Below are 132,008 nucleotides of genomic sequence, written 5' to 3' on the forward strand. Positions count from 1 at the left end.
CTGAATTTGGTGAAGTGTGTGGGGCATCCAGGTGAAACATCTAATAGGTGGTGGCACACATGAATCTGAATCTCTGATCTAGAAATACAGATTATATTGTCCTCTGTTATATGAAGTCATGAGTCGTGGAGCTTGCTAAAGGAGAAAGGATAGTGGACCTATGTTGAAAATGTGGGACATGTCAATAGTTAATGAAGCAAGGGACTAAAAGGAAATTGAAGAGGAACCAGAAACATGGGTGAAAACCAAGATTGAATGATAATCAAAAAATCCAACCATGGAGAAATTCAAAGAGGAGGAAGTGGTTGATAGTGCTGGATGTGTAAGAGAGTGCCCATTGTATTCAGCAGCTAAATCCCTGGTGACCTTGACAGGAGGAGTTTCCTTGGAATACAGGAAACAGAAGACATGCCAGTATTATACGAGGAAACTAATACAGGCAGGGTGGAATTATCTTTTTGGAAAGTTATTTGTGGAAGGAAAAAGAAAGTTATGATGGTACCTAGAGAAGAACACAGAATCATCACCAGAGTTTAGGGCGACTTGGGATATACTTTTGAGGGGGAAAGAACACATTCAGAGGGAAAGGTTGATAATTCAAGAGAGAGGAAGGATAATTGGTGGAATAAGATTTTTGAGAAATTCATAGTGTGTGAGATCTATAGGATAGATACAAGGGTTATGCTTAGACAAGAGGATGGAAAACTCTTCCACCGAGAAGAGGGGAAAGGATAAGAATTTATTTAGATGTAGATAATTTTTATAGAAAAGCTTGGGTTGAGAAGCAGGGAGATGAAATAGTTTCTGTAAACTAGTTGTTTTGTTTGTGATGTTGGAGATGATTGGACTGAAAGTAGCAAACAGCATAGGTGACAAATGTTGGAGCTTGAAAACAAGGATCAATATTTGAAATTTCCCCTAAGAGAAATGAGAGAAAGTGGCAAGATTGTCAGTCAGCATGAAGGTTCAGCATATTTGTCAGATTATGAAGCCAGTGGCATCTACATTGGGCTGAGTGCATAAACCCAGAAGGGAGAAGTTTGGATCAATGGCTTCATTGTATAGATTCAGTTAGCAGATAAGGGAGCAAGGAAGATGTGGGAAATAATAGCTATTGAGGCCTCCATCGGGGAAAGATGGTAGCCAGGTGGGACTAAGAAATTAAGAGGGAAGGGAACACAACAGAAGCCTCAATGTGATCAAAGAATAAGGAAACAGTGTAATGAGAAGGTAAAAGGGCATGAGCTTCTGCCCAGGAAATAGGAAGTACAGGCTAAGAGTTCAGAAGGGGACCGATTCTGAGGGGTGATAAGTGGCACAAAAACAGACACATAGACCAATGGAATAGAATAGAAACCCCAGAACTAGACCCACAAACGTATGGCCAACTCATCTTTGACAAAGCAGGAAAGAACATCCAATGGAAAAAAGACAGCCTCTTTAACAAATGGTGCTGGGAGAACTGGACAGCAACATGCAGAAGGTTGAAACTAGACCACTTTCTCACACCATTCACAAAAATAAACTCAAAATGGATAAAGGACCTAAATGTGAGACAGGAAACCATCAAAACCTTAGAGGAGAAAGCAGGAAAAGACCTCTCTGACCTCAGCCGTAGCAATCTCTTACTCGACACATCCCCAAAGGCAAGGGAATTAAAAGCAAAAGTGAATTACTGGGACCTTATGAGGATAAAAAGCTTCTGCACAGCAAAGGAAACAACCAACAAAACGAAAAGGCAACCAACGGAATGGGAAAAGATATTCACAAATGACATATCGGACAAAGGGCTAGTATCCAAAATCTATAAAGAGCTGAGGCGTGATAAGTTCCAGGGAATAGCCAATATGCAGGGGTAGTAAGAAGCGTAGTGATGGTAAAGAGTCAGCCAAGGAATGACATGGTGAAGGCTGTCATGGAATTGTGAGGCATAGATATAATGTGAGGTTTACTATAATTAGAGCAGAAGAATGAGAGTAACTCCAGAATCTGACTTCATTTTGCAGATGGAGAAATGCACATCCAAATAGCTAAAATACCCATCTGTTGGTATGCAAGCCAGGACAAGAATTGAACTTCTTTGGTTCCCAGTTCATTACACACTCTAATACACCAAATATTTTAAAACATGGGTCTATGCATGATCAACAGGGCTACTGTGAGCCACCAAATTTATATGGGTTTGTGTGCTGTGATCATGCAAACAAGCATTGTGCTGGAGATCAGAATTAGGTTCATTTTTGTTGCAAGAGTCTTAACAGGTTTAGTCACTTCTGAACAATTAAACTCCTTACCATCATGGTATAGGAAGTGGAATAAGATGACTAGAATTCAGGTTTTCTTACTTTTTCCCTCCCTGAGTGTACCCTCTTCTCTACTGCCCAGGATGGGTGTGAGGATCAAGGTGGCATCTAGAAGGGCTTTGTGAGCCACCTTAAACCCTCATCTCTCTCCTCTACTCCATTCCACTCCTCCCTGCCTCCAGTTCTTTACGTCTGATATATTCTTTCCTTGGACAATACTCAATCCCTCTGCAGACAAAAAAGACAGGAGGCTTAGAGGTGTTAGACACACAGACTAGAGTTCATTGTAAACACTGTAATGGATGGAAACCAATATTCTCTTGATTATATAAAGAGGAATGCTTATAATCAAGTCATCTTGCAAATGAGTTCAAATTCTAATCATGATGCCTATCTTTTGGATTGATGGGGTTTGTGGTTTGCTTAAATGCCATTATCTGTGTCCGTCTAGATGGCAAGGAATCTGAGTGTGTTGGAAGTCCTTCTGATCATCTTCTTCCTAACTATACTCGCCTTAGATATCTTCTTGATGCTTTTGGTGTTGGGAAATCCTTCAGGTAAGGAAGATGCTTGTTGCTTTGGGGTTGGAAGGATTGGTAAACAAAGTCCTCTCTGGTTGCCAAAGCCATCATTATATTTCTTCACTCTTCAGCATGGCACCACATTGCATTATTCAAAATCCACATCCACAACTAATTTAACTCAATTTTCAAAAGACAAGTGTTCTTTTTCTATAGCAAATGCTTTAATGATAGTGATGTTCAGGATCATCTGATGAAAGACTCATTTGATGAAAATTTAACAAGATGCAAAATTAGGCTCATTGGATTTCTGTCCTTCAATCCAGTCATGAAGCCTTCAAAGAGAAAGAACAGTTGAGGTAACAGTGCCCAATCCCATTACATCACAGAAAAGGAAATTAAGTTACAGGCAACTTGAGGGCTGATTAACTTGGCCTAAATAGATCTATTATAATTAGCTTCCAGCCCATATTCTGATTGAAATAACTATGATTTCTTCATCAATACCTTTGAAACTGTTCTTTCTCACACAGAAGCCTCAAACAGAATGCCCTCTCCTTCATGAACACATGATACTCTAAATAATAAAATAATAGTGTGTAATACAAAACCCTAGCCCTAATTAAAACAGAATTTGAGGTTTATTTTGCTTGATGAAGCTCACTTTCTAAATGTAGGTTAGGCGTGCATTGAAAAGAAATTGTGCTGAGAGCAGAGCCTACCTACTCAATCTCTTTTCACCACTGTCCACAGTAAACATTAGGGCACTTTCTAGGAACAGTTATGTCTTTGAAAGAAGATTTGAAAACCATGGATATAAAACTGTTTTTAGCCTATTACTACCTTTTCCCTAGAAAACTTTTTTTGAGTATCAAGTCCCATGATATTACTATCCAATATACATGAATAAGTAGTTTCTCTTAGTTAAAATAAAACTACATCTGCACACCTGCATTTTTACCCTAAATCACACTCTAATTCATGCAGAATAGTTTCACTTTTAACTGTTGTATATGCTGGGCTTCTCTCGAGATGCTTTTTGAAGATATGTTTACATGAATTGAAAAGGAGGGTTTTTAATTTAATTTTTTTTGTTGTGGTAAGAACACTTACCATGAGGTCTACTCTCTTAATAGATTCTTAAGTGTACGATACAGTATTGTTATTGCATAATGTTGTACATCAGATCTGTAGAACTTATTCATCTTGCCTAACTGAAACTTTATACATGTTGATTAAGAACACCCCATTTCTTCCTCCCCCCAGGCCCTGGCACCCATCATTCTATTCTTTGCTTCTGTGAATTTGACTATTTTAGATACCTCCTATAAATGGAATCATACAGCGTCTGTCCTTCTGTACCTGGCTTATTTCACTTAGCACAATGTCCTCCAGATTCATCCATGTTGTTGAAAATAACCAGATTTCCTTCTTTATTTTATGTCTGAATAATATTCTGATACACACACACACACACACACACACACACACACCCCACATTTTATTTATCCATTCATTGGTTGATGGACTCTTGGATTGTTTTCACATCTTGGTTATTGTGGATAGCACTGCAATAAACATGAGAATGCTAATATCTCTTTGATATTTTTATTTCCATTCTTTTGAATTATTCAATCATGCTGGTAGCAGAAGTTGGATTGCTGGATCGTATGGTGGTTCTATTTTTAATTTTTTGAGGACCCTCCATACTGTTTTCCCACAGTGGCTGCACCAGTTTGCATTCCCACCATTAGCATACAGGCGTTTCCTATTGCTCCCATTCTCATCAACACTTCTACCTTTTATTTTAGATTTTATTGTTAAGTAATCTCTACATCCCAAATGGGGCTCAAATTTACAACTCTGAGATCAAGAGTCACATGCTCTACTGACTGAGCCAGCAAGATATCTCTTGTTTTCTTTATAATAGCCATCCTAAGATGTGAAGTGATATGTAATTGTGGCTTTGATTTAAACTTCCCTGATGATTGGTGACACTGAGCATCTTTTTTGTTTGCCATTTGTGTGTCTTTAGAGAAATGCTTATTCTAGTCATTAGCCCATTTTTTAATCAAGTTATTGTTTTTCATTTTGGTTTTACTGTTGTGTTGTAGGAGTTCCTTATGCATTTTAGAATTTTGCCCATTTTCAGATAGAAGGTTTGCCAATATTTTCTCCCATTTCTTATGTTAACTTTTCATTCTGTTGATAGGTTCCTTTGGTATCCAGAAGCTTTTTAGTTTCATGTAGTCCCTCTTGTCCATTTTGGCTTTTGTTGCCTATGCTTTTGAGATCATATCCATAAAATTATTGCCAAGACCAATCTCATGAAGTGTTTCTCATATGTTTTCTTTTAGGAGTTTTACAGTTTCAAGGGTCTTACTTTTAAGTCTTCAATCCAATTTTAAAATAAATTTTTATTTAAATATATATACACACAACTGTAGAGCCATAAAGGTAGGAGAGTTGTTTTGAGGTCTTTTTTGAATAGAAACAAAGGCACTAAACGGTACCTATTATGTCCACTGTTAACTCAAGACTCAAATGCAATTCTGGGCTTTGACTGGCTCATGGAGCCTACTGAACCAGGTCCTACTTCTGATGTTACATTGATGGGTGGGGGAGAGGGGCTCACAAATGTGATAAAGGCTAAAGGAAGAATAACCAACGTTGAGTGAGGATCTTTGTTCAAATGGAGATTATAATATCTTCCTGGTTTACCTCATAGATGGCTAAAAGTAAGTGGGAAAAAAAGCAAAAACAAACAAACAAACAAAAACAAATGTGTGAGACAACAGATAGCCACATGTAAAAAAATACTCCTGAATCCCTACCTGACATCACATATGAAAATTAACTTAAAATGAATCAAAATTTGAAACGTAAGAGCCAAGCATATAAAATTCTAAGAAGAAAACAGTTATGAATATTTTGACGTTGAGTTAGACAGCAGTGTCTTAGATATGACACCTAAGACATAACAACCAAAGAAAAGATGGGTAAATTTTACTTAAAAAAAAAAACAATTTGTGCTTCAAAAGACACCATCAAGGTAGTGAAAAGACAGCCCACTGGATGGGAAACATATTTGCAAATAACATATCTGATTCTTGTATCCAGATGTATAAAGAAATCTTACAATTCAAAACTTAAAAGAAAAATAATCCAGTTTTTAAAATGAGTGTAGAATTTGGACAGACATTCTTCATAAAAGATCAACAAATGGCCAATATGTCATGAACAGATACTTGTTATCAGTTTTGGGAAAATGTAAGTCAAAATCACATACTCTTCACTCCCAGGAAAATGTCTATAATAACAAGTGTTGAGGATGTGGAGAAAGTGGAACCCTCACACACTGCTCGTGGGAAGGTAAAATTTTGGAATTTTAGTCCCTTTGGAAACAAGTTAGGCAGTTCCTCAAAAAGTTAAAAAGAAAGAGCTCAACCATATTACTTAGCAATTCCATTTCCAGATCTATACTATATCTATCTATCTATCTATCTATCTATCTATCTATCAATAATTCAAAACATATGTTCACACAAAAACCTGTATGCAAATGTTCATTGCAGAATTCTATGTCATAGTCAAAAAGTAAAAAACAGCACAAATGTACATCAACTTTGGAACAGATTTTTTAAAGTGTTATATCCGTACAATGGTTATGATTCAGCCATAAAAAAAAGGAGACTGAATTATTGTTATGTGTGGCAACATAGATGAGCCTTGAGAACATTATGCCAAGTGAAAAAGCCAGGCACTAATGACCACATACTTTATGGTTCCATTTATATGAAATGTTCAGAATAGGCAAATCCATGGAGACAGAAAACAGATTAGTGTTTGCCAGAGACTGGGAGAAGAGAGGATGGGAAGTGACCATGAATGGGTATGTGATTTCTTTTTGGATGAAAATGTTCTGGAATTAAATAGTGGTGATTGGCAACACAACTTGGTAAAAAACTGAAAGCAGTTGAATTGTACAGTTTAAAAGGGTGAATTTTATGGCATGTGAATTATATCCAATAACAAGCAACCAAACAAAAAGCAAATGTGTTTAACACTTGTAGGCACAGATAGATACCAACTACTAGTGATCATTGACTAGAGAATTTGGCTGACAAGTCTGTAACTTTGCCTGCAGCCTTTCTGAAATTGTGATTACACTACAAACTTTCAACTTTTTCCTTTAATTCCTATGCAGGTCGTTCATTTGTTCCAGAGTGCCCAGATATCCCCGAATCAGAGAGGATAGACTGTGTTCCTGGGCATGTGGTGACAGAGGTCAGATAAATATGCTCTCTGCTATTGTTCTACTGGGATCTATCTATCTATCTATCTATCTATCTATCTATCTATCTATCATCTATCTATATCTATCTATCTATCAGTTAAAATGACTTTATTTCTATAGGAATTTCATTGATAGTAGAACAGTTTGTTCTGTCAATAGCTGGCTGGCATGGTTATTTTTGCTAAAGCATTACTATTCACATGTTGATTAGCTTGTTAAGTGTTCTTGCCTGTTTGAGGTGATCAGAAAAAGCCCTTTATAAATGTATATAAATCTATGGACACTAAAAGGACAGTGATCTTTGAACACATATGTTTTCCTTCTGAACTCCTATCATTCTATTGTATTTCCTCATCTCTAAGTTTTGCATTATATTATATTATTTCTATTCCCATTTTTATAATTTCCCCTATGTGTTATTTTTTTTCAAATTTATACTTAAATTCTAGTTAATTAACACACAGTGCAATACTGGTTTCAAGAATAGAACGCAGTGATTCATCACTTACATACAACACCCAGCGCTCATCATAACAAGTGTCCTCCTTAATACCCATCACTCATCTAGCCAATCACCCACCCACCTCTCTCCATCAACCCTCAGTTTGTTCTCTCTCTTTAAGGGTCTCATGGTTTTTTTCCCACTCTCTCTCCCCCCATACGTTCATTTGTTTTGTTTCTTACATTCCATATGAGTGAAATCATGTGGTGTTTGTCTTTCTCTGACTGACTTATTTCACTTAGCATAATACTCACTAGCTCCATCCACATTGCAAATGGTAAGTTCTCATTCTTTTTGATGGTTGAGTAATATTCCATTGTGTATATCCACCACATCTTCTTTATCCATTCATCAGTCTATGGACATTTGGGCTCTCTCCTTAGCTTGGCTCTTGTTGATAATGATGCTATAAACATCGGGGTGCATCTATTCCTTCGAATCTGTATTTTTGTATCCTTTGGGTAAATACCTAGTAGTGCAATTGCTGGATTGGAGGGTAGTTCTATTTTTAACCTTTTGAGGTACAGCCATACTGTTCTCCAGACTGGCTGTACCAGTTTGCATTTCCACCAACAGTGCAAGAGGGTTCCCCTATCTCTGCATTGTTGCCAACACCTGCTGTTTGTGTTGTTAATTTTAGCCATTCTGACAGGTGTGGTTTTGGTTTGTGTTTCCCTGTTGATGAGTGATGGAGAGCATCTTTTCATGTGTCTACTAGCCATCTGGATGTCTTCTTTGAAAAGTGTCTATTCATGTCTTTTGCCCATTTCTTCACTGGATTATTTGTTTTTTGGGTGTTTAGTTTGATACGTTCTTGATACATTTTGGGTAATAACCCTTTATCCAATATGTCATTTGCAAATGTCTTCTCCCATTCCGTAGGACACCTTTTAATTTTGCTGATTGTTTCCTTCATTATGCAGAAGCTTTTTATTTTGATCATGTCCCAATAGTTCATGTTTGCTTTTTGTTTTCCTTGCCTTCGGTGACGTGTCTAGTAAGAAGTTGCTACGGCCGAGGTCCAAGAAGTTGCTGCCTCTGTTCTCCTCTAGGATTTTGATAGTTTCCTGTCTCACATTTAGGTCTTTTATCCATTTTGAATTTATTTTTGTGTGTGGTGTAAGAAAGTGGTCCAGTTTTATTCTTCTGCATGTCACCATCCAGTTTTCCAACACCACTTGTTGAAGAGACTATCTTGTTCTCATTGGTTTTATTTAAAAGAAATAAGTATGTCAAGTGGGAAGAGGATGGTGGTAAAGTGGATTGTGGGCCTATGATTTATTTGGACTTATTTCTTTCTTGCCTTATTTGGATAAACAGCAATACTGTGGAAGTGGGGAAAGGAGGATAGGGTAAAGCGAAGAGGAGGAGGAACTAAGAGAGTGTTGGTTCATGGGGTCTAAAATCCAGAATAGAGGGGGAGTTCCCAGTGTTGCTAAATGTGTCATAAGTGTGACTCCAAGGATAGCCATGGGAAGAGTAAATGTTTGTGGGCTAGACTATGTGTTCCTTGCGAATAGAGGCCATCAAGCACATATGGATGATTGATTCACTTGTAGAACTCAAGTGACTTGTTATAACAAAAGCCCTCTAAAATCATGTATTGGCAACAAATCACCCAAATGAACAGGTGCTAAAAACATAGATTTTTTTTATGTTTATGAGTAGCTAACACAAGAATATCAGCTATTTGAACACTGCTTGGTTGTGACTTATGACTTTATCATAAAGGTATATATGTAGATTTTATTCCTTTCCCTCATATTCTACATTCTATATCCCGTAATATCCTATTGGGATATTAATTAGGACTGCATTGAGTTTTGAGTTGTATTTAGGCATTTTTTTAATGTTTATTTATTTTTGAGAGAGAATGAGACATAGTGCAGGTGGGGAAGGGGCAGAGACAGAGAGGGAGACACAGAATCCAAAGCAGGCTCCAGGCTCTGAGCTGTCAGCACAGAGCCTGATGCAGGGCTCCAGCTCACCAACTGCAAGATCATGACCTGACCCTAAGTCGGACACTCAACTGACTGAGCCACCCAGTGACGCCTATCCCTTTTTTAAAATGTATGTAGGCAATACTGATATCTCAATAATTTTGAATCTTCCCATTCTGAAAACATAGGAAATCTCTCCATTTCAACTCTTTTTTATATATGTATATTTCTTAGCTGGGTTTTATGTTTCCCTTAATATGCATTTTGTTACAGGGATACCTAGGTAGCTCAGTAGGTTGAGCATCTGACTCTTGATTTTGGTTCAGGTCATGATCTCACGGTTTGTGAGACCCTGCATGGAGGCTGTGCTGTCAGTAAAGAGTCTGCTTGGAATTCTCTCTCTCCCCCCTCTCTCTCTCTGCCCCTCTCCCACTCATTCTCTCTCTCTCTCTCTCAAAATAAATAAATGTTTTTAAAAATATATGCATTTTATTACATATGCATTATGAGGATTTTCCCCTAAACCTTTCATATGCTTAGTTTCTATTATATATGCAATCCATTAAATTTTCTAACTGCTTCTTTTATTACTAAGATTATTTTACACTTATTACATTTATTTTATTTTATATTTACGTGTTTATGTTTTATTATATCATAATATATTAATTAAATAATTGGCCAACTGAAATTTCCTATTTCTAGATGGTTTCTGTAATTCTTCTTCTTGAGTTATTAAGTATATATTTGTATCCTAGTTCATCAAATATGTACATGTTTATCTTTCAGTGATATTGCAAAATAGTTTTTCGAAGAATTTGTACCAATTTACAGTCCCTCTAGCAGTAGGTAATAGCAGTTGCTCTGTATCCTAATGTACTCTTGGTGTTCTCTCCTTTTTCTTTGTTTTTATTAATGTAATTTTAACTTAAAAATTTTAATATTGAAATATAGTTGGCACTATGATATGTATGTGATTCTACATTTCTACACATTACACAATGATGAGTATAGGCACCATCTGTTACCATACCATGTTATTACAATACTGTTGACTCTGTTCCCTCTGCTTTGTATCTCCCTCATGACTAATGAAGTTAAACACCTTTTCATATACTTACCGGCTACATGGACAATCATATTTGTGATGCGTCTTTTCAACTTTTTCAACCAGTTTTTTCTGTTGGACTGTTCATATTTTTCTTGTTGCTTTGTAATCATTTATATATTCTGAGTGTAAATCTTTTATCAGATATATACATTGTAAGTATCTTTTCTTACTCTGTTGTTTGACTTTTAACCGAATGGTGACTTTTGATGAAAAGTAGTTCTTAGCTTTAATAAAATCCATGTTACCAAGTTTTAATATGCATTTTGTATTCTATTTAAAAATTATTGCCTACTTCAAGGTTAGGAAAATATATTCCTATGTATTCCTCTAAAAGTATTGTTTCATTTATCAAATTTGGATTTTTAATCAATCTAGAATTGGTTCTTGTGTATGTTATCAGGTAGGAGTCCAGAACATTTTTTTTCTTGAATCTTTAATAGATCCATCACCACTTATTGAAATAACCATCTTTACCCCTCTGCATTGTAGTGGCCCCCACACTGTAAATTATGTGTCTTTACAAGTGAGGATCTATTTCTGGAATATCTATTTTGTTCCATTGTTAATTTGTTCTTTTGCCAATACCACACTCCCTTTATTAGTATAGCTTTATAACAGGTCTTGATATGTGATTGTATTGGTCTTCCAAATTGCCTTTATTTTTCTTCAAGATTGCCTAGCTTATTCTTCACCCTTTAGATTTCTAAATACATTTTAGAATCAGTTCAGTCCATTGGTTTTCTTACAAAATCTGCCAGAAATTTTATTCTGTTCACATAAAATGTACAGATTAATTTTGGAAGAATTGTCATATTTTATAAGAGTGAATATTCTAATCTATGATCATGATCTATTTTTTTCATTTTTTGAGATTTTTAGTTTTGAAGTTTTTGGTGTAGACGTCCAAAAATTTTTTCCAAGTATTTTCTAACTATATGATGTTTGATATTATTTAAATATTTTTAAACTTTAATTTTCCATTTAGCTGTTGTTGGCACATTGACTTAAAATTGATTTTTTGAATACTAATCTTGTAACCAGAAATCTTCTTAAATTTATTTATTATCCTAGTGTGTTTATAAACACTTTTTAATTTTTCTTAGATAATAATGATACCTGCAACTAATAAACATTAACACTTTTTCCCCAAAATGCATTTCTTATTCTCCTTGTCTAGTAACACTAAGGATTCTTTTTCCTTCTTGTTTTTCAATATAGTTTGAGATATTTTATCTAAAAGGCAATATGCAACTACAATAAGTTTCAGAGAATGGAACTTTCTGGGGAGTGATTTTAACTAAACATAAGAAATAACTTTGTGATAAAATATTAACCATGAAGGTGAAATTTCTGATTTTGGAAGAAGTTAGCAACACATCATTCATGGAACTTAAGCATCTTTCAGAGGCACTGCTGAAAGAATCCTTATATTAAATGGAAGTTGGATTACATAATTTCCAAGTTGATTCTCAAGTGTTATTAGTCAATAATTTGAGTGGAAAATAGCATAAAATTCTATTTGGAAGATAACTGGTGAATACTCTTTGGGAAAGTTTGGTGTTAGGAGAAGAAAAGAGAAAGGGAGGCTTGTCATGAGTCAACCACTGTAGACCAGGGAAGAGTTTATGAAGGTCTGTATTACTGTTCGTGGTGGCAGTGGAAATGGAAAAGAAGGAGATGTATCTATGTCAAAGATTTGAGCTTTGGTACCTGCAATACTGGGAATGGCTTAAAATTGAAGTAGAGATGTTATGGCAGACTGCATTCAAAAATACTGTATTTACCTGAAGGTATTGGATTTCTTATCTTATTGCTTTTTATACAGGTCTATAGATTCTGGAACAGTTTATGGCAGTGAAACTGACCTTTTGGACTTTACCAACCTCAGTTTCAGAGGTAGCAGAGGCACTGAATGTCTGCCTCGTACTTAGGAGTATCAGTTAGCTGGAGGTTATCCAGAACTCACAAACTCTCCACTGATCCCCCTCCAGCTTATGTTGATGTTGTTATCTGGAGAGAATGGGGCAGGAATATCGACTGTATATATGGAGAATTAGTAGGCACATTTAAGAATATTTTATGGTTATGATGTGATTGCTTTGTTTATAATAGACATGAAACATTGATTTAAGCTGTATTCATGGCATGGTTTTTCATAGCAATTACATCAGACGTTAGCATCTGAGATACCTTTTCCAAACAAGTAGTGTTGTGACATTATTTTGTTTTTCTTTATCACAAAATTTATACTGGATACATTTCTTTAATAAGAAAGATGGAGACATTATAGTTACGTACAGAGTAAAGAGGGAAAGTCATTCCTTATTCATAATGTTCTCTCTACCTCCAGAGACACTTCCCAGAATCAAGTCAATAACGTGGTGTGTATCCTTCTCTTGATCTTTCTATGCTTTTGCATATATTTATGATTATATTTGCATATAAAATTGATTATCAGTACATAAGCAGTACTTTCTTTATGAATATATTTTTATATATTATGCTCATATATTAATATCTTTGTTTTGTTTTAACACAAATTATACTATATATATATATATATATATATATATATATATATATATATATGCATATTCTTTTATAATTTGCTCTCTAAGTTTGGTACCTACCCTGGTGTTGGTTTCTCTCATGTTTGGTGGTTCTCGACTGTCATTTTGTATTTAATTATCTATGACCACCTGCCCTATTTACCTTGGCTCGCACTGAGTATTTGGGAGGGAAGGAAAGGACTTCCAGAGAGAATGTGGGTACTTGTCTCACAATAAGGGGGCTGGCTTATTAACTGGTGTATTGCCATGGCTTCCAGCTCCTAGCATCTTTCCTAACTCCCTTAACCTATGAACAAATACTTCAGGATGCCCACCAATTAGCCAGAGTTTACCAATAGCTGTAAGGAATGTCGGATTGGGCAGCTAAGTGTTCATACTGGAGCTTCCCAATTAATCATCCAAAACTATGCCCCCAGTTCTCTTCTACTTCTCCACATTGACTTGGCTTAGATTAGCCAGTGTTTTTCTCCTCTTGTGTTTTAAGCTATGAATACGTTTTTCCCTAGAGTTGATAAAATCTACTTCCTGTGTCTCTGGTCAGCCATATTTCATTATAGCTGACTGTTTTGTAGTGGTTTTGCATTATTTTCTTTCTTTTTTTTTGAAATGTTTATTTATTTTTGGGAGAGAAAGAGAGACAGAACATGAGCGGGAGAGGGGCAGAGAGAGGGAGACACTGAATCTGAAGCGGGCTCCAGGTTCTGAGCTGTCAGCACAGAGCCTGACGTGGGCTCAAACTCACGAAGCCTGAGATCACCTGAGCTGAAGACGGATGCTTAACCAGCTGAGCCACCCAGGTGCCCCTGCATTCTTTTCTTAATGATACTTCTGTCACTTCATGTAAATTTAGTTGGGTGAAGAGGTGGATGCCTATGTTTATTTCAACAATTTACCATCTATTTTATTTCTTTATTATAACAAAACCATTTTTACGGAAGTTAATCTTAAAGTTGTGGGACCTATAGAAAAAACATCTCACCAAAGGATAATCGTTTCAAAAATCCATAATCAAACCACTCTGAGAAGCCATACGTGGTTTATTTTTACCTTGTGGACATTGTGAATATTTTCATCACCTTCTGTCCTAGTTCTACCTTAATCTCTATTTTCCTTTGCTTTCCTTTTCTTACATCTTAGAAATGCATTTCTTTATGCCATATTGTTAGTCACTTCCATGACTCTTCCTCACAAGAAAGTCTAAGCTGGTTGGTCTGACATCCAGCTCACTTGTGGTATGAGTATTGTGTGCCTCCAGCCTTGTTTCTCTTAGTTAGTGTTCTTGGTACAATGAACTTGTGGTTTTTATGAATCTGTCATACATTGCTGCTTTCTCTGCTTGGAATACTGCTCCACTGTTCACTTATCTAACCCCTCTTGGTGCATTAGGACTGGACTCATCTTTCACCTACCTGGAAGCCCTCCCCACCCCATTTGCAGCCTTCTAGGCTGTGTTCAATGGCTGATGTGTATGTTCCCTCAGCCCCTGGGCACATTCTGTCGAGTACTCCTCTCGTACTGGAATTGTCTGCATTACTACTAGACTATGATGTCAGTTTGCTGAAGGCAAGAACTATGTCTTATTTATATGTATTATCATCTCCTTGTCTGATAGGTAATAAATCCATATTGGATGGCTGGGTAAATGTGTGAATAAAAGAAGAATGAACATATGACTGAATGTAAATTCTTGTCTTAAATTGTTAAATTCTTCTTGGAATAAAATTGGTTATTACTCTTAGTACTTTCTTTGCTTTATTTCATACAATGCTAACACTGTGCCATTGTTACAGAATGTCTGCAGATGGGTCTATAAATGCTGCTGGAAGCCTGTGACACATACAGGTGCCCCGAGGTGCTTCTTCCCTAGGAACTGGGGCTATAAAGTTGGCAAGAGACAGAATGATACAACAGGTGAGTACTGCCCTAATGAGGTCCCAGAGAACAACTCTTGATGACTCAGATAAGCTAACTGCAAAATAAAGGCTAAAAGCTGCCTCCTCGCCCCCACCCCTCCAGGGTTTACCGCCAAGTTGAAAAGGCTACCTACCCCATCTCTGTTTGGATATGATGTCCCTGATGCCCTCTTCGCGGCTGACTATCAGACATCCAATCGTTTTCATTTTAAGGTTGGTTCTGTGGTTACCTTTGAACACATCTCTGAAGAATGCCACGCCCCTACTCTGGTTTCAGCTCATTGTCCTTGAGGTATGGAGGCAGAATGTGCCTCTGTTTCCCTCTGCAGGAATCTCCCAATGGGATGGGTAGGCTCTTTTGTATTTTGTGGGGGACATATGATTGGGTGATCTTTTTTTTCTCATAAATCAGGAAACACAGGGTTAAGAATTAGAAGCTATTCTCACTGAGAGTGAAAGTCCTTCATAGCTCTACAAGGACATTATCTCTTTTTATAGCTTATTTATTTATTTATTTATTTATTTATTTATTTATTTATTTGGGGGAGGGGGGAGAATGGGTGGGAGGGGGGACAAAGAGAGAGAAGAGAGAGAGAGAATCCCAGCAGTGCTGACAGTGCGGAGCCCGACATGAGGCTTGAACTCATGAACCGAGAGATCGTGACATGAGCAGAAATCAACAGTCAGTCACTCAACCGATTGAGCCACCCAGGTGCCCCAGAAGTGGTCGTACCTGGAGTTGTTTTTTCTCTTTTTATTCTGACAGATCACTGATATGGATAGCAAACGCTATGAAGTCACCCTTGAAAATATTGACTTGCTTGATAGGACTCCTAAGACCTCTAATTTGAACTATCACGTAGAGGTCATTAATGAGCCCTTCAGCTTCAAGATCATACGGACCAGCAACAAAAGAATCTTGTGAGCTTTTCAACACTCTTTGTGTATCTTTGAATGAATATATAGTCTCAGTATCATTCACTCTGACTTACTAGGGGTGCGTAATGAGATAAGTATGATTTGGGAAAATATTTGGACCTCAACAAAATGTCAAAGCTTTTACTGTAGATCATTAACACTGTTCATCTGTCATGACTGCAGAGCACAGCATACTAAAAAATAAATGTGCTGGTGTGCTAAGTTAGATAAAAACACTTGCAGTTAATATATATTCTGAAGTAGGAAATGTCATGGTTTTGGATTACCATTCACTTTGCAACTCAACTTCCCTGTCTAGCATTCTAAATTTTTATGTCCTGAGAAACTTGCCATGAAGAGCCTAACAGTGACCTGAGCATAAATCATAAACTGTACTGGAGAAAATACAAGGATTCGTGTCAGTAAAATTTGTATTCAAGTTCTGGCATCAACAAGCCACCAGTCAGCTTTGTGAGGTTAGACAAAGTATCTCACGTCAGCCTCAGTTTCCACGTCCGGAGAAAGGGAATCATAATGTCCACTGTTGCTCTGTGTACCGAGATACCTTCTGGAGGCATCCGGAGTAGTGCCTGGCAAGAAGCAGACGCAAGCGTAAGGTTGTATCTGCTCTCTTCCTCCAGTCATCAACTTGAGCTTCTGGTGTCACGTCTCCGGTGCTACGCTCCTCTAGAAATAAAGAATCAGAGACCCCCTAGAAGGACCTTCAAAGGTAGTATGAAAGTGAATGAGAACATGCACAAAACAGCTGTTCTCGAAGTCGATAGGGAGAGTAGCAGACAGTCTCCCGGCAGAGATAGCTGGTTGGTGACTCTCGTCCTTGCCCCATGGCCCAGGTTGGACACGAGCATCGGGCCCCTGCAGTTCGCCCATCAGTACCTGCAGCTGTCTTTCCGACTGCCCAGTACCTCCGTGTATGGGCTGGGAGAACACGTGCATCAGCAGTACCTCCACAACCTGACCTGGAAGACCTGGCCCATCTTCACTCGGGATGCCACCCCCACCAAGGTGAGCTCCCCTTCTTCCTGCCTGTTGCTCACAGGAAGGAATCTTTCTCTCCTTTCCAGAACGTGACCTAGAGTCAAGCAACCCACAGAGTTACATCCATATATTATTTTGCCCGAGTTAGATCTGTTTGTGTGGGAGAATACTTGTTCTTGAGGCTTATAAACTCATGATTAGTAATAAATCCATTTTTGAAAATCTCCCTTTTAAGGGAAGATATAATTAATGACTGTACGATAGCCTAATATATATTAGAAAATCCTTCTGCAAAATAACTCCGTCTTTCATAATTGAGTTGTATCTAGGGGAGAGCTTCGGCAGGAGCTATCCTCCGTAGAACTTTGTGGACTAAAAAATACTTCTTTTAGCAGCTTTAAAATTATTCAGACCTACTGAACCATAATCTGCATTTTTACAAGGCCCACCGGGACCCACATGCATATTAAAGCTGTTCCGGGGCAGTGTCTCTCAACTTATCTGTAGTGAAGGATCAGTTCCTTTCTCTCTCTCTCTCTTTAATCCTAGGAAAATGAAATAGGATTACTCAGAGACATAAAAAATATATGTTTAAATTGAACAGATATAAAATCACTCTTTTAAATTGCTGTACGAGTTCCTGAACTCTTTCCCTTGATTTTTGTACTTTCCTTGTTGCTGACTTACAGTAAAGCGTGTGGGGAGGTACCAGTTCGTGAACAAGCTTTGAGCAGCATTGCTTTGTAGAGCATGTCCTGAGGCCTCCATTGTGCTTGTAATGTTTCCCAAATCTGTGCAAGAGGTGCAGGTTAAGTAGCCCATTAACTGGCCCACCTACCACTATCTGATGCAAGGAAGGGAGCTTACTTACTGAATGAAACAGAGAGAAAAAAGCAATGACCAGCACATTCACTAAAATGCTTGCTCAAGGACCCTGACAAATAAGGAATGCTAAGCATCATACTAAGCTTGGCCTTCTATAGCTAAAAAATTCTTGAGTTATGTAATCACAGATTAAAGTCTTTGTGTACCTTCCTTCCTCCCTCTCTTCCTTCCTTTTTTTTTCCTTCTCTCTCTCTTTCTCTCTCTCTCTCTCCCTCTCACATTTTTACTGTTATACACACTATCTTTTTTTAGATCAGTGTTCATCACAGCCCTGTGATGGGTTCAGTATCTTTTTCTTTTTCTTTTAAACCTATTTACTACCTAAGTGTTATATAGTAATTATAGAGAAAATAGAAAACACAGCTGGCATAAAGAAGAAATTAAAACTTTCTCATACTAACATCATCGTCTGCTAACATGTTGTTGTGTGTCTTTGCCAATATTTTCCAAATTAAAAAAATTTTTAATGTTTATTATTTATTTTTGAGACAGAGAGACAGAATGTGAGCGGGGACTGGGGGGCAGAGAGAGAGAGAGGGAGACACAGAATCCGAAGCACAATATTTTCCAAATTAAAAAAAAAATAACTTGACTGAGATACTATTTATATACTTTATAATTCACCTGTTTTAAATGTACAACTCAGTAATTTTTTAAGCACATTATCGAGTTGTGCAGCTATCATCATAATCCAGTTTTGGAATATGTTTTCCTCATACCACTAGGATCCCTTATAACTTTTTTAGACCTAATCCCCTTTCCCACCTCAGTGCCCATGTCAGCCCTGGGGAATCACTAATCTACTTTCTGTCTGTATAGATTTGACCTCTCTGGATGCTTCATATAAATGGAATTATGCAATATATGGTTTTTCACTTAGCACAACATTTATGAGGTTTATTCATGTTGTAGCATGGATCAGTTTTTCATTTCTTATTATTACTAATAGTATTCCATTGTATGGATATACCACATTTTATTTATCCATTTTTCAATTGATGTTACCATTTCAATACCTTTTTTTTTTTGAGAGAGAGAGAGAGAGAGAGAAAACACAAGTGGGGGAGAGGGAGAGAGGGGGAGAGAGAGAGAGAGAGAGAGAGAGAGAGAGAGAGAGAGAGAGAGAGAATCTCAAATAGGCTCCATGTTCAGTGCAGAGCCCGATATGGGCTTGATCCCACAACCCTGGGATCGTGACCTGAGCCAAAATCAAGAGTCAGATGCTCAACCAACTGAGCCATGCAGGTGCCCCATCAATACCCTTTTGATACAATACTAAACTACATCAAGTATTGACCAAGTACAGGTTGTACACAGATTTTGATTTTGTTTGTTTTAGGATAAATACAAACATTTTTAACATACACTACTATTATTTCCTATCATTTTTCTTGACAGGGCATGATTAATCTGTATGGAGCTCATACATTCTTCCTGTGCCTCGAAGACACCAGCGGCTCCTCTTTTGGGGTTTTTCTGTTGAACAGTGACGCCATGGGTACGAGGCATCTTTTGATCTTGGCAGGGATATGTTTTGCGATGTGGCTTTTATAAGAATGACTTTCACGGTCAGATCACTGTCTAACCAAAGGTACATTTAACCTACAATGCTTCTATAGAAACAGGAACCCCAAAGTAGGATAACCTGTTACAAATGTAGTTCATGCTAAAAGCTATTTACATTGAAAACTGCTTCAGGGTTCTCTTTTGATGCAATGTTATCCATAAGATTCTGTGGATAAGAAAATCCATTGACAGGTAGGTCCCAAAGATACCTGTGGATTTCAACACGTAAACTAGGCTGTCTATCTATAGGCAGCAAGGCTGTGTTCTGCAGGCTGTCTCTCATAGCTCATCCCTACCCCACTCCAGAATCTTCCCCCTCTAGCTTCTGGACTAACAGAACCCTTAATAAGGACTTATTTTTATTTTTATCTGTAAGTTGTAATTAAACTCATCTAATAAGGTTTTTAAATAAGTTACATCACTCGCAAATTCCAAATATTTGTATTGTTCCATAGCCAGATTAAAATAGAATTGGTTCTTCTTTCTCTTAAAAAAAATCAGTTCTTCATTAGTGTTTTACTCAATAGTATGATAAACTTCAGCAATCACCTAAAAAAAGAAACATGTGATTTTCATCTCTTTCAAAATGACACTGCGATTGTTTTGAATAGCTCAGGTATTCACATTCTAGAGAAAAGTATATTTGCAACCATGAAGTTCTGTTAACTCTCATTTTAATCTTTTCAGAGGTCATCCTTCAGCCTGCTCCTGCAATCACTTACCGCACGATTGGGGGCATCCTTGACTTTTATGTATTCCTGGGAAATACTCCAGAACAAGTGGTTCAGGAATATCTGGAGGTATGGGCTTTGCTTGTAGAGAGTTATAATTTATTGCTCTTATCTCATACACTCATTATAAATTAAGAAGAGAAAAATTAAATTTATGTAAGCTATGCATTATGAATGCTGGGACTGTGAGTCTTTCATTGGTCGTGTGTTTATTTTGATGCACATTTGTTGGGTGCCTGCTGAGTGCTAAAGAGGCATTGTGCAAGGCTTACTAAATGCAAAAATAAGTCAGATACCATCCTGTTTCCAAGGATATCGTAGTCCATCCATATGTGATCCGTCATTCCAAACATCAACAGCCACAAATCAGCAGAATTTATTCATTCATTCAATAAAGAAAAATTTAGGGGCGCCTGGGTGGCGCAGTCGGTTAAGCGTCCGACTTCAGCCAGGTCACAATTTCACAGTCCGCGAGTTGGAGCCCCGCGTCAGGCTCTGGGCTGATGGCTCGGAGCCTGGAGCCTGTTTCTGATTCTGTGTCTCCCTCTCTCTGTGCCCCTACCCCGTTCATGCTCTGTCTCTCTCTGTCCCAAAAATAAATAAACGTTGAAAAAATAAATAAATAAAATAAAGAAAAATTTAGTGAAAAGAAACTATGTCAAAGGGACTGTGCTATTTAGTTTTTATTCAATTTTTACAACAGGAAAGAACTTCAGATACCATTTAGCCTGAACTTCCTGTTATACAGATGAAAAACCTAGGTATAGAAAGATGAAGTGACTTGCTCAATATGACACAAAGTCATGTGACATATGGTCCCAGATACCAGCTAATTTGTAATCAAATAGGGGAAGTCTGACACTGTCTGAAATAATTATAGTAGGAGACACCTTACAATAAGTGCCATTAATGAGGTGCAAAGAAACTGTGTGGGAATTCAGAGGCACTGTCACATGGGAGGGCAGAGGCTTCTAGGGAACAATGTGAAATAGGGCTGTGGCTGAGATTTTCTCGGAGTGTTGTCTTGAGCAACTTGAAGACCTGGACTTTTTTTTTTTAGTTTATTTTTATTTATTTAGAGAGATAGAGAGCAAGCAGTGGGGGGCGCAGAGAGAGAGAGAGAGAAAGAGAGAAAGAGAGAAAGAGAGAGAGAGTCCCAAGCCAACTCTACAATGTCAGCTCAGAGCCTGATAGGGAGCTCAAACTCATAGACCAGGAGATCATGACCTGAGCCAAAGTCAAGAGTCAGATGCGTAACCAACTGAGCCACCCAAGCACCCCTGTAAACCTGGATTTTATTTTATTTTTTTTTTTAATTTTTTTTTTCAACGTTTATTTATTTTTGGGACAGAGAGAGACAGAGCATGAACGGGGGAGGGGCAGAGAGAGAGGGAGACACAGAATCGGAAACAGGCTCCAGGCTCCGAGCCATCAGCCCAGAGCCCGACGCGGGGCTCGAACTCACGGACCGCGAGATCGTGACCTGGCTGAAGTCGGACGCTCAACCGACTGCGCCACCCAGGCGCCCCCTAAACCTGGATTTTAAACATAGTCCAGTGTTCTTTCCGGTAATCACTCATAATCCTATCAATCCTGATTCCTTTTTCCTTAGCACATACCACTATCTGAAATTATATTAGGCATTTATTTATTTCCTTTAATCTCTGTGAGAGCAGGAACTATGTTTGCTTTATGCTGCTATAGCCCAAGCGCCTACATCAATGCTCAGCACATCATAAACATTCAGAAAACATTTACTGAGTGAATGATTATTATTTTTTTCCTTCCAGTATGACACCATTATTCAATCATTTTTGCTAATCCCATTATTTTGTGATGTTGCAGTTGCTGAGAATATGTTTAGGTACTTAGGAAAGAAAGATGTGAGTTGTAGAATTTTGCCAATTACCCTAGGAGATTTCTCTTGACTCTGACATTTTTAGATCTGGGGGCTTTATAGAAGGTGAAATGGAAACAGTGTTTTCTGTGTCAGACATGGTCCTCAAAACAGTAATTTTTTAAATGCTTAGCTGGGCCTGTATCTATTTTTTCAGCTCATTGGACGACCATTCTTGCCTCCCTACTGGAGTCTTGGGTTCCAGCTTAGTCGCAGGAACTATGGCGGCATCAATGGATTGAGGAAAGTTGTGGACCGAAATCGTGGAGCTGGGATCCCATATGTAAGTTGAAACTTCTCTTATCAGTGTAAGACAGCATTTCCTATCTTTTAGTGTTTGCATCTAATTCAATTTATTAGGAACATATACAAAGAGATAGACGGAAAGTTGGATAGATAGATACATAGATAGGGACATCTACTGTCAGAAATTTGCATGCTAAATTACCTATATCATCATCAAAAGAGCTTGGTTTATGGAGTCAGATGGGTATGGTTTTGAATTTTACTTTACTTCTTCCTAGTTCTGTCAGTGTTGGGCTAGTTAATTAACATCTCTGAGTCCTGGTTTCCCCCTTTATAAAATGAGAATGTAAGGCTGACTTCGGTGGACTGATAGTGAGGATTGCCTTACACTTTATGGAAGACAGGCAGCACAGAGGATGAACTGTTGACAAAGTTAGCTGTTATTTTATAAAAGAAAGCAACATCTGGGGTGATATGGCTAATAAGAGCTGATGGCTATAAAAATGACTTAGAATAAGTATCTCATAGTGACCTTGCACATTCCTTTAAGATCTAGCAGACTCTGATATCAAAAGCTCTGTTGTTCCAAAGCTCTGTTTTTGATGTTCAATGTCCACCAGTAAATAGATAATTATTAAGTGTATAATATTTGACAAATTCATCCAGGAGATACATAACGTTATTAGTGAGGTTATCAAAACAATTTATGTTGGGCTAGATCTTTGGAACTGTGTTGCAAGCATATATTTGACTAGGATCCAATTTGGCTGGGATATATTTGGCTTTGGCCTGATCTCAGGACTTTTCAATCCCCTCTCAGGGCAGAAAGGGGAGCAGGCAGAGAGATGAATTTTTCCTGTGAGAAAACATGACCACTGTGTTGTTTTGGAGTAACTGATTATATGTTTCAGTTTAATGCTCCCAAATATGCTGTCTGCAAGCATTCAATTCCAGGAGGAATCAGGCCAGGTCTCAACACATCATTATGATTTTATAAGGTGCTTTCACAATCATGGTTAACCCTCATTTATTGGTATTTGGTACATAAGGTAATGGAGACTCACTGCACAGTTCATAACTTTTCCAAGGCCACTCCAGCTAGCTAAATGGCAGGACCAGGATTCAAAAATAGTGCTTTTGACTACAAGGGGTGTTGGTTTCAATCTATCCCCGTACCTCTGATGGGAAAGGCTTTTCTGAGGTGTTGCTGATTCAGAAACAAATGAGCTTCTCTTCCATGGATTGGATCTTTCCCACCACGTGGTTCCCGAGGACACCTGGGTACTAGCTGACTGCCCTGTGTTAGAACAGATGTGCCACATTGGCAATAGGCCACAAGCCACATTTCCTTCAGGCCTGCAAGCCAGAGCCTTCTAATACACATGAGAAACACTTACTTAAAAGACCTTCGGATGTCTTTGAAGTTGTGGCAGATTGGAAAAAAAAAAAAGAGCAGCTGGGGTCACCTTTGACTCCTATCACCTATCACAAAAGCCCCCGTGGACCCCACCCACCCATGAATACGTCCTGGGGAAATGTCACTCAATCCCTTTGCATTTCAGTCTCCTCCCTGAGAACAACACCTGCCCATCTCAGATTGATAGGCAAACCCTAAAATAATGTGTGTCTGAGAGTTTGGTCAATTAAAGCTCTGCCCTCTGTCATTGATCTTTGTGAGTTATTACTCTAGCAGTTTTATAGAACAAGATGACTGTTTTCTCCTCTTCTGATAGATTCTAGCTTAATGTTTAGGCTCCACGTTTGCACAGTGTTATAACATTATGAATATACTTACCCAAACAGACATTTAAAGCACACCTGTTTTACGTCAAGCATCCAAGCTCTCGAGTTACAGAGATGAACAAGACACAGTCCCTACCATCAAGTTCCCTCCCAAGTTCCTCCCTTATAACATGCACCTGTGAGGAGAGAGAGACAAAACTACAATGTAAGAACACCTGCATCTTTCAGAAGGGGCTTATATACTTCTAGGAGGTAGCCAAGTCCCGGGAGTTTGAGGATCACTGAGAAACACAGCTTCAGTTTTAGTGAGCAAGTACCAGAGCTATGACACCTTCCGTGAGCACAGTGATATTTTCTAACCGGCGGGTTGGATCTTTCAGGACGTCCAGTACTCTGACATAGACTACATGGAAGGGGGAAAGGATTTCACAATTGATAAAGAGGCTTTCCCTCGTCTCGAAGATTTTGCCAAAGACTTGCATGGCCAAGGAATGAAATATGTAATCATGATGGTACGTTCAAACAAATCTGTTGCCTCATTTTTCCTTTCAAAGTGTAAACAAAATTTACAAAAATAATTGTTATCATATTTATTTATTAGCATCCTGGAATATTAAATGACTCTAAATACCAGCCCTATGAGACTGGAAGTGAGAAGAGAGTATGGATCTGGCAGGACAATGAATTTGCCATTGGACAGGTAATTTTGCAAGAAAATCACTAACTTACAGTCATCTGGGGAAGTCAGTACTTTTGTTATGAGAGTGAGTAGAAGGCAGTATCATTACTATTTTCATGGCTTTAGAGGCTTCCTTTAAAATTATTTTTAGACCAATAGATGTCATAGTAAAATAATTAAAATTCTGGGGGATTTAAAAAAATTGAAATATATTTCACATATGACATTGTGTAAATTTAAGGCATACGACGTGTTGATCTGATACGTTTCTATATTGCAGTATGATTGTCATTGTGAAAATACCATTTCTACCACTTCACATAATTATCATTTCTTCTTTTGTGGTGGGAAAACTAATATCTAGTCTCTAAAAAGCTAGCCCCTGAATTCCTAGACTATAGATATTTGAGAAGGAATGTATTATTAGAAGAAAATTCATTTATTCTTAAAGTCCCCCTGCACCCCAATTTCCTTGTCTTTCCCAAGACATTCAGCTATAATAATGCAGCAATATGCTCATAGGCTAATGTGCAACCTAACGTACTTTTCTTTTCCATGAGACTTGTAGGTAGAGCCTAGCCTTCGTTCCAACGTAGCAGTTTTAGGCATTGGAGTAGGCTGATTAGAAGCCTCTTTTCAGAGTACTTGAAATCAAATCATGTAGGCAACTTTTTATTCCAGTTACTTACAGGCTCAGCCCTAGATAATTGGATTATGTGAGGTTTCCTAAAACATACTTAATCTGAAAGTTTATGTGACTGCAAATTGTGTTGCTCCTGGGCAGTTTACTTTTCAAAACTCCTTTTCGGGGTTATCAATGCCCCTTACATAACTGCTCACTGAATTCCTATCTACTTTGTTTACAATACTTAATTCTATGTGTTTTCTTTTTCCTTGGGTCAACCTTCCAGGAAATAGTAGAGAAGTTCCCTTCCTTCCCCAAATCAATGCCTTGCTTGGTTTTGTTTGAAGAAAATTTCTAAAATATCAGGTAGACCAATAATCATCTGTAAGTACAAAATCAGAGGCCATGGTCACATAAACATGATTTTTTTCATCTAAAAAGTAGGTTATCCAGACCTGTGAGTCATTTCAGTAGGACTCATATTTGAGTGGTATACAATTAGTAAGTTGCATGCAATTAGTGGGTGGAGGTTTATTATAAAGGCATTTGGTTAGAATGAAGCTTGCTGGGTCTGCTCTAGATAGAGTGTTGCTGTAGGTGACTTCTTTACCACACTGCCTATTTCCTGAGGTCCAAAATTACCTCTGGTTATTGTTTGTGCCCTATCACCTATTCACTCTTTGGTGCCCTATCAAATAGTTCAATCCATTTAAATTGAGAATTTTAAGCTCTCATCTTGAGGTTTAAGAAGTCTCAGAATTTTATGTATGTGTTTTTTACATTATATATTTATATTTTTATAATATTTATAATATAAACATATACATATAATATATAATATTTATTCATTATATATTCATATATGATATATATTCATTATATATTAATATATAATATATATTATATATATTCATATATATAATATGTTTTCATTACATATATGAATATATATTCATTATATTGCCTGAACATCATCCTAAATCATAACCTATAAATTTGTTGAGAAAAGTAATAAGAATGTAAGCACAAAATCTTGTATCCTATCAGTTCAGGATTTTCAATAATTTGGCTATAAGTTCTATCTTTGTGCTATTTCTGGAAAATGTTGAAAGCTACATTAATAGAAATAGATAGGAAGAGAAGAGAGGATAAGAGATATTGGAACTGAATAAGAAGCACAAAATTCATTTCACCATTTTATTTATTTATTTATTTTTCAGTAAGTTTTTTTTTTTAAATTTAAAGTTGTTAACATAGAATGCAATATTGGTTTCAGCAGAATTCAGTGATTCATCACTTACATACAGCACTCAATGCTCATCACAAATGCCCTCTTTAAATTCATTTCGCCATTTAAAACGATTGTTTATATACCAAAATCAACATATTCTTTATAAACTTTGTTATTCCACACGGGTTTAAATGCTCTTTAATTAACACATTAAATGAATCCAATCATTCGCTCCTGAAATAGTATCTAGTTAGACGTGTGAGAATTTTAAATAGTTCTTCCATCTGGTCTGACATGATGAAATGTTACTTTTGTGTTTTCATAGAAAAAAGACATCTGATAACGTCTCAGTTCTGTGATCAGCAATTGTTCCTTCTCTTTTTACTTCTTTTGGGTTCCTTGCATCTATTTTACTATTTAGTTTTGGGGGACATTTTGATTCTGAAATGATAAGATGCATGGGGCTCCTAACGGAAGAAGCAATAGCCTGCCATCAATGTGTAAGTCACCCACCAGCCACACCAACTGTGGTGCCTTCTTTGTTCTCTAGGGATATCCCGGATTGACGGTCTTTCCTGATTTTAGCAATCCAGTTTGTATTGAGTGGTGGAGAGAGCAGATCAGTGAATTTCATAAAACTCTCGAGTTTGATGGAGTGTGGATTGTAAGTTGTTATTCCCGGATCAAACTTCTTTTGGAAATGGATGTTCCAAGATTTGAGAATGAGTTTTGACCCTGATCTGTAATAAAATAGTCTTCTTGCCTTAGTGCTTAGGGGCGCCTGGGTGGCTTAGTTGGTTACGCGTGGGACTTCGGCTCAGGTCACGATCTCATGGTTTGTGGGTTCGAGTCCCACATCAGGCTCTGTGCTGACAGTTCAGAGCCTGGAGCCTATTTTAGATTCTGTGTTTCCCTCTCTCTCTGCCCCTCCCCAGTTTGTGCTCTGTCACTGTTTCTCATAAATAAATGAATGTCAAAAAAAAATCCTTTTACTTAATGCTGAGCTTCTATGCAGTGAAATAGACCCCTCAAAACCCTGGATTTTAATTCTGGATATGCCACCGACTGATTATGTCTTTTGTGAGAAAGTCTTTTGCTTTCTCGTGGTCTCAGCTTTTTCCTCCATTAACTATCTTTCAATCTAAAAATACTGGTTTATTAGAGGCTATAATTGCTGTTATTTGTTGTACTGCTTCATTAAAATTTAAAGTTAATTAGAGAATGATTTAATGAATCCACTTTATTTTTAAGTGGGGATAGCAGGTGGAGATATTTCTTTGAAACTTGGGAAGTTATCTCTGTTAACAGGATTAGGCATCACCTATTTTTTAATTTTTTAATCCATTTTGAAGAAATAGGTTTGATCTCAATTATATCTTTATGTCCCTCACTGAGTGGAATAAAAGGGGAAATTGTAAAATAGAAACATTCCTCTGTCGTAGGCTTTTTTTAAAAACAATTTTTTTAATGTTTATTTATTTTTGAGAGAGAGAGAGACAAAGCATGAACAGGGGGTAGGGTAGAGAGAGAGGGAGACACAGAATCCAAAGCAGGCTCCAGGCTCTGAGCTGTCAGCACAGATCCCGATGCAGGCCTCAAACTCACGAACTCCGAGATTGTTACCTGATCTGAAGTCGAACACTTAACTGACTGAGCCACCCAGGTGCCCCAAGCGTTATTTTTTTTTTAACACATCACTGAAATAATAACAGCAACAATAACATTTATGGGTAAAAATCAGCCTTTGGGATGGTATTTCCTAATTAACTAATTGAACTCAAGGTATAAAAAGTAAAACGTGCCTGATACCACTGAGAGTTGGAGGGCAGTTTAGGCACAATCTAATCCAAAGGATGAAACAGAGGTCAAGAAAATTTAGGAAGATTACTCAAGACCCCTAAGTCAGTTTTGTAAGAGACCCCAGACGGGCTCCTAGTTCAGGTGACATTCTCAGACAACCAACCCAACTGTAGGTAACCCTTTCCCTTGTGTGGCTTTTGTGTCTTTGCAGGAAATGGATGAAGTATCCAGCTTTCACCACGGGTCCAATCGTGGGTGTGAGTCAAACCACTTGAACGTTCCTCCTTTCACTCCCAGTAAGTTGTCACAAGGCTTGTTGAAAGCAGCCTCAGCAGTACTGGTTGTGGCAGAGCTCAGTCCCACTGTCCTGGAGCACGCGGCCTGCAGCCAGGTGGGCCGCTCCTCTGCTGGAGGCCCTGCCACCACATTGGTCTCTGGCCACCTTTTCTCGATGCAGGAACCGAACCCCAGGGCGAGTGTGTGATGGAGACATGCCTCCCCCACGGGGTTCTGTGTTCTCCCAGCCCCTTTGGGGTTCTTCAGAAAACCTCAAGTCCAAACTACCTTCCATTGAAGTAAAGCTGCAATTTTGTTAATTTTTTTTCCACTCATTAGCCATAATTGAAAGCATCAATAGTCCCAATTAGGTCTCTCTTAATTTTTTTTAATTAAAAAAATTTTTTTAATGTTTATTTATTTTTGAGAGAGAAAGAAAGAGAGACTGAAGGAGGGACAGAGAGAGACACACACACACAGAATCTGAAGCAGGCTCCAGGCTCTGAGCCATCAGCACAGAGCCCGAGGCAGGGCTCAAAGCCACGGAACCATGAGATCACGACCTGAGCCGAAGTCGGACGTGTAACCAACTGAACCACCCAAGTCTCTCTTATTTTTAAGTCTCATTTCTAGTCAAATTTTCCATTCCTGATTTTGAAATTGTGTGTGTGTGTGTGTGTGTGTGTGTGTGTGTGTAACAGCATCGAATAGATTGTGCTGTGGAAACAAGTAAGCCCCAGCATCTAAGTGGATTAACACAATAAACATTTATTTTTTGCTCATATAATACTCCAGCATGAGATGTGTGGCTGTCACTCAAGCAGTGACTCAGGGATCTAGTTACTTCCATTGAGTGGTGCTCCCACCTCAGAGTCCCTTGTTTCTGGCTTCCTGGGTGAAGGAGAGAGACGGTAGAGGGAGTTTTATTGGCCTTGAAGTGAGGTGTGTTCAATTGGCTCACATTTCTTTGCTCAGAAAGCCAATCACATATTCTCAGTTTACCCTGGAGCAAAAGTGTGAAATACAACCTTCGTCTCCCAGGAAGAGAACACAGGCTTGGTGAACATCTGGCCAGTCTCTGCCAGTTTATTCTGGTTTGTCCACTTTCCCTGCACCCTGGACTAAGGTTTACCTGTTTCTTGAGCCCTTTCTGGTCACTGAAAGAGTGGAGAACTTTTTTGGGAGAAATCTTGTCTTCAGATCACTTAACTTCTTGCAAAATCTATTTGCTTGCCCTGTTTACTCTTTATTCATCTCTGCTCGGTCTTTGTTCCCATTTTTTTTTCCCCACTGTGGGTCAGTTTATTATGTTTCCCTTTTAATCTCTTAATATTCTTCTTAGCCAGAACTAAGTTGTTGTGTTGTTGTAGTTTCGTTTTGTTTTGTTCTATGAAAAAAACTGCAATGTCATCCTGTTCTGCCTGCTTCTGGCAAACACCTCACTCCCTACCTCACAGCATTGTGTCTTCCTACCTGTGACTAGCCTCTGCCCCAGAGCTGCTCTGCTTCTCACCTTTTCAGGTTTGGAGAGCACAAACTAGCATGATAAAGACTTAGATATTTACCTTTGACCTTTAGACAGTTGTGGTGTCTTTTCTTTTTTTGTTTCTAATATTTATTTATTTTTGAGAGAGAGAGAGAGCGCGCGAGCAGGAGCACGGGAGGTGCAGAGGGACAGGGGGCCAGAGGATCCGAAACAGGCTCCACACTGGGGCTCGACCTCATGAACGGTGAGATCATGCTCTCAGCCAAAGTCAGCCCCTCAAGCGACTGAACCACCTGGGCGCCCCTGGAGTGTCTTTTCTTATCATGGAAATGGTTGTGAGTCTCATTCCACAGGCTGAGCTGTGCCAAAAATACACATTTCATTATGTTTTGGAATTCAACTTAATTTCTGGTTAAGTTGACCTGGTGGGATTCTGTTGGGCTTGTGGGGAAAACTCAACCTCACGGTTTCCTGGTCCCACTGCTTTCTGGAATTGTACTTCATACTGCAGCCCTATGTCCACAACAGGGCTTCATGAAGGAGGGCTGCTATGTGTCAGTTACTGGTCTACCAGAGAAAAAATAAGGGAAGAACGAGATCCTAGGCTATAAAGCAGAAACTTTTGAGCATTTTAGGGAAAATACAGTCGCAATGGTGATTCTAGAGGCAGGATCTGAGTTCTCATTTGTGAAACCACCCAAACGTCATCTCTCATTTCTTTAAAAAGCCTACCCAGGGGTGCCTGGGTGGCTCAGTCAGTTAAGCGGCCGACTTCAGCTCAGGTCATGATCTCACAGTCCGTGAGTTCAAGCCCCGCGTCGGGCTCTGGGCTGACGGCTCGGAGCCTGGAGCCTGCTTCCGATTCTGTGTCTCCCTCTCTCTGCCCCTTCCCCACTCATGCTCTGTCTCTCTCTGTCTCTCAAAAATGAATAAATGTTAAAAAAAAATTAAAAAAAAAAAGCCTACCCAGCATATGAGTGCCTATAATGGAAGAGTGAAAGCATTTTCCTTTCCACTGTCCCTCATGTCTGTTCCTAACACATTCAGTTCCTCTTGATCAAATACATGTAGAGAAATGTGTGTGTCTTATTTGTATTTAATCTCAGACCAACTTCCTGTGGCAATGAGCTTGTTCCTCAGTTACTCCATCCAGCACCATTTTTTTGTGACCTCAGTGGGCGTGCACATTAATTTTAATGATCTATCTCAGGGGCTTAGTGTAGATCCGTGTAGGAAGCAGCATTTAGGGTAGAATTTAAAATCTGGAAAGGATTTCCTTAGGCGGAGACTGGGTAGGAAGATAGAACAAGGAGGAAGCAAACAATTGGGTGGTTATTTTGTTAGAGCCCATTGACAAGGAAGTGCCTCGCTAATGGGTATTTCCCCACAGGAGTTCTGGACGGCTTCCTTTCTGCAAGAACCCTCTGCATGGATGCAGAATTTCATCAGGGCCTTCACTATGATGTCCACAGCTTGTATGGCTACTCCATGGCAAAAGCTACACACTTGTAAGTACTTGGTTTTCCCCCTAATTCCAGCTTGGGGGAGTTAGGAGGCAGAGGGCTTTCAGAATCTTCCAGAAGTATGTTTTTCAAATATTTTTGTGCTGATAAGGACACAGAAACTCAGATCTTATAGGCTACTAAAGAGCTCTTTTCCTATAGCCCCTTGGTTTCTGTGGGAGATTAGTTTTGATTGGCTTGTGACTAAGGGACTTCATCAGATACTAGTAGGCAGTAAGGTGTAAGGTATTTAGAGCATTCATTTGGAAGCCATCCCTTGCTGAGGTCCTATTACCCAATGTTGCTGTGGTTAACACACTAAGGTTTCCTGAATTGGCAAATAAAGATATAGGACCAAGTTAAAATTGTACTGGACATACTTACACTAAAAATTATCCATCGTTTAAATGAAATTCAAGTTGACCTGAGTGTCCCCTGTTTACCTGGCAATGCTGCATGCAATACTTCTAGCTACTCTCCCCACTGCCTGCCCCAGTCTCCCTCTCCATTCTCCTGTCTGCAAACATATGCTTATCTTTAAAGCCTCTCTTCAGATGTTCATTCTGGAAACCTGCCTGTCGGTTCTAGAAAGACTAGCTCCCTTTTTTTGTGCTACCTTTGTTTGTATTGCAGTAAGCTTAATGTGCAAAAATCTTATAACTTTTAGATAACCCATTTTTTCTTTCTTGCTGGACTGTAAGTTTCTTGAGGGAAAAGCCATGCCTATATCCTTAGCCTGAGGAACAGTGTATACTAAAGATGTGTGTTGAATAGCTGCTGGTCTGAGGGAGAGAAGTCAGGAAGGGCTCCACAGAGGGCCTGGTGAGAGAGGTGAGTTAGACTACACCACTTGTGTTCCTGCTCCATTGTGCCCTCCAGACTTTGAATTATGCTGGATTGTCCAGGTGAGAGAGAGTCCTTGTCCAATAAATGCCAAAGTTTTGATCTCAATAAAAGAAAAGCTTCAGGAAAAAGGACACATTTCTAATTTTGTTATCTTCTCTTTCTGACCTCTGTCTCCCTCACTCTACCTTTCCTGGGAAATAAATTAGATGAATAAGGCTCAGGTTCCTCATCTTGGGAACGGGAGGCTGGGACTGATGTTGGCCAGAGTTTCTTTTAGTTCCGATCTGTTTCAACCCGTAGATGCTTCTAAGAATGGAAAGTGGGTGGGAGAGTGGCTAAGTGACCAGGGTAAGAAAGAATGGGCAGGAAGAGGGAAAGAGAGTTGCAGATTGCTTTATGGCTGGTGTCTCCATGTAATAAAAGTTCTGTAAGATCATGATGGGCTTGGTTCATAGATTCTAATAGCTATGATTAATAGTTAAAAGGTAACTGTGATGGAGAAGGTAGTAAGTGCCTTTCTAAGTTCTCTGGGTCAGACAGAGTGACCTAAGTCCCTGGAAATAAGTGAAACTTGGCCTTTGGATAGGAGGCGGAGTGGTAGAAAAACAAATAAGATGTTTGTTCTGTGGAATCTGAGCATCAGGAAAATTTAAGTCCTAGATCTGATGGCTATTTGGCTCAGCCTTCCTAGAAGTATTGTTTGGGGGCAGTGATTACTGGTCTACCCCAAGAATGAACTTCTCCTCCCTCTAAGCTGAAAGTAGAAAGATCAGATCCCCTCAGAGATCAGGACTGGATGATAAGCAGACCAAACCTGAGGGATAGAAAGGAGAGACTTGAGGATCTCTGAATAAGATTGTCCCTCTGGGCTTGAAAACAGACTTATTTAATCTGTGGTACCATAAAGGTTGGCCTGTAGATAAACCTGTAACCTCAGATAACCTTATCCCTGTTTCAGTTTTACTCTGTACAACCTGAAGGTGTTTCTTTTATGATCCATGACTGCAGCATACAATAAACCCCCTAGTCAGTGGTAATAAAGGCAAAGTACCTGCTCATCGAGAGCCAAGTAGACATGAGGGGTAAGGGTGGAAGAGTGAGTTTTCTCCTTTATGTTACCTTTATCACTTGTTAAATTGTATAAATGGAGGGCTCACTCTTCTAAACCCACCTTCTCTTTCAGAATTTTCTCCCCTCTGCCCTTGTAAGTCATTTGGCATTGATAGACTCCTCATAAGGTGGTCCTCAGAATATGAAGTGGGGAAGAATTGGTGGCTGTGACAGGGTCTGTGAGGAACTTCCCGGTGCCTGCTGGCACACTTGTCTCAGACCACGTACCAAAAGGAAAGGGCTCACAGCAGTTGTGGCCGGGGTGTCACTACCCCATAGTTGTAATTTTGTTTAATATGCGCTCCCTAAAGGGAGGTGTGAGCTGTTTATCAGGGAAGGAGAAAGGAGGGAGAGGCATTTCAAGGAAGTGCCTATGCAAAAGAGTATTCAGAATAAAAGCTAGGAAAAGAGCCGTCATCTAACTACATGTTCTTCCCACCCCATGCTCCCCTCCATCCTGAAGTCTTTATCTTTCTGCACTCCATCTTTTCAATTCCTTTGCTTTCTCTTCTATCTAGTATAGATATTTGTATATCTAGTATAGGTATTTGTATTTGGATTGCATTTAACTTTATAAAGAGTATCATATGTCATCATAGTCATAGGTATGATGACACTATGTCATCATAGTATAGGTATAGTATTTGTATATCTAGTATAGGTATTTGTATTTGGATTGCATTTAACTTTATAAAGAGTATCATATGTCATCTTTTGAGACTCACTGATCTCATATTAATTAAGATTTCCCAACATTGAGAACTGCTAATGATAAGTTCTGAAGCTTTTGAGGAACCCCGGTGCCTGGAGCCCAGGTGGTATACAAACTATCCTCCTAGACCAGCACGAGCTACGGAGTTTCAACATGAACTGGTGTTATACTAAACAGGATGATATATGTATGGGCAGCAAAGCATGGAAACAAGGGCCATTGGAAAATCTCTGTCTGGAGGGAGAAGACGGAGCCAAGGACCCAAGGCACGGTTCCAGTGTCTTGTCGACCAGAAGGGTCAGAGGCACAACCAGATCCAACAAGATGAAGAAAGCATAATCAAGAGGACAGGAGTCTAGAGACATTTCTTAGGGCGGGGGGTGGGGGCTGGACTATAGAGGTTTGTGCTGTCTTACATGAAGTCTAAAACCTTATTCAAAAGTGGGAAAGAAGCTCTTAACAATGCTAAACTAGTTTGCTCACCTAGCTTATGATGCCCTGATGCTTTTTCTGTTTGGTTGGAAAGTCCATTGCTGCCCTTGGATATAGGTGAGTCCTAGACATTCACAGCTCACTTCACATTCAATTGATTGTGTTCCTTTTCAGGGCCATGGAGGGTATCCCCTTAAACAAAAGTAGCTTCATCTTATCCCGTTCTACTTTTGCTGGGTCTGGCAAGTTTGCTGCTCATTGGTTGGGAGACAATGCAGCCACATGGGATGATCTCCGATGGTCCATCCCTAGTATCCTTGAGTTCAACCTATTTGGTATCCCCATGGTGAGTTTTCCTCTTAACCAAGGAAACTTAACTTTTTCTCCTTTGGCATTCTTTCCATTACTAGTCTTTGAGGTGTCTGAAAACCAAGAAGCATATATGTCTCTGTGTGGTATGTATTAGAAAATTCATTTTTAGGAAGGAAAAAAAAAGAGGTTAGAGTGGGAGAGAGACACACATAAGAGACTCTTAAAAACTGAGAACAAACTGAGGGTTGATGGGGGGTGGGAGGAAGGGGAGGGTAGGTGATGGGTATTGAAGAGGGCATCTTTTGGGATGAGCACTGGGTGTTGTATGGAAACCAATTTGACAATAAATTTCATACATTAAAAAAAAAGAAAATTCATTTTTATATGTGGCATGAACTGTCTTTTGAAGATGCATGGTAAAACTTTATCAGTGGATAGTCATCCATGGAATCTCTGAAGTTAGGATAGAGACACCATGAGTAAAATATATTAACATCACAGAAAATGTCCATCAGCAAAGCATCAGTGAATAGCAAAGGATGAAATTGGGAGCTGAATATTGAGGATGAGCCCTTGATATACCACCAATCAGTCTTCCTCTTGTCAGCTGATTCATGATGCACATTTGCTGCTTTCTTCCATTTGGCTGGGGGCTGGCCCTGAAAGCCTGGAGAACCCCTTTAAACATGGAATGGTGGAAATAAAAAAGATTTTGTCCCCTTACTACATAGGTATACAATCACTGCTGTCTCCTCTCTCACTGACCACTGTACTTGTATGTGTGCTAAATCTCCAGGTAGGTGCCAACATCTGTGGTTATACAAAAAATGTCACAGAGGAGCTCTGCAGAAGGTGGATGCAGCTTGGAGCCTTTTATCCACTATCAAGGAATCATAATGGGCCTGAGTTTGTGGTAAGGTCTCCAAGTGAAGGGATGGAAACTTCTTGGATTGTCTAATCTAGTTGTCCTCAAAGAGGATTGCAGAAAATCCTACAGGTTGGCCCTCAAGTGCAGAAGGAGAATAGATAAATTTGGGGTCATAGGCCCAAAGAGCAGAATATTGGGATAAGGGTATATGGGAAGGAATATATACATATTGAGTGATTTTATTGTGATTTATATTGATTTTTCTTTTACCCACCAACAAAGGTGAGAAGAGGTGTTAGAGTTTCTGTGGTGCTATTATGTCTGTCACTACCTTTTATAAGATGGGACCATTGGAGTCCACTGGTACTATGAAGTACTATGAGGAACCTCAAGGTATAAAATAAATTAGATCAGCTCTGAAGGGAGCAGGACCCTCTATAACCCTTTTATCTTCATGGTTACCTCCATGGGCTTCTTTATCACCCTTGCGGCTGCCATAGACTGGGATCATAAGACACCTGTCAAATTTAAACTCTGCCACATGTTTGCAGTTTACATTGGTAAAACCATTAATCTTTGATACTGTTTTTTCATCTATGATGAAGAAGCAGGACCAAGATCCTTATAGTTTGGGGAACCCTTTGCTATCTTCCAAGGTGGAGACCATAGCTACTTTTGTCTGAGAAAGCTTCTTATCATAAGGGAGCAAACTTTCAATACACAATGGAAGTATCTAATATTTGCTTCCTTCTCTCCTAGGATCAGGATCCTGTTGCCTTTGGCAGCCACTCTCTGCTGGTGAATTCCTCCAAACATTATCTGAACATCCGCTACACTCTACTCCCCTATCTCTACACCCTTTTCTACCGAGCTCACACCCGGGGAGACACCGTGGCAAGGCCCCTTGTCCATGAGTGAGTTTCCTGACCCACCAAGAGTCCCTCTCAGATCCTGATCTCACCTGGTTAGTCAGGATCTTGTTGCCATCTAGTGTGCTGTTGTTCTGTATTGGAGGTTTCATCTGCCTTCTCTGTTTTCTAGGTTCTACCAGGACCCAGCTACATGGGAGGTACACGAGCAGTTCTTATGGGGGCCTGGACTTCTCATCACACCTGTTTTATATGAGGTATCTTTATAATCTGAACAATAGTGTGGAATATCACATTTGTCCTCATGGCTCTCTGGCTGGATAAGCTCAGTCCTGAGTGTCTATAGCTGTGTTTAAATATCAATACAAATATGAATGAGAGAAAGATTATGAAAGTTTGGAAATTAGAAAAATAGTAATTCTTGGTCCACTGCGTCACCAAGCAAAACAATTTCCATTTTGTAAAATTACATTAAAACTTGTTTTCTTAAGCCTATGGCCATGCATTGACAGGGGCTTTAAATGCATTTTTATATGCCTTTAAATGCCATGGGAGTTTCAGCTGGCCATCTGTCTGTACTTCCCTTTGACCAAAGGTTGTGTGCTCTTGGGGTTGGATCGGGAAAAGAGAAGAGGTGAGAGAGAGAAACAGGGAGGGAGAGAGGTCTGGACAAGGGGAGGGTGTTACCCTGGAGACCATATATATGAAGGACCACACATACCCTTCCTAAGTATGAGTGGGGAAGTGTGGGGGAGGAATCAGGATTATGCTGGCCATTTTATAAACATGAAAGATCACCACTGTATTCATGTCAAAGACCCATCTCTGGGCAGATGCTGGGCAGCAGGCAGTCCTACTGGAAGGTTCTCCTAGAGGTTTGGCTGTTTCAGTCTCCTCCCATCCATCAGACTACACAAGTAGCTCAGTGAAAGAACTTTCTATGCTTCTCTTGGGAAGTTCCAGAGCCTTGAAGAAAAACTTATTTATTTGTTTTTAATATGAAATTTATTGTCAAATTGGTTTCCATACAATATCCAGTGCTCATCCCAACAGGTGCCCTCCTCAATGCCCATCACCCACATTCCCCTCCCTCCCACCCCCCGTCAACCCTCAGTTTATTCTCAGTTTTTTTTTTATTTTTTTTTTCAACGTTTATTTATTTATTTGGGACAGAGAGAGACAGAGCATGAACGGGGGAGGGGCAGAGAGAGAGGGAGACACAGAATCGGAAACAGGCTCCAGGCTCTGAGCCATCAGCCCAGAGCCTGACGCGGGGCTCGAACTCACGGACCGCGAGATCGTGACCTGGCTGAAGTCGGACACTTAACCGACTGCGCCACCCAGGCGCCCCTATTCTCAGTTTTTAAGGGTTCTTATGGTTTGCCTCCCTCCCTCTCTAACTTTTTTTTTTCCTTTCCCTCCCCCATGGTCTTCTGTTCAGTTTCTCAGGATCCACATTTTAATTTCTGGGCACAACTCTGCTCTCAGTAAACTGCCCAACTTTCTAAGTATCTGTATTTGCACTTGTAGAATGGAATGATCCCAACCATCTCTCAAGATGGCACAGACAAACATATGAGGCATTGTGTAAACTGTAAGGGGTGTGCTGATGTTGCTCATTGTTGGGGTTTCCCTAGGGTGTGGACCAAGTGAAGGCATACATACCGGATGCCGTGTGGTACGACTATGAGACAGTAAGTAAGGCAGCCCCGCTTGGGTCAGAGACCAGCCTCTAGCAGAGGGCATTTCTAAGGCAATGGTCCTGGTAGCTTGGGGGAGGATAACAGTGCAATGCTTTAACTTTAGTTGATAGAGAGTACTTCTCTGTGAAGAAGGTCTTTCTAGACATACTATGAAATGTGCATAACTGGGGTAGGTTTAGAGGAATTTTCATTTTATGAACCTGGTTACTCTGCAGCTGTGAGAACTAGTAATTGGCTGGAGGCTGTGATACCCTAGTGAATGAAAGCCCAATTGTGGAATCACCGCATGGTACAATATAAAGAAATAGGGCAGATTTGAGTCTCAGATCTGCTATCTACTTTAATTATGCCTTGGGCAATCCTTCGCTTTTGGGGGTCTCTGCTTTCCTTTTTTTTTTGTTTCAAGTTTTTATTTAAATTCCAATTAGTTAATATATAGTGTAATATTGTTTGGGGAGTAGAATTTAGTGATTCATCACTTACGTATAACACACAGTGCTCATCCCAACGAGTGCCCTACTCAATGCCCCTCACCCAGTCAGCCCATCCCGCCATCCAACACCCCTCCAGCAACCCTCAGTTTGTCCTCTGTGGTTAAGAGTCTGTTTTATGGTTTGCCTGTCTCTTCTCACCCCCCATATGTTCATCTGTTTCGTTTCTTAAATTCCACATATGAGTGAAATCATATAGTATTTGTCTTTCTCTGACTGATTCATTGCAAATGAGGTGACTGAACTAAATGATCTCCACAGTACCTCCTAGTCCAACAGTCCATTATGTGCTCTGTCCTCATTCCGTTGGTTAGGGAGTAGCTATCCAGTGGAGGAAACAACTGGTAGAGATGCAGCTACCACCCGATAGGATTGGACTTCACCTCCGTGGGGGCTTCATATTTCCCACCCAGCAGCCCAGCACAACCACAGAGGCCAGGTAAGCTCCTCCCTCATTCTTCTACGGTGTGACTGCTCTGACGCTTCAAGGGGAGTGTGTTATGGGGCAGGCAAATGGACACTAAATGTGGACAGATCGTGGGAAAACATCTCCAGTCAGTAATCCATCTCCCCTCAAGGTCAGCCCTCAAGTGGCACCTTCGTGTTCATTTAGTGGGTAAGGTAGCCTCAGCTCCTCCATGTTTCTAGAGCCTTTCACTTGGGGACTGAATCGGATTTTAGGAACAGTCAAAACAGTCATTCGTGAGGATTTCCCTATGGCCAGCAACTGTCTCCAAGTAGATTCCCTTAGGCATGAGAGAATGCAAGGTAAATAGGTGGTAAGTGTTATCACATGGAAGTCAACATAGCTTCCAGGGTCAAGAGTCAGAAAGTTCAGGTTCAGGCTCCAGCTCTATTACACATTAGATGTATTGCCATGGACAACCTACTTTCTGTGTTGCTGCCTATCACTAGTCAACTGGGGATGACAATGGTTTGAGTTTTTAGTGTTATCATGCAGGTTAAATGAAAATATAGTAGACATGGTTTATTGTCCATAGGGCACTTAGAAGAATGCTTGGCACATGGCAAGCACCCAGTAAGTGCTGATTATTAGTAGTATTGCAAGCCCAGTCTTTGGCAGGAATGGCTTCCTTCTACCATTGTTATGCTCATTCACAACCAGCCTCTGTTGTCTACCCACACCCAACTTCTGTGTTTCCATACAGTGTCAATATCTACTCCATTTCTGGGATAGACTCTGAGTTCATCTGTCCCTAAGGCATAAAAGGGGTTGGTTGAACATAGTTCTATGTCTTCTTCATTCTCTGAAAATTGAGGGTTGCTCTTTCACAGTCGGAAGAATCCCCTGGGACTCATTGTTGCCTTGGACTATAAGAGAGAAGCGAAGGGAGAGCTGTACTGGGATAATGGTGAATTCAAAGGTAGGCTTCCCTCTGGTGCCCTCCCTGGGGTTCTCAGTGGAAAGTAGTCATTGTAGGCTGTCCAGAATGGCACTAACCCTGTTATCATCAGTGTTTGCTTCTGTAGCTTGGAACCGATTTATTCTGAAAGTTCAGTTAGCCAAGCACAATGCATTAAAATAGACTTCAGATGAGCAACTTGTATGTTATTGACTCTACCAAAGTGACACACATTATTTGGTTTAGCTTAATTACTCTCTTCTCTGGGTATCATTACCAATACCAAATAATACGTTTTGTAAATAGATTTGTAAAATATTGCTTTGATTACTGTCAAGGCGGAGTATCTAATTTGTGTAGTGTGATTTTCCACTGTAAGATTTCCATAGAGGTAACCGACAAAAGCTTATGTGTGGCCTGTGATTATATAAAAGCCGTGCCCTGCATACGATTAGCATTTCTTAATATTCATTGGCTATTTATTATTGAACTGTATATAGAGGATATAAAGATGGATGAGCTGTAGACATTGCCCCCGAGGAACTCCTGGTCCAGCAGGATAGATACAGTGTGCATGCGGATGACTATAAGTGGAGGTCACCATGTTTGAAATGCCAGCAAAATGGCACGACAAAGTACCATGGGAGCTCAGAGGGGGATGCAATTAGTGCTGGTAGAAGCGGTCCAAGAAACTTGGAGGCTTGAGAAAAATGGGCAGAACTTGGGGAAGCAGAGGTATTCCACATGAAGAAGAAAGCATGACCGCACAGCTCCTCTGCTTCCTATAATAACAGGTACCCTTCTGTCTTTCTCTTTTAGATGAAAAGTATATTCTGTATGATTTTTCTGTCGCTTCTGTAAGTACTGTTACTGAGGAGCACACAGGTGTGCATCCTTTTCTGTGATTGCTTCTTGAGTTTTCGGTTTGCTGTGATGCTTGGTGATGTGGAACAGAGACAGGGCTTGTGACAATCCCAGAAAAAATTAGAGTTAAAATGATAGTTTTTAATCTATGTTAGATATATAAATAAGTTTATCAAATATCAGTATGACTTCAGTGAAGAACTTGGATTTTTCTGGAAAAAAAATTCTTACCTCTGAGTCTGATAGGATGAGTCCTAGCTTCCGGGATGTGTACTTGGTGGGGTGCAAGCATGTGTGGGATGTAGGTAGGGGCACGGGGCCTGTTGGAGGTTCTTCCATAATGGTCCTCTTTTCCAGCCCCTAAAACTTGGGCACAGGTATTAAGTGGTGGTTTTGAGAGGTTGGAAGATACAGAAAGATACAGAACATTACTTGCCTCATCTCTCTCCCGAGGGGACCAAGAGGAAGAAAGGCAGTGATGGTAGCAGGTCATATGAGAATTCTAGTTGGATTCTCTTAGAAGTCTGTGCATGGGTAGGGATTTCTTTTTTCTTTTCTTTTCTTTGTAATGTTTATTTATTTTTGAGAGACAGATCATGAGCAGGAGAGGGGCAGAAAGAGAGGAAGACACAGAATCCAAAGCAGGCTCCAGGCTCTGAGCTATCAGCAGAGAGCCTGACCCAGGGCTTGAACCCATGACCCATGAGATCATGACCTGGGCTGAAGTTGGACGCTTAACTGACTGAGCCACCCAGATCCCCCTATGGATTATGCTTTTTGGTGTCCACTCTAAGGACTCTTTGTATCCCTAGATCTTGAATATTTTCTCCTGTATTTTTCCCCCAAATTTTGAGTTTTACCTTTAAGTCTGTGAACTGCCTTGAGTTAATTTTTTTAATGTTTATTTATTTTTGAGAGATAGAGACACACAGACAGAACGCAAGTGGGGGAGGGGCAGAGAGAGAGAGGGAGACACAGAATCCAAAGGAGGCTCCAGGTTCTGAGCTGTCAGCACAGAGCCTGACGCGGGGCTTGAACTCATAAACTGTGAGATCATGACCTGAGCCAAAGTCGGATGTTCAACAGACTGAGTGACCCAGGTGCCCCTGCTTTGAGTTGATTATTATCAAGATGTGAGGTTTAGGTACAGGTTCTCCTTGGGGCCTCTGGATGGCCCACTGCTCCAGCACCATTTGTTGAAAAGGCTCCCTTTTCTCCATTGCATTGTTTTTACACCTTTGCAAAAAAATCATTTGTGGATTGCCTAGTCTTTTTAAACATCAAAGTGTCCCCGTTTTTTTCCTTCAGTCTTTAGTCCCACCTTGGTTAGAGGTCAAGTACATCACTTTGAACTGTGGCTCCCCGGGTAGGTGGTCTGCCTCCCTTGGCCTCAGTCTTCTCATCTGAAGAATGGGGCTCACGGTGGCTTTAGCCTCATAGCTTCCTGTCAGAATTCAATGAGATGCTTAGTACCATGCCTGGCACACAGTAAGGGTTCAGAAATTTCAGCTCTTATTATCATTAAAATAAAAAGAAAGAGTCGTCTAGGCCCTCTTTGTGTGTATGTGTATGTCTTCACCTTTGTGTGCCCACAAGTCTCTATGCGTAATCATGTCTTTTTGTCTGTTTTATGAGTACCCATAGTGTCACTTGGAAATTCTGTGATGTCCAGAATGTATTTCCTGAGTAATAGAATCGATAAATAATCAGTGAACCCAAACAAACATGAAATGTTACTGAAAGATTGAAGACTGTTAAGAGTCTGGGTTAACAAATTCCCTGGGGATGATCAACAGGCACCAATTAGAACTCCAGAGATAGGGGAGCCTGGGTGGCTCAGTAGGATAAGCGTCCAACTCTTGGTTTCGGCTCAGGTCATGATCTCACGGTTCTTGAGTTCGAGCCCTGCTTGGGGCTCTGCGCTGACCGTGCAGAGCCTGATTGGGATTCTCTGTCTCTCTCCCTCTCTTTCCCTCTCTCTCTGCTCCTCCTGTGTGTTCTTTCTCTTTCAAAAATAAGTAAATAAACTTAAAAAAAATAACTTCAGAGATAAAGGACATAGCTTAGATGTCAGAAAGAAAATTGTTGAGTGGTATTTGGTGATATACCGGGTTTCTAAGTAGATGTGTGTTGTTTCTTTTTTTTTTTTTCCAGAACCGTCTACAGGCAAAGGTTATAAATAATAACTATACGGACCCCAACAACCTCACGTTTACAGACATCATAATCTTGGGAATGGACAAGCAACCTATGAATTTCACTGTTTCATTGAAGAATTCTTACAGGCCCATTTTAAATGTTACCTACAATGTTTCATCAAAGGTACGAGATTGTTCCCTCCTTTCAGGGCCCTTATCGAAAGCCCCGGCCTAAGGTTCTTCCAGACTGCTCTCCCTTGCTCTTTTGACCTTCAGCAGTTACTGGCTCACTGCAAAATCTATGCCATCGCAGGGAAGTTGCTGAAGGAGAATCCTATGCATGCTCAATATGGACTCCTGAGCTTTCTTTGCATTATAATACTGCAGAAGGCAGAGACGGCAGTTCTTCTCTGGGCAGATTTAAAACTAGACCTGCTGATCCCAGATGTGATGTGGTCAAAATATGATTCAATACTTTGGCCTAGCCCTGGAGAGTATTCACACATTTGTCCTCCCATTTGAGTTAAAGACGCTCTTTGCTTCAGACACAAAGATATAGGTGTAAAAGGTATAAAAGGTATAAAGGTATAAAAGACACGCTAATTTTATACCATCATAGAAAATGAGAGTTGAATAAAATACAAGGGGTAATCCAGTTCTGCTCTTATTGAAGGAGTCCCTTACACGATAATCTCTGACAAAAGATTCCAACTGTTAGTTGAGTATTTCAGGCACCAGGAAATCCACTATTTCTTAGGGCAGCCCCCTTCCATTTTGACAACGCATATAGCTAACAGTACGAGCCTGGTTTCTCGAATGAGGCAGGATGGGGTTCCAGTCTTAGCTCCACTGTCCCCTAGCTGTGAGATCTTGGGCAAAGAAAGCATTAAGCCCCTCTACACCTCATTTTTGATCTTGTAAGATGGAGGTAGCCGTAGTATTTGCAGCATAGCATCACCTTCTAGGATTGATAGAAATAATGCATACAAAGTGGTTGTCACGGTGCTTGGCCCATATAAATGCTCAGTGTAGTTTTAGTTTGTGTGTTTACTGCCATCATTATTAAAAGGTATGCACACCACACCCAGGGGGCAAAGTCTGAAAAAGACAGCCCTGCCTGTGATCTGTGCAGCCCTTCCCATTCAGTATCCCACAGTGACTCCACGAAGTGAGAAATGTCAGGAATAAGCCAAGTCCATTTTCCTGACGGGGAGGTCAAAAGCCCCAGAGGGTAAAAGCTAATGTTCCAAATATCCCATGACAAAGTGGTGTTGGATGAACTGGTATTGAATGAAGATCATCAGGGAAGGACATTAACCAGGTGGCTCAACCTCACCTCGTTTGTCACCACAGCCTCCTTTCTCCTCCCTCAGGTGGTGAAGATTACTGATCTCAAGGGACTGGTACTTGGACAAGAATTCTCCATTAAATGGGAACTTCCAGTCAGTGACCTGGAGAAATTCAACTGCTACCCTGATGAGCCCCCCCTCACTCTGGAGCATTGCAGGAAGCGGGGCTGCCTCTGGGAGGTAATGATCTGGAACACATCACCACAGTGAGCGGGAAGTTGTAAAAACTGCCCCACGAGTAATTAGACACCTAGAAAACACTTTCCGAATGATGATGGGTTGAACGGTAATCATCCTTCAGAAGGAAACTGACACTCTGTCAACCGATGAATTATTTTGCCAATTCTGTGTGATAGGTGACCAGTGTTTTCCTCAGATATCCTGAATCCAAATATACTTATTGCCACTCTGGCTGTCTCTTTCCTCCAACCACAGCATTAAAAACCCCACTTTTATTTTAAATACATCCATGATACATTGGGTATGCATTGTGTATGGAGTCTTTTAAGCGATTCTTTCCCATCTATGAGCGGGTCCATGCAGGAAGGTAAGACTGTTTCTCATCACTTGAAAAACAGAGAGAATGAAAGTCAGAGAAAATAAGTGACTACCCCAAGATCACAATGGGGGCCGTGAGGGCAGTGGGGGGCGGAACCCTGCCTGAGATTCCAGTCTCCAGATCAGGCTTTCTGCTGACACTTCCCTGTTCACCCAGGGGAGGAAGCCAATGGGCATGTATTTTTAAATGGGTGTATTCATTTGCTGGTGCTGTCATAACAAAGTACTACACACTGGGTGACTTAGAACAACATAAATTTGTTATCTCAGACTCCAGGGAGCTAGAAATCTGAGATCAAGATGTCAGTAAATATGGGTCCCTCTGAGAGAAGGGAGGGAGACTCTGTCTATGCCTTTCTCCCAGCTTCTGGTGGTTGTCTGGCACTGTCTGGTCTTCCTTGGTTTATAAAAAAACATCGCCCTTGATCTCTGCCTTCATCCTTACATGGCCTTCTCACTGGGGGCAGATCTGTGTCCAAATGTCCCCTTTTAATAAGGACGGCAGTCATCTTGAATTAGGCCTATTCTAATGATCTCATTTAACCTGATCATCTGCAAAGACCCTATTTCCAAATAAGGTCACTCTAACAGATACCAGAGTAGGACTTCATATCTTGGGTGGGGTGGGTGGGGGGGCATAACTCAACCCATAATAATGGGCATGGTGTAAGAGACTCAGGCTGCGTGAACCAACTTCCTTGGTAATTAGGTCCTTGAAGTGTGGGTGTTAGAGGCTGATGGAGAATTTCTCCTCTTATTCAGGACACAACTGTTCCTGGTGTACCTACCTGTTACTATGACACCATCCCTAATTATGCTGCCAGTAACATTCAGTACCTGCCCACGGGCATCACCACAGACCTCACCCACCTGATGACCCCTGAATCAACTCGAGCAGCCACTGCTGCTGGTTCTCTTTCTGCAACGATCAGCTTCCTCCGCCTGAGTGTCATCTACCACACAGAAAACATGCTGCAGTTCAAGGTAATTTTCAAGGCGTTGCAGGTTCTGATCCTCAACATGGAATTCTTACAGCCCCATATGGATGAAAGTCACTGAAACATCTTCGTGTCCAAATCCCTCATTTTACGGACAAAGGCATGGCAGCCCAGGGAAGTAAATGTCCGAGAGCTAGGAGGATGGTGGACCCAGGACATAACCTTGGATCCACCAGGGTTGTGAATTTCCTGCACCTCTGAGTGCTCGGGCATGAGCATCCTCAAAGGACCATTACTCAGCCCTGTGAAAAACGTGTCTGCTCCGTGGGAAACTCACATAGTGGCATTAACCCACTTCTACCTTTAGAGTTATTTTTCTAGCAGTGGTTCTTAAACTTCAGAGAGCACCAGAATGACCTACAGGTCTTGTTAAAGCTCAGATTGCTGGGCCCTGCCCCCCGGAGTTTCCAGCCCGAGAGGCTGCCTCTCTAACACGTTTCCGGGTGATGCTGATGCTGCGGGTTAAGGGGCCACACTTTTGAGGCCCACAGCTCTGGTCTGATGGAAGTACAGTGTGAACCACATAGATTTCCTGATAGCCACATTCCTAAAATATATTTGAAAAAATATCAAATGAAATTCATTTTAATAGCATTTTGTTGAACCAATATGCTGAAACGTTATCTCACCGTGTAATCCAAATACAATTCTTGAGATATTTTAGGATCTTTTCATCATACTAACTCTTTAAATTTTGGTGTGTATTTTGTACTTATAGTGAGTCTCAGTTCAGACTAGCATATTTCAAGTACATAATGGCCACAAGTATCTTGTGGATCTGCTGCTTGGTGGGTTAATGAACCAAAGTGGGTTTGCTGCTTGGTGGGTTATAGACAGAGACTATGTCAGGTGGAGTTGCCTCACTAGGGTCATCTTTATGTGTACAAATAGGGAGACCCCATGGAAGGATTTCCAAAGCCAGGGACTCCCAAACAGGGGTGAGTAGGCTCCTTTCGTTAGGGCTTGGGATGAATATTCAGAGGGGGGTTTTAACATTATAATGAAGCTAAGGTAACTGTCCCCACTGTCTTTTTTTTTTTAATGCAGGTGTTATTTTTTTTTTTACATTTTTGTTGCATTGATTTGTTAAGTGCATTTACAGACATTATTTTATTTATTTATTATTTATTTATTTATTTATTTATTTTAATATGAAATTTATTGTCAAATTTGTTTCCATACAACACCCAGTGCCCATCCCAACAGGTGCCCTCCTCAATACCCATCACCCACCCTCCACTTTCTGATTCATCTGCACAGACCTCTCCTCAAATGTCCCTTTTCCTGTTCCAGCAATCCATGAGTTAATTTCTAAAAGATGAAATTGACAGTTAGGCAGAAGCTTCTAGGGGTTTCCTGAGTTCAGTGAGTCAATCCTGAATTCAGGGAGTCACAGGGTCTCGCTGGTGACAATACCGCCTTAGACAGCTCTTCTCTAGAAATTGTTTTTCACACTGTAATATTGCATGAATCACCCTGGGATCTTGTAGAAATGAAGATTCAGATTCAAAAGGGGAATGGGAGGGAGGCCTGAGATTCTGCGTTCCTAACAAGACTGCAGGTTATACTGCTGCTTTGGGTCTGAGAAACACAATTTTGAGAAACAAGGCTATAGACAAAACTTGTCTTAAGTGTCTGAAGTTCAACCATTAAGATCTGAGTCCACGTTAGAGAAAACTCAGTTCTCTATTTCTAAAATATACTCATATGCCCAAACGTCATCTCACACCTTTACATGCACGTTCATATTCACATTCTCATACACACACACACACACACACACACACACACACACACACACACATATTCTATCCATGAAATTCTATACCCATAATTCACAAACTATGTAGAGAAAGTGCCCTCCCTGCCTTTGAATAGGTATTTCTAGGAGCATTTTGAGTTCAGGATCCATATCGGGCACTGTAGGTGGGGAGGCTTCACATCTGTTTGCTTTGGGATATTTGATGCCTCCCCATGTGATTCAAACTGGCCAGAAAACATGGGAAATGAATTATATGAGCTGGCATGAGGGATTTTAGGTCTAAGATTATTCCATCAGAAAGTTTCTTTCTCTCTTGTCAGATCTTTGATGCTACTAACAAAAGGTACGAGGTCCCAGTGCCTCTGAACACGCCTCCCTCTCCTGTTGGCTCCCCTGAAAACCGTCTGTATGATGTCAGGATTCAGAACAATCCTTTTGGGATCCAGATTCAACGAAAAAGCTCCAACACTGTGATGTAAGCAAAATTTATTTAGTTTCATTAAAGTGGTTCTAGATCTAATTATCATGGTTCTAATTAATGCAGGTGAAATATTAATCTTAGAGATAATGTGAGTGTGTGTGTGTGTGTTTGTGTGTGTGTGTTAAACAGGGAATTGATCTATTACTCCATTTTCTATTAGGCACTAACTCAAAAAGAAAAATGAACCAGAGGTTTAAAATAGGTGTTGCCTGATTTCAGAAAAAGAAAAATGCATGTTCTACTCATTGTTTGTGTTAAGGAGAAAAGAAAGCTGTATTTAATAAGCACAACAGGGGCATTTGGGTGACTCAGTCAGTTGAGCATCTGACTCTCGATTTTGGCTCAGGTCATGATCTCAGGGTCATGTGATCAAGCCCCATGTCGGGCTCCACGCTCAGCGTGGATTCTCTCTGTCTCTGTCTCTGTCTCTGTCTCTCTCTCTCTCTCTCTCTCTCTTTCTCTCTTTCTCTCTGTCTCCCTCTACCCTTCTCCCCTGCTCACCCACTCTCTCTCTCTAAAAAAGAAAAAAATGCATGACAGATAACCTAGGACAGAAGTTAACTCTATATACCCTCATTTCAAAATAACAGAAGACTCAATGAGAGAGGGAAAAGTTTACTAAGGAAAGACACACCACTTCTTACAATTTTCTCTTCTACCAGTGCTGTAGATTTAAAGCATTTTCACAATGTTAAACATGAAAAGAGTTCTCATCTGTCATCCTTTGTCTTGCTGCTTAATGGAATGGAATGAAGGTCTGGATTTTGCCTGGGACCAAAGTTCCCCATCCTAGTAAATATCATCACCTGTGTATACACATGTGGGCAGCCTTTGCTCTTTGACTGTGTGCCTAACTTTTGTCAGTTGGCTTCTTTGCTAAGAAGTCCTTTGGCCAATCCAGAAAAGTTTTTCTCTTTCTTTTCTTTTTCTTCTTTTTTAAAATATTTATTTATTAGAGAGAGAGAGAGAGAGAGAGAGAGAGAGAGAGAGAGAGAGAGAGAGAGAAAGAAAGAAACAGGGTGTGAGCAGGGGAGGAACAGAGAGAGAGGGAGACACAGAATCCAAAGCAGGCTCCAGGCTCTGAACTGTCAGCACAGAGCCCGACGCAGGGCTTGAACCCACAAACTGATATCATGACCTGAACCGAAGTCGGACACTTAACCGACTGAGACATCCAGGTGCCCCCAGAAAAGTTATTCTAAGAGCTTCACACTTTTCTCTTGGTAAATTTGCTTAGACCTTGTTTGTTTATTCATACATGTATTCAAACTAATACTCTGGACAATGATAACTAAAGAGATGAATGAGACATAGTCCTTGCCTTAAAGGAGCTCATGATCCAGAAAAGGAGTTCTCAGCCTTGCAAATCACAGATAAAAATGCACACATGGAACCTTGGTAGTGATTACTTCGACCAGGATCCACACATGCCTTCATTCAGGAGGCTTCTGAATCAGCTAGAATTTCCTAACACGTCCTGTGTTTGCTCTGGGCTGTCATCAGTGTGGTGTTAAGGTATGCCTTTCTGTTGCAGTTGGGACTCTCAGCTCCCCGGCTTTACTTTCAACGACACGTTCCTCTCCATTTCGACTCGCCTCCCCTCTCAGTACCTCTACGGCTTTGGGGAGACTGAGCACACAGCTTTCAGGAGAAATATGAGCTGGAACATGTGGGGAATGTTCGCTCGTGATGAGCCACCCGCGGTAAGCACAGAAGAATAAGATGATCAATCCGTTTCTCTTGGTACATTTTAATCCAATAGCACCCTATGAATCAGCCTCACCTTATACTGATCAATTCTGTGCTCAGGTGAACTAGGCCACATGTTATGCTCTTCTGTCCCTAAAAGACACCCATATTCTTTTCTCATACACTATGGATTTTACTTCATAAACTTTTATTTAGTGTGTTCTATGTGTCAGGTACATAGAGACACTGTCTGTTCCCCAGAGGCTTATAGCCTAGAGAGACAGATGCAGAAATAATGGTAACCCAGTGTAATCAGTGCTTATAACAGAATTATGTAATAATAAACAAGGAGGGAATGGAGGAGGAGGGCACCTAGTTTTTTACTTGGGGTGGAAAGGAGGGTTAAGGAAAGCCTTATAAAGGACATGACATGGTGCTCAGTCTTCAATATTGAGTAGAGGTTTGCTGTTTGGATTATGATGTAGAAACAATCCTTTGGATTTTTCTCTCTTTGATTGCTGCCTACTCTCCGCCATGACTCTCCCAGTACAAGAAGAATTCCTATGGCGTCCACCCCTACTACATGGCACTGGAGCAGGATGGCAGTGCCCATGGGGTGCTCCTGCTAAACAGCAACGCCATGGGTAAGACAGAGGCACGTTTCCCATGTACCACCATAAACAGCAGTGGCCATTTTCCTGGGGTCTGGAATACCAGTAGAAATAGGGAAATTCAAGGGCAAGGGAAATGGGACGGATAAACTGACCATTCATTCATTCATTCATTCATGACTTATGAAGAGCTCTGGGCCAGGTATTAGGGGTCACATTTTGATCAAATTGCCTGACCTTATTTTACTGTGACAGTTTAACTTCCTTTCACAGAGTGATACAAGATGTTGAGATTAAGGTTATGTTTGGGGTATCTGCAAACCCATCTCTAATTCCACTTCGTGAGAGAAGGCTTTCCAGAGGAGGAGGGACTTAAAGCAAGAGGGAAAGTGAAAAGAGCACATTTTAGGGCAGATTCCCTGTCTGGGTGACGTACACCTCCAAGGACTCCCCGTCTTCTTTGTTTTGTTTTTAACAGATGTATCATTCCAGCCCACTCCTGCCCTGACATACCGCACCACAGGAGGGATTTTGGACTTTTATATGGTTTTGGGGCCAACCCCCGAGCTTGTAACTCAACAGTACACTGAGGTTGGAAGTCATTCTATCCATTAATAAGTCAACAATTGTCTACTGGGTATTATCATATTCTTAGCACTGAGATAGGCTGAGTTTTGCTATTATGGTCCTTGGGTATTCCTATTACACTACTGCTATCTTCCCCCAAAGTCAGGTTTTAGTGTTGGGGGTATATAGGCATTCAGATACCCCACGTGTCTCTTAATTATTTGCTGAGTACTCTAAGAATCTCTAAGCAGTAATAATTCCCCATGCCAATGGTCATTCCATATTTATTTGACTTTCTTATTTTTCTTGAGGGAGGCCTCTTAGATGGGACAGTGCTCAGTAGAAGTGCTCAAGTTGTATCAAGTATAAGGCTTTTCTTCTCTTTCCCAAAAAGTCTTCTGGACCCATTTTTCTTCTTTATTCTAGTTGATTGGTCGGCCAGCAATGACTCCATACTGGGCCTTGGGATTCCAGCTAAGTCGCTATGGATACGAGAATGATAAGGAGATCTCCCAATTGTATGAGGCAATGATGGCGGCCCAGATTCCCTATGTATGGATCACCCACTCAGCCTGTGGTCTAATTAGTTATGGGGAATTGTGCCTAATTATGGATTGAAAACATCTTCAGAGAAATTACTGTTGACACTTTCAGTGTAAGGAAACTGTAGCTGTGGAGCTAGTCTTATGTGAAATACATTGCTTTTTAAATGTATTTCATGCCACCCTTTTAAATCAAGCATTCAGAATTGAGAGATGCATTAATCCTTCAGCAAGTTAGCACTGTGATTGGAGGGTATAGTTACTCACTGTCTTTTGCCAGGAATATCCTCCAGTAGGCGTGGCTGGTCTTAAGCCAGAACTTTGGGGACTTCTAAGTGAGTATCATGTCAAGAGTAGTAAGACATTTCTAGATTATACTATGATTGTTCTTGGAGAGGAAGGATATAAAGTGCCAATATGAAGGAACGCAGTTAAAACAAGTCTTCATCTTCTCTAAAGCATGTATATGCATATCGTATAAAGACAACCTAGTCTCCTTCATAAGCCCCAAAAAGGGCAGTCCATTGCTGTCAGCACGCAGAATTCCAAAGACAGCATGCCCTTTCTCCTCCATAATCATCAGTTTCTCATCACTCATGCTCTTTTTCTGCTTTCAGTCCACCTCTTGAGAGTTTAGAGGACAATTAATGACTGGAGGATGAGAATAAAATCAAGTGTTATGATGTTCTCATCAAAGATAATTTGAAACATTCATCCAGCCTTAAGTGTTTTCTTTTTATATACTACTCTTCCATAAATTTATTAAATGTAAATCAGAAAGGGGAGGAAAATTAAAAGATGAAAAAAGTCCAGAGATCTACCTCACCAAGGTGATCAGTGTTAATAATATATATGTCAATTCATTGTTTTCCAAGCTTTGGCTTATGCACAAGTCTCTGCTCCCTCAAACAAGTTTTACTTAGAGTCATAAGGGTGATTTTTCATCTTCATACAAAAAGAAACATCTCTTTTTTTCAACTAGGTATTAACCGCTTTAGCAATCATCCCACAATCCTGGATTGATTAACTTTCATGTACAGAAGCCAGGTTTAGTAGTGTATAGAGAAAAAGGAAGATAAGGTTCTCATCTCAAGGACCATCCAGTCAAACAGGATGGCAGAAATATACACATTCGAGGAAGCTATACAATAATGTAATTCTAAATGTGAATAAATTCAATCAGGTTTACCAGAGGGTGAGAAATAGATACAGTTTTTTCTGTTTCTCAGAGAAGCCCTGCTTTCTACCCTTGAACACTCAACTAGCACTTGGTTTGATAGGCTCACTGAGTTTGAAGTTTGAAAAGTGGTAAAAACATGAATGGAAGGAAGGAAAGGAGAGGAAATTCCAGCTGGGGGAACAGGAAAAAGATGGGGACAGGTGATCTGTAGGTAGGAATCAGAAAGCAATCTCAATCAGCAGAATTGAAAAGTCAGTGTAGGGGAGTATGGGATAAAGTAGGAGGGGCCCAAGCTGGGGTTGGCAGGATGGTTTGTGTGACCTGAGGCATACCGCCACAGGAGCCCCAGTGTCTTGCTTGCTCCTTCCTGTAGGATGTCCAGCATGTAGACATCGATTACATGGACCGGAAGCTGGACTTCACTCTCAGCCCCAGCTTCCAAAACCTCGGTCTCTTGATTGACCAAATGAAGAAAAATGGCATGAGATTTGTTCTCATTCTGGTAGGTATTTAGAAGACTAGAGCCCATTTTCTGTTTCTGTGCTCATGAGTTTAAAATAGAACCATTGAGGAAAACTAGATAAAGAGTAACGCAAGACCTCCCTGCACATTTTTTGCAACTTTCTTTGAAACTCTCATTATATTTTTTAAATTTTTAGAAAGCAAGGACACCTGGGTGGCTCAGCCGGTTAGGTGTCCGATTCTGGGTTTCAGCTCAGGTCATGATCTCACGCTTCATGTGTTGGAGCCCCGCATCAGGCTCTGCGCTGACAGTGAGGAGCCTGCTGGGGCTTCTCTCTCTCTCCCTCTCTCTCTCTGCCCCTCCCCACCTCCCTCTCTTTCTCTCTCAAAATAAATAAATAAACTTAAAATAAAATTAAGTTTTAAAAAGCAGATAAACAAAGGACAGAACAAATGAAGAATGGCTTTCAAAAGGTGATGCTTTGCAATATTTATTTTTCATAACTGAGTGCCACTGGGATGTAATTTATTATGATGATTCTCTTGGTAGAGTTAGAACCGTGGATCGATACAATGAATATAGCAACAATACCCTGAAATCCTCACTGTTTCAGGCTGTGCCTCAGAGGGAACAGCTATATCCTAGTCTTATCCTTACCTTAGGAGGTTCAAAAACCCCTCCAGTTGTATCATTACCCAGCAGTGGTGAGGCTCAGGGGACTTATTTCTTCTTAACAAACCTCACAAATAACTGAGCTAAGATCCAGAACATAAATTTATTATTTTGCGTTGGAAGCTGTATCTTGATAAACACAGAAGTAGTTATCTGCAAATGATCCTCCCTTCTGGCATCCAAAAAATAGAGGATTATTTGCTGACTTTTATTCATTCTCTCGTTCATTCAAGTATGAATTAAATACTGGTCTTTGAAAATCACTTCTACAAAGCATGTGTGTGTATGTGTGTGTATAATCTAAATTAATGATGATATCCTTTTTCTTACAGGGCTTTTATTCTATTGAACAGAGATGGCCAATAAATAAACAATAAAGAAAAATAATTTCAAAAAGTGATAATTTATATGACAGTTGTGAAATAGGGTACTATAGAGTAAGTGAGTCAGGTATGGGATGAGGTGAACAGGGAAGCCACTTTTGATACACAGGTTGGGCCATGGAGACATGACATGACATGACATGACATGACATGACATGACGTAAGAAAGGAGCTTCATGGTCTGAAGGAATATTGATATTATACTGTAGAAGCACAATGAATTGGCTTTCTTCACGTGAGGGTAATGTCTTGTTAACCTGGTTTGTCTCCAGGAATGTTTTCAGATAGCATACTTTATTCCTCAGTAATTTTGTAGACCTAGGGCAAATTATCTACGGGTATCTTGGTTTTGTTTGTTGTCTTGGAGATGTGTTCCTCATGCTTGCTGTTTTAAACCCTTTCACTGCAGGACCCAGCCATTTCTGGCAACGAGACCCATTATCCCACATTCAAGAGAGGGCAGGAAAACGACGTATTCATCAAGTGGCCTGATAACAATGAAATCGTCTGGGGAAAGGTAAGCCTTGGGAGAAGATGCCCATAATTAATCGGCACCAGAATGTCTTGATTGAAAGAGGCTGTCAATAAGTCTTGGAAATATATATTGGGTAATTGATAAATTATGAATGCATAGACGTTTGCCTGATGCTGATTAATAAGACCAAGGTTACAGGTCTAATTGTCGAAAATATCAGTGAGCTTTGTTTTATTGTCTGGAAATATTCTGGTGCTCCACTCCTTATATATTCCAGCTGGTCATGTAACAAACCTAAAGAATTCCTCTGAGAATGGCTCTGAAATCTGTGTCTGGTAGTAACCCACACTCAAAACTTGCATTCGTCTTTAACCTATGCTCCTTAACATCCTCCATATCTAAATAAACCATTAAGTCCTATGGATTTTCCTCTTCCTCTTGTCTTCCTTAGTTCCTTTTTGTGACTCAATCCTCATCTGTTTGATTTATAGCAACAGGATTTTAGATGAACTTCCTGACCCTGGCTGACAGTGGCTCTCAGCCGGGATTCAGACTCTGCTCTGTAACTGTACTGTGCTACTTCCTGTTGTGTTAGGTCCAGGCCATGTTTACTGTGTCTTTGGATGTTGCCTTCTCAGCTTACCTAGATTATATCTGCACTTCAAGACCAAGTCAAATTGCCCTCCTATGAAGCATTCAGTGACCAGTTTCGCTCTCCCTATTTCTTCCCTTTTCTATATTGTTTTTCTCAGAGAGTATAGCATGTAACACAGCATGCCTGTTTTATCTGTGGACTCTTAGAAAACAAGGACTATTTCTTACTTAAGTCTCAGTACATACAGATTGTAGTAGAGTGCCTGTCACATAGTAAGTGCTCAGTAAGTGTCTGATGAATGAATGAATGAATGAATCACTTATATAGTTAATGTCCTTCTAGTTAAAGATGCAAGTGGTTAAAACTATGGATTTTTTAATGTTACGTATATTAGAGGTCCCCAATAAGTTACGATGCTGCTTAAGATTCCTGAGTCTAAGTTTATGGGTTGTGAATGAAAATCAACCCTATTTCTTTAGAGTCATGCTTTAAATTTGTTATTTATAAAGATAATTTTGTTATATGTCTATGACAGACAGCAAAGCAATCGTTTGAAAGGTGATTGCTCAACAGATATATGTTTTATGAATATACTTTATTGTCAAATTGGCTTACATACAACGCCCAGTGCTCATCCCAACAAGTGCCCTCCTCAATGCCCATCACCCATTTTCCCCTACCCCCCACCCCCATCCATCCTCAGTTTGTTCTCTGTATTTAAGAGTCTCTTGTGGTTTGCCCCCTCCCTCTCTGTTTGTAACTATTTTTTTCCCCTTCCCTTCCCCCATGGCTTTCTGTTAAGTTTCTCAAGATCCACATGTGAGTGAAAACATATGATATCTGTCCTTCTCTGACTTATTTCAGCATAATACCTTCTAGTTTCATCCATGTTGCTGCAAATGGCATGATTTCATTCTTTCTCATTGCCAAGTAGTATTCCATTTAAAACAGATTTAGTTTATTTTATTTTTGAACTTAATGAGTTTGAAGACTTATGGAATGAGTCAAGGGACCCCAGCCTATTTCCCCCCAACAGAATTCCATATATTCAGATCTTACAATTTAATTAATGACAAAGATCTCCAAGAATTATATGGAGAAGCATGTCAATGGAGTCTAACACAATCATCTCATGGTCCATATGCAATGCCTTGTGCAGGTTTTAATTTTTTTTCTTTTTCTCTAGGTTTGGCCAGATTTGCCCAATGTGAATGTGGATGCCACCCTTGACCATGAAACTCAGGTTAAGGTATAGTTACGTGCAGATTTTTGTTCACATTGCCCTAAACATCTGGATCCTTCTGAATTTTATTCCAGTGCTTGGTTAAGGCAGCTCCTTGAGCATGGTTGTCAGCTGGTAATTTATTGGTAGAAGGAGATCCTCAAACAGAAAACACAATAAACAACTTATCTGGAAATATGTAGAAGGAAATCAAATGAAATATCTTCATGTGTGCGCCTGTAACGGGTTGCATTTTGTTTAAATCCAATGTTGTCTGAAAAACAATGAACGTGGGGCGCCTGGGTGGCGCAGTCTGTTAAGCGTCCGACTTCAGCCAGGTCACCATCTCGCGGTACGGGAGTTCGAGCCCTGCGTCGGGCTCTGGGCTGATGGCTCAGAGCCTGGAGCCTGTTTCCGATTCTGTGTCTCCCTCTCTCTCTGCCCCTCCCCCGTTCATGCTCTGTCTCTCTCTGTCCCAAAAATAAATAAACGTTGAAAAAAAAAATTAAAAAAAAAAAAACAATGAACGAAAGTCCAGAATATTTTCACTGGGGAGGTTATGAATGCACTGGCTTTTTAATGAATTGTCTACATCTGAAAAAAATGTGCCTGCCAGTTTGAAGGAGTAGTGGTTTTGATCTCAGTAGTTGCTGCCATATCAGCCTGGGCATCTAGCATCCCCTTCACTCTGCAGCTCACTTTTCCATGGATGACTGGTCTCCTTTATTTGGCCAGTGTAGGAAAAACATTTGTGTTTCCAAAGTCCGATCATTTATACACAGTCATTTAATTTTCCAACTCATATGATTAAAGGCCCAGTCATAAAAGCAAATCTCACATTTAAAGGGGATTTAAGACTATGTAACCTCCTTCTAGAAGAATGAAGAATGCAATCAGCCTTCTCTGATCTTTTTGTGCTCACAGTAAACTCTGTAGCAGTAACAGCAGAGCTGAGGTTAGGTCAGACCCTGAGTGGGGCATTGTCTTGCACAAGCACCTGCTCATCCCCCCTTCCTTGTCCCCAGACTCCCCTTCCCAGACAGGTGAACACCCAACCATGTGTTACTCTTACAGCTGTACAGAGCCTACGTTGCTTTTCCTGACTTCTTACGTGATAGCACAGCTGCATGGTGGAAAAAGGAAATACAGGAGCTCTATGTGAACCCTCAAGAGCCAAAGAAGAGCTTGAAGTTTGATGGATTGTGGATTGTAAGTACCCCTTAGTGGTTTTTCTTTGGAAATGCTATCAGTCAAACCATGGAGAGGCAATTTCAAGACTAGCAAAGCAGGGAGCTAAGGGTGGAAGAATGAGAGGAACACTGTTGCAGAATTGAGGTGCTGGACCCCCAGAGGCAAAGAGATGATTGTGGGTCTTCCCAGAAACATGCTGCAGAAGCTGGAGCCCATAGAAGAAATGTCCCACTACTGGAGATGCTGCCAGAGAAAGAGGGAGAGGGATAAATACCCCAGCTTCTCTTATCTCCCACCCTCCAGTTGCTGGCCAGTGCCTCCCATTGGCCAAACTACCCAGAAGCTAATGCTAGGGGAGCCCGAGTGTGTGATACAGGGCAGAAATGGGGCCAACAAGGCATGAATCCAAGAGAAAATAGATGCTCGCCATAGTGCTGGTGCAGGATCATCTTTAAAGGCCTGCTGACATGTTTGTTACACATGTCAGTTGGGCTTAAGAGTAGGGCTTCCTGAAATGTCTCTGGGACGTATGGCTATTTGTGTTTTTCCAGGGGTGGGAGGCATATCAGTGTTTCAGTTTCCTTTACCACTGCCCAATGGCCTGAAATCCTGAGCATATTCTAGGCCAGCTGTCAAGAGCATCACAGGTCTCGGCTAGGCTGAAAGTAGCTCGTTATTCATCCAGAGACAAACATATAAGCCCACTGGCAGCCCTGAGGTTTCTCTGGCCACTACCCTCAGGATAGACAGACACAGAGCAGACACATGAAAGATTAGCCCAAACAGGCAAAGCAAATAGTATAGAGATGTGGGTAGCTCTGAGGAACAGGGAGACTGATTACTTGGGGTATTTGTTTTGCTGGAGGGAAGACATGGCTGGAAAACTCAAAATAGTGAATAGGTCCCCAAATACTTGCCTTTGCCCTTAGTATGGCCTGTTTAAGGTAGTTCACTTTACAAAACTTTAACCTTTCTGCTAACAAAGTAGGCAGTGAACATTCATTTCGGGAATCACTGCTTCTTGCAATTAAGTGATAAATCGTCCCAAGTATGATTTGATTTCCAGCTTTGTTTCTGAGTTACCCACAACTCCTCAGGATTGCATCTACTGCAGAAAGCGAGACAGTCCTCCTTGCGCTTGGTCTCTGCTGGTGTCAGAATTAGTCCAAGCTAGTGGACTAAGAAAGAGGAGGGGAAGATAATGGCAACTATTGGCCACAGATAAGAAGTGAGTGATTCACACATAGGAAAACAAACTTGGGCTTTTTGTGTGGGGAAATGGATCAAGAAATCTATCTTAGGTCATGGATCCAGCATATTCTCCATATTTTTGCCACTATGAAATAATCCTCACAAGTTTAAAAATGCCAGGTAAACTAGGAGTTTGGCAGTCTATTGACACCAATGTGGGTTCTTAGAGTCCTTTTGGGTCAATGTCTTAGAGTAAATAGAGTCCATGAAGTGACTAGCTGAGGGCTTAAATAAGATGTGTTCATCTCCATTAGGTCGGTGTCTTCCAGAGTAAAGACCGCACTGCCTCTGACATCACACAATCTTTCTTGTTAACTCATTGCAGGACATGAATGAGCCATCAAACTTTGTGGATGGATCTGTCAGGGGCTGCAGCGATAAAAGTCTTAACAAGCCACCCTATATGCCACGTATGTAAACTGATTACTTCATCGAATTACTTCCCAACTCAAAAACTCTGAAAGTTTTCCTCTTATTGTCAAAGTGAAGCTTAATTTTAGAGACAGATAACACTTGTACACATGACATGAAACCCCAAGTAGAATAACCTTGAACAAGTGTAAATTACTAATCAAGCATAGAAATAATGACATGATGTATTATAAAAGAAACCAAGCAATACGTGATTACATTGATAACTATGAGCTGATTGTTCAAACTTGAACCTGCTGCACACACACACACGCGTGCACACACACACACACACACACACACACCACAGTCTTTTCATTAAGAGAGTGAAAATCTAGGCTCTGCACTCTTTCTGCCCATGTCCACAGATACTTCATGAAGGACATACCCTAGTAGTCCTGTGGTACAAACAGAAACAGAACATCATAGGACCTGACCCCCAAGGTATCTCAGAACATTGAACCCTCTCACCTTTCGGAAACCCAGGGGAAGGAAGTGACTCACCCTCTTACCAGTAGTTTGTGAGACAAAATTTGTAATCTAAGTTTCTTGAGGTCTGGGTCACTGGTCACTCACCAACTCCTGCCTCCCTTTCTCTCCCCCCTCCCTCCTTCCCTTCCTTTCTTTCTTCCCTCCTTCCTTTTTCTCCTTCCTCCCTTACTATTTGCCTATCAGACAAGTACTAACAAATCAGAAAATGTAGAGATCTTAAGACGGTTGCTTGAAAAGATCCATTCCCTTGAGAATGTTACCATCTAGTGGAAGAAACAATCATAACAACAGAAGAGTTGATTGTGCTGATAAGTGTGCGATTGATAGCACTCTATAAGTATCAGAGGAAAATGAAGTGTGGCTTTCCTAAGTCTATACCCTGTCCTTACCCTTCATTAATTGAAATGTTACAGGATTTTGTTTTTATAGACAAAATAATTCTTGAAATTGGAACTGTCACTGGTAACAAAGTCGTTGACTGAAATGGAGAAATACCGAGACAATGGGCATTTCTAGTGAACGTACAAAGCAAGATGTTTGGGCAGTAACTTGGCATTTCTGTTCAGATTTGGAGTCCAGGGACATGGGCCTTAGCAGCAAGACCCTGTGCATGGAGAGTCAGCAGATCCTGCCAGACGGCTCACGGGTGCGACACTATGACGTGCACAGCCTGTACGGATGGGCCCAGACCAGACCCACTTACGAGTGAGTGTGTTCCTAGAGCAGCTGGCTCAGTAGGAAGAGCATGAGACTCTTGGGATCATAAATTCAGGCCCCACACTGGGTATAGAGATAACTTAAACAAACTCAAAAAAAAAAAAAAAAGAAAGAAAGAAAAGAAAAGAAAAGCCTACCTCAAGTTTCGCCAACTGAAAGCAATGTTAAGGCCTTCTTGGTCACGTTAGATGCCTTGACTCTATGTCTTTAACCCTTTGCCAAGGGGATAAATCTGAGAACCCACACCTTCAAACTTAGGGAGGTTTCTTAAGACAGCATTACCTTTCACTTCCGGCTTACTCAGGACTTCAAGTTAAGCCAGGAGTGAGTCACTGAAACTTCCTCCTTCCATGGCTCTTTCCTGGGCGTGCACAGAGCTTTGGGCATGTACAGTCTTTTCGATCCCCAGGAATATGTAGGAGTTTTACAAAGTTCTCCATGGTTCTACTTCTCCAGGATTTACTCTAAAACCAGCCAAGCTGTGTTTGTCTTGACTTGAACCACAGCCTGAGTACCTGTGATGGTGCCAGAAAATTGTTATTGTTTTGGTAAATCCCTCGATTGGGAATTTTTTCTCCTTGCTGAGTTGAGCTCTGAGTCCAATCAAATGGCCACAACACCCTGGGAATAGAGATTTGCCAGGGGGCTGGAAGCTAGAAAACAGTATTAATTGTGCTCTGGGGATAGCGCTTTTAACAGCGCCCCAAAAGAGGTTAGACCTCGGAGGCTGCTGAGGCTGCTGGATTTTGGAGCCACTGAACTAGGGATGGGGTCAGCTGGGAAGAGCCTCAAGTTCAAATGCCACAGACTTCACTGTCTTGCCAAGACTTTATTGTTTTTCTTGGATAGATGATTTTCATTTCTTTCTATGGCTGGTTAATTTCCAGGTTCTGAAATGGTGACAATCGAGCTTTTTGCCTCAGACACATCTACCCTTCCTCTGTAACCCTGCCTTGTTTCAGGCCTTCACATTATCTGTTGGATATGTGTGTGTGTGTGTGTGTGTGTGTGTGTGCACGTGTTAGCGCATGTGTGTGTGTCCATCCATGTGCGTGGTTGTTTTGGTGTGAAATATTGGAAGCGACCTAAATGGATGAATCTCCACCACAGTAGCTAGCCTCTCTTCCTGACATCGTTTATTGAATAATTCATCGGTGTCTATTGATTTGCATTGCATTCTTCAGCAAATATGTGGATTGCATTATGTGCGAGGATCTGTTAATAGACTTCCCCTTTTGTTACATTGATTTTTCAGTCTTACACAATTGTTTTTATTTTCTCACTGAGGCTACAGGCTGAAGATCCGCCTTCCTTAGAGAGATATTTGAACATCTTTTGTGCATATCTGTCCTTGTGTGCAAACTTTATCTGACCTAGTGAGGACTAGTGTAGTAGAGAGAATATTACCAAAGAGCTATAGTCATATATATTTTTATTTGGGTCCTAGATCTTCCTCCTTGCTCTTTAAATGTCCTTTGACAAATTGTCTAACTCTGAGCCTCAATTTTCTAACAGTAAAAGGAGGCCAAGGAAACCTTCTTCATGAGGTTGTGAGACGGTGTACATGGGGGTGACCAAGAAAATACCTGGGTTAGAGTAATTGTTCCATAAACACCTGTGTCACCCCTCACCCCACTCCATCCTCCCACCTCTATGTAGACAACTAGTTAATTCAGTTTTTTTAAGAAAGGGAATCCACATTTAGATGGTGATAGATCTCCCGTTGTCTTGCCATGACTCTTAGCATCACCTTGAAATAGCAGATGCTTTCAGGGAAGAAGCTTTCTGGCTCCAAATGGAACACCATTGCTGCCTCACCCTCCAGGCTGAAGCTACTCTCTGTAATGTAAATGTAATGTAATGTAATGTTAAGTTCCATGACTGTTCATCCTCAAATTCACCCTCAGTTCACCTCCTTGTTCACCTCCATCCAGAGCCCTGCAGGCGGTGACAGGACAGCGAGGGGTCGTCATCACCCGCTCCACGTTCCCTTCTTCTGGCCGCTGGGGAGGTCACTGGCTGGGAGACAACACGGCCGCGTGGGACCAGCTGAGGAAGTCTATCATTGGTGAGTGGGCCTCCTCCCGGGGGCCTCTGCTGGCAGGGAGGGCACTGGATCATGTGCTCTGTAGCCGCACTGGTTATGTCTAGTCAGGATCCACGTGGGCAGGGGAAGCAGCAGGAGCGGAGTTCCCTCTACGCGGGTGAGAGTGTTAATCCATACCCATCTTTTGGTATTTTCATCATGAGCAGCCTGGGGCTTCCAAATAGGGTATGGAAGAGACAGGTCAAGCCTACCCTCCGAAAGAGCTACTTCACCCAACACGGCTGTATCTTCTCATTGCAGGCATGATGGAGTTCAGTCTCTTTGGAATGTCTTATGTAAGTTATAGTGGGGCCATTTTTAATTGTTCAGTCAGATGCCAACATGTCTGCAGCCTGCAAAAGTCCCACCTCATGCTCTGGTTTTGCATCGTCTCAGACAGGAGCAGATATTTGTGGGTTCTTTGGAAATGCCGAATATGAGATGTGTCTTCGCTGGATGCAGCTGGGGGCCTTTTACCCATTTTCCAGAAACCACAACACCATCGGGACAAGGGTAAGGCAGAAGTGGATGCCACAGTTTTGTGTCCTCAAATCACAACTTCTCTTTAACCCTCCAAAATATCATACTTATTTGTTGAGGAAAAGTCATAAATCAGCACCTCCGGTTCTTAGAAAATCCACAGAGTTCACAATCCCAGAGTTCTAAGCAATTTTCAAGAATACACTTTTGCTCATCTCTTGGGGGGATTCATGCCTATGAGGAAAGAAGGGTTTATAGCTCCCCATGGGGCTAAAAGAAAAGAAACTCACCTTCTTTAGAGAGTTTTTATTTTACTCAAGCCCATTCAAGCTACGTCGGTGGGCACAGAGACCCATCTCTCTAGACCTGTCAGGGCCAAGGCCACACCTGTGCAGAGGACTTAAGAGTCCACTTAAGAGTGGGAAGCAAGAAGCACTCGTTTAGTAGGACACTAGAGGCAAGAGAAAGTGCAGGATAGCAATGAAGGGTGAGATTTACGTCACAGACACGTGGGATATGTGCCTGCTGACCCTTTTCTGATACCATTACGATGGCGTAAAGAGTATCTGCCCCGTGTGCCTTTATCTCTTTAGAGACAAGATCCTGTGGCCTGGAATTCAACCTTCGAGATGTACTCAAGAAAAGTCCTTCAGACCAGATACGCCCTGCTGCCTTACCTCTACACTTTGATGCATAAAGCTCACGTTGAGGGCAGCACTGTCGTCCGACCCCTTCTCCATGAGTGAGTACAGCCTGGATCCCCAAGGAGGTTTGGCCTGTCTTGTGAATGGTTTTCTGCAAGAGTCCTAACAGTTTCCCGGATTTTTCATGCTTTGTTTTTGTTTGTTTTTTTTTTAAGGTTTACAAATGACAGAGTGACATGGGATATAGACCGTCAGTTTATGTTGGGTCCTGCTATCTTAATCAGCCCCGTGCTGGAAAGTGTGAGTTTTCCATCAGAGATCAGAAACCCTCAGTCACATAATCTAAAGTACAGGAAGGGCATTTTAAAGATCATTTTGTTCCACTCACTATTTTTGTGGCAAATACCTTTCTAGAACAAATAAAGGAGATCTTTTTCTTTTTTTAAATGTTATTTATTTATTTATTTATTTATTTATTTATTTATTTAAGAGAGTGCATAAGTGGAAGAAGGGCAGAGAGAGAGAGAGAGGGAGAGAGAGGGAGACACAGAATCTGTGTCTCCAGGAGACACAGAGGCTCCAGGCTCCCAGCTCCAGGCTGGGAAGGAGGCTCCAGGCTCCCAGCTGTCAGCACAGAGCCTGAAGCGGGTCTCAAACGCACGAACCGTGAGGCCATGACCTGAGCCAAAGTCAGACGCCTAACCAACTGAGCCCCAGGAAATCATTTTCTTTCAAACTCTCCATTAATGATAACTTCACAACACCAGCTGATTTTTCACTCTAGTGTCTTGTTACCCTGCATCTTATAAAGATTACCTTTTTAAAAAATGTATTTTTCAATGTGTCTGAAGAATTTTCCCAGATCTTTTTTTGACTACACTTCCCAAACTCTTAAAACCATTAATAAAATTACCATTTTTTTAGCCTAAGTTCTACAGAAAGAATGTTTAAAATCAAGATTATTAGAGTACACATAACAACGTGTCAATTTTATGTTTCAGAACACTTTTGAGATCCAAGCTTATTTTCCCAGAGCCCGTTGGTACGACTACAGCACGGTAAGAACAAACCTATTTTGTGAAGAACCAGACTGGTCCATGCTGGCCAGAAGGGCAGCCAGCGCTTTCTCCTGGCTTTGAGGCACATAATTTCTAAGGCAATCATTTTCAACCTTTCAACCAAGCAAGGTTTGCTAAAATAAAAGCATCCACAAAAGCGTAAGTAGGTAAAATCTGACATCCCATATCACACTGCCTTCTCTCTTAACTCCATCCCCACCTTTTCTGGAGAATACAGAGAAAAGAATAGCTTTCCAGAGCTTTTAACAATGCTGAGAATCAGAGATTTTCCTGCTTAGACTTGTGGTTTCTTGCTGACTTTCCAACTTGCTGCCTTAGAAAGGAAAAACTTGTACGAAAGCACGCATCTGTTCATTTCATCGATTTATCTGTCATCCTTACCTGCCTATCTTCTCTCTTCTAGGAATCTGGCAATGCGTCAACAGGTTACTGGAAAACCCTGGAGGCTCCCCTTGACCACATCAACCTTCATATCAGAGGAGGCTACATCCTGCCTTGGCAAGAGCCTGCAATGAACACTCAGGCCAGGTAAGGAGGAGCAAAGGTGTTGCTGGCCTCACTTTGTCATAATGAGGTAGCCTCACAGGGGGCTGACCACCTTAACCAGGGCTCTGTGGGTAAATAAACCAAACAACAGACATTTCATTGATTCAATTCTGTAAATGCCTTCTGAGTGGAATCTGGGGGAGGATGCATTCATTCATACAATCAGTCCTGGGGAGAACTTTTACTGTAGCTCTGTGTCCAAGGCCTGGGACAAAAATTTCCTTGAAGGCAGTAGTGTGTGCCTCTTTCCACACTACTACAAAAGTTGGGAATATTAATGAGCTCTTTGATTTGATGGCAACCCGAGGATGATTCAGTACTCCTTCCAAGGTCTACTTTGGTCAACTCAGGAGAGATTGTATACTTATATTTATGTAGTTATATTTTTATTTGTGTGTGTGTGTGTGTGTGTGTGTGTGTGTGTGTGTGTGTGTGTTAAATTAAGGAGAACACGTTATGTTAAGAGAGGCAGAGATAAAAAGACCAAGAACCATTCAAAAGGAAAGAAGTTAGCTCCACCTTGTGGTGTAAATCATGGTTTAACATGAAAGACAGCTTTGGGCTGAGCATTGAATAAAAAGTAGGATTTGAAAACATGAAGACAGGAAAAGACATATTCTGGGAGTATTAAAGAACCAAAGGTGAAAAGTGAGTTTGGTTTGGGGAAGAGTAAACCATTCAGTTTAATTGGAGCGAAGATAAGGGAGAGAGATGAAAGAAATAAAGTTCAAGCAGGTTAGGACCAGATCCTGGAGGGCTGTCAATGCCAGGACAAGTACTTTGCATTTTATTCTATAGCAATCTGGAAGCTACTGAAGGGTTGTTGGGTGGTTTTCTTCCTAAGGAATTCACATCTTATCCTATTACTTATAATATGTGTGAAAGTAGAGTATGAATATTTCATTTTTAAGTGTCTATTTTTAATTCACACAAAGATCATGAGTAACAAGTTCATATTCATTACTACAAATGAAATCTTTAAGGGGTGTGTGGGTGACTCAGTGGGCTGAGCATCTGACTCTTGATTTTGGCTCAGGTCCTGGTCTCGTGGTTTGTTGGATTGGGCTCTGCACCTACAACGCAGCCTGCTTGGGATCTTCTCTCTCCCTCTGTCTCCCTGGTCTCTCCTCTGCTTGTGTGTGCGCACGCATGCACCCTCTTTCTCTCCCTCCAAATAAATAAATAAACTTAAAAAAAATTAAATCTTTAAGAAATTAAATATTTTGAGATGTATTCAAATTAAAAGACATTGATTATACATATTTGGTGTTTATTTACCATAATTATTTATAAGTCTCTACTATAAGAAAACCACCTCAAAATTTCAAACAAATATTTTCTTTTATTAAAATAATTTAAATATGACTGCACTTAATGAAAATTAGTTTGTATATACATCCTTTGAGATGTAATCCATTTCTATTTGCAAAATATATTTACATAGATATATATCTAAGTACATCTCATTTTAATGGTATTTATGTTTTCATATGTTATATAATATACATTTATGTGTAAAATTTTCAAAAACAAAATTTTTTTTTCTTAATGTTTATTTTTGAGAGAGAGAGAGAGAAGGAGAGAGAGAGAGAATGAGTGGGGTAAGGGCACAGAGAGAGGGAGACAGAGAATCTGAAGCAGGCTCTAGGCTCCGTGCTGTCAGCACAGAGCCCAACGTGGGGCTCGAACCCACAAACTGTGAGATCACGACCTGAGCTGAAGTTGGATGCTTAACCGACTGAGCCACCCAGGTGCCCCACAAAATTCTTTTTTAAACTATCTAGGAAACTTTAATATTTAAGCAACATGCAATAAGCTCTTTTGTAAAGAAGATACATTTTTAATTATGAGCTATTTTTGATTTTTGAAAGTTGAAGTTATACCACGTTTCATTAGTTTTTTTCTATTAGCTTTTAAGTATCTTGTATTTTATCTCATTTTACCTATTTTTAGAACTTTATGTGCAATTTTAATGTATGCAGTTTTTTGATTTGGTTGAGTAATATTTTCAACAGCAACTGTCCTTCATTCTTACAACCTATAATCTAGAGAAAAAAAACTCCTTTTTTTCCACAGTCGACAAAAATTTATGGGATTGATTGTTGCTTTGGATGACAATGGGAAAGCTGAAGGTCAGATATTCTGGGACGATGGACAAAGCATTGGTAAGTCTGAGCTTTCCAGGCTCCCCCTACAGCATGCAGAAACACCATAGCTCAGGATAGAATTGGCATGAACTGGAAATGTTTCTCTAAACCTGTTTCTGCCACTGTTAATAAAGCGAATGTGTTGGGAGAATGCTTGCAATTTTTCCTGCTCTTTATATTACATTGTAATTACTGTAGAATAGTGTATGGTCCCCAGCTTTGAGGTTCGACAACGTGATGTTATGGAGTCAGCCAGGAGTGATCTATCTCTGTATAACTAACTGCCTTGCTCTGATAAAAATGTGGATGCAAATATCATCCATTCTCAGTGGGTCACAGACTTGGCTTTGTTATTTGGACCAGCCATCTGTAACCAGACACCCTTTTCCTCCTAAGTAGGTTCACTGAGGAGGCAAATTAGAGCTCAGAAAATTTCTTGGTGTTTCAGAAGTAGGGTATTAAGTACTATCAAAAAAATGCTTATATCAATGAAATATTACTTTGTATGCCTTCTTTCTCCAATCTAGGGATATGACAGTGCTACCTTAGATAATTGGGGTTTGTCAATATAATCAGAGCATCCTCTTCCTTAGACGTTTCTGTAGACATACTGACACGCTGTTACCAACTGATGCCCATTTTCCATTCCTTATTACTGTAGACTAGAACATTCTAATCTTGCAACGGGTCACAGTTTATGAAATTATGGTTTGTTTTTCAGTAGTAATATCCTCCTTTTTGTTTTCTTCATTATGAGGGTAATATATTGTCATTAAAGAAAATATTTTAAAGACAGAAAACTAGAAAAAAGTAATAATATTTTTGCTATATTATTTTATATATTTCTTTTATATCTATTCTTTTATATATATATTTTTGCTATATTCTTCTATATGCTTTCATGTGACGTAAGAAAATGTATAATTTTTTATATCGCTGAAAACATACTGCATATTTAATTTCTGAATCCTGTTTCTTTGCACTTAAAATAATGACAGAAATATGTCTAGATGTTATCATATACTTTTCACAAACACCATTATGATTGCCATATTCCAATGAAAGGATATGCTACAATTTATCTCATTTTCTATAATTGCTCTCTATATAGGATACAGGATGTTTTCTGTTTTCATTGTTAACCAACAACATCGAGGATTAACCTTTGTATGTCATATTATTTCCATAGGGTAGATTCCTAGAAGTGAAATTATTTTTTTAATCAACTTGACTGAGCTGTATTTACACAAAATGTATCCATCCCACGTATACAGTTAAATGAGTTTTGACAAATATATACAGTTGTATTGCCACTACCACAGTCAAGATACAGAACATTTTCATAACTTGTAATTTCAAGACCCATTTGCATCTTTCCAGTGAAGTTCCCCCTCACCCCTGCCCGCTCCCAACCTCCAGTTCCAGGCCCTGCAATCACTGATCTGCCTTCTGTCACTATAGATTAGATCTGTCTTCTCTAGGTTTTACGTAAATAAAATTATACAGGGCTTATTCTTTTTGTGCTTAGTTTCCTTCACTTAGCAAAATGATGTGTGGTCACAAAGTGTTTTGCCATATTGTGGCATGTAAAAGTAGCTTATTACCTTTTTGATTCCTGAATAACATTCCATTGTATGGGTATACCAGAATTTGTTTACCCATTTACTAATTGGTGAATATTTAAGTTGTTTTATGTTTTTTACCATTATGCACAAAACTGCCATGATTAATTGAGTATAAGTCATTTTGTAATCCTATGTTTGCATTTTCTTTGGGTGAAAACCTGGAAGTGAAATTGCCAGGCTGGGCCATGTGATAAGCATGTATTTAACTTTTGAAGAAACAGCCCTATTATTTTCTAAAATGGCTATACTCCTCCCCCTTACTAATGGCAATATTTCAGGGTTCCAATTTCCCACATCTTCACTAACACTTGGTATTGTCAGTTTTTAAAATCTTAACTCTTTTGAGGGCACCTGGGTAGCTCAGTTGGTTAAGCTTCCAACTTCGGTCATCATCTCATGGTTTGTGGGTTCAAGTCCCACATTGGGCTTTGTGCTGACAGCTCAGAGCCTGGAGCTGTTTCAGATTCTGTGTCCCCCTCTCTCTCTGCCCCTCCCCTGCTCATGCTCGCTCGCTCTCTCTCTCTCTCTCAAAAATAAATAAGCATTACAAAATTTTTTAATTTTAACTATTTTAGTGGTACATAGTGCATCTCTGCCTGGACTTAATTTGCATTTCCTTGACATTGAACATCTTATGTTTATTGGCTCTTTGTATATCTTCTTATTGAGGTATCATTTCAAGTCCTTCGCCTATTTTTTATTGGGTTATCTTTTTATTATTAAGCAATTTATTATAACAGTTATGTATACCAGTCTTTTATCAGATACAATTTGCATTGCCCTGTCTATAACTCACCTATACAATTCTTCTATAGCATCTTGCAAAAAACAAACTTTAATTTTTATAAAAGTCCATTTTTTCCATGCTTTTCTTGACAAAAAGATCTATACTTCTTGCGTCTTGGCCTAAAACGTATTCTGGTACCAATTCTAACATGTGGGAGGAGTTTCCCCCATGCCAACTAGTAATTCTGGGACATTAACTAGTGTCCTTCAACTCAACACAAATCCTACACTATCTACCTGGAAATAGCCTCTGATCCCATAGGTTAAGTGCTCAGTCCCATAAAACTGCCTCCTCCTCCCTCTCCCACTTCACATTCCTCCCACTCCAGATTGGAAGTTCCAACAACTCCTGCTTGGGATTCAGACGCCACTTTCAAGTCCACTGTTACCTGTCCTTCAGGCCAACTGGCTGTAAATCAGAAGGTCCCACAACCTCCTTCTCAGTTTCAGTTAATTTGCTAGAGCAGCTCCCAGAACTTAGAGAAACATTTTACTTACTAGATTACCAGATTATTATCAAAGAATATAAGCCAGGAACAGCAAGTGGAAGAAATGCATAGGGCAAGGTATGTGGGAAGGGGCTCAGAGCTTCCATGCCCTCTCCAGAGGCAGTATTTTTCCCAGATCTCTACGTGCTCACCAGTACGGAAGCTCTCCAAGCCCCATCCTTCTGGGGTTTTAAGGAGGCTTCGTTATCTTGGCATCATTGGCTACATTATTGGCCATTGGCGACTGATACCATTTCTAGCTCCTCTGCCCTTGCAAGGGTCTCATGGTGGGGCTGGAAGTTCCAGCCCTCAAATAACAGGGTTGGTTCTCCAGGCAACCAGCCAGGACCCTGAGGTGCTTTCCAAAAGTCACCTCCTTAACGTGACAAAAGATACTTTGTTTTCATCAGTTAGGAAAAAATCCAAGGGTTTTAAGAGTTCTGTGCCAGAAGAAGACCAAATACAAATTATACGCCGCAACATCCCTTGGTCTAACTCAGGGTTACAGAGATTTTTCTCCCTCCTATATTTTTGAAGATTTACAGTTTTAGCTTTTACATGTAGGACTTTCAGCTCTTTTGTATTACATTGTGTCTGTACATAATGGTGAAGGCTCATTCTCCACCCCCCCACACCCCCCGCGAGTGTTTCCATTTGATCCAGAGCCTTTCCCCTGCTGTATTATCTTGACACTTTTATCAGCTGTGAATAGGTCATGTATGGCTGAAAGTCTATTTTTGGATTATTCTGTTTCACGGATCTGTACGTTTATACTTATGCCAATGCCACGCTGCGTTAACTAATGTGGGTTCAAAATTGTTTTAACAAGTAATAATTAACAAAAACTTGCTAGAATTTTTGCCTGCAATTACACTGATTCTATAAATCAGTTGGGGATGTCTACCTATCACTTTTAATTACGTTGGCCTGTTTATCTCACTGTTTTGTAGTTTTCAGTGCATGGGTCTTACACATATTTCGTTAAATATATCGCAAGTATTTCCAAGGTTTTGATAATATTGCAGATGGCACTTTAAATGTCTTCTCAGTAAATGGATACTTCTTATAGCGTCATACTCATTTAATATAGTATATAAAGAGCTATTTTTCAAATGACTCAGTTGCTCATTTAGAGGTGGAACCTGGCTAAAGAGAGGAATATGAAAGAATTAGATTACTCTTTTTCAAAGTTCAATCTAGTCTTCGATTAGTTCTGTAAAGTTCAATGTGATAAGTAAACTCCATGGAGAGGAACGTGGAATGTGGCATTCCATAGATCTGGATTCAGATACCATTTCAATCATTTACAGGTTGTGTGTCTTTTTTTTTTTTTATGTTTATTTTTGAGAGAGAGAGACAGAGAGAGACAGAGCGTGAGTTGGGGAGGGCAGAGAGAGAGGGAGACAGAGAATCCGAAGCAGTTTCCAGCCTCTGAGCTGTCAGCATAGGGCCTGACTCACAAACCATGAGATCATGACCTGAGCCTAAGTCGGACACTCAACGGACTGAGCCACCCAGGCGCCCCAATTGGTTGTATGTCTTTTGGAAAGATGCCTAACATTTCTTTGCCAGCATTTTCTCATCTTTAACATCTAGAAACCTCTGCTTATCATATAGATTTTTTTATTCAGACAAAATGATTCAATGTGTAGAGAGAATTCCTGGCACATGGATACTGAATAAAACATATCATTAATATACAAGGTAAATAAAATTCCAGGATAAGCCTTTAAGATGCATTACATTCAAATCAGTGTGGTTAATGTGACCACAGAAAGTCCATAAGTCAGAGAAAGGAGATTAACCAAGTACCCACTAGATTTTAAGAGAGTTACAGGCTTAAGGCACCTGGGTGGCTCATTCCATTGAGCACCCCTCTCTTGATTTTGGCTCAGGTCACAATCCCAGGGTCATGGGTTCGAGCCCCATGTCAGACCCCGAGTGTGGAGTCTGCTTAAGATTCTTTCTCCCTCTGCCCCTCCCCACTGCTTGCACGAGTTCTCTCTCTGTTAAAAAAAAGAAAAGAGAGAGAGTTGCAGACTTGAACCTTGTAAGAGAATAATGTGCTACAATGCATTTTTAAATTTAAGAACTGTATTTATTAATGACCTAGAATGTTCCCAATCTTAAACCTATGTGAAGGATGAAATTTTAATCAAGGATTTGTTTGGTGAGTGGCAAATTTCAGCAAAAGGAGTTAGTTGCTGTGACAAGGTATTCAACACTGTATCAGTGCCCTCTTGCCAAGGTCACTGCCAACTATTTGCATGCCAGCTGTATGCTTGGGTGATTGGGCAGGGAGCAATTCCATTATCACGGTATGGAACATGGGAAATAAAGTCAGTTTAGAGAATGATGAGAGAGGGGCGCCTGGGTGGCACAGTCGGTTAAGCGTCCGACTTCAGCCAGGTCATGATCTCGCGGTCCGTGAGTTCGAGCCCCGCGTCAGGCTCTGGGCTGATGGCTCAGAGCCTGGAGCCTGTTTCCGATTCTGTGTCTCCCTCTCTCTCTGCCCCTCCCCCATTCATGCTCTGTCTCTCTCTGTCCCAAAAAATAAATAAACGTTGAGAATGATGAGAGATAACGAGATTAACTTTGCACACTTGGATTTTGAGATGCCTGTGGAGCCTCCTGGTGGAGCAGGGATTTGGAAATATGGCTGTGATGCCAGAAAGACTGAGGGACCCACAGAGTGATAGGCCTGGGAGTGTTATGACAAATAGAAATGATACACTGGATTGGATTGATCTGGTAGAAGATTTTTTTTTAATATATATTTTTAGGGGCACCTGGGTGGCTCGGTCAGTTAAGCATCTGACTTTGGCTCAGGTCATGATCTCACAGTTTGTGTGTTCAAGCCCCATGTCAGACTCTGTGCTGACAGCTCAGAACCTGACATCTGCTTCAGATTCTGTGCCTCCCTCTCTCTCTGCCCCTCCCCAGCTCACGTGCGCTCTCTCTCTTTCTCTCAAAAATAAACATTAACATAAATTTTAAATAATATATATATTTTTGTAAAAAAAAAAGTAATACCCTTTTTTTGTTGTTCTTGGGCCTTCAACTTTTTTTGGTAACGGCTTTATTGAGATATAATTCACACAGTGTGTAATTTACCCATTTAAAGTGTACAATTCAGTGGTTTTAGTATATTCACCAAGTTGTATAACAATTACACAAGCAATTTTAGAACAATTTATTTACCCGCCAAATAAGCCCTCCACCTTTTAAATACCACCCTTCAATCCTTCCTTACCCTACCCCCATTCTTTCCAGCCCCAGGAAATGCAGTCCTAGGCATTTACTGATCTGTCGCTATACATCTGTGTATGCTAGATATTCCCTATAAATGGAATCATGGAGTCATATAAATTGAATAAATGTGGCCTTTTGTTACTGGTTTCTTTCACTTAGCAGAATGTTTTTAAGGTTCCACCATGTCGTAGCATGTATCTATACTTCATTTCTTTTTTATGGCTGAATAATAAAACTTTGGATGAAAATACCACATTTTACACATCCATTTATCAGTTGGTAGACGTTTGTGTTGTTTCTACTTTTTCACTATTAGGAAAAATGCTGCTATGAACATCTGTGTGCAAGTTTTTGTATAGACCTACTTTTTTTTCAATTCTCTTGGGTACATACCTAGTAGTGGAATTTCTAGGCTATACAGTAAGTCTATGTTTACTTTTTTGGAAACTCCCAGATTCTTTTCCAAAGAGGCTGCACCATTTTACTTTCCTTCAGCAGTGCATTAGGGTCCAGTTTCTCCACATCCTTGTCAACACTTATTGTCTTTTTGAGTCTAGTCGTCTTCGTGGGTGTGAAGTAATATGTCATTGTGGTTTTGGTTGATTTGCATTTCCCTAATCACTAATGCCATTGAACATCTTTTCATGTACTTACTAGCCATTCACATATCTTCTTTGGAGAAATGTCTATTAATATCCTGTGTCAATTTTTACAATAGATTGTCTTTTTATTATTGAATTGTAAATGTCTTTATAAACAACATTCTAGATACAAGTCCCTTATTAGACATATGATTTGCAAATATTTTCTCTCATCCAGTGGATTGTCTTTTCACTTTGTAGTGTCCTTTTGAAGCACAAAAGGTTTTCATTTTGATGAAGTCAAATTTATTTTTTTGTTGCTTTTGCTCTTTGTGGTATACTAAGAAACTATTGCCAAATCCAAGATCAAAAAGATTTACCCTTGTTTTCTTCTAAGAGTTAAATAGTTTAGGGGACACCTGGATGACTCAGTTGGTTAAGCCTCAGACTTTGGCTCAGGTCATAATGTCACAGTTCAGGATTCAAGCCCTGCATGAGACTTTCTGCTCTCAGCCAGAGCCCGCTTGGGATCTTCTGTCTCCCTCTAGCTCTCTGCCCCTCCCCCACTCTCAAAAATAAACATTAAAAAAAAGAATTTTAAGAGTTTAAGCTCTCACATTTAGATCTTTGATCCATTTTGTGTTGATCTGTGTATATGGTGTGAGGTAGAATCCAAGTTCATTACCTTGCATGTGGATATCCAGTTGTCCCAGCATAATATGTGAAAAGACTATTCTCCATCATGAGTTGTTTTGGGACCCTTAATGAAAATCAACTGATTTTAAATATGAAGGTGTATGCATATTTTATATATATATGCATATATTTATATTATACATATTAAATATAAATAGAATTATGGACACAGAAATAAATCTTCATCATATTACTGTATGTATTTACATATACATATACACATAGTTACATATACTTATATATACACATACTATATTTATTACTATATATTTATATTACTATATATATTTACATATACATATACACAGTTACATATATTTATATATACATATACTATATTTATTCTCATGCCAGTACTACAGTCTTGATTACAGTTGCTTTGAGTAAATCTTGAAATCAGGAAGCAAGAATTCTCCAACTTTCTTCTTTTTTAAGAAAGTGCATTTTTTTGTTTTGAGCAGATTCCTTCAACCTTGGTAGTACTAACATTTGGGGCTAGATAATTGTTGCTCATGGTGGCATGACTGTTAATTAAAAGATGTATAAGGGCAAGAACAAAACATGAAATGAAACTGTCTTTTAAGAAATAGGAGTTACAGAAGCCACATGATAAGAATGAGTAAAGTAGACCTCTACTAAGGATGATTTCAAGGAGGGGATGTGTGGGGAAAGGTGTAAAAACCTGAATCTTGTGAAGAGATATTTAGATTTAATATACTGTGTCACTGGTGACTCTGAAAAGATCAGAATCAGTAAAAAAAAAAAAAAAAAAAGAAACAGGAAATGAAATGTAGGAGATGTTGGATTGAATTATGAGTTGAGTACACGGACATAACAAACAGAGGCTACCTTTTTTGAGATAAGATGGCACTAAAAAGGAGATGTGGAGATGTGGTTGCTTGATATAGAGTCAAGTAAAAGGGTTTGTCGGAATGGAGTCCTTTGGAGCCTAATTGGAGCCTGGAGGAGCAGAGAGGGTCTGGGGAAGAACTGATGGCTTAAGTTTTGTAGAGGCAGGAGGGCTTGTGAACTAGAGCACTGTGGTGGGATGATCTAAGAGTAGGGAGAGAAGAATAATGAAGATGCAGATAATGATAGTGAACAATACATTTTGAGCACTTATTCTGCTCATGCAGCATGCCATGAACTAGGTACTATTATTATCTCCATTTTACAGGTGACAGAATGTTAAGTTACTTGCCTGAGCTTGTACAACAACTAAGTATAAGAGCAGGGATTTGAATCCATGCCAATCTAACTTGAAAGCCTGAATTCCTCACCACTGTCCTCTGCTTTGAGCCTTTATGATCATAGCCATGTCAACTCTCATGGCTACATGCTTCCTATCTCAGCACAGAAAAAAGCGATCACTAGCCTCCATGTTTCCTCATCTGGGGTATCTATCCTGAGTTCAACCAAGATTTTCTACTTTTATAACCACTTTTTATAACCACTTGACCCATACTTGAAACATCCTCTTATCTGTACATCCCCATGCTACCCTGGGGTGAAATAGTCCCTTGGCTACTATCCTTAGTGTTCCTCAGAGAGGTCATGATTATCCTGATCAGTGACTGTGACCCCGTTGACTGAATGCAACATTATCTGCTATAGTTGAAGCAACGACTAGTCACTTACTCTTTTTTTCTTACTTGCAGATACCTATGAAAATGGAAACTATTTCTTGGCAAACTTTATAGCAGCTCAGGTAAGACTATTTTTATTGAATTTTATAAATCCATTCCCAGTCAGCTGCAGGTTAAGCGTTATCAGTTAACTGTATTGAAATAATACTCTGCCTCTTAGTAGGAGGAACTTCCTGCCTTTACATTTATAAATTGGGTCTGTCGATAACTAATATAAGGATAGTCCTTGTTTTGACAATTACCCAATATGCCATCATTCTCTAACAAGATGCTTGTAATTCATATAATGCTGGTTACAAAATGAGTCCTTAAATGTACAACATGTTTTCTGGGGATGAAACAGCATTTCTTGGCTAATAATATTTTGCAGGATAAATGCTAGATCAGTTATCTATTGCATAACAATGGTGTGTAACAAACAACCTCAAAACTTCAGCAGTACGTAACAATACATACTTATTTAGCTCATGAGTTTGTAGTGTTCGGAAGTTCTGGTCAGATGTTATGGGCTGGACCTGCCTGATCTTGTCTGGCTCACATGCATCTGCGCTCAGTTGCGGAACCGTTAGGCTACTAGGGTGATCCTGGCTGTGCTCACTCATACCTGTCAGCTGGCTCTTCGATGGCCTAGGATGGCCTTATGGGCAGGTCTGGGCATGACCTTTTCATGACCTCAGAAGAGGGCAAAAACAGTAGTGGAAATGCTTGAGCACTTTTTAAAATCTCCAATTTGCAGCAAGTTGACTACTGTCCTATTAGCGAGGGAGAGTTACACGGCCAAGCTCAAAGACAAAGGTGGAATAGAACGCCCCATCCAGAGAGAGGGCATTGCCAAAATTACATAGAAAAGGGTATGAATAGGGAAGGGTGAATAATTAGAGAAATTAATACAACCAATCTACCAGGCATGTTAAATGATCATTCTATGTCAGACCTGGAATTTGCTTCTCTATAATTTTTACCTATTTGCATTTAAGGAATAGTATAACACAACTCTATTGTCTTTTATACATCATACTGCTTCAGGTATTTGAAGATGTCCATTGTGTATACTTTCTGTCTTCTCTTGAAATTATACATCTGCAGGCAAACTTCACACTTCTCCTATTTTGTGCTTCTATGGGTTTCCAGATCTGATTATTCTAATTTCTCCTATTTCTTATTACTTTAAAAAATGTGGCTATGAGAACATTAAAAATTGCATATATGGCTCACATTGATTTAGAAGCCCTGGATTTTAGTTCTATTTCTACTGCTAACTAGTTATTTAACCTAGGGAAGGCACTTCCCCTGTTTAATATGTGTTTCTTGATGACAAAACGCCTGTAAATAGTTTCTAACTCTAATATTCCATTCTTCTGTTATTCCAAACAAGGGATAAATAAATTTGTATTTCTCTGTGACACTTGATGGAATTTTTTCTAAGGATCAGTGGCTTGAAATGAAAGAACACTTCTAACTTTCCCTGTGGGTAATTATCAGTGGTGTTCAGGGGTGCCTGGGTGGTTCAGTCAGTTAAGCCTCTGGCTCTTGATTTGAGCTCAGGTCATGATCTCACGGTTCATGAGTTCGAGTCCCATGTTGGGCTCTGTGCTGACAGCACGGAGTCTGCTTGGGATTCTCTGTCTCCCTTTCTCTCTGCCCCTCCCCCTCATGCTTGCTCTCTCTCAAAAATAAATAAATAAACTTAAAAAAAATTACCAATGGTGTGCTGGCTGGTACGGGGTTATGCGGGTGTGGGCCTGATTTGTAGCATTTGCTAATTCCTGTGGTGTAAGTACTCCCACCATTTTAGCCAATTTCAAGCTATCAACTGGCCTGCAAAATTCTAGGCAACTTAACGGTAGGGTCTCTCGAATCAGTAAGTGCCAACTGGCTTCAGCACACCCATTTACTTCAAGTTCTATCAATTTGTCTTCATTTCCCCTTGATTCTGCTTGTGCAATCAGTCTCAAAATCTTGTTAAATTCTCCATAAAGACAATTGAACATATTTCTTTTTCTTTCTACTGTTGCCAGTTAAGGAGTTTATACCATCATTCTATTGCCACTATCCCCTTGATTTATTGTATAAAATCTTCATTTTCCTATCTTACGTTGTAACCAGTCTTATTCCTGTTGGCTCAGCACCAGCTACCGTAGTTCTCGCGCTCAATGAATGTGCCTTTCTTCAACGTGTCCCTGCCCCCATTCCCTTTCTCATTTCACCTTTCTAACTCCATCCATCCTTCCAGGCTTCCTGAAGTTCCATGTCCTTCCTAAGTCCTCTCTTGACCACCCTATTCCACAGTGATTTCTCCTTTCTCTCAACACCCATGACAAATATTCACTATGATTTTCTTTTTTTTTTTAATTTAAACTTTAGCTTGTTAACATATAGTGCAATATTGGTTTCAGGAGTAGAATTTAGTGATTCATCACTTAACATATAACACCCAGTGCTCATCCCAACAAGTGCCTTCCTGAATGCCCAATCACCATCTAGCCCACTCCTCACCTACTTCCCTCCATCAACCCTCAGTTTGTTCTCTGTTGTTAAGGGTCTCTTGTGGTTTGTTTCCCTCTCCCTTCTTTTTTTTTTTTTTATTTTCATTTAGGCCTTAATCATGCTCTACATTGCCACTTATCTCACATTGGTTTAACCCTTGTGTTGATGCTTAATCAAGTTATGATTTAGTCAAGTCCCTATATTTGTTGCAAACTGTCCTTAGTCTAGGGACTGTTTGCCATAATTCTTTGTTCACCCTGTGTTAACTCACACAGTACAATGCTCAGAGCCCCATCATGATTCCAAACGTATCTATATCATTTAGCTGCTCACTTCACTCCCAGAGCCTGTTTCCTCATCTGTAAAACTGAGATAATGATGCTTTCTTTTCAAGATCCTTATAAGAATTAGTAACAGTATAGGTAAAATAACTTTCATAATGTTGGCATTATCAAATTTGTTGTAGCAGGTACTCAGGAAGTGTTTCTTCATGAGGTGTTTAAGAATTAAAACAGCAAACCAGCACAACAATACTAATTTGAGGTTTCTTAACATTTTAAAGTGAAGTATAGTCTATCAGCAGACGTATTAAGTATTTTTTTCTTTTTACATATTCTTTATAGAACATATTGCAAATCCAAACCATGCACAATAAGTATTTGAGTGACTCAAATCCACTGAAAGTTGGATATATTAAAATCTGGGGGGTAAATTCTACTTATGTGACACAAGTCACTTTTACTTATGACAACAAGCAATTCATGGAGAAGAATTTCAAGAGTGACCCTTACAATCAGGTATGTCTCAAAGGAATATTATCATATTATAAGTTAAATTTATTATTCTGCCAAATTGTCACCACTATTATCATTCTTTTATGTGCTTCTATTTGAAAGGCTATAGAGATATGTGCAATAGTATGTTCATGAAAAATTGTGAGTATCGAATCCTGTTGTGAAATGTGCAACATCGGCAGTCTTCCCAATGTAGTCCAGGGATCGATGTTTAGTAGTCTGATGAAATCCTTTCCATGTGTTTCCCAGAAATGGTGCTATGTGTTAAGTAAAGTTAGCCTCTCGGGCTAGCATCACAAAATTTATTTGCTTCTGTGACAGAGGCTAAAACAAAAGAAGAGTGATCGCATAAAAATTGTTGGAGATTTTCTCCCTTCTTCCTGAAATTACTCCCAGGGAAATTAACCCCTGGTCAAATTGATAGATCTTGAGGTTGGTGAAAATTGGCAGTAAACTGTGGTCATCATCAAAGTGAATATGTCCCACCTGTGATGTGAGGTAAAATTATTTGGTTAACAAAACGGAGTGACATAAATAGCAGATGCTACTAGACCCTGTAGCAGGGTCTGCTGTAGGAGATGCCTATGTGGAAGACAAATTACCAGCAGAGGTGTACCAAGAGTAACCACAGAGGGAAAGGTATCCCACATTAGAACACTAGACCTGTCCTAAGTATGAACTAGTGACTCTTAGGTGGGATCATTCAGAAGGGAAAATAGGTAAATATAATTCCTGTTTTCCAAGCAGTGAAAGAGTGACCTGCTAATATCTGGATTTTGGAAAATGCCCCTCTGAACACTCAGATAGCTTCTCTCTCTCTAGTCCTTTCTAATGATCTACTTCAACACATTTTTCCTGGACTATTGTGTTCAAGACCACCCTGGTTAAGGCTGATGCAGAAAATTTCTCAACACCTTCTTTTTAGGAAACTTAGTAGCATATCAGATGCCTATTATATGCCAGGCACTTATACTCAGCATTGGGGATGGTGAAACATGAAACCAGCCTGCCTTTGGGAAAGTTAAAATCTAGTGGCAAAGCAATGAGATTTTAATACATGTTGGTTTTTATCAAAGCCTCGAATACTTGAAAGCAATGTGGTTTGGCCTGATGAAGTGGAAAGACACAGATTTCCAGCACAGGGATCATGTACACAACACATCCTTCTGTTTATCTGTCTGGAATCAGTGACCTGGAAAGGAATCTATATCCTTTTATTACTCTCTGGAAAAAGAATGAATACATCTGTTTTTGTTAAATTATAATTTGAAATATGCCTTAAATATAATGTTTAAGTAGTTCTGAAACACCAACTTTATCTCTTATTTTCTGGCAGATACTAACAATTCAATTGACTGACAAGATTATCAACCTGGAAAAACTAACTGAGGTTACCTGGATATACGGTGGCCCTATAATTTCCACTACACCTATGACAAGTACCTTCCCGACAGAGTCTCTACATCCTTCTACAGTTACGACTAAGGCTACCACTTTTGAAACTGTTATCACTAGTTCTGCGACTACTACTATGACTCTTCCTATCACAACCACTCCTTTCTCAACAAGTGCTATTGAAATGACAACTAGTACTACCAGTTCTGATCCCACTACACCATCCTCTACAAGTACCTCTGCTGCTAGTCCTAGTACTCTGCCGATCACAACCACTCCTTTCCCAACAAGTACTATTGAAGTGACAACAAGTACCGCTGGTCCTGATCCCCCTACACCTGCTGCTACAAGTGCTACTACTAGTAGTAGTACTCTTATCACAACCACTCCTTTCCCAACAAGTACTATTGAAGTGACAACTAGTACTGCTGGTCCTGATACCACTACACCTGTTGCTACAAGTACTAGTAGTAGTAGTAGTCCTAGTACTCTTCCTGTCACAACCACTCCTTTCCCAACAAGTACTATGGAAGGTACAACAAGTACTACTATTACTAATAGCACTACACCATCCTCTACAAGTACCCCTACTGCTAGCACTAGTACTCTGCCGATCACAACCACTCCTTTTGCAACAAGTACTATTGAAGTGACAACAAGTACTGCTGGTCCTGATACCACTACACCTGCTGCTACAAGTACTACTACTAGTAGTAGTCCTAGTACTCTGCCGATCACAACCACTCCTTTCCCAACAAGTACTATTGAAGTGACAACAAGTACTGCTGGTCCTGAAACCCCTACACCTGCCGCTACAAGTGCTACTACTAGTAGTAGTACTCTTATCACAACCACTCCTTTCCCAACAAGTACTATTGAAGTGACAACTAGTACCGCTGGTGCTGATACCCCTACACCTGCTGCTACAAGTACTACTACTAGTAGTAGTCCTAGTACTCTGCCAATCACAACCACTCCTTTCCCAACAAGTACTATTGAAGTGACAACAAGTACTGCTGGTCCTGATCCCCCTACACCTGCTGCTACAAGTGCTACTACTAGTAGTAGTACTCTTATCACAACCACTCCTTTCCCAACAAGTACTATTGAAGGGACAACTAGTACTGCTGGTCCTGATACCACTACACCTGCTGCTACAAGTACTACTAGTAGTAGTAGTCCTAGTACTCTTCCTGTCACAACCACTCCTTTCCCAACAAGTACTATGGAAGGTACAACAAGTACTACTATTACTAATAGCACTACACCATCCTCTACAAGTACCCCTACTGCTAGCACTAGTACTCTGCCGATCACAACCACTCCTTTTGCAACAAGTACTATTGAAGTGACAACAAGTACTGCTGGTCCTGATACCACTACACCTGCTGCTACAAGTGCTACTACTAGTAGTAGTCCTAGTACTCTGCCGATCACAACCACTCCTTTCCCAACAAGTACTATTGAAGTGACAACAAGTACCGCTGGTCCTGATCCCCCTACACCTGCTGCTACAAGTGCTACTACTAGTAGTAGTACTCTTATCACAACCACTCCTTTCCCAACAAGTACTATTGAAGTGACAACTAGTACTGCTGGTCCTGATACCACTACACCTGTTGCTACAAGTACTAGTAGTAGTAGTAGTCCTAGTACTCTTCCTGTCACAACCACTCCTTTCCCAACAAGTACTATGGAAGGTACAACAAGTACTACTATTACTAATAGCACTACACCATCCTCTACAAGTACCCCTACTGCTAGCACTAGTACTCTGCCGATCACAACCACTCCTTTTGCAACAAGTACTATTGAAGTGACAACAAGTACTGCTGGTCCTGATACCACTACACCTGCTGCTATAAGTGCTACTACTAGTAGTAGTCCTAGTACTCTGCCGATCACAACCACTCCTTTCCCAACAAGTACTATTGAAGTGACAACAAGTACTGCTGGTCCTGATACCCCTACACCTGCCGCTACAAGTGCTACTACTAGTAGTAGTACTCTTATCACAACCACTCCTTTCCCAACAAGTACTATTGAAGTGACAACTAGTACTGCTGGTGCTGATACCCCTACACCTGCTGCTACAAGTACTACTACTAGTAGTAGTCCTAGTACTCTGCCAATCACAACCACTCCTTTCCCAACAAGTACTATTGAAGTGACAACAAGTACTGCTGGTCCTGATCCCCCTACACCTGCTGCTACAAGTGCTACTACTAGTAGTAGTACTCTTATCACAACCACTCCTTTCCCAACAAGTACTATTGAAGGGACAACTAGTACTGCTGGTCCTGATCCCACTACACCTGCTGCTACAAGTACTAGTAGTAGTAGTAGTCCTAGTACTCTTCCTGTCACAACCACTCCTTTCCCAACAAGTACTATGGAAGGTACAACAAGTACTACTATTACTAATAGCACTACACCATCCTCTACAAGTACCCCTACTGCTAGCACTAGTACTCTGCCGATCACAACCACTCCTTTCCCAACAAGTACTATTGAAGTGACAACAAGTACTGCTGGTCCTGATACCCCTACACCTGCCGCTACAAGTGCTACTACTAGTATTAGTACTCTTATCACAACCACTCCTTTCCCAACAAGTACTATTGAAGTGACAACTAGTACCGCTGGTGCTGATACCCCTACACCTGCTGCTACAAGTACTACTACTAGTAGTAGTCCTAGTACTCTGCCGATCACAACCACTCCTTTCCCAACAAGTACTATTGAAGTGACAACAAGTACTGCTGGTCCTGATACCCCTACACCTGCTGCTACAAGTGCTACTACTAGTATTAGTACTCTTATCACAACCACTCCTTTCCCAACAAGTACTATTGAAGGGACAACTAGTACTGCTGGTGCTGATACCACTACACCTGCTGTTACAAGTACTACTACTAGTAGTAGTACTAGTGCTCTTCCTGTCACAACCACTCCTTTCCCAACAAGTACTATTGAAGTGACAACTAGTACTGCTGGTCCTGATACCACCACACCTGCCCATACACATACTACTACCAGTAGTAGTACTGGTGCTCTGCCTATCACAACCACTCCTTTCGCAACAAGTACTATTGAAGGGACAACTAGTACTGCTGGTGCTGATACCACCACACCTGCCCCTACAAGCACTACTACTAGTAGTATTACTAGTACTCTGCCGATCACAACCACTCCTTTCCCAACAAGTACTATTGAAGGGACAACTAGTACTGCTGGTGCTGATACCACCACACCTGCCCCTACAAGCACTACTACTAGTACTAGTACTCTGCCTATCACAACCACTCCTTTCCCAACAAGTACTATTGAAGTGACAACTAGTACTGCTGGTCCTGATACCCCTACACCTGCTGCTACAAGTACTACTACTACTACTACTAGTACTAATACTCTTCCTGTCACAACCACTCCTTTCCCAACAAGTACTATTGAAGTGACAAGTACTACCAGTTCTGATGCCACTACACCATTCTCTACAAGTACCCCTACTGCTAGCACTAGTACTAGTCCTTTGCAAACAAGTACTATTGAAAGTACCACTCCTTTGCAAACAAGTACTATTGAACTTACAACTAGTACTACTATCACTAATACCATTACACCTTCCCCTACAAGTACTATTTCTAATACTACACTTCCTATTACAACCACTCCTTTCCCAACAAGTGCTAGTGAAGCTACAACTAGTACTTCTGGGCCTGATACCACTACACCTGCCCCTCTAACTATGAATGCTAGCACTAGTACTCTTCTTATCACAACCACTGCTTTCCCAGCAAGTACTATTGAATTTACAACCAGTACTACATATCCTGATACCACGACACCCACCCCTACAAGTATGACTGCTAGTACTACACCTCTTCCTATCACTCCCACTCCTTTCCCAACAAGTATTACTGAAGCTACAGCTAATGCTACCTATTCTTATGTCACTATACCATCCTCTACAAGTATTCCTACTGCTAACACTAGTACTCTTCCTGTCACAACCACTCCATTCCCAACAAGTACTATTGAACTTACAACTAGTACTATTATTCCTAATACCACTACACCGTCCCCTACAAGTACCACTGCTAGCACTAGTACTCTTCCTGTCACAACCACTCCTTTCCCAACAAGTACTACTGAAGTTACCACTAGTACTACCCATCCTGATACCACTACACCTTCCCCTACAACTACGGCTAATGCTACTACTACTCTTCCCATTGCAACAGCTCTTTTCCCTACAAGTACTATTGAAGTTACAACTAGTACTACTATTCCTGATACCACTATACCATCTGCTACCAGTACTACTGCTAATACTAGTAGTATTCATCCTATCACAACCACCCCCTTCCCAACGAATACTACTGATGCTAGCACCAATACTAGTGTTCTTATTACCGCTACTCTTTCCCCAATAAGTACTGATACCACTACCATTAATAATAGTGTTTTAATTACACCCACTGCTTCTCCTATGAATGCGGGTGCTAATACTACTAACAACAGTTTTCCTATTACGACTCCTTTTTCTGTAAGTACTTATGATACAAACACTGCTATTGCTATGGTAACGACTTCTTTTACAAGTACTGATGTTGCTAGCGCTGGCAACCACACTCCTATTACCAGTTCTCCTTCCCTTATGATATCCGGTGGGAATAGCACTAGCATTACTATTCCTACAACGTCTACTCCTTCTTCTACAGATATTTATTCTCCTAGCACTAGTGTAATAGCTAATACCACCACCAACACTGTAAACGGTACAGGGCATGCAGTAAATATTACTGATGCAGATAACTCTAACAGTGTTCCATATAACACTACCCATGTTTCTATTCCAAATGCTACAATGGCCTCAGACACATTGATGACTGTTCTTCTAGACACAGCAGCTCACAATCAGGTAACAGCCAACTCTGCAGTTAGTTATTTACCTATTGTTGCAACTAATGCTACCACAGATAGTACAAATATTACCATATATGCTTTAAACACTACCATTCTTGATAGAACAACAATGGATGCTTCTACTCCTGTATCTACCTACATTGCAAACACCGTAAATGCTACTCTAGTTCCATGATTACTACTTGAAGCAGGACAGTTACTATGGACATCTCTTTAAAAAAACTATTACAGGGGCACCTGGGTGGTTCAGCTGGCTAAGAGTCTGACTCTTGATTTCAGCCTAGGTCATGATCTCACATTTCATGAGATCAAGCCCTGCACTGGGCTCTGCACTGACAGTGTGGAGCCTGCTTAGGATTCTGTCTCTCTCCCCCTTTCTCTCTGCCACTCCCCAACTCTTACATGTGCACACACACACACATACTCTCTCCAAATAAATACATAAACATGAAAAAACAAGTATTACAGATATAAAAAATGAACGAACAGATACATGATCTTATGCTACGTAAGTTTTCACAAATGTTAACATTAGCTTTTACATATATGGCTATTCTGAGCACTGTAAACTTTGCAGATATGTCTAAAGATGTATCCATGACTACTTTTATAAGTGTAATTAAAGAAGGCATGGATACTTCTTTTGCAGCCAGAATATATACTCCTGTTTTGAAAATTATAACTCCTGTAGTCCCAGCAATTAAACTGTAGATATGTTATACATCTTTGCTAGAGACTTCATAGATAATTTTGGTAGCTCAGATAATACCATATTTAGCTCTGTAAATACTATTGTTTTAGGTGTAGTTATTGAAGTAACCTAACTTATTCTTGGGTTACAGGACATGATACCATAACTGACAGCACTGGTGATATGGGGCACTCACATGGCCAATAAAGCAACAGTTATTAATATCATAGTAGATTATTTAATTAGCAATGTTAAAAAATAATGCTTTATTTTCTTAGGGACTTTCCCACATACCATGGCTACCAATATAGCAATTCACTATTACACATCTTGAAAGTATTATTGTTTCTAAAGCAATCCTACATCCTAGCTATAACTATAGATAGGGAAAGTGCTATCATTATAGATCTTGTACATACTTTATCTCCAGGAACTAAAATAATTACATTAAAAATATGATTACTTTTGGGGCACCTGGGTGGCTCAGTCGGTTAAGCGTCCGACTTCAGCCCAGGTCATGATCTCACGGTCCGTGAGTTCAAGCCCTGCGTCGGGCTCTGGGCTGATGGCTCAGAGCCTGGAGCCTGCTTCCGATTCTGTCTCCCTCTCTCTCTGCCCCTCCCCCATTCATGCTCTGTCTCTCTCTGTCTCAAAAATAAATAGATGTTAAAAAAAATTTTAAAAATATGATTACTTTTACTACTATAGGAAATAAAATTGTGATTATAGATGTTGAAAACATAACTTCCTAAACTTTGCAACCACTACTTCCATAAGTGCTACTGATAGTCTTACTACAAATTTGAGAAGTACTTTTATGTGCAGATATTAAAAGTACTTCCAGGTAATTACAGTTCATCTTAGGAGATCATTTTAGGCCCTTGATGTTACTCTGAATGGCTGGATTCACTTACAAGTCTCCAACTCTTCTGTAGACCAGAAATCACGCAGATGGAGATGGATACTTAAAGATATGGCATAGGAGAGATAGTCTCTGCCCTGGGGTCAGAGTTCTTGTTTACTTTTTCTCTCACCTACCAGCTTTTCCATTATTATTCCACCATGAAGACGCTCCTTCTGTGTTAGGACTTTCAGCATGTTCTTGGTCTTTCATATCCAAATTTACTATTTTTCCCTTGGTCTGTTACTTTCTTAGATTAGCCAGACCCCATAAAGAGACTCATAGTCATAACTGAATATGGCCAGTTGAATGCTATTGAAGGCTTAACCCTAGACAGTATTCTCAAAATGTAGTTTGGGTGCCCATGGGAGGCCACAGAACTCTTTCTGGGGTTCACAAGGCCAAATCTATCTTCATAATACTACACCATTAATTTCCTTTTTCACTCTCATTCTCTGTTAATATACAGTGGCATTTTCCAGAGACTTTATGCTGTGTGCTGTCACAGTAGATGAATATAGAAACAGACACAAGAATCTAGCTGTCTCGATTAAGATAGACATTAAACAGATTTACAAAATACAAAATATCATTCTTTTCACTATTTTATGCTTTGAAATATAGCTGTTTTTCATAAAAATGCATTATTTATGTTAACATGTAATTGATACATTGTATTCTTGATGAATGAAAAAATAAATATTTCACAAAGTATTTTACAAATGACTCAATTTTAATTTCAAATGCAGTATATGTTAGCAAATATAAGCCACCTAAACCAAGCATAAGGTCTTCATTAAATTTGAACATAAAGGGGTTGTGAGACCAAAGAGTTTGAGGATCACTTCCATAGGGCCACAATGGCCTGGATCCACTCTCGGGTCCAGGTCAAATACATTGAACTTCCCCAGCACTCAAAATCTCCAGCATCTGCGACTTGAGGTTCTAACCACACGTGAATGTCTACCCCCTACTGCACACCTATCTGTGTAGCCTTCTGACCTAACACCACACCTGTACTGTTGTCTGGCTGGCCTGACAGAGTTCCACATGAGGGGCACAGATTCCTCAGTTAGTTGCATTTGCCTTTTGAAGTCTTCCCACAAGCTGTGGCCTTCTGAATACAGTTGATAGATCTTCCACCAGGGTATGTATGCCTCTTAATTTGACCTTTCAACTCCAAACAAAACAAAACTCATAATTCCAAACTGTACTAATGGCCTTGGTCATAGACTCCCTCACTTGTTTCTTTACCAAGGGAGCTTCAGTGCACTTATCTGGTGGGCACCACAAACCCTGATATGGGACAAAGTGCTCTGTGTCCTAAGACACATGGGAGTCCTGCTGCCAACCCACCACACTGAAGCAGATTAGTTGGCCAAAGGCTTCACCTAAAACACTTGGGATTTGGAAAACCGAGGATAAATTTGTTGAAACAACCATTGTTCTTTAGTTACTAAAATTCATTCCCTTTGTATAGAAATCAACCATAAGTGAAAATTTGGGATCTTGTAAAGGTAAGTACTCCTGAAAAAAAGAACAACAACAACAACAACAACAACAACAACAAACAGAACAGGAAAAAGGAAACCTGGACTTCAGAAGTTTGAAGGAACTTGAGAACTGAAACTTGAGAGTCTAGGCACAAGATATGATCCTGGAACCAAGTTGAGAACACCTGGAAAGAGAAGAGATAAAAGCAAGTGTCAGCTTCCTCCTTGTGGGTCTTGAGCTTAGCTGGACCCTGTGCTTCTGTCAGACCCTAACATGGATGGTATACCCCATTGGGCCAGCTCTAAGAACACCACCTGCTACGAGGTTGCTTCAGCGACTATGGCTATAGGTAGACATGTCTTCCCTTGCCTCAGTTTCCTCATCTATAAGATGGAGGAAACATCAGAACTGCAATGTACATGGAAATTCATTTTCAGTCTGTAGAATGCCATACAAATTTTATTGTTAATCCACTGAGTGTCCTTATGTCTATTTACACTTTTCTGTTCTTCTTCCCCTATGTATCTTCCTGATACATAGCAGTTTTTCGTTTGAGCTGGTACTTTGTAATAAGGCTATTCTGAGTCTCTTTTTTCAAATGTTTTCAAATGCTTCACTGCTAAATTAAATAATGCCCATCTTTTCCTCACTTTATAAAATAGATACAACTATCCCAGTTTTATGTTATTTTTCTATATTTTTCTTAAACTTTTTATACTTGCTGCTATTCATATGTTTCCCTCTAGAAAGAACAAAATATACGAACAAAAACCAGACAAGAAAACTTTTGAAATCGCCAGTAGAGTTCATGTGCAGTGTGTATGTGTATCTTGTGTGTGTGTGTGTGCGTGTGCGTGTATTTTCATGCACGTTATCTTACATAGCAAACATCATATTTTCTGCTGGTAAAATTTTCTCTGGTTTGTATAATGAACTTTAACATATCAGTGTTTCTTCATGCTCTTCAAAGAGCACTGTTATTTGATGGTGATTCACTGAATAAATGTGAGCACTATTGCTTGGAGAGGCTTTGGTTTATCTCCTATTCTGGCAGTGAGATATTGAGTTGCACGATGTTTTCCCCAAAATGACTTATGTTTAGTCTCTGCACTGAGGTGTGGACAGGCTGATCATTGTCTCTCAACTTATCTGCATGTGCTTATACTTCTATTCACTTAGGTTTTGTCTAAATAGGATATAAATGTTGAGCTGTTCATTGAAATAAAGCATGCACATTTTTACAGTCACACCACAGTGAATGGGATGTGAGGCGAGATGGGGTTGGCACCGTGCTGGGAGGAGAAGAAACAATTCTCCATAGCTGGAGGCTCTTTGATGGCACCTGGTGATGGAAAAACCTCAGAGAAGGTGATCTCAAACCGGACAGACACTGATTCATTTGGGCACAAGATGCTTAGAGATCTTTGGGAAACTGCTTTTACCCACAGCTGGAAGTGTTATCATATGTTAATTTCAACAATAATACAAAATATTCTAATTTCAAATTAGATAAGATTATTTTTTGCATTTTATAAAGCATCTATATTCTTATTTTTTAAATTTATTTTTAATTTGCATCCAAGTTAGTTACCATATAGTGAAATAATGATTATTAGGAGTAGATTCCAGTGATTCATCCCCTGTGTATAACACCCAGTGCTCATCCAAACAAGTGTCCTCCTTAATGCCCCTTGCCCATTTAGCTCATCCCTCCACCCACAGTGTCTCCAGCAACCCTCAATTTGTTCTCTGTATTTGAGAGTCTCTTATGTTTTGTCCCCCTCCCTGTTTTTATATCATTTTTGTTTCCCTTCCCCTATGTTCATCTTCTTTGTATTTTAAATTCCACATATAAGTGAAGTCATATGATATTTGTCTTTCTCTGACTGACTAATTTCACTTAGCACAATACCCTCTAGTTCCATCCACCTTGCTGCAAATGGCAAGATTTCATTCTTTTTGATTGCCGAGTAATACTCCATTGTATATATACACCACATCTTCTTTATCCATTCATCCATCGGTGGACATTTGGGCTCTCTCCATACTTCGGCTATTGCAATTTAGACAAGATTATATTTTTCTTTATGGTAAATTAAAATTTATAATTATAACATATCCTATGACCTTTATGAAGATATATATTTCTAATTCCAGCTTGAGGAAAATTTAGTCTTTTATTGGATTATTTAAATAGATGGTTAGTCAGATACAGAGTTGATAATATAGATGACAGGCTATGTTATGGATGTAACACAAGCTTATTTCCCAACATATGCCCAAATGAAAGCACACCTGAGTTGGAACAGACTTTAGGGATTATGTAGTTTGAAACTGTTACATCCTAAAATTTCCTCTAAACCGTATCTTTCCAGTCTTCATCATCATCTGACTAAATACTTTCTTGAAGGGTTGCCCGTTCAATTATTGGGCAGTATTAATTTTTAAAACATTTTTCCTGGTACAAAGATGAATTTTGGCTCCTCAGAGATGATTTCATGAGCTTTAATTTCACATCCTAAACCATGTCTACGATAACCTTCCATTTTTTTTTTGATGGTGGCTACTATTTTCCTATTAATCACCGAGATCAGAGCTCCTTATTTCTCAAACATCACTCTCATGACCTGTCGTTTTATGAAAAGTCCTGCTTATTTTTATTTAAATGCCACCCTTTTCTGGCTATTTAAATAATTGTCTATAAAATTCTAGTGATTTGCAGCTCCAAGAAACATGTGTTATTACTCACTTATTATTTGTTGTGTTATGCACAATAGCTGTAATTAATCCAAACAAATACTATAGCTTGCAGGCTGGAAGTTCTCTGTTCAGAGTAGCCAAAAACTCTTGTTTAGAAAAAACTTGACACTTTTCTAAATTGATTTTTTTTCCAGGTTACTCTCTATGTGCTGTTTGTTTGTTTGTTTGTTCATTTGTAACATTTCCTTGATATTGCATGCTGTCTCTCTATAGTTCTTGGGCTGGTTTCTTGTTTTAAATTGACTCCCTAATTTTGAAATGAGTTTGGAGAAAAGCTGCAAGAACAATATGAATAACTCCAGTGTAATCTTCACCCAGATTTCCCAAACATTATCCTTAGATTATGAATTATTTACCATATCTACTTTCTCTGTCTTCCTTTCCCTCTTTCTCACACACATGTATAGAATTTGAGAGTTTGTAAACAAGATGTCTCATCGGAACAAAATGCTTTAGTGCGTATTTCCTAAACACAGGAACATATCCTTACATAACCACAATACAACCAGCCAAATCATGAAATTAACGTTCATGTAATACTAACACCTAACGCACAGACACCAGTAAAATTTCACCAATCATCCCAATAATGCTTTTTAAGAACAACACAAAACAACAATGATGACAACAGCAACAGTAAAGAATTTGGCCCAGGACTGCATATTGCATGTTGCGTTGGCCTGTTTCATTGGATTTTTGTTTGCTGCTTAATTGTCTCCATGCTGAAACTATTCCTCAGTCCCTCTTTTTCATTCATTATTTTGACATTTTAAAGATAACACACCAGCTCTTTGTAGAATATCCCTCATTTTAGGTTTGTCTAATATTTCGCATGATTGCAATGATGTTGTACATTTGAGGCAGAAATAACACAGAAGTGATGCTGTGTCCCTCTTGGTGCACACATCAGGAAGTATGGGATGCCTATTTGTCCATTACTGGCAATGTTACTTTGGCTGAGGTGGTGTCTGCCAGGTTTCTCCACAGTAGTTGCTTTTTTTTTCTCATAGTAAATAATAAATATATTGTAAGGAGATACTTTGAGGCTATATGGCTATCTGCTTCCTCTTTTATCTGTTTGGCCACCTGTTGATGAGTCTGGCCTGAATCAATTACTACTATGAGTTTGTCAAGTGGTGATTTTCCTTTTTTTTAATGTTTATTTATTTTGAGATAATAAAATAAATTACAAAGTAAATAAATGTTTATTTTGAGAGAGAGAGTGGGAGTGGGGGAGGGACAGAGAGAGAAAGAGAGAGAGAATCCCAAGCAGGCTCTGCGCTGTCAGCTCAGAGCCCAGTGTGGGGCTCAATCCCACAAAGTGTGAGATTGTGACCCGAGCCAAAATCAAGAGTCGGACTCTAAACCGACTGAGCCACCCAGGCACCCCTCAAATGGTGATATTCTTTAACGTTCCTTCTACATTTGTCACTTGGTATTATAAAGGCTCTTCTTTCTTTACTATTTATTTTTTGAGTAACTCTTGGTAAATTGCCACTTCCCAGAGCCCCGCTAAATGTGCCCCTATTCTGAGATCCCCACATAGTCTAACAATCCAGCAATGAAAACTCTAACTCCTAGAAATCAGGGGGCTTCCAGTGCCCTTCTTTACGGGGCCACTCTGATCGGTGAGTGCCTGTGCAATGGCTTAAGTGTATAAAACCGGAATGTGATTCTTGCCTGTCCAAGAAATGGACAAATCAAGGGCAGTTTAACTAGTTCAGGGGTCCTCAGTCTTGGATCCATATTGGAAACACCTGGAGAGTTCCATAATTGACTAATGCCTGGACTCCATGCCCATCACCCAGTTAATTCTAATATGGAGTCAAGACTGGGAGCCACTGTGTTAGTGGAGTAGTGAGGTGGGGGAGATTTCCTGTTCAGTCTCAGCTGACTCAGAAGTACCAGGAATTTGGACACTAATGAGAATTCTAGCCAACAGGAAAAAGAAACTCAGTGATCAGTTTCCCAAAGGAGAGAGAGAGACAGAGAGGGACAAAGAGAAGAAGGGAGGAGAAAGAGGAAGAAGGAGAAAGAGGGAAAAGGAGAGAAGAGAAGGGAAGAAGGAAGGAGCAAAGAATGTGATAAAATATAGGCAATGGATAATGCTAGGTAAAAGATATAGGAGAATTCTTTCAACTTTTCTATTAATTAGAAATTGTATCAAAATATTCAACAAGAAAGACCAGAGCCACTGTAAACATTAACCTATGGTTCCTCCTCTCCTCACAAAACCACAGAAAAAATAATGAGGGAATAAATTCTTATTTACCCTCCACATTTAATATGGGGTTTTGAGTAGAGGAGGTGAGGTGGAAAAGGAGGTCTGACCTGACCTTAGAGACCCCTCAGGGATGAGGGATGACAGGCCCAAGTGACGCAATGTTGAGAAAGTTGGGGTCTTTCCCTTTCCACCTCAGTGCAGAGCATCTTCCTCCTACAGTGTGCCATTAGACCATCAACAAACTGCAGTCACAAAGCACATGGATTGGAAAAAAGCCTTGAGGTATCTAATCAAGTCCCCCACCCTAAGTATGAAGGTTTTAAAACATTTCTCCATACTACATGGCAATGAGAAAGAACGAAATATAGCCCTTTGTAGCAACGTGGATGGAACTGGAGAGTGTGATGCTAAGTGAAATAAGCCATACAGAGAAAGACAGATACCATATGTTTTCACTCTTATGTGGATCCTGAGAAACTTAACAGAAACCCATGGAGGAGGGGAAGGAAGAAAAAAAAAAGGTTAGAGTGGGAGAGAGCCAAAGCATAAGAGACTCTTAAAAACTGAGAACAAACTGAGGGTTGATGGGGGGTGGGAGGGAGGGGAGGGTGGGTGATGGGTATTGAGGAGGGCACCTTTTGGGATGAGCACTGGGTGTTGTATGGAAACAATTTGACAATAAATTTCATATATTGGAAAAAAAACAAAAAACAAAAAACAAAAACAAAAAAAAAACATTTCTCCAGAAATATTGGTCTGAGCGCTCTAATATATAATGGAATATATATATATTATATATATATATAACATATTATATATATAATATGTATAATGGAATGCATCCCTTTTAACTATAGATATAACTATGTTATAATTACAACTATAGTTATAATATAGTTATAATTATAACTATAGATATAATCTATAACTATAGATTTAACTATAATATATATAATATATATAATATATATAATATATATAATGGAATGCATCCCTTTTAACTATAGAAACATCATTCTCTGTAGGATGATATAGATATAGTTCCTGTCTCCAGGCATCGGGGGAGGAATGCTCAGTGGCACTGGGGAAAGGTCAGAGGTGGATAGTTGAGCCCACGGGGAAAATGGCCATTGAGATGCTTGTAGAAACTCAAGAACAGACCTAAAAGGGCAGAGAGGGTGCCTTTCCCATTTTCCATTCATTTCAGTAGCTCCTGTTCTAACCTGATGTCAAGCACACAGATGGTGCTCAGGGAATATGTGCATGATCACAAAATGCTGAAGTCAGGAGATGGGGAGAAAAGTAAAACAAAAGAAGGAAGGCTAAATAGGAACAAGAAATTCAAAGAAGCACAAAAGAAAGCAGAGGTGCCTGGGAGCTGCACTGGGCCACGAGCTGGGCAAAGGGAGCCAGTGGGAGATTCTGGCTCAGAACGTTGGGGTAGTTGCCCAGCTGGCTTGAACCTGTCAAAGCAGACCTGAGGGTTGGCTTCAGAAACCCAGCCAGAAGCGGTGCTTGGTTTTTGTTTTAACCTAGAAGATTGGGGTTGAAAGAATTTGCTTGGGAGCCTCGGAGTAATACAGATTGGATTAGAAATGTCAGATTTGACAAAACAAGGAAAAAAGTGGCCTAGTTGTTCTGTGTTTTTATCTATACCTCATCTTTATCTGTGTGTTCCCTCATGCTGTGGCAAGTCATTTGTGTACTTCACATAGCTACCAAATAACATCAACCATGTTTTAGAATCAAAAGGAAATCCTTCATTTCCCTTGGATGGTGGGACCACAGAGATACTCAACAGTGAACTCACACAGCCCTCTGCTTCTGGTGAGCCTAGTTTTTTCCATAATCATAAACTTTGACAATTCTTTTTGATTTAAGGACACCAACTCCCTCTGCTCACACATCATGAGGCCCAGAAGTGACCCCAAGCATTGAAAATGTCCAGTACTGAGATTGCAGGAACAGAATGTGAACACTGAATATTCTGCATAATCTTAGGATGGAGCCTCCAGAATTGTCCAGAAGAAGTGACAGTAAAGGTAACGGGCTCGTTATCGCGCATACACCTCACCAATCCCAGAGGTTGCTGTGCCAGGAAGCAGGGCTATGATGTGAGATCAAAACTTGGCTCCTTGAGCAGTAGTAAACAATTTACTCAGGCCAGATCCCTGTTTCTCAGGGATTAAGATCCCTCTAAACACGCTGGGATAGCCAGAGTAGGGGTCCCTTCCAGAGCATATGAACAAAGAACAAGGCAATTCCTATTGTAGCATGGTGACTTTAAATCTCAAAGGACACGGTTCTACAGAGATTATTCTTAAGCTTAGAAGACAGAAATGTCCCCAGAAGCTCAGAGCAGCCACCACCAATAAACCTTTCTTGTCAACTGTGGTTCCAAATTGCAGTCTGACTCCACAAACCATTTGTGCCTACTCCCTTCTGTGTCCATGTGAACCTTTTTGACATGCCCTGGGCTCCAGAGCTAAAGACTACTCCTCTCCTCCTTGGCCTTGACCTCTTTTCAGAGCCCAGTTCAGCCTTCCTGGTTAGTTAGGCTCTTGACACCTAGCAATCTGAGTGTTGAGAATGTGACATTTGGTGGGATAAAGATCAACTGATAATAGAGGCACAGGTGAGGAGAGCAAGGACTGCATTAGATGTTGCATTTGGGACAACCAGGTCCTTAAATGTCCTCCAGGTGCTTTATACTGAGCCATTCAAGAGACCTCCCAGCTGCCTCTCCTGGACCAAAGTCTCAAAGGAAGGAGATGGCAACAGGAAGCAAGTTCAGTTCTATTTAATCTGATGTCTTGAGTTTTGTCCCTTATAAACAGAGCCTCTCCCTTTCCCACCAATCATACATGTGGCTTCCTGCCTCTGACTCATAGGGAAGGTGAGGCAAAAAATGCCATAAGAAAAGAGAAACAGGAGCCCCCTTTAGGGTCAGCATGGGTAGAGGAGGGTTTACAGGGCTCTCCCTCTGCATTCAAGCTCCCACCTCCCCAAATGGTATCCCCTTGGGTAAGCTGGAGCATCAAACTTCTCAGAGAGTGGTGCACACCCAGCTTTGAATCCTTACTTTGTCAGAAAACATATGGTCCCAAATATGGACCTTTTTGGTCCCCAAAAGGATGAATTGTATCCCTAGGCATGGATGAGTCTTTACGGAATAAGTGCAATCCCCAGGCCCACGATGTCCTCAGGCCTGGGTCGTGGGAAGGGGCAACAGATGGGGGGCTTTGGAGAGCCCAAGCAAAGCAGAATTTCTGTATTTGGTAGTAAGGGGAGGGCTGAGCAGAGAGGAACCTGAGTATTTGACATAAGGAGATAGTATCAGACTTCAACCTGCAGGGTGGCAAGAAGCCAAGAAAGAGCCCCCTGCCCAAACAAGAGGGCAGCCAGAGGGAGGCACCTCAGGGTAGCAGTGCTGGAGCCTGAGAGGGCAATTGGTGCAGCCCTGAAGCCTGCAGGGGTTTTGTCCTGGGGCTCCACTTTGCCTCCGGAGGACTCCAAGCAGGGTCCCCGAGGCGCACGGATAATTTCTGGAATCCAGCCTGTTGTGTTTTCCACTACCTCCTGTAGGAGAAGGAAAATGGGGGGAAATGGGTAAGGGCAGAAGCTTCTCCCACCCTCATTTCCTTTCTTCTTCACTTACTTAGTGATCCCCAGTCCTTGCAGCCTCACAAACCAACTGGGATATTCCAACAACCCCACAATCCAGAACAGCACCAGCCCATCTCTCTGCTCCCCAGCCCTTGCTTCCCCGACCCAGTGTTCTTACCACTGCCATTCACCTACCTCCTTCTTTCTTTTCCTGGCTTTGTCCAACACCATTCCACCCCCCTCCATCCCTAACCCTGAGAGGGTGGTGTCTCTTGGAACACTCACATCAATGGTCTTTATTATCACTGTCTGCTGGGCCTCCTTGCAGGCTTTCTCAGCCTTCTTAATGTTCTCTGGGGTCCATTCAACATTGTTCATGGCTATCATGCCCTCCATGGAACTGCCATGGGCAAGGGGAACACACAATAAGATAGGGTCAACTTAAAGCTTTGACAAAATAGCCTCACTTTTGTTAGCATAATTTCTAGGTCAGCATAAACCAAAAAGAATGCCTCACGATTTAATATGACCACGATGAATTTGGCAGAAGGAGAAATATCAAAACTCAGAGATGAGCATTTTTTAAGTGAAAAAGAGAAACTCTTGACTCTTTAAAAAGTGGTTCTTAATCTGAGGGCCATGAAGTTCAAGAAAGTCGATGGAGTGACTTCAGGGAATCTATAAATGCCCTGAAATAGTATGTGAGATGTGTGTGTCTGCACAGATGTGCATTTTCCTTGGAAAGGATGATCAGAACTTTCATTAGAATCTCAGAGACAACCCTTACCCCTAAATAATTAGGGGTCACTACTTGAAAGTAAACAGTCTTTGACTGTCAGGTAGTGCATGAGAAAAAGGCAAAGAATTTGTACATAAGTGATCTAACTTTTAGAGGTCAGTTCTTATCTGCTTTTCTGAATGACCTCACTAATATGGAAAAATCTTCTATCTTACGTCAGAGCTTCAAGAGTCAGACGCTGACAGAAGCAAGCATTAAGCAGGCAGGGGCTAACCAGGGAGCCTGCTGAGGAATCCTAACTCACTAGTATAGGGGGTAGTAGGTGGTCTTCCTTTTCCTCCTTCCTCGTCCTCCCCAAGACCCCTCCCACACACAACTGAAGGTCTTATCTTCCAGGATGACTCACTCTGATACCTCCTCCCCCAGCTCATGGGCCACGTGGATGATGTCAGGGTACCCCATGCAGCTGGAGATGTTGTTTCGGGGATAGTAGAAGAGGAAGATGAGGCACATCTCATTAATGGTGCTGGGACCCCCCTGGAGAAGAAAAGAGAGCCAGAAATGGAACAGAAAGATACAAAGGCAAGCAGAGAGAAGGGAACAAGGCAGGCAGAAAATAGGTTATGTGTCATTCTACCAATGATTCTGTTTTCCTTTTCCCTTAGCCTGCAAGGAGCTCACTGAGTGTTAATTGCTACTTCTTAGCTACCGTTTCCTTTTCTGATTGGTGGGGATTCATTGATGTTATTTTCAAAGAAATATGCCATATATCTGCCCTATCCACTACATTTCCACAGCCACTGCTCTGGTTTGAGAAGATGGTTGAGAAGATGAGAGAAGATACTGAGTTTTCCAAAAAAAGCCACTCCCTTCTGAGCTCTCCATCTCTATGTGTCTAAAGCAAGACCCATTCAAATATATCACATGTTCAGTTCACTGTAGTAGGACCTTATGGTTTTTCCCTGTGAATCCCCTAGTGCATTTTCCCCATCTGTCTCTTACAGTATATATTACTTTCTACTTTGCATCATAGTATATATGGCTATAGTTTCTTCCTCAATAGCACACAACCCCTTAGGAATCCTATAAACACTGAAACTACTTTTGATATACAAATGGCTGGGTTTCCTTGTGACTATAAGAACAATAGCTAACTCATAGGGTGCCTGGGTGGCTCAGTTGGTTAGGCAGCTGATCTTGATTTTGGCTCTGGTCATGGTCTCACGGTTCATGGGTTCGAGACCCCTGTTGGGCTCTGTGCTGACAGCTCAGGGCCTGCTTGGGATTCTCTGTCTCCTTCTCTCTCTTGGTGCCCCTCCACCTCCTCTCTTTCTCTCTCTCTCTTTCACTCAATAAATAAATTTTTAAAAACCTTAAGAAAAAAAAGAATAATAGCTAAGTCTAATTGAACATCTACTATAAGTCAGGCAATGATCTAGATGTTTTATTTATTTTTTTAATTTTTATTTATTTTGAGGCAGAGAGAGGCAGAGTATGAGTGGGGAGGAGCAGAGAGGGAGCCTCAGAATCCAAAGCAGGATCCAGGCTCTGAGCTGTCAGCACAAAGCCCGACATGGGGCTCGAACCCATGAACTGTGAGATCATGACCAAGCCGAAGTCGGACACTTAACCGACTGAGCCACCCAGGTGCCCCATTGTTTTACATATGTTAATCGACTCTCACAACAATATTATGAGATAGTATTGTTAGTTCTTATATGAATTAAGAAACTGAGGCACAAAGAGATTGAATAACTTGCCTAAGGTTAGAAAACTACTAATAGTTGTGTTGGCATTCAAACCCAGGCAAAGAGACCAAGCTCTTGGTCTCTATAACATGCTGTATGTCCATTGTCTTAGTGGGTCATTGACACCAGATAATAGGGAATCCTTGTACCCATCTTAAAATCACTGTGATGTGAGAGCATGAAAAGCCCCATGTAAATAATATCATTGGAGGAAGAAAGGGGCTTCAGCTGGAACAATCAGTCACTTAACAGCCAAGGCCAGGGGTGGGGTCTATTCTGAGGCTACTGTCCTTGACCATGGTGGGGAGGGAGGTACTCACAAAAGTCAAGGAGTCCCGGTCCAGCGTCTGGTAATGACACTCCACCAGCAACTCATCTCCCTATTCAGAGTGAAACATGAAGGACCCCTTCAGACCCATTCTGTGTCTTTCAAGACACAGAAGGACTGCTACTGCCTGAGAACCCCCTTGGCTGACAGGGATGAGCTCTGATCCTGCCTCCCCAGCCTGTCTCCAGTCACACCTCCCTGCAGGCTCCCACCTGTTTAATCTCCATTCGATAAGGTAAATCTCGAGTCTCCTGCAGATTGAAGTCGTAGAAATCATCTTTGCAGATTATTCGGAGTTGTGTTCCATTTCTAGAGGGAACAAAGCAGTGTAATGTGCTCATACTGTGGGCAAAGATTTACCATAAAACAAAAAATCTCCTCCTTCCACAGCTTTATTCCGGTCACCTCTATTCTATGGGTAGTTCTAGCTCCTCCTTACTCCCAACCAAGCATAACCTTAGGCTGCAGAATAAGTAACTATTCTCACATTTGTTCCCACATGCAGATGCGAAAGCTTCAAGTCCATGTCTTCCCTTACCTGTATTGCACGGCCTGCAGAGCACGGCCAGCCAGGTGGGTGTGGAGCAGGTAGCCATATACCTGTATGTCAGGCATTGGGACCCCATTCATCTGTGGCAGGGAGGAGAAGACACATCTGATTTGTTAAGAACTCTCATCTTGCCCTGTTCCTTGATTTTTCCCCGTTAATATTTGACATCTTCCTCCTATGACTGACACGAGCCCCTTTAGTTCTTACTGGGTCCTCCTGGACCCTCTTCCTGCCCCACCCCCCAGCCCCAAAGCCCTGACTCCTTCCTTCCCTTGCATGACCCAGATTATAGGTTTTCCTGAACATAGGTAGCTATTCTCCCGGTCCAGGGCTCAGGCTGTGTGTGCTTATGGACCAGCCCAGATCTGTGACGGGAAACAAGGAACCTTGGGGAGGATGTGCCTCCCAGCTTCACCTCCTCAAACTTCTCCGTCTTACACAGCCCATAGGACAGGAAGGACTCCGCGCCTGGGGGTATGAAGTGGATGGGGAAAGTGAAGAAACCCAGCTGGAGGACTCCCATGTCGTATTTGCGCAGCTTTGCCGTGTAGTATAATCGGATGCCTGAGGAGTCGTACACACCTGGTGCAGAATGGAAGAATCACAGAAGGTAAGAGAGCTGGTCACCATGTGGGAGCAAGAGGCCCAGGAAAGACAGGGCAGGGCTGTGGCCAAAAGGAGCCAGCGTGCATCCCGCAGCACCTTCCCAACACCTCAAGGAATCAGCCAGGCACACCAGTTCTTCTATAAATGCTCCAGATGCTCACCCGGAACGTTGTGAAAATTGCTGTAATGAATCTCCAATCGGATCCACTGGGGGTCTAAGGGAGTCCCAATAGAGACACCCACATCATCTGGAAACTGGTAACTCTGTTGGATGGAGGAAGATTTGGCAGCAGGAAGGGCTTGGTGCTAGGTGCAGGGACCAGCACCTGCCCATGTTTTATGGCCCTCATCCCAGACCTCCCCCATCTCCTGGCCTTCCATCAGTCCAGCAATCCCAGTAGCCTGACAACATGCACACACTTAGCCACCTATTTCCCTCATCACAAGACTCACTGTGCCCCCGACAGCCCAGCCCACGATGACCTGCGAGCAGAGGGAGAAGGCAGGGTCAGCCCCGTAGCAGTCACTGATGCCCGTGGGGAGAACACTGGCATTGCCACAGGCATAAACCAGGATGTGATGCACCATCGTCTCGTTGTGATTGAGCAGCTTGGGCTCAAACTGGGTGAGGGAAGGAAGGCAGATCAGAGTCAAGATCTTCTATGTCAAGTCCTATTTCTCCCATCCCTTTGCCCCAAAGAAAACTATACCCATTTCCCACTTCTCTTTCTCTTTCTTTTCTATTTGCTCTCTGTTTTTTTGTTCCCAACCCATCACTTACCCCGGCTCTGTCTGATTTCTCTCTCAGCCTCCACCCTTTTAAAGTCCTTCCCTGAGTGCACAACATGCCAAGTCTAGCAGAGAATATCCTCATGACTTCTGACTTTCCCTTAGTAATCTCACTAGTCTACAATATCTGAGCACATGCCTCATTGGATTCGCCTCTTAAAGAAAAAAAATTGGCTCCCACACATTTGCTAGTTATTGTAAGATCAAAACTTGAAATCACTCAACTATGAAATCAGGTGGCCAAGTTGAAGCTCCCTCTAGCCAGACTTCATGGACCTGACAGCCCTTGGCCATGACCCCCAGCCTGAACTTCCTCCTGGGCTATGAGCACAATTCTAGGCCCAATGTGGGGCTTGTATTTTGCCCTTCGGAAACACTAATTTGTTACCTTCATCAAAATCTCTGCTGCATTATGGGACTCAAATAGAACAGTGTTGGGCTCAAGAAATCATGAAACTACCACCTCCACCAAATCTGGCCTGGCCTCCCTGTGCTCCCAGCTACTTCTCTCCAGCTTCCTCTCAGCAGTTTTCTGAACATCATCTTTCCAGAGCTGGCTGTGCTCACGGCGCTGCTCAACTGCCTTAGCAACATCTGGTTCGCCCTACCTTGAAGATGTGATGCTTCTTGCTGACGATGGGGAGAGGGAGGAAGGTGCAGGCATATGTGGTGTCATCTTCTGGGATGAGGAACTGGAGAAGGACACACAGAGGCTGAGCTGGTTGGGAAATGAGGCTCTCAGAGAAGCTGGGGAAGGGACAGGCCAGCTTGGCAGTCCTCAGCGGACTGGGGAAGTCATAGCAATCTCAATTTAAGGAATGTACTGAGTATTGGGTGCAAGAGGAGGGTCATGATTGAGTGGGAAGGGGGCTGGGAGATGGCTGGGTGGGGTGGAGGGCTCTTACATCAGTGAGTTCCAAGTCATGGATGATGGTGTCCTCAGGGACGTCAAGGTCGTCAGGGTGGACTATTTGTAGCAGGAAGATGGACTTGACAAAAGTACGATCCCGATCCAGCTTCAGAGTGTCATCCAGGCCATAGGCAGCCAGAACCCTTATGGTGTCACTCTGGGGGTGTGATTGGCATTGAGGTGCTTCTGCCAGTGAGTAGCACTTTGCACATACCCACACCCAAGGACTGACACAAGCCACTTGTTCACATCTACACCGTGGAATGGAAGGAGCTTCAGACTGGGGGATCGAAACCCTCGGGTTCTAGTTCTACCTCAGAGGCCAACTTGCTGGAAATAAAAGCAAGTCGCATTCCCTCTCAATGCTTGTATCCACATCTGAGAAGTGACACACTAAAGTTCAGTAAAATCAAGCAAGGTTCTTGGATAGGGGAAGCCAGGGGAGGGTGGGGTGGATGCTGAATCAGTGGGAAATCAATCCCCTTGTAGAGGGCTTGTGGATTTGGGGAGGGACATGACTGGGGAGGTGCCTGGAAAGGCGCAGAGGGACAGAACCCCTGGGAACTGTGCCTGCCACCTGAGATACAGGCACATTCCGGATGGGGAGTGACTCCGCCTACCCAGAAGGAAAAGCTGCTTGTAATCGAATGCTTCCCTCCCCTTCCTATTTTACCGTAATGTCTTGGTCGTGGGCATCACAGGAGCGGAAGGGCCTGGAGAAGCGCATGGTGGTGTAGACAGCGTCTTCTGTCAGCCCCTGCAGCTCAGCATCCTGGCTCCCGTCCTCCTCCAGGGTGTCTTCATCCACCAGGTGCTGATCCTGGGGTCCAGTGAAGGTCAAAGAGTAAGAACAGGAAACTCCAGTGGTCATGACTGTGGAGCGGCTAGTGACCCTTTAGCTCCCCCAAGGTACTAAGTTAGCAGAACCCAGGTCTTCTTCATTTTGTAGTTTGCTCCAGGGACAGAGCATGGCATCAAAGTGGATCCTCAGGCAGAGGGATGAACAAACTCTGATGGAATTTCGCCAGCTGACCCTGATTTACTTCTCCCGTTCCAAATCGCAAGTCCCTAAATCCTAGTGTTCCTGCATCTCTAGCCCGTGAAAAGTCACATACCCTCTGGACTCTCAATGCTATCTGTCCTCTCTTGTGGCTCATAACATTGACCCTTCCCCATACAAATGCAGTTCAGATGGGTGAGGTTGGGAGATGGGTGAGTTGCTTCTTCATCTGTAAAATAGGGTCATAATCACCCACCTCATAGTGAGGCTGTGAGGTTTCACAAGCAAAGATTGTGGAACAATGCCTGGTTAATCAAAAGTACATTACAATTTTTTTTAACATTTATTCATTTTTGAGACAGAGTATGAACGGGGGAAGGTCAGAGAGAGAGGGAGACACAGAATCCGAAACAGGCTCCAGGCTCTGAGCTGTCAGCACAGAGCCCGACGCGGGGCTTGAACTCACAGACTGTGAGATCATGACCTGAGCCGAAGTTGGACGTCCAACCGACTGAGCCACCCAGGCACCCCAAAAGTACGTTACAATTTTAAGCTATTACTATGGTAGCTGCTGCTGTGTTTATTAGACTATTTTATGTTGTGGTCCACCCAACTGAGCTTAATAGAAGCTAAGGCTGAAGACTGCTTCAAACAGCGTTGACTCTCCCTCATTGTCCTGCTTTTAGTCATGCAGGACCCTCTCTCAGCACAGTGGTTCCACTCCTTAGCACCTTAGGGACACGCAATCTGGAAGACCTAGTTTGAAACTCTCCAGTGGACCATTTCTACAGGGAGAGGTCAGAAGTCAGCTGGTGTTCTGGGCGCGTGCCTGGATAAGTTTGGAAAACCTGGATCCTTCCTGGACTCAGAGTCATCCTCAACCCAGCAAGAGACCCTCATCCTTGGAAGGGAGTCACCCTCAGACTTACCGAGAAATAGACATTGCCATCGGGCAGGACTCCTCCAACCACCAGATCGCTCCCCACTCTGGTGTAGCGATTTGTGACACCCAAGCCCACCCAGCCGGCTGTCCGGACCTGGAGCTCAAACGTGATGATCTCAGCCTCAAGGTCAAAGTCCCAGCGCAGGAAAATGACATTGGAAGGATCTAGGAACCTGGAGTAACGCAGGCGAGATGTGGGGCCAAAGCGTTTGCCTTGGAAGAGGGCTGCCAGAGTCATAAGTAGGAGAAGCCTGAAGAGAAGGGCACAGGTCATGGCTCCTGGGGTCTGGAGCATCTCTCCTACAGATGGACACTCAAGAAGTATGGATTTATATGTGCCTCTACCTGTGCTAGGCACTGTGCCACAGGGGAGGGACAGACTGGGGCTCTTCTGATCTGATTATCCCCTGGATTCCAAGTGGTGCCACTTACATAACCCTGGAGGTTGTGAGGTGTGAGGTGGTCAGAGAGGGTGCAGAGCAGATTGCTCTTGCCCTGGAGCAGAGACCTGACATGAAATTCTCAGGAGTGGGTCATTTAGACTCTTCCACCCCGACCCCATGCGAGGGTCCTGCCAGTGGGGACCCTACAGAATCAAGGGGGTTGGGTTTCTCCCTGTCTCTCCTCCCTCGCCTTTCTTTCTCCCTTTCTGCACCTCTGCCCCATCCCTATATCCTTGGATGTCCTTACTGAGCACCCTGCCCTCTGGCGCCTGTCCCCCACCCAGTTTTTATGGGCATTTTTCTATATCTGGAATTGGTGCATAGCCGGGGGTGGCGGCAGGACTGATTACACGCAGCAGAGGAAGGAGAGAAGTTTTTGAGGGGGTGTTTGGGGAAGGCTACGATTTCCATCTCCCGGAGGAGTCTTTGCTACTAATCCCTGGAAGGACACATAGAGGTGAAGGAACCATAATCAGCTTTCCAGATGGGTGAGTCTGAGGCAGTCTTGAGTTTCTGCACATTCCTGGGGAGCAGCAGGGAGGAGGAGGAGAGGAAGGAAAGAAGAGGGAGAGATGGGGGGATAAATGTAAACTGGCCTTTGGGATGTTTGGTGTTTACCCTTCCTTCCATGAATTGCCTGCCAGAGAAGTCACATTTAGTTGACTCTCCACTAGGGGGCTTTGGTATTCAGGCAATAAAGACACAGAAGGAGTGTTAGAATATTAGGACACCAGATTTACTGAGAAATAGACACTACTGCCAGGCAATGCATTTTAGAAAAAGGAATTTTAGTGAAAAGGAACTTTAGACCCACTTAATTTTTCAAGTATTGCAATCCACTTAATTTTCAATGAGGAAAGGGAAATACCAAGAGGTAACATGAGGAGTGCCTGACCCCCCATCCAGTCAGAGGCAGAGCGAACACAAGAACACAGGGGTTCTGCCCCCAGGCCAGTGCCCGTTCCATTATTTGCTTAGGTTACAGACACCCACAAGGCACCCAGCCATCTGCCATGCCTTCCCCACCGTGGCTGGCCCTGGTGGAAGGGGTTATCATCTGCTGGTTGCTTCTTAGGGAGGGGACCCACATCTCACTCTATTTCCAGAGTTCTTTCTGCCCAAGCTATGACACAGCTGGGCCTGAGCCAGAAATCACCTCACTGACCCCCAGTGTCCTTCCTGCGTCAGGCAATGGAGAGGCTCTGAAAAATTAACAAGGACATGCGTCCAGGGGGCATCTGCCAGCACAGAAATTAGATCACACATCACACAGGAAGTCAGCTCGGAAGTGGGTAGGAGCTGGGGCATCTATTTACGCCTCCCTCTGGGACATGCATATTCTTTTTAGTATCAGTTAAGTTCATCAAAGCTGGTATGGACCCAGCTGGGGTGGTTGGCAGGCTCTGTGAGCACCTGAGTTGGAACTGGGGTGCAGTGGGAGAAGAAAACCCATTTCCCATGCCTTTTCTGAGAGAGAGGAGATTGCTGGCAGTCATCTGGAAGGAAGAGGTTTACCTTGGCCCAGGATGGGAGCAGGGCCAAGACCAGAGGAGGAGCCTTGGGACGCAATGACCTTGAGGAGCAGGAATCCAGGGAGGAGATAACAGGAGTATCAGAGACATTCTGATCCCAATCGCATTTGGGGATTAAGGCTAAGGGAGGGGGTGGCAGGGAGACAGGCAGCCCGTCCTATAAACCAAGATGGGGCCAGGATCCCTTATCCTGCAATCTGTCTACCGGCCAGAGAGCCTGCCTCAGGGAGAAAGCTGGGAGCCCACGCCTGCAGCTCACGGTTTCTGTTCCTGGTTTCCTTCTGGCCACCCACTGGCCTTTTCTCTCCCTGTTCACCTGTTCCCCCAGTTATGGTTTGCTCCCTCTCCCAGCCCCCTTCCCTTCTACCCTCTGATCCCCAGAGCAACTCTCTCCCAGAATAAACTCAGAATGCAGTGCACGTGGCTTGCTAAGTGAGGACGTCTCTGTCCTGGCACGTACATATTTCTGGTATTCAAGATGTGCGATTTGGGCATTCTTCCCAGAGCTTCATCCCTCTCCGTCCCTGGAGAGATGAGGTTGGGAACAGGCAGGACAGCGAAAGGCAAAAGGAGACCAGCACATGTTACTGAGAATGCAGGGCGATTGATATTTTCTTTACGATTAGATGATGCAAATTTGAAATAGTCAGATATAGAAAATATTAATGAACTTGTTTTATACACAAAATTGTACATAATGAAAATGTGGGTTTTTTTTTAAATGAACAACCACACAATTTTGAAGTCATCGCGCCAACTGAATTATAAACTGTATTATGCTGTCACCACATGGCATCAGTAACCGTTATCCTTTGCCAGAATCATGGGAACCATATTGTTGTAAGTATTTACACCTGAGCACATTAGCAAAATTAGTGAATCTGGGAGGCGCAAAGCCCCAGGACACCAGGCCACAGCTGTTCCCTGACGTGCAGTCTCCCGGGTGGTGGGTCTGCGGTCCTACCGTGCTCCAGCTGTCTTCTTCATTCATCAAGTGTCTGTGACAGCGCAGACACCTCACTGGGAACACCGACGTGAATATGGTGCAGTCCCAGGTCTTGAAATTGTAAAGTTCAGTTGCTAGATCCCTACGTGTCCCCTTACTTTTGTCCATAAAATTCTGAGGGGGAAGAGAAGGTAGCTATGGGCCTTTACATCTGATTTCCCAGATCGCTGATTTCCAAACTTTCTGAAAAAACAAGGCCTCTTCCCACTGTTGAAAAGTTACAAGATCTTGTGATCTTAATCTCAGCTGATGACTGAGAGAGAAGGAGACGTAAACGCTGCTATTAATTCTGTGAAATTGGAATTGAATTGGTAGTTGACCATGGCGGTGACAGGAGTCAACTCTAAGTGCTCAGTCTGTGCCAAACTCTATTCCAAGAATTTTTCATGTATTAATCTATTTACTCCTATAAAGTCACCTTCATAATTATCTCCATCTTACAGAGGGAGAAACACTCCCAAGGCCACCTGCTAGGTAGGGCCGGGGCTGTGAGTTGTCAGGGAGATGTCACTGAAAATCAAAGCTCCTCCCGATTCAGAAAAACCTCTCCCCAAAAGTAGGAGAGAAAGAAAGCAGTCTTATTACTGAATAAGCATTAAACCGATGTGATACACATCCCAGGCATTTTGTTAAGGGGTTGCAAAGACAGACAGAAATCCCGGCCTTTTATATAGGCAATCGGATACAACCCTTTACATAAATGTTCTCGAGATAAACTATAGCCAGACCTCAAATAAGAGGCCGGGACAGGACTTTTGTTAACCCACAATTCATCTTACAGTCACTTGGTGACTGGGGGTGTCCATCTGGGTTTGCTGATTTGCTTTACCCAAAGGCAAAGTAACTTGCCATATCTTTAGGCCAGGGAATCGTTTTGCAGCTTGACGGGAGGCATCTCCTCTAAATTTAGTTAGGCTCATCCTGATGCTTGTGTTTCAAAGAGAGGATGGCGGGACCTTGCGAAAAACATTCCTGGGTGATTTACACACATTTCAAAGAAACAGAGAAAGAACTTAAAATTACAAGTTTTCTAAAGTAAATGCTCTGGGGGAATGGACAGGAGTTAAGTGTCTTTCCTTATTTTCAACAGGGAAAATGAAGCCTCTTATGTTTAATTTGTAGTTACCCTTACAGAGGAGAACACGTGTGATTAGAAACGAGCGGCCACTGTGTACTGACCCGTGTGGCCTCTTGCACGTGGGGGAGAGAGGTCTTCGCTGAATCCACCAGCCTGCTTGGTTGCATTGAGATGTTTTAATCCCTTGGGAAGACCTGAGGCACAGATTCAGAACCACTGTCGTCTGTGTCCCAGAATCCCAGAGATTCTGAGAGGGTGCAGGACTAAACTAAGTGCCCTCACCAAGGCACTCAGTGAATGTGGGGAGCGTGTGCGCGCCCATGTGAGGGCTGTTGGCGTGCAGGAAACAGGAAACCGTGGGGTCTGAACCGCAGTGAGAAAATGAGACAGAATATTGAGTTTCCTGGAGAAGCCACTCCCTTTTGAGTTTCAGGCCCAGAGTGTCAGCTACTGATTGCCACCTTATGGACCGGGACCCTGCTCTCCTGCCTGACTGGGCCCGTCCCGCTGCCGAGCTGGAGAAAGCCCGTGGGGCCCAGGCAATGGTACCATTTCCCATTCTGTGGGGCTGGGTGCTCATGGCCACCGTGACAACAGGTCAGATGCCAGGCCGAGAAAGCCACTCCATGGGCTGAGGGAGGGAAAGAGGGACCAGTAGGCACAGAAAGTTTTGTTCCCTCATCCCAGGCTTTCTAAGATTCTCCCAGCCATAGCACCCTCCCACCTCCGACCCCCGAGGAAGCATCCCTTCCGTCTCCAATTGCCATTGCTCATGGGCCCCCCTCTGAGATTTTGTGGCAGCTGATTTGGGGGAGGGGAGGCGGGTATCGCTACCCTCAGTACCTTTAGCCTGGCCTGACTGTGTATTTCAGATGCTTCAGCAAGCTTGGTGGAGCAAAGGCCCAGGTGGGTCCTGGTACCTCGTGGACAAGCTAAAACCCTGCAGTGCATCCTGAGGGATTCCCAGTACCCCTGGATGAGCTGGTACCAACAGGATCTCCAGGGACAACTACAGCTGCTGGCCACCCTGCGGAATACCGGGGATAAGGAGGTCGTATCCCATCCTGGAGCAGATTACCAGGTGACACGGGTCGATAACACGGAGCTGGGGCTGCACGTGGCCAACGTGACCCAGGGCAGAACCCTGTACTGCACCTGCAGCAAAGACACAGTGAGACGCCCTCCTTGGACAAATGAATAAAAACCATCCCGGATTGGCAACCACAGACCCAACCTCCTCCCCCGCCCCGACAGCCCCCGTAAGCCTGCTTCCTCTCCTCCCAGATCCTCCCTTGTCGCCTCTTTTCTATAAACGGGCTCTTTTTTTCCCCCAGTTTATTTATTTTTGAGAGAGAATGTGTGAGAAAAGGCTGTGCACCAGGGGGAGCAGGAAAGGGGTAGAGAGAGGAAGAGAAAGAGAGAGGGAGGCAGAGAGAGAATCCCAAGCAGGCTCCAAGCTGCCAACGCAGAGCCGGACCCGGGACTCCATCTTGCAAACCGTGAGATCATGACCTGGGCCGAAATCAGGAGTCGCACAGCCAACCGACTGTGCCCCTCTGTAGACTCTTCCTGCTGCTTTCCCACCGCCCTTTTGGTGAACACTCCGCCTGAGTAGCACGGCGATTTGACCACAGGCTCCGAAGGGCTCCGTTGCAGACCACTCTGCCACTTGGGAGCTTTGGGAGAAACTTGGTTTCTGTGCCTATAAAGTACAGACAGTAACTCCGCCCAGCTCAGAGCTTGCTGTGAGGATCGAACGGCACGATTCTTCACAATATGCCTACATAACTAGCCAATGCATTTTAATACCAGAGGAGTGCTGGAAAGAAATCTGGGGAAATTCTGGGAGCTCAGAAAGGAGGAAGAATGCGTATCTCAATAGGTAGCCCCTTCATCCACACTTCTAGAATGAACACCCGCTTTTCCAATTAGATCCCCATATGCAGCACTCACCACCACCTAAACAACTCACACCCCAATCTCAAGTTGATCTCTTTTGAAGTAAAATCCTCCAGAGAGGGCCTGACCTGGGAAGGACCAGGGTCTGGAGCCACAGCAGAGGGCTCGCCAAACGTTGACTAAAAAACCATGGCTCAGAACTGGGTTTGCAAACTGAGCAAGGTCATACAAGGAGTGAGGGCCACACAAGGAGCCTAGGGTCCCAGGCAAATGGACCAGAACCAGCAGGCCGGTGCAGGGCCTGGAGAGAGGCCCCGGTCCTGGGTGCCCTGCAGAGACGGTAGGCCGAGAGGCTGCTGCTCCACTCTGCCGCGAGCTCGGAACATCTCTATCCCAGAGGGTGTGGACCAGACGAGCAGGTAACTGGGGTGCAAGGTGGGAGTGAACGAGAAGACATCTCAAAGGAACCTCAGTCCCGATGGTGGTCTGGGTGGCTGCGAGGCTGGGCCGCTGGCAAGTGTCCTTTCCTCAGTGCTTGTGGAGAGGGAGTTTGTCCACTAGGGGGCACCATCTGCCCGTAGTTCTCCATGATCGGCTCAGAAGATAGTCTGGCATGGGTCACAGGTGAGTCTTCTCTCGGCCCCCTCTCCAGTGTGTGGTGAACACCTGCGCGGCTCTAGAGGACAAGAACGGTGATAGGGAGCAGGGCTAGAGCCTGGCCCAGGGCACTGGGGACATTTGGGTATCTGTCCTCTCATCCCTCCAAGAAGGGTACCTCTGAGAACGCCCCGCTTAGATCCTTCCTCCGAGGCCAGCAAGAGGCTGTTATACACCGAGATGGCAGGGCAGAGAGGCCTGGGCCACCTGCCCTTAAGGAAAGCTGAGGCCCTCTGCTGGCAGCTTTTGAAACTCAGCCAAGCACCTCCTGCTGGAGCGATAGAGGGCACCGTCGCTCTGGTTGATGGGTTCGCTTCAACCCCAGTTCGCGGGAGCTCCCTGGAGACTTCTCAGACGCAAATCAGTTCACTTGGACCATGAACTACGCCTGAATACCACTTCCTAGCCCCTCGATTCCTAGCTGATTGAACTAGCCCTCCTAGATTGGCAGATGGTAGGGATTCACACTTTTTGATTAGATTATCAAATTTGATTGGTGCTTTTTGATTAGATTATTTTATTTATCCGTTGTTATCCAGATAAGAAATACTGATCTATGTGATGTCGTCTCCTGTCTACAGGCTGGTGAGAGTGATTTGTCCATGTCTTTACAAAGTATATTTAGCTTCATTTTCTTATTCAATACTTTCAAATGCCCTCTTAGGCAAGTACCACCATTTGTTGCTTTTTATTTTTGCTCTTATTTTAATAGGGAAATGGGTCCTCAACAGTGATGTCACGCAGGTAATCGGCATACAGCTAGGACTCAAGTAGAGGAATTCTAAGTCAGATCTGTGACTCTCAACACCTCATGATGCTGCCTTTTTGCGTAATGAATACATTGCCACCGGGACAAGGCAGGTGTGAGTTGGAAGGCATCTCTGCCCCTTCCAGAAAGGCGGCTCCTGTTGTGGTGCAGACATGGTCAGAGAGCCCAGGGAAGACCACACACGATGTGGCAGCAAGTCAGGTGAGTGTCCTGCAGAGACCCTAAGTACCCTGCAGACTTGTCCTAGGATTCAGTGGGTCCAGATGGGAATAGAAAGAGTTATACATATTAAATCTAATTATTTGGAGGGGAAAGTAATATATTTTGATGGTGTAAATTAGGTTCTGCTCTGTAGTTAACTCCATAGTTTGGGTTGGTTTGAAACTTATGGGATTCCAGGACAGGCAGGTAAATACAGTCACTTAAGACTTTGTTCTCTTTTGTCTCAGCCATCCTCTCAAGTAATCAATACGTGCGTAGAATACCCACTCCGTTTTCAGTCTTTTACTAGATATGGTGTGACTTTCAAGAAATATCAGGCATGTTTCCTCTTTACCTCCTCCAAATTTTACTCCTCTTCTCTTCTTTATTCTTTCATTTGGAAGGTCCTTGGAGAGCAGAAAACATGAGCTCGAAGTTGCACTTGCAGCTCTGAGAGGCAGAGGAAGGAGGATGGGGCCTCTTTGTTATCATTCAGATTCCTGAGCCCTGAACAGAAATATAGCCCATATTTATGGTCCCTACACCATCATTTCAGGGCTTTTGAGCAGGAGGACAAGCGTGGGTCTCCTGTGAAGGCAGGGGCTTAGATACAGGTGGGCTTAAGAAGAGGGAGTTGATAACAGGCTAATAATTATTAGGGCTTAGGATCCATGCAAGTCCCTTGAGTGTAGGCACACATCCATGAGTACCCTGGTGGGGCTTATTAAGGATAAACTGGAATAAAGTGGGGTTGGTAGACAATGAATCCTGACACAGATTAGCAGTTAGCCAAGCTGAGGAGAAAGTTTAGAATACTAGAAAGCTTTACAAAATTGTATAATAGTTGGGGTTGTGAACTTAAACTTATTTTTCTACTGTTGTGGGTTCTCCTCGTTATATACAATGAGTGTTTAGGGTTTCTGAAATCAAGGAAACACTTCAAAAACAAAGCAACTCTATCTGACAGTTGCCTATCTAAATGATATTACAATGTACTTGTCTTGCAGTTATAGTTTTTGACCTCTACCCAAATAAGTACAATAATATTGTAAAACTTACTTTTTATATTTTATGCCTAAGAGCCTCTTCTATACAGGCTGGGAAAGACAGGTGCCTGACACCTGAGGAAAGGGAACATATATTGGTAAATTCTATCAGAATGTTCTCTGGCTCTCTGATATAACCTGATTTACTTATTTATTTATTTTGTCTGTGTGTGTGGACATGAAAATAGTTTCCATCCAAGTTGAAGAAAGACAAACACAGATGTAAAGAAATGGTAACAGGGAGACCTGGAGGGTTCAGCCAGTTAAGCCTCAATAAATTTGGCTTGATGTTGGCTCAGGTCATGATCTCACAGTTCATGAGCCCAAGTCCCTCATTGGACTCCACGCTGACAATGCAGAGCCTGCTTGGGATTCTCTCTCTCCCTTTCTCTCTGCCCCTCCCATGCGCTCGCGCTCTCTCTCTCTCTCTCTCTCTCAAAATAAATTTTTTAAAAAACCTTAAAAATTATAAAGAAAAAAGAAATGATGACAGATTACCAGTCATCCCTTGGCAAAGACATAAAAATGGGATTATCACTTATTGAGGGCCTACTGTGTGCTAAATATTATGCTCCATGCCTTACATAAGTTATCTTATGTACTACTGGTCCCATTTTATAGATATATTCAAACAAGACAGGTTAAATTACTTAATTCCTTGCCTAAGGACACAGAGTTAGTAGCTGTTGAAGTTGGGATTAAATACCAAATTGGATCCCAAATCCATGCTCTTTCAGGCACACTAAGCCTGGGATCATACTTTTGGGCATCTAGAAATGAGATAAACTTACATTGGAGGGGGAGATGTTGGAAATCCAAGAGTGGAGGGATAGCAGTCACAGCACGGAGCCAGCTAAACTGACAGAATCCAGACAGCAAAGCATATTGAAGGCCGAAGGGAAGTCGGGCAGGTGGCCAGTCGAGGGGCCAGCAGCCAGGAGAACCGACTATATGGCAGGTAGGCAGCAGCAGGAAGTTGTGACAGCAAGAAGCTGGCCTCATATGGGCTTCCAGCAACATCTAGGAAGAGTAAGGCAGAGCCCTAGGCTTATAGGAGCTGGGGAATGAGACAAGGTTGTCAAGACAAAGACAGCATTAATGGAACTGGGATTAAAAGGTAGGGCGGGGGTGCTTCACTGCAGGAACAGAACAGAGTCCCAGTTACTAGATTTGGGCTATTCGGTAGAAAAGGGTAATGACAAGTTTGGCTTGGTGATGAGTTAAACTTCTCTTAACCAAGGATAGCATTGACCCCATGTCTTGGGCTGCTGTTGTAGAGGGGGTTCTAGAGATTATAGGTATGCCAATTGATCGGCTCAAGGTAGGGATATGGGCTATAGAGAGCCAGCCAAAAGCAAGTTTGAATGCATATTTTATAGTTGAAGCAAATCCTACATGTGATTTACTAACATTTAATAATCTCTTAAAAACAAACCACTACCACCACCAACAACAACAACAAATCATAGAGCAACAAGGAGCACTGGTTTGATTTTAGTCAAAGTAGCTGCCAGACACCCCAAAGTAAGATAATGAAGGTACCTAGTACTGCTGACTTTTCAACAGACCTGGGAGCAATGACCTTGGGGTTCCTTGGCAGTGTCAGCCCCTGGACTGGCTTCTCAACCCCCATCTTTAGCTTCCAATGGGCAACTTGATTCTACTCCAGTTGTTATAGACAATGACTCCAAATCAAAGCTTTTTTCCACCCTGATTCCCTGTGGAACAGAGCTCATTTTATGGTTTCTGAAATCCTCCTGTCCTTGAAACAAACACACAAAGGAAGACTTGCAAATTGTAAGAAGTCTTGAAAGTCTCATCAGTACAGTAGCTAACATTAATTTCTGTGCACAAGCATAGGCTCTAGCCTTATCTTCACCTTGTTTTTGTGAGATCCTGGCCTACTCACTCACATTTAGCTTTGGGGATCATAGCTTTTCAGCCTTGAGAACAGTGGTTACAGGGGATATCCCCTTACTCAATGGAGCAGCATACTCTCCAAAATCCTAACATGTTATTATGATTTGAGGAAACTGATAAATACCCTCCCCCTGCTCCATTTTCTCCACATAACTTCTGAACAAATGGAGGGAGACAAAGGGGTAAGGCAGATGGGAAGGGAAACTTCTGGCAAGGTTACTTACAGAGCTGATAGAAAATATGGCTTAGACACATGGCAACAAGGGATTCCCAAGGCTGCAACTTAAAATTAGAAAGATGTATCCCACCATTCAGGATCTTCTACCAGTGGTGGACTCTACCATATTTTCTACTAAAAACATAAAGTGCAAATAAATAAACAAATAACCTTATAGATGCCAGATGTTCTCCCCTTTCAGTGGCATTTGTCTCCCACTAAAGGGCCTCTTAGATTTTAGTCTAACTTGTTTCAGGAAAACAGATAAGTGTTAAGTTATTAAATTCATCTGCTTCTCTTACTCTTAAATGGAAACAAACAATGTTATGTGGTGATGTTTTGGAGCCCTTAAGAGGATTCTTTCAAGGGTTCTCCATAAAAATGGGATCCCCAGGAACGAAACTGATAGGAAGTTCAAGTTCTTATTTGATTTATATCACACAAAACAAACAAACAAACAAACAAACACCACCTGACAGATTTGGTAATAGTGGACCAATGGGAGTCAACATCCTAAAATGTGATGGGATCCTCCCTAGGTCACAAACCTGTTAGTGACAGAAACTGGTTCAGTGCCCACCTGGTACCCTAGAGAATGGACCGTGTTCTAACATTGAGAGTCTCCCTTTTAGCCCATACAAAGGTGACCTGGGTCTATTTAGTTGGTAACTTGTGCTCTAGGGACAAGAACATAGCTAAATTTTTTGAGATTCTGGGTTCTGAATTGATACTAATTTGTGGTGTTTGTGGTGGTAGGGAAGACTTACAATCAGTGCTGTCCTCTGATCAGTGTGGGGCTTTTGAAAATTGAGGGATAAATGGATTTTTTTTTAACCTAAGTCATCCCTGGAGTTATTCAATGGGGCTCTGAAACCATCTAGAATTTACTTCCATATTTCCTATGTGCATTGGTGAGAATGGAAGGGGTGCATTTGTTTTTTACAACTGGTAGAATCTCTACAATATCTCTTGGGTCTGTGAAGTGAGGGCTTTTATCATAGAAGGGGCTAAGAGAAAGTTGGTGGGACTTTCCCTTAGTAAATCTAAAACATCAGCACATTGTTGAGGTCAGTACTACCAACACAGACTTGAAATATGTTGGGTGATAATTTGTATTTTAATCTCATTCAGTTCTTCAGTTGGCCATGTCATAAGAGTGGTGGGGAATGATAGTGTTTGATTATCGCATGGTAACACCAGTTATAGTTGCTGTTCCATATGTAGCCTCCTTACTAGAGAAAATAAATTCAGTACTTCACACTCAGTATGCAACTACCCATCTGGAAAATGTATTTTTGTACATTGCATTGAGAAGCTCAGAATTAATTCATTTTCATTTGTCAGGGACAACAGTATTTTTTTACCTCCATGCTCAAGCAGTCACCATTGCTCTGCCCCTGAAACTGAATATAGTCTTTAAGGAACTTGACAATCTCAAAGGGTACCAGGCTGATCTATTGTATTGATGATACCATGTTGGTAGGATGAGATAACAGGGAGTAGCAAGTTTCCTGGGTGTCTTGGAAAGGCAGATATGTGATAGTGGGCAGGTGATGCAACCAGTAAAATACAGCCACCTGCTACTACAGGCAGGTATATGTTGGATTCCTCTGCTGAACTGAACATGTTTTATATTTGTGCTCCCTACTGTGAAGAATGGTCTCTGAAGATCTCTAACTTTTATAAGCAACATCCATCTCATTAGGATATCATGCTCTGAACCATGTAATGAGAGATCTATAAAGTTGCTAGTTTAGGAAGAGAGTAAGTCAGAGAAGACTTTGCAGCCAGCACAGGTTGAAGTACAATTGGCTGTTTGTTAGTTGTAAACTCTGTTGATTCAATGGTGCTGGAAGTATCTTTAGTGTACTGAATGAAGCTCATGTCAAAACCTAATAAGAAAATCAAAATAGAGATCCCAAAACATGGTAGCAAATTCATGCTCCTTTTTCTTTTTTGGGAAATAGCTTCTGGTTTGCCACTGGGGTCTAGTGGAGACTCAATGCCTGACTCCAGATCACCAGTTGGCCATGAAACTTGCTCTAGGTGGGTAACTGTTATTGATTTGGATATATGCTCAACAACATTCCATCCCCAACTTCTAGTGTAATGGGCCAGAGGTAAATTAGGCCCTGAAAATCCAAATGAATTGCACTAGCAATTGCCCTGGGAAATCTTTCCTTAAGCCACATTATGACCTCAAATAGGTTTATTCATAAACCGTTCACTGAGGATGGAAAGACTTTACTGGTTGACAGGTTGATACTGATTGCACATCTACTAATGTGATAATAAAGCCCCTCAGAGGGATGCCCTGAGGGAAAGAGGAGAATGGGATTCTTCTCAGGAGACAGAAGTTCAATCAACATACGTAGTTTTCTTACCTGGGGTAGGGTATATGTGAATTTCTTGAGAGTGGCTAGTGGTCTGCCCTGACAGACACTCAGAAGGAGGGAGATGGACGGAATGGGGATTAGCTGTTTGGGGAAAAATAATGTAGTGGGATTTTTCAGGGTCAGTTTGGAGCAGGAGAATATTGTATCCCATGAGAATTCTCACCAAAATGCTCTCACTTTTGAGGAATTTAAGAATCGTATAGATAAGCGGGTCTGTTCTGAAGTCCTTCTTCATTCTCCCGAGTGCTTTTTAGTGGCTCCATAAAAAAGTGATGGGGCCAAATGGAGCTTATGCACCTGCCTACCACCACTGCTGCAGATTCAGTGTGCCAGCGTCAGTGACCAATCTCAGCCCTGATGTAGTTCTGATGTAGTGCTGTACCCCAGGTCCCCTGGCAGCCCCTTTCATCGTGGAGGGAGTAGCTATTGTCCTTACTGAAAATGACATAGTCTGTATTTGATCTTTCTTCTCCTTGCCACCTTCCCAGCACCATCATCCTTGAATTAACTGAATGCCTTACGTATCCTACAAAAAAAGGAATGTATTTTCCTTTTTTAAAACTGTTTATTTATTTTGAGAGAGAGAGAGAGAGAGAGAGAGAGAGAGAGAGAGAGAGAGAGAGAGGGGAGGGAGAGAGAATGAATGGGGAAGGGGCAGAAAGAGAGGGAGAGAGAGAGAATCCCAAGCTGGCTCCATGCTGTCAGCGCAGAGCCCATTGTGGGGCTTGATCTCATGAAATGTGAGATCATGACCTGAGCCAAAATCAGGAGTTGGATGCTTAACCAACTGAGTCACCCAGGAGCCCCAGAATGTATTTTCCAACCAAGGAAGCCACTGTACAGTGACAATGGTGAGACAGTAGGCTGATGCCCATGGAATGCAGTGACCGTGACGTATGCATTATCACCTAGAATCAAGTAGCCTTATAAGATAACAGAATAAACTACTGAAATCATAGTACCATTTTAAGGTGGGAAACATCTCCAGAGGGTAAGGTGCTCTCTTGCAAAAACCATCTGTTTTTCCATAGCTAAAATGTCAGTTAATACCATATCTGAAGGTAAAGTTCTCACAATTGCCTTAATAACCTGTGCACAAAGTGTTGCTTTTCAACACTGCAAGCTGGGGTTTACTCAGTTCGAGGTTTTCGAACCCTAGAGAGGACAAGATTTCCTGCTGGCACTTTGCTTCCTGAGAGGAGTTCTCTTGTCCCCTAGCTAGACTGTAAGTTTCCCATAGCCTACCTGTGGTGGCCACAGGCAGTACCCTCTAAAATTCATTTTTGTTTTTGTGCTTTTGATCTTAAGTAACTATTCATTAAAACTCTCAGGTGGTAACTGGCGCTGCAGGGGTGAGATGAAAACACAGGGAGTAAGGAAGAAAAATGCAAGAGTAACAGTTATGGAGAATGGAGTCCCTGCAGCGGCAGGCATAATAGAAGGGGCAAGCATATATGGCAAAATCTGGCCCCAATTCCCCGTTACACCTGCTGTGTCATATGCCTCAGTTCACTTTTGTATTAACCTCCCATGACTCCAGCCTCTATCCAGAATTCTGCAAAATGAATGACCATGATCTACGCCTGGTGTAGAGAGTCATGTGGGCAAGGAGAAACAGAGTGCAATACCTCCTATAGTCTCCTTCTTAGGAGCCTTTTCCCTCACCTGTATGTCTAATCAGCTCTCTCTTTGTCATATTTCCTTCTTCCTTTTGTTATGTGCAATTCGACAAAAGTGCACATTAATTCAGTGCAAGTAGTAGGGATTTATCACCCAAAATGGTGGACTGGCCTTTTTTTTCAATAGGTCAATGATCCCTTTGTTAGAACACAATCCCCACTTGATAACACTTCAACTGCCTAAGGGGTAATGAGTTTGCCATCTTTATCGAATGGGGAAGACAAAGGGTTATCATGTAAGGTCACAGTGTAGGGATGTACAAATCACTCACTCCGTTGGGCAGAAGTGAGACAGGCATGCCTGATGCAATCCAGGGCATCTACTCAAGGTTTAATTGTGAGGCTGGACACAGGGACAGGCTGTGCCACGTGATCCAGAATTCCTGCCATGGGAGCTCAGTTGTTTTTGATTGTGTTTCTAATCCAGGACATGTAGTTAAAGATTTTGGTATAGATGCCAACATCAGCTCTCAAAACACATCCATCTGCAAAAGCCAATATTCCTTGAAGGACCCCATTGCAGACTGCTGGGGCAGCTGTGACTTCCTGCCAAGAAAAAAAAAAAAAAAGGAAACTAGGTTATCTTATCTTTCTGGCAAAAAACACAAAAGAAATAAAATGGGAAAACTAAGACATTAAGAACATACTACCTTGCAGGACAGCCTCCTTCCTGGCACAATGCCTAAGCACAGCATACCTTCCTGGATCTTGTAGGTTTTATAGGCATTGTGGCACTCACGCCTGGAGATTATGGAGATGTTCACATTCTGCAGTGAGTCAGGATCCTTGGCTAGAGGACAGAAAGACACAGAGCTTCCGTAAGAGTCAGTAGATAACAAACCTCCTTTTTTTCCTTGCCCTCTTTTTCAACATATTCCTTCTGGCAGAAAGGAAAAGAGATCAAACACTGAGAGAAATCAAAACGTGGCTACTTGGACAGCAGGAAATGATCAGATTAACAATTTCTCACGATATGAGTGTCGATCTCTTTATAAAAGAGATTAAATTCTTGGAAGTGACACGTAAATATGAGACATTTCTGCAATGAAATGAAATAAATCACTTTACAATTTTCTAGAACTTTAAACGTTTCAAGAATATCCTTTGATATGGAATTCTGATTTATTTTTTGAGCTTTTATGTTTATTTGTCTTTTAGTTGAAATTCATCACTGACTCCTTTTTAAATTTTTTTTTTTGAAATATATTTGACTTGTAACAATGTGTAAATTTAAGGTGTATAATGTGTTGATTTGACACATTTATGTATTGTGGGTTTTTTTTTAAGTTTATTTATTTTGAGAGAGAGCAAGAGAGAGCAGGGGAGAGGCAGGGAGAGAAGAAGAGAGAGAGAATCCCAAGCAGGCTCTGCGCTGTCAGTGTGGAGACTGATGCGGGGCTTGAACTCACTAACTGCGAGATCACAACCTGAGCCAAAGAGTCGAAAGCTTAACTGGCTGAGCCACTCAGGCGCCCTGATACATCTATATATTGTAATAAGATTGCCATCATAGTTAGCACCTCTATCATGTCACATAATCATTTCTTTTTTGTGGTGGAATAATTAAGATCTAGTCTCTTAGCAAGTTTGATCATATCATGATATTGCTGTCTATATTCAATATGCTATGTCTTGGGTCTCCAGAACTTCTTTAACTACTGGCTGCAAGTATGTACCCTTAAACAACATCTCTTCTTTTTAGAGTTTGAAGGAATTTAGAGCGCCTAGTTTTTCATTTGTCAGATCAGAAAAAGTCAGTATCTGCTAAAAAAATTATTTCATAAGCCAGATCAAAATGTATTGCATTTTTTTGGTTATGTCATATCTCTTCTTGACCAAGTAGCATAAGCCGGATGAGTCAAACATACTGCTCATCAGAGGGACATTTGCCTATTTTCAAAACTCAAATGGAATGAATCTCAGAGGTCAAAGAATTTCTACCTGTGTAGAGGACATAATGCTAAGTGAAATAAGCCAGACACAGAAAGACAAGTACTGTATAATCTCACTTCTACATAGAATCTAAAAGAAGCCAAGCTCACAGAAACAGAGAATAGAATGGCGGTTGCCAGAGGCTGGTGGGTGGAAGATATAGGGGTATGTTGATCAAAGGGTACAAACTTTTAGCTATTACACAAAGAAGTGCTAGAGATTTAATATGCAGCCTGGTAGCTATAGTTAATAACACTGTACTGTGTACTTAAAACTTTCTGAGAGAGTAGATCTTAAGTATCCTCACCCCACACACTTACGTGAGGTGATGGCACCATCATTTCACATTGTATATGTATATCGAAATATGTATATGTATATGTATATCAAAATATGTATATGTAATATTGTATATTACAATGTGAAATATACATATTTCACATTGTATATGTATATCGAAATATGACGCTATGCGCCTTAAATCATACAATGTTTAAGTTTCAATTATACCTCAATAAAGCTAGGGGAAAAAGAATTTTTACTTTTTTTTTTTGGAATATTCAAGTAAATGTACCTCAAGGTCTGAAGGTATTTACCAAAGAGCAGTTTAAAAAGGTTGGAGCCATGGCAGCATTGTTAGAATACGTGTACAGCTGCCTCTTGACTTCTGTAAAAGGAGGATTGGGGTAGATGGATGGGTATAAGCTGACAAGCTTGGCCAACGTCAATCTCCTTTCCATACTATAGTGTGTATCTCACATGACGAATATTAAATACATAAATAAACTTACTCATGAGCTAGTCTTGCATCGGTCTTGCATACAGAAGCCCTGCCTGGGTTGGCACAGTTTGCATATTTATCTTATGTTTGAATACATTAATATTATTTCATGATATATCAAGGCTTTAAGTTTCTGTATTGCCTGAAATAGTTTGAAAACATCTGCTACAGTTTGTGCCACATTTTAGAGGTCACAAAACTGATGCCCCAAAGGCAAAGTGACCACCTGTCACACAGCAAATTAAGACTAGGATACAAATGTCTTCTTTCCACTAACACCATTTCTATCATGTCTGGAAGCATAGATGGTAGCAGGAGACAGTGGGAGAGGAAGCTCAAAGGACTCCCTCACTAAGGTACAGGGGAAGGGAAAAGAGATGAAAAAATGAATTAAGAGGTCAGAAGGAAACCTCACTGGGAAGAGTTGCAGAAGCCAAGAATAGAGAGGGAACAGAGGCGTCTCCTACTCTGAGAGAACAGTATTATCTTGAGGTCACTCACAGGCATCACATAGGTTGTAGGCCCACGTGGAGACCATGCACATGGCTTCTTCAGGGGCAGGTTCCTCAGGCAGACTGACCAGTTTCACATAGTCATTGAGTTCAATGTATTCTCTCAGCTTGATTAACATCAGGTCGTATTCAATAGAAGTGACTGAGAAGTGTGGATGATGAATCATCTTCTCATAGCCAACTACTTGTATATCTTTCTCATCATAGTTTGATGGATTTGTAATCCCCAGTATAACCTGAAGCTTTCTGGAACAATGTAGTTGTTTGAGAGAAGACTTGACAGAGATTATTTATCCATCCTTTTGGGCCTTTATTGGCCCCTTCCCACAGACCTTTTTCTCTACCACTGGACATCCCCAGAAGACCTCCCTAAGTCCACTTAATTGAGCAGTGGCACAAGGCAGGGTTCTGGGTCTGTGCCCAACCTGAAACCCCAAAGCATAAAGTGGTGTTGGGGGCTTACTACTTACGGTAAGTTGCAGTGTGCAGCTGTGATCACCCATAAGGGGTGAACCAGAACTCCAGCACAGGGCAAGTAATCAGATTTCAAGTAGACCAGGTATGGAGGAGTGATGTCAGTTAGGTAATCTGGATCAAAAGCCAGGGCAACTGGAGAGAGAAACATAGGAAGTTCTGAGAGTTTTGCAGGGATCTCTGGGAAAAACAAAGGAAAATTACTTAATACGCTTATGTTCCCCCTACCCTTCTAATACCTTTGTCTGTAAGCTGAATTTGTAAACTGGCTTACTTTGTTCTAAAAACGTGAAGAAAAGGATACAAACATATCAATTTCCAAAAGATACGGGTATTTCCCCTTTTGTTGTCAATAAATATTTTTCAAATTAAAATACAAGTTTTCTAAATACTTTCTACAATTCAGCGAACATATGTTAAATCAACTCATAGAGAACTTTATGTTTTTACCTTTTTTGAGAATGCTTTTATCTATCTCATCCCTTTCCCTACAACAATGAAAGGCAAAACAGTACAAGTGCCATTTAAAAAATGGACCAACTGCTAACAGAATCTGAGGAGGGGGAGATAATTTATTCATTCAGCAAGTAAGTACTGAGCATCTAGTAGGCGCCAGGCTCTGTTTTAGGTGCTGGAGCAACATGGGGAACAAAGCAGGTAAATATCCCTGCTCTCGTACGTTCTGATGAGGGGAGACATTCAATGACAGTAAACACAATACATAAGTGAATGATACAGCGTGTTAGATGGTGATTGGTGCTGCGGAAAAAATAGTACAACAGGGAAAGAGGGAAAGGTAGTACTGAGATGTGCATGCATGTGGTGGGGCCTTCTGCAATACTACATAGCGGTCAGGGTCGGTAGACCTGTGGACAGCATGAGTCATGACCAATGAAATGAAGATGAGGGAGTTAGATCATCAGATATCTGGGTCATTGGGGTTCCAGGTGGAGGAAACAGCTGGAGCAAGTGTCCCAAGGCTCATTTAAGGAGCGTCACAGAGGCTGGTGTGGTTGGCATGGAAGGTGAGGGGGAAAAGAGCAGGAAAGCACAGAGACTGGAATGGTGACGTAGGGTTTTATAGAATATCATTAGGATGTGGACTTTCTTCTGAAGGAATGTTAAGCCACATCCGGGTGGCTAAGGCATTTGTATAAGGCAGTGATAGTCATTTCCTTATGGAAAAGTGTGAAGGGTAGGAGTAGAAAGCAGAGAGGTCTGTTGGAGAATAATGTGGTAATCCAGGCAGGAGATGGTGGCTTGGCCATCGTGGGCAGTGGAGGTGATGAGATGTGATTGGATTTAGGATATATTTAGAAGATAGAGCCAACGAAATTTTTCCAAATAGATTGGATGCGGGGTGTGAGAGAAAGAGCTTTTATGCATACCTCCAAGGTTTTTGCCTGAATAACTGGAACCTGCCAGGACAAGACCAAATACCCTCTAATGCTCTGCTATGTCCATTAGTTGGACCTCTGCTTTCAACCCCTGGCTCTGCTTCTCATTCCCTCATGCGCACATTGGTCCTGTTCTAGACAGGCCCAGGGTTGGGCCAGTATTCCTTGGGAGCAGGTCTGGTATCGGGGTGTCAATGTCCACGTCTCCCCCAAAAGCATACAAGCAATCAGCTGAGATGAGGCAGATGGGCAGTGGCACAGTTGGAAAGCTGGTGGGGATGGTAGTGGTGGGGAGGGAGGGAGAATCCGTTCTTCACTTGTAGCCTGGAGCAGCGCCTTCTGTCTTTATCTATCTTTCGTGATTCCTCCCGGATTTCTTTTGGCAAATAAAGAGAAGAATGTGGAAGATACTCACCAGTCAGGTTCAAGAGAGCCCAGAAGAGGATAAACTTCATATTGATGTCAAAAGCCTTTTCAAAGGATGAGTTTCAGCCCAGAGTCTCTGGAAAGGATGGAGAAGAGGGACAGAAAAGGGCTAAGGAAGATACAGCAAGAAGGGGTATATCATCCAAATATATCATCTGAATTCTTCCAGTGGCAGGATTCAGTTCCAGAAGAGGTGGCCACCAGTCAGGATGGTGTCAGGTATCAGAAAGATAAGAACTGAGATCAGGTGTCTTGGTCCCTGACACAGTAGAGAATGGATCTGAAATGTAGCATTTTTGTTTTCCTTTTCAGGGGAAAACATACCTAATCTGAGAGATGTCAGGGCTCACAGTGTTTCCACAGCCCCCTCCTCTGTGCTCTGGCCTTTGTGAGACTCTGCAATCATGGCCCTCTCCAAACTATACTCAGGACAGTGACTCCTCCCATCTGTGTGATGCTAACCCCTGGTTGTGTGACACAGACATTTGTCTCCAGTGGCCATAACCCAGCCCTCTGGTGCTGGCCTGACCCCTCTGCCTGACACTGAACTCCTCCTTGAGATAGATCAGCCTTTTCTTTCATGTCACCGTCCATCCACTCATTTACTCCCCCAGCCAGTCAATAATTTATATTAGGTGTCTGACTTGTGCAAGGCTCTGTGCTCACTATAGAGGCTGCTTAAATGTGAAAACACTGCTCTGCCTGCAAAGAGCTTATACACTGGTGGGAGTAATGGGTACATAGACAGGCAATTACAAAATAAAGTATTCAGAGCTCAAGCTCTACCTGTACCACTATCTACGTGGAAATATTCGCAAAACACATGATCTGTTAAATGATTTGTATCCAAAGTATGTAAGGAAATTCTAAACTCAACAAGAAAACAGACCGCTCAATAAAAAAGTGGGCCAAATCTCTGAACAGATACCTTACCAAATGCATTAGTCTGCTCAGACCGCCATGATAAAACACCACAGACTGGGTGGCTTAATAAACAGACATGTATTTTCCCACAGTTCTGGAGGCTGGAAGTCCATGATCAAAGTGCCAGAAAATTCATTCCTGGCTTGTAGATAGCCACCTTCCCATGGGACCTACCTCCAAATACAGTCACTTTGGGGTTTAGGGCTTCAATAGATGAATTTTGGAGGACACAGTTCAGTCCGTATCAACAAAGAAGATACACAGATGGCAAATAGCATATGGAAAGATTCTCAACATACATTAGGGAATTACGAACTAAAGCAACAACTACACGCCTCAGAGAATGGCTACAGTTTAAAACAGAACACCAAATGTTGGCAAGGATGTGAAACAACAAGAATGTTTATTTATTGCTGGTGGAATACAAAATGTACAGCCACTTTGGGAGACAGTTTGGTGGTTTTGTACAAAGCTCAACATAATCTTACCACATGATCCAGCCATCACACTCTTCGGGATTACCTGAATGAAAACTTATGTCCACAAAATCTTACACATGAATAATTAGAGCAGCTGTAGTCACACTTGCCAAACCTTGGAACCAACCACGATGTCCTTAAATAAGTAAATGGGTAAGCAAAGTGTGGTACGTCCGCCTTGGAATATTATTTCGTGATTTAAAAAAATGAGTTACCAAGTGATAAAATACATGGGGAATCCTTAAATGCTTATTACTAGGTGATAGAAGCCAGTGTAAAAATATTATATATTTTGAAAAAGTCAATCTATAGAGACAGTAAGAAGATGAGTGGCTGTCATAATTTGAGGAGAAGGGGGCAAGGATGAACAGGTAGAGCACAGGGCATTTTCAGGGCAGTGAAATTATTCTATATGATACTCTAATTGTGGATACATGCCATTATGGGTTTGTCCAAAGCCATGGTACTATATAACATAAAGAGCAATCCCTAATATAAACTATGGACTTTAGTTACTAATAATGTGTCAATATTGGCTCATCAGCTGTAACAAATATACCACACCAATGCCAGATGTTAATAGATTGCTCAATGGTAGAATCCAGGTAATGGGTATACAGGTATACACTGTGAAATTCTTTCAGCTTTGTTGCATGTTTAACAATCTTCATAATAACATGTAGGAGAGTTTTAAGTTTTTACTTAAATTCCACTTAGTTAACATACAGTGTAATATTAGTTCCAGGTGTTCAACGTGGTGATCCAACACTTCCATATACCTGGCGCTCATCATAAGTGGCCTCCTTAATCCCAATCATCTATTTCACCCATCCCCCCACCCACCTCCCCTCTGGTAATCATCAGTTTGTTCTCTAGAGTTAAAGAGTCTGTTTCTTGGTTTCCCTTGCTCTCTTTCCTTTTTTTCCTATGCTCATTTGTTTTGTTTCTTAATGGAGGTTGAGGTATTGCCTTAGAACACAAGTTAGATACTTCTTCAGCCTCCATTGTCATAAAGAAGGAGTATCCAAAAATTTACACTCTACCTGGGTCTTAGAGGAGGGGAGGAACTTGTCTCGCATAAAAAGGAGAGAAAAAGTAGTTCAAAAAGAGGGAAAGCCTTCTGTTAAAGCATGAATATATGTAACAATGTGGTGTGTTTGAGGAACAGCAGCTATGTATTACAGTGAAAGTGTTAAGAACTAGGTCGAGAGATAAGCAGGAATTCTATAACGGAAAGCCTTAGTGTATAAGCCCTGCATATATAAGACTTGTGTAAGTCTTGATTGTGTGGGAGATAAGGATCCAATAAATTTATTACTTGATGAAATTCTATTGAATATTTTGGACAGACTTTAAGCCCACTGTTCATGCCTTGCATAATCCCTAATATCCTCTTCTTAGATGTGGGATGTGTGAATTGCTTCCAACTAATAGAATATGGCAAAAATTATGGGATGCCATTCTGATAATTATGTTAACACATAACACTAACATTGTGTGTGTTAGTGTTATGTACAGTCAGGTAGATGTACACACACCTGACCTGTACAGTCAGGTAGATGTACACACACATCTACCTGACTAGCATGCACAAGAGAGATTTTTCCCACTGGCTTGGGGATGTAAGTAGCCACACTGAGGAAGATTAAGTGTCAAAGAACTATGTACAGATGCCCTCTCTGCGCAAAGGATTGCCTCAAGGACCTGAGGGCAGCTTTCAGCCAACAGCCCGCAAAAGGTGAGGATCCTGTGTCACACAACCAGAAGGAAATGAATTCTACCAACAACTTGAGAAAGCTTAGAAATCAAATTCTTACTTCAGAGCCTTACTAGACCTTGAGGAGAGGACCCAGCTAAGTCATACTTGGACTCTTGATTTGCAGAAACTGTGAGAAAATACATGTTGTCTTAAGCTGTTCAGTTTGTGGCAATGTTATTATGCAGCAGTGGAAAACCAATACAAAGTATATGGTGTGCTGGCACTTTATTAGATATTATTGATTTAGTGGTAAGGGAAATGGGAATCTTGCCCTCACAGATGATGAAGACCCATAGGGGAGACAGATATAACAAGATTTGCCACCATGGATGTCCCAATGGGGGAAAGAAAGGGATGTAGAAAAACACATAGAAGGGACCCTAATGTAAAGGTTAGAAGAAGACTTCCTTGAGGAAGAGATGTTTGGTGCTTAAAGGATGAGTAGAAGTGAAGCAAATGAAGAGATGGGGGAAAAGTCTCTGGAGATATAGACGAGGACTCAAAAGAGAAGAGCATGTACGGAAGAGTGTGAAGAGAGACCCAGAAGAATCCCACAGAATGTGCCCTTCAAGAATTGTCAACTGGCACTGCCTGCAAAGAAGACCCAGGAGGCAACCAGAGAGCAGATCAAGGGAGCCCATCCTTAGGCTCCATATTTTGGATGGAATAGGCTTTATCTTGCTTCCATGGTGACAGAAAGAAGTCAATAGATAGGGGAAATGGAAAAATACAAAGAAGTAGAGATAATCAATACAGCACACCCATGAGGAAGTCAGGGGAGATGTGATCCATATCACAGGTGGACATAGAAGCTGTAGATAATAGGGTCTCACTTCCAGGAAGGATGGAAAAGAACGAGGAAGAAAAGCACAAGTATGTTTGCAGGGTAGAAGGTGGGAGGTTGAGTGAAGTTATCGCTGATGGCTTCAACCTCCCTGTACTCCCATGCCAGAGGTCACCCAATGAAGATGAAGCACTGAAGACAGGAGCAGAGAGGCAAATGCTTGAGGTGGCCATTATGGAGAATTGTACAGACAGTGACATGGGAAATGCAGGATTGCCAGTATGTGTTGAAGACATAATTTAAGAGTTACTTAAATACTCAGATGAGTGTTTTATTAAAAACTCTGGAACAGTATAAATGTGATTCAATAAAAGGGACAGGGGGTGTTGGGCAGTGACTCAGAGATGGGAAGCAGTGAGAAACTAGGAATGAGGCTACTGGAGAAGACAAGCAAACAGAAGGGCTTGCAGTTTGAATGACCAAGGATTACAAGGAAAAGAAGTACCGTTTAATTAAATGGCCTCAGTATCCAAATTTGAGAATTTGATTTTTGTTTATGTGTCAGGATAATCTATGGTCTTACTTGTGACCCAGGTTTTATTGCCTTTTTTTTCACTTTTTTACCTTGGTGAGGGATGAAAAGCATAGAACCAACCTTCCTCTGCCATCTCTACAGATGTATGGATTTGCCACCTCTCTCGTGGGATGGAAGGCCATACTCCTCTCTCTGCAGCCTTTTCCTTTCATGGCATTATTCTCTCTCTCATCTCACCGACCCTCTCTGTTCCTCTTCCTATTACCTTTTTTAGCAGATGACCTCATATCGCACTGCCTCTCCCCTCTATGTAACACCATGGCCTCTCACTCTAGACCCTACTTTTGGGTCACTTGGAATCCTCTCAATTCTCTATTTTTAAGTGTCTTGGTCAATAGGTCTAGGATGCTATACCTCTCCCCACTATATGCCAGGGTGAGAAGAGGGCTGAGCATCTGTCAGAGCTCTTCCCAGGGGCACAGAGCTCTGCTGAAGTCTGCGGCTACCACCCATAAACAGACAACTCCCTGTTGTTTTTGCTTAGACATCTGAGATCCAGATCTTTGTCTCCAGCTGTCTGCTAGAAATGACCATCTCCATGTCCTTCAGGGATCTCAAATATAACTTGGACCATCCCTCCTACTCACGACCATGCTCCTGATTCTTTACACATGAAAACATTGATTCTCTTCCTGTTATCTTTGCGAACCGCCACCTACCCAGTTGCCCAAGTCAGAAACCTGGGAATTATTCCAGACACTTCCCTTTCTCTTTCTACTCACAGTCAATACATGTAAACTGTAGAGACTCTGCTTCTTTAGTCCAAATTCAGAAATTTGATGATGCTCTCTCTACCATGGAGGTTTTAGTGACACCCCCTCTGATTCCAACAAGATAAAAATCTAAATTCCTTCCCCAAAGAGGTCAAGCCTTTCACTATCTAACCCTTGCTCACCTCTACTTAAGAATCTTTTTTCACACCTGGTCTCCTCCTCTACAATTTATTTTCTACCCTCCAGTATTACTTATATACCTATATTATCCAGAACATGCCACATTCTTGTGCTTTTCTGACTTCTACTTAACTATCCCCTCAGCTTTATAAAAGTCTTCCCTAAGTTGTCTATTTGGTGAAACCTTCCCTGGCTCTGAC

The 132,008-nt window shown here is 41.5% G+C and overlaps 3 protein-coding genes and 1 long non-coding RNA gene across 5 annotated transcripts; 1 reads left to right on the top strand and 3 right to left on the bottom strand.

Moving 5' to 3' along the window:
• The first annotated feature begins 277 nt into the window (after nt 1–277).
• LOC101094837 (probable maltase-glucoamylase 2) lies at nt 278–87,040 on the top strand. The gene is made up of 46 exons (XM_045052642.1): nt 278–322; nt 2,755–2,860; nt 15,261–15,370; nt 15,924–16,078; nt 16,930–17,101; nt 19,358–19,457; nt 20,213–20,325; nt 22,311–22,436; nt 24,523–24,654; nt 24,744–24,842; nt 27,228–27,341; nt 28,689–28,773; nt 31,630–31,747; nt 35,016–35,187; nt 35,950–36,066; nt 36,781–36,935; nt 37,063–37,147; nt 38,528–38,584; nt 39,399–39,523; nt 40,381–40,469; nt 41,268–41,305; nt 43,467–43,634; nt 44,824–44,979; nt 46,120–46,341; nt 48,438–48,592; nt 50,133–50,301; nt 50,835–50,931; nt 51,377–51,489; nt 51,892–52,017; nt 53,561–53,689; nt 55,115–55,222; nt 56,962–57,024; nt 58,072–58,206; nt 59,765–59,849; nt 60,909–61,047; nt 62,994–63,127; nt 63,407–63,441; nt 63,542–63,658; nt 64,219–64,367; nt 64,485–64,569; nt 65,271–65,327; nt 65,752–65,876; nt 67,971–68,059; nt 77,128–77,177; nt 80,226–80,399; nt 81,733–87,040. The coding sequence occupies exons 1-46, from the start codon at nt 278–280 to the stop codon at nt 86,893–86,895; spliced, it is 10,356 nt and encodes a 3,451-aa protein (XP_044908577.1). The 3' UTR covers nt 86,896–87,040.
• Nucleotides 87,041–96,302: 9,262 nt separating this feature from the next.
• LOC101084948 (putative DBH-like monooxygenase protein 2) lies at nt 96,303–107,437 on the bottom strand. The gene is made up of 13 exons (XM_003983120.5): nt 105,996–107,437; nt 104,740–104,886; nt 104,062–104,223; nt 103,765–103,848; nt 102,821–102,988; nt 102,529–102,631; nt 102,177–102,343; nt 101,750–101,841; nt 101,424–101,520; nt 101,204–101,263; nt 99,542–99,672; nt 98,682–98,796; nt 96,303–98,369 (listed from the first exon to the last, which is right to left on the bottom strand). The coding sequence occupies exons 1-13, from the start codon at nt 106,302–106,304 to the stop codon at nt 98,127–98,129; spliced, it is 1,878 nt and encodes a 625-aa protein (XP_003983169.3). The 5' UTR covers nt 106,305–107,437; the 3' UTR covers nt 96,303–98,126.
• A 970-nt stretch (nt 107,438–108,407) lies between these two features.
• Nucleotides 108,408–112,792, bottom strand: LOC123384065. The gene is made up of 2 exons (XR_006594662.1): nt 112,743–112,792; nt 108,408–112,643 (listed from the first exon to the last, which is right to left on the bottom strand). It is a non-coding gene; the product is annotated as an uncharacterized LOC123384065 (long non-coding RNA).
• An 8,347-nt stretch (nt 112,793–121,139) lies between these two features.
• On the bottom strand, nt 121,140–126,796 carry PRSS58 (serine protease 58). 2 transcript variants are annotated; one of them, XM_003983121.5, is made up of 6 exons: nt 126,699–126,796; nt 126,364–126,450; nt 124,548–124,686; nt 124,067–124,323; nt 121,503–121,642; nt 121,140–121,398 (listed from the first exon to the last, which is right to left on the bottom strand). In XM_003983121.5, the coding sequence occupies exons 2-6, from the start codon at nt 126,401–126,403 to the stop codon at nt 121,249–121,251; spliced, it is 726 nt and encodes a 241-aa protein (XP_003983170.1). In that variant the 5' UTR covers nt 126,404–126,450; nt 126,699–126,796; the 3' UTR covers nt 121,140–121,248. The 2 variants fall into 2 exon arrangements, with proteins under 2 accessions (XP_003983170.1, XP_044908830.1); XM_045052895.1 differs by lacking the exon at nt 126,699–126,796 and having other exon boundaries at nt 126,364–126,692.
• Between the last annotated feature and the right edge of the window lie 5,212 nt (nt 126,797–132,008).

This window comes from Felis catus, chromosome A2 (genome assembly GCF_018350175.1).
Source record: "Felis catus isolate Fca126 chromosome A2, F.catus_Fca126_mat1.0, whole genome shotgun sequence".
Taxonomy (NCBI): Eukaryota; Metazoa; Chordata; class Mammalia; order Carnivora; family Felidae; genus Felis; species Felis catus.

Coding starts and splice junctions, on each gene's coding strand:
- LOC101094837 (XM_045052642.1), top strand. CDS start 278: ATGGAGAAATTCAAAGAGGAGGAAGTGGTTGATAGTGCTGGATGT. Junction 55,223..56,961: donor ATGAAATCGTCTGGGGAAAG/GTAAGCCTTGGG, acceptor CTTTTTCTCTAG/GTTTGGCCAGATTTGCCCAA. Junction 59,850..60,908: donor CAAGCCACCCTATATGCCAC/GTATGTAAACTG, acceptor ATTTCTGTTCAG/ATTTGGAGTCCAGGGACATG.
- LOC101084948 (XM_003983120.5), bottom strand. CDS start 106,304: ATGCTCCAGACCCCAGGAGCCATGACCTGTGCCCTTCTCTTCAGGCTT. Junction 101,521..101,749: donor CTGCAGGCCGTGCAATACAG/GTAAGGGAAGAC, acceptor TGTTCCCTCTAG/AAATGGAACACAACTCCGAA. Junction 101,264..101,423: donor ATCGAATGGAGATTAAACAG/GTGGGAGCCTGC, acceptor CACTCTGAATAG/GGAGATGAGTTGCTGGTGGA.
- PRSS58 (XM_003983121.5), bottom strand. CDS start 126,403: ATGAAGTTTATCCTCTTCTGGGCTCTCTTGAACCTGACTG. Junction 124,687..126,363: donor GGCTCTCTTGAACCTGACTG/GTGAGTATCTTC, acceptor TTCTCTCTCCAG/TTGCCCTGGCTTTTGATCCA. Junction 121,399..121,502: donor GAAGGAGGCTGTCCTGCAAG/GTAGTATGTTCT, acceptor TTTTCTTGGCAG/GAAGTCACAGCTGCCCCAGC.